Source organism: Pseudorca crassidens, chromosome 14 (assembly GCF_039906515.1).
Source record: "Pseudorca crassidens isolate mPseCra1 chromosome 14, mPseCra1.hap1, whole genome shotgun sequence".
NCBI classification, from domain to species: Eukaryota; Metazoa; Chordata; class Mammalia; order Artiodactyla; family Delphinidae; genus Pseudorca; species Pseudorca crassidens.
Window position 1 is genome coordinate 2,329,449 of NC_090309.1, and position 141,590 is coordinate 2,471,038.

The following is a 141,590-nucleotide window of genomic DNA, read 5'->3' on the forward strand; positions in this document are numbered from 1 at the left end:
CCCACTTATCCCCTGTGGCTGGGACCATCCGCTGGATCCTTGTCTGGCTTGGTGGGGTGGCCCCAGCTGTGCTCTGGGGCTCTCAGCCCTGCCCAATCCCTAGGGTGTTTGGTGCTCCCTGTTGTCTTGAGTGAACAGACCGCTTCACAGCCCACGCTGACTCCCAGGAAACCCAGTCCCAGCCCCAGCTCCGTGTTCCTTCAATAATGGACTTGTAGGCATGGGGGAGGGGGGCTGCACCCCCTGAGTATGTTCACAGTGTTGTCACCTCCTCAGCAAGTTCCAAATGTAAAACGGTGATAGTATGGTCCACTCCCTTGTGCACCAGTTAAGGCCACGGTGAGAAGAGACTGGAGGAAGGCCATGAGTGCCAGTCTGGTCCTTGTGTGGTCAGATGGAGAGGGGCACACAGGGTCAGGGCTCCCCCAGGCCCCCGGCCTCGTGCCCCTGACCTCAGATCCAGGCCAGGTCTCTGCTTGGAGGGAAGGCCCTGCAGGGAACAGACCCTGGGAACGAGAAGGCAGAAATCCAGAAGCCAAAACCCTCTTCTTTGCTTTGTGTTCTTGTTTTTTCTCCGGTTCTTTCCCTGGACGTCTGCGGTGTGGGGGGAGGCGCATCTCACAGGCCCCTGGCTTCACGCTGGTTTTGCAAGTCCCAATTCCCCACTCCTGATCTGCCAACAGTAACTAAGCATCGCTCACAGGGTCAAAGACCACGGCTCCGGGGGCAGCCACTGTAATGCCCACCTGAAAAAGCAGGAGCTGCTGTTTCTTCTTCTCTTCTTCAAAGACCAGGGTGTACGTGGGTCTGAGGATGCAAGATTTCTATTCAAAACAAAGAAACGTTTATTGCCACTGGCTAAGAACCAGGTCCTGTGCTCAATTCTCTTCATATTTACCCAGTATCTTTTGTTTATCCTGTAGGCAACCTGAGTATAGAAACTTTTAGGGATGTAAATGTAGATTTGATCAAATGTCTACTCGTAATAGTGAACTTATTAATTTAGCTGTAATACGTGTTATAAAACACATTCAATAATACATAACTTTAGAGATAACAACTTTTCCAGCCTTTCGTTTCTTCAGTTCTATCCAAACTCTTCATGTGGTATTCGACACACCTGTCTCTATCACCACCAGCGTCAATTCTGAGCCTCTAAAACAATTTCCCAGAGCCCATAACTTTCGGTTCTTGACTCAACTGAGATCTAGAAGTTTCTGAACGGTATATACACTGCCAGCGGACAAATCAGCCCCCTTCACAAGTATCCGTTCTCATCATTAACTAAGATAGTTGCTTGTTTTATCGTTCATCCTGTACATGATCTCTGTAATTTGAATAATTACGCTATTCCTTTCTTAATTGATCTGTAAAAAGCCTGTGTGCAGCGACGTTTAGTAGCTGCAAGGGCAGGTCTTGCCTTTACGCTAATATCAGTCTGCTGGGGGGTCTCTTCTTTTTTCTTTAAATAAATGATTCCTCAGGTGACCTCTATAAGCATCCCAAACTAGGATACTTTCAGGCCCTTTCAAGCTTAAATAGTGTTCAAAATAAACTGGGATTGCATCCCATTTTATGAATCTTTGTACTGCCTTAAATATAAGGTGACTCCTGAGGGGTGAGCTTCAGGGAGACATGATTTCTTTAAGCACTACTTCCACCCATTTCTCTCTATCCTCTCTGGAAGGTCTGATAAACAGGGCTAAAAGTGTAATTTGAGTTCAAATATATATATGAACTGCAAATTCACATGAGAACAGAGATCTCATCTCTCATTTCTTAGTTTAACTTTTGACAGCATGAGAAGTGTACAAAGCAGCTTGATGGTACGTGTGATTTAAACATTATTGGCTACCGGAATGGCTTTACCGTGGTTTGCTTGTCATTAAGTGTTGTTTTGCCTTCTAATTTTAGGATGAATTCATTAATAACACAATCAAGTCTACAGCAGAAGTTAATTTTCTGCTGATAGTCAATGTTCGATAATAGGGATTAAGTGTAGGGTTTTTGGTTCAGAAATTCAATCTTAGCCCTGAGCTCAAAACATTGCAGTAGAACTTGGCCACTGCCAAGCCACTGCACTACTGTTTAGTAGGGCCATTCGGGATGTTTAGCTTCTACTTCAGACAAAAACTCATGAAACCGATCATGCTTAAGATCAACAGAGTGATTGAAGTCCTCTGCTGACACCATTGCTTCAATAGCACACACATGTTCCAAAATTTTCCACCAAGTACCTACTAATGAATACTACAGTGCGTAACCATAGGCTTTAAACACGTTACATTTTCACAAGCTTTTTGAATTTGTCCAACTGAGCTGTTTTTCTGCTCCACACGTTTACACCACCATCAGATGTAACACATCTTAACAGATTCCCGTTTGGGTTCTACTGAGTCAGTGTTTTCTCAACTTCTTTGGAAATATTCTCACCCCTGGCTCTTCCACACAGACGATTCACAGAAGCCGATTCTTCATTTACCCCAAACTCACCATTGGTTTTCCTAATAAACGACAGCTGAGCCATACCAGTAACATGTGTTGATTCCTTAAGAGCAAAAGAAAACCACTTGACATCATTTGTCTTTTTGACAAATTAGCTACTGATGTTACCTCCAACGTCCCCAGCTCTGTGAGGAATCATTTCTCACCAACAGGTGAATAGCTTTAAATATGTTTATTTTCTCTGGACACATTTCTTTAGCTGCTGCAATAAAATATGATTTAATTAACTCATCCTTGGTAAATAGTTGTCCTTGCTTAGCTAGCTATTAGGAAACTTACCTGGCGGCCTATTGCATATTTGTGCAGAAATTCTGATTGATGAGACATTTTGTTTTACATATTCTAAGTCTTCTGCCCCTTGCTTTCCTGTGGATTGGGAGTATTGATTTTTTTTAACCCCTTCAAATGTGAAACCGGTCTCCACTTGTAGGCCACACAAAAGCAGCTCAGCAGGCTGCCGCTGGTTGAGCCTGTCCTTTAATCCTGGAACTGCTGGGACCACATGACCCACCTTCAGGGGGAGTTCTGTTCAGCACAAGAGAGAATTAGAACGTGTGTGTGTGTGTGTGTGTGTGTGTGCGCGCGAGAGAGACAGTTAGCGAGGCCCCAGTTTTATTGTCTTCCCTTTGATTTTGTGAACGATTCCAGCATCCTTCTCTTGGGGACAGACTGCGTTGATTTTCATCATTTGCAACACAACTTTCCTAACAATAAACTGCGTTCATCAATTGTCAGCATCCTCAGATGGTGTGAAAACCTCTGTCTCTCAAATGCTGAGAGAGGCACATCTTTAGTCACACCGCCCTGAGGGCTTCCTAAACCTGACGGGGTGACCAGAGCCTACATCACGCGACTGACTTTTCTGGGGCACCCACGACTCCGTCACAACCCGCACTTTTGTGATGGTCCTTATAAAGTGACATAACACATTTTAAAATCAGAGCTCCCCTTTGCTTCACTAGTGAAGGCAGCTGTCAGCAGAGGCCTTCACGTGACATTTTCTGTATGATATTCCTGTCTCTGAAAATGCTAAAAATTGGGAGACAATTATCAGAAAAGTTCAAAGAGTTAACAAATCCAGATGTGAAGGAATGTATTGAAATCAACCAATAATGTTAATGGCTAGTTATGGCTACTCTCAATCTAGCATCAATCTAAAAGTTTTGAAAAAGCATGCGTTTTGCCAGTGCCTATGTATTGGTGTAACAGCTATTACAGGCACTGTTCTATTTTACATATATTATCCCAAATCCTGACAGCAACCCTGAAGTGTGTGTGTTATTCAACCCATCGTACAGACGGAGGTTCAAGGAGGTGAAGTAATACATCTAGCGTCTCATCAGTGGTGAGGCCAGAACTGGTAGCTGGGGTCATCTGACCTCCAGTCCTAAATACAGTATCAGGCCCTTCCCGCCACGCCCGCAGTGTGGCTATGGCCGTCCTTGGCCTGGGGCTGCCGAGGTCTCTGTTATATAAAACACGCTTACCTGCTGGGTCACATCTTCCTCCTCAGCAGAAGAGGACACAGGAGTACGCAGATCATAAAAATCCTGGGTGTTACCGCTGCCATCATGTAGTCACGCTTCATACTTGTGACTTACTGTATTTTGGGACATAAGTCACAATAATACGCCTGTCTCTTATTTTCAAAAAAAAAAGATGCTGTGGTAAGGATGGCAGGGGGAACCTCCATGAAAGGGACCACAGTTTAATCAGACGCACACAGACCTTTACACTCTGTGGAGCTTCATAACCATCATGAAGCCAATTAAATCAAACTTCTAAGAAGCAGCCCGCACAAACTGTGTACGGGGTGCTGTAGTCTTATGGCCTGTTATACAAGGCCCTTGTTTCTTTATAGTTATAACATTGCTTTCATTTCCACGAATCAAAAATAAATGACCACCTCCTCTTGATAAAATAATTCAGAAAATTTTCCCTTGGGAGATTTTGACGGACGCCTTTGAAGAGACTTCGGTGGACATTTTAGTGTTACTTTATTACCTCCCCCCAATGTTCAGCAGCTTTATTGAGGTATAATTGACATACAATAAACCGCATATATTTAAAGACAATGTGAGAGATATAGACACATGAAATCATCACCACAGTCCAAATAAGGAACATATCTGTGGCCCCCAAAACTTTTCTCTGATCACTCCCTTCTGCCCGCCACGAAATGTCTCACACCCGCCCCTCCACGGCCAAGGACCTGCCAGGTAGCCTCACGGATTAATCTCAAAAGAACTCGGCTAAATACAGCCAGACAAAGCAGAGAATATACCACAGGATATCATTTTATATAAAATTCTAGGAAATGCGGGCGAGTGACTTTATTGCTTTTTACCGTAAGCATACATTCAATGAAGCAGGAGAGAATACCACATCAGAAGATTAACGTTTCTGTTATGTAGTTACAAGCTGAAGAAGTTCGACCACATCACTGTAGAGCGAGGATGGAAAGTAGGAGTGATCCTCTTTCTTTATGGTAAAATATAACACGAAATTTACCATTTTAAGCGTTTTTAAGTAGATCATTCATTTTTCTGGGCTGCTTGAACTAATACCTACCTACCAACAAAATCTCACCTACAACCCAACATGCTTGGAACCCACGTAGAGCTTCTGTCAGATTTTGCCTTAGGGCAAGTGTCAAAATCTTTTCTCACATCTCTGCTACTCACCTTTTATGTAAAAATCATGAAATTCCTACTGTACAGCACAGGGAACTATACTCAATACCCTGTAATAACCTATATGGGAAAAGAATCTGAAAAAGAATAGATACATGAATACGTACAAGTAAAGCACTTTGCCATATGCCTGAGACTAACACAACCTTGTGAATCCACTGTACTCCAGGATTAAATAAAAAATTAAAGTGATCATCATAAATAAAAATAAATAAAATCAAAATCAAAATCATGGGGGAATCTCCTGGCAGTCCAGTGGTTAGGACTCCTTGGTTTCACTGCCTAGGGCCCAGGTTCCATCCCTGGTTGGGCAACTAAGATCTCACAGGCCTTGTGGTGTGGCCACAAAATAAATAAATTAAATTAAAAAATAAAAATCATGGAATCATAGGGTCCGAGGAGCTCAGGACACTCCCTGCTCTAGACACTTCTTTGCAGAAATCATAGATTTAACCCAAACTCAAGACGTTAATGATGAGGAAACTAAGACTCCCAGACAAAGAGCAATTTGTCCCAGGCTGGTGTGCTCTGGCCGTCTACCCAGGGGTCTCTCTCTGCCTCCAAAGGTAGTGTCACCTGGCATTCTCCTTGGATACTGCTGGGGTGGGGCTGGAGTTTGGGGAGGGGGGAGGGCTGGGCGTCCTGCCTGGTGGCCGGTCCAGGTGTGGGCACCATCCTCAGGGAGGGGCTTAACAAGTTTCCTGCGACTCAATGACGCTCCACAGCTAATGGGCAGACCTGGGATTGGGAAGGTTGCATTAGAATCACAAAGTCACAGCATTTGTGCTGAGTGGTTCGAAAGCTGTAACCAATTACTGCCTTATTGCTCGTTGTGTTGTTCTTCTTGGAGGTTTACAACAAGGCTGAAGAAGGGTATACGATTAAGTTTAGCAAAAGAACCTGACATTCCCAGAGGCGAGAGGCGCTGCCGGCCGCTCTGTTTCTCCCGGGCGGCTGCTTCCCACTAGCTACCTATTTTACGTTTGGTAGTGTATATATGTCCATGCCACTCGCTCACTTCGTCCCAGCTTACCCTTCCCCCTCCCCGTGTCCTCAAGTCCATGCTCTACGTCTGCATCTTTATTCCTGTCCTGTCCCTAGGTTCTTCAGAACCTTTTTTTTTAGATTCCATATATATGTGTTAGCATACGGTATTTGTTTTTCTCTTTCTGACTTACTTCACTCTGTATGACAGACTCTAGGTCCATCCACCTCACTACAAATAACTCAATTTCGTTTCTTTTTGTGGCTGAGTAATATTCCACTGTTTATACGGGCCACATCTTCTTTATCCATTCATCTGTCGATGGACACTTAGGTCGCTTTCATGTCCTGACTATTGTAAATAGAGCTGCAATGAACGTTGGGGTACATGACTCTTTTTGAATTATGGTATATGATATGCCCAGGGTATATGCCCAGTAGTGGGATTGCTGGGTGGTATGGTAGCTCTACTTTTAGTTTTTTTTTTTTTTTTTGCGGTACGCGGGCCTCTCACCGCCGTGGCCTCTCCCGCCGCGGAGCACAGGCTCCGGACACGCAGGCCCAGCGGCCACGGCTCACGGGCCTAGCCGCTCCGCGGCACGTGGGATCCTCCCGGACCGGAGCACGAACCCGTGTCCCCTGCATCGGCAGGCGGACCCCCAACCGCTGCGCCACCAGGGAAGCCCAGTACTTTTAGTTTTTTAAGGAACCTCCATACTGCTCTCCATAGTGGCTGTATCAATTTACATTCCCACCCACAGTGCAAGAGGGTTCCCTTTCCTCCACACCCTCTCCAGCATTTATTGTTTGTAGATTTTTTGTTGATGGCCATTCTGACGGTGTGAGGTGATACCTCACTGTAGTTTGGATTTGCATTTCTCTAATGATTAGTGATGTTGAGCATCCTTCCATGTGTTTGTTGGCCATTTGCACGTCTTCTTTGGAGAAATGTCTGTTTAGGTGTTCTGCCCATTTTTGGATTGAGTTGTTTTTTTCATATTGAGCTGCATGTAAACTCCTTAATTTTAAAAGAAAGATGTTCCAGCTGATCAGAAGGAAAAAGGCACGGGGTCTGGACTTCATCGGTGTTTAGGGGACTAATCGTTGTCGCTGCCACTATTCCAGCTACAGAAGCCGAGAGAACAGTCAGCTTTCAGAGGGAAGCGGTAAAGAACTCCAAACACCTGCCCATCCCCGAGTCCGCCCCGAGCGCTCGGATTGGGGTCTGAAGCACGCCGCCCACGGCGGCCCACGAGTAGCGCTTGGGACCGCGCACGCGCACGCGCACTCGCCGCCCGCCGGGGCCGCCGCACTGCGCCTGCGGGGCGGGGCGGGGCGGGCGTGGCGCATGCGCGCGGGCCCCGCCGGCAGGAAGCGGGCGCGGGGCGGGGCCTTCGGGCCGCCCCCGCCTCAGCCGCTCAAGTAGCCCAGCGGCCGCAGCGCGCGGCCCGGGATGCTGAGCCAGGCGCTCCTGCGCCTCGCGTCCGCCGTCAGCCGCAGGAGGATGAAGCTGCTGCTGGGCATCGCGCTGCTCGCCTACGTGGCCTGTGAGTGCGCCGGCTATTCCTTCCCGCCCGCGGCCTGCTCTCTCTCTTCCTCCCTCCCTCCCGCTCTGCGCGCGCGGCCGCCGGCCGGACAGGAGGCGCGGACCCTCGGCCCGGCTGCCCCGCCGCCCGCGGGGCTGCGGGCAGCGGTTCCCGGGCGTGCCGCGTCGCCGGGCTGGACTACGGGGTGCGAATACTGTCGCCCGGCAGAGACCCCGCGCCGGCTGCCTGCTCTTCGGAAAATTACTCCGCGTTTGGCTGTAGGGGAGCCCAGTGTCGCCGGACCCCGCCGGCCCGCGGCCGAGCCCAGGGGTCCGACGCCCGGGGGTCCCCGCGCCCGGGGTCTTGGCGCCCAGGTTTCTGGACGCCCGGGGGTGCCCCCGCCCAGGTGTCCGCGCCCGGGGTCCTGGCGCCTAGGTGTTCGGATGCCCAGGGGTCTCTTCGCCCAGGAAAGGAGGGTGCGGGTGCCGGTCGGCCCAGCACGGAGGCGCAGCGCTGGGGATCCCGGCGCCGCTTCTCGTGTGGTTCTCCCGTCATCACTCACCGCGGCTGCCGGACCTAGGGCAGGAGGGGCACTTTTCAGGCAGAGGGTAGACCCTGTGGCTTCTTAGAGGCAGAAGCTGTCCCTTTAAAAAAAAAATTTCGATGGGAATGTATTTTCATTGCTGTTATTAATACTTCCCCAAGTACCAAAATTGGACCAGGTGAGCTCGTTTGAATCCTAGCCACGGGAGTGATACACGCTGAAACGAAACACCTGCTCACCGGTTGAGTTACCAAGATCTGACTCCCGAGGTGAGGGAGGCTCGGCAAAGTGATTTCAGTTGAGCTCCAGGACGATGCGGGTGATTGAGACCCAGCCTGTCTGCTGCAGCCCAGCTGGGGGCAGTTAGTTGGGAGTAGTCTTCGAAGGAGGAAGAGCTAGTCTGAAGCGTGTGTCAGTCTTGAGTGAGACAGCCGAGAACCCAGGGGAAAGACCGCTTGAAGTTCTGACTGTGGTTAGGACAGTAATTATATCTAAATTGGCTGCGAGCTTCCCCATAGGTGCGTGAACCTGTTTCATTGTCTCCTGTAACTATCTCAACAATCCTAGGAAATAGGTACTATCGTTATTCCCATTCTAGAGGTGAGTCTGTTAAGGCTAAGAAATATCAGGCAGATTTACTGATGACCACGCAGATGATAACCTATGGAGACCAAGACCAGAGCCCGGCTTGCCGGGGAGCTGGGGCGAGAACCCAGGTGTGCAGGAAGCTCCCTGTGGATTTTGGGTCTTCTGAAGGTAGGGGGTTGTGGGATGTCATTCACAGTTCTGTAGACCAGGAAATTCTCCTGAGCCCGTACCTTTGCCTGTCCAGCCCTTAATTGCTGCTTGTCTCTGCTTAGTCCCAGGGGACCCCAAGGAGTGCAAAACACGTGGGCAGTGTTTCTCAGACTCCTCTGTGTCAGAATCACCTGGAGGGTTTTCAGAACACAGGTTGCCACCTCCCCCCTCAAGTTTCTCATTCAGTAGGTCTGGGGTGTGGCCCAGCATTTGCATTTCTAATAGCTTCACCTCAGATGCTGTTGGTGTGGTCCGGGGACGCCACTTTAGAACCTGTGGCCTAAGCAGGTGAGTTGAGTTGGCCACGAATTAGATGCTCACCCAAATGAGGGTTAAATTACGAACAGGTAGGAAGGAAGGGAGGGAATGCACAGGGGCTTGTGCTAGTAAGTGAAGTGTGTGTAGGAGTGACTAGGCAGGCGGCGGGGGGGGGGGGGTTCCCCAGGAGCAGCATGTGCAGAGGTCCTGTGGCAGCCAAGAGCAGGGCGTGTCCTCAGAATGTGGAGAACTGCGGTGTGGCTGGAGTATGGACACGAAGCAGCTATGAGGCTGCCCTGGCAGGCGGGTTGGAGCAGGCAGGCCTGGCGGAGGCCTCGTGCCAGCTCCCGACGCGGGGGAATTTAGCTGTGAGGTTTTAGACTAGGGTGGAGGCAGTGCTGGTAACAAGCCGGGTTGGTAAGTCCCGGGCACTTCGCAGGGAAAAGCATGACATTGTGGCTCCCGACTGACGGCGTCCGAGGACGTTGAAGGTGTCCGTGAGCCATGATGCCTGTGATGTCCAGTCTCTGCTCTCCTTGTTAATAATCTTTCCCTTTTGTTTGAGAAAACGCCCCTGCTCCCAGATGACACACAGCGCCTTCTGGAAATGCTCTTGTGCCCGTGCGGGCCCAGCCTCCTTGCTCGCACATAATTCTTCAGGCCCAGGGGCTGAGTGTGGGCCAGCTTGCACTGCACTGAGGTTCTTCTCCATGCATGTGTTTTCTTTTCGGTAATGGGGATTTCAGCCCTTGTAGCATTTAGATCAGTGCTGTTAGCCCCTCAGAAGAGCCTAGAGGTCTGAAAGTCATGCCAACCTGCTAGGTAGATCCCTAGGCAGAGACTCAGCTGGAATTACCTTTAGTGTTTTTGACAGGCTAGAGTTTAAAAAGTCAAATAGCCTTTGCCGGGTTTGTTGGTGTCCCCAGGCACTGTTTTCCTCTACCCAGAGGCAAGCACTTCACTTCTTTGAGCCGAGGATTTTGGTGTTTGTCCTTGTGCGTAGAATTCTAGATACTACCTAGTGGCTTTCTTCTTTGGAAGATTGTTTATTCTCCTTTCCCCCACCGACCCACGCAGGTGCGGTGTGATTTTAAGTAGCTCAGCACTTAGTGTTTACGCGCATGACTACATGTTGTTCACCTGAGCACTTAGTGTTTACGCGCATGACTAAATGTTGTTCACCTGAGCCCTGTGAACTCCGCTTTTTTTTTTTCCCGGAGCTAATGACTCCACTCTCAGGCCCTATACTTGTTGGACTGCAAGCTTTGTCGCTCATGTCTTTCTCCCCCAAGACGCTGAGCAGCCTCCCGAGCTCCCTGAGGAGGGGCCTTCGGACCTCGTGCCCCTGGCCTCAGCCCCTCAGCCCCGTTGGCCTGGAGATCCTGTCCCCCGACGGCCACCGCCTCATTTCAGCTGGAGGTCACGGGAGGAGCATTGGCAGGCGTTGGCCGTGTCTTTGTCTTCACATTTAATTGACAGGTGGGTGGTGAGGCTCCATCCCTTCCGGGTCCTGGTGCCGAGGCTCAAGCCGGCTCCCGTCTCTCTGTGACTTGGTTTCTCCCGGGAGATCCCAGGCCCTGCCCTTTTCCTGCCCCTGGCGCCATCCTCCACGGCACACCTCGGCTCGGCCCTTCCGCACTCGGGTGTGCCCCGAGTGTGCAATTGTGGACGTGCGGTTGATAACTGGCCTCCTTCAGGACCGCCGTGCTCGGCATGTGGAGCCCCTCCCAGAGTGAGGCCTCCGTGCCGCAGGGGGGTCGGGGCACCTGCGTACCCGCCCGCCCAGGGATGCGCGCCCGGCTGGTGACGTGTGCGCATGTGCCGGGTGCTTCCAAGCCTGGCCGCCCAGGAGCCTCGCTCTGCGGTTCTGGGAACCTTCCGAACTGTCCTTTGGAGCGGTACCCTGCGGGGGTGCGGTGGCCTGGTCTGCTCCTCTTCCTTTCGTCTCTTCTGTCATTGTAGACTTTGGTCCTACTTTTTGGAAATTTTGTCGTCTAACTCTTTTAGTGAGAACATTTATGTTTGCTATCATTTTTTGTTTAGGAGCGTTCTCTTTCTCCCCGAATTTAAAAAACCAGAGTGTGGTCTTTGTGTCAGGGTCTCCTCTGCACGGTGGTCGTTTGCTCACTTTTCTTCCCCTGGAGAGTCTCTTGCCCCGGTGGCTTCCTTTCTCCTTGGAGGCTTTCCCGGGACGCTGGGCCGTCTGCTCTGTTTGCACGATCGATCCTGGGCAGGTGGGGGCCCCCCCGGCTGCCCCATGGACCTCAGCTGCCTCACTGGTTGGTGGAGCGTTCAGCATCCTCCGGGCGGCGGTGCTGGCTCTCCCGGGCATCCCAGGGACCCGGGGCAGGGCTGCGGGGCTGAGTCGTACCTTGATCGTCCCCCGGCTGACGGGGCCCCGTGCCGCAGACCCTCTGCCCTCCCCTCTGCAGAGACGGACCGGGCGGGGCTGGAGCCGGCGGGGTGCAGCGGGCAGGGCCCTTCTCCAGCCTCCTCCGCGCGACCCGCCCCCGCTCCCCGTCTCTTGGTTCCTCTGCCCGCTTCATTCTTCTTCCCCTCCCGAAAGCGCTTGTCCCCATCCCCCTGTGCACCTTGGTTTATACCCGAAACAGCAGAACAAAGGTGAAGCTTGCTTTCTGACATTTCAGAGGCACTCTTTCAGCTCTGGAAAACGCGAGTTGTGACAGTAACAGCGCTCACTTAGGTTAGGTTTGGGTGTGCCCTGGGTTTTGTTGGGAGGACACCGTATTTGTGGTGCTTTCCTATCCTGTCCCTGTTATTCCACCAAAAAGATGCTAAATCACCCCTGAAAACCACATGCGAGCATGTTTTACATGTGTTAGCTCTGCACGTGTGATAACAGACGTCAAGCTTCTCTGAGCTGGGACTTCTGTGAGAGCAGTTTTCCCCTTGGTCTGATTAGCCCTGCATAATTGGCGATCGTTAAGTCACTATGCAGACAGGTGCTGGTGATGCCAGTGGACTCCTGGGGGAAAAGAGGGGAAAAAAAGGGGAAAACAGGTGAACTTGTGTAAGTGGTGCTTCCAGATTCCCCTCAGCCCAGGGGTCACTACGCTTGTTACCGCAAGTTCCCAGGGTCCCCCCAGGCCCAGAAATAGGAGCCTAGAATCTCCCGCCACCTTCTTGGTGGCCGGGAGGGGCAACCTGGAAATTGTTTTGACCCTCGACATCTGCTGTAAGAATTTCCACACCTGATTTCTATCGTATTGAAAAAATAATTCAGCAAGCACCTAAGTAACCCTCGGCCTACATATGCCAGTTCTTTTCCCCTCATTTGCTCATTCTTTTCATTTTTACATATGTTTCTTTGTTGAAATATTTGAAAGTTGTAGACATAGTAATACTTCGTGTTGAAATACTTCACGTGTCTCCTAAGATCTGCATTTTCTATGTAATCTGATCACCATTATCATAGTCTAAAAATTAACAATAAATAGTATCATCTGATATGCAGTCCATATTTGAATTCCCTCCACCCGCCCCCATGGTACCATAAATGTCCTTATAGCCTTTTCTGCTTTTTTTTTAATCTAGGATCCCGTCAGGGTTTACACATCGCTGTTATGCCTCTAACTCTTGTTTTTTCATGACATTTACCTTTTAAAAGCACAGGCTCGTTGTCCTTTAGAAACGTCCAACCTTCTGGACTTACCTGATTGTTTCCTCAGGATTAAATTCAGGTAAATATTTTTATGATAACGCTGGTCGATTTGCATCACATCAGGCTTGTCCACTACCAGTGCTGAGTTTGATGCCGGGAGGGGCTGGCTGCCGGCCACTTGACTGCCGGGATCCACGTTCCCAGGACCCAGCCAGGGGATCTCGGAGACTTGCAAGCCAGCGCGCTCAGCATCCATTACCAGTCCTCGTCTGGATCGGTTTTATGTTGGGATCACAAAAGCGGCAACTTCCTAATCCTGTAAATCCTCCTCTGTTTATTAACTGGCGTTCTTGCGGACAGAGGGACCGAGGCCTGCTCCTTCCCTCCTTCCCTCCTTCCCTCCTTCCCTCCTTCCCTCCTTCCCTCCTTCCCTCCTTCCCTCCTTCCCTCCTTCCCTCCTTCCCTCCTTCCCTCCTTCCCTCCTTCCCTCCTTCCCTCCTTCCCTCCTTCCCTCCTTCCCTCCTTCCCTCCTTCCCTCCTTCCCTCCTTCCCTCCTTCCCTCCTTCCCTCCTTCCCTCCTTCCCTCCTTCCCTCCTTCCCTCCTTCCCTCCCTCTGTTAGCTTTCTGGGGGCTGCTGTAATAAATTGCTAGGAACTAGGCGGCTTTAAAACAAGGGAAATTGATTCTCCCACGATTCTGGGGGCTGGAGTCAGAAGTCGAGGTGTCGGCAGGGCCGCCGTGGTCCCCTCAAGGCGCCTTCAGGCTGTGGGTGCTTCATTCCCGGTGCTGGTCCCGTGGCCCCTTCCCTGCTGTCTGTCAGGTCCCTCCGTCCTTATAAGGTCACTGGTCACGGGTTCGAGGGCTCAGCTGGATAATCTAAGGTGGTCTTTTGGTCTCAAGATCCTTGATTACACCTGCTAAGACCCTTTTTCCAAGTAAGGTCAGTTTCCCAGGTTCTCGGAATTAGGATGTGAACATATTTTGAGGACCACCATCAATTTATGCCCCTCTTTTTTTTTTTTAAAGTCACTATGGACTAGAGGCTCTATCTTTGAGCACTTCCTTGATCTCCAGATGCTCCAGGCTCATCTTGTGTTTTCTGTGCCCCAAACCTGGAATCAGCCATTTCTACAAGGAGCCCTGCTTCCTCTCAGTGGAGAGTATGGGTTAGAACTCAGGGTCTGAGCACTCACCGAGGTGTCCTTGCTTCCAGCGTTCGCAGTGGACAGAGCCAGGACAGGTGCGAATTCTTTCCAGTTGTGAGTTTATGCCGATGCCCCCAGTTTAAATCATAACGGGGTTCTTCCTCCCCTGCCCACTTCCCATATTGCTATTTCCTCCCTCCCACTATGAAAATAGTTTCTGACATCAGGAAAAACTCATTTGCTCTCTACTGCCAGCCATGCCGGTTTCAGAATCATTGCCTCGTTTCCAGTACCAACGACAAGCTTAAGAAAATTCAGAATTTCTCTGTAGTTCTTTTTGTCCTTAGAATCTGTCTCACTCAGTGTACAGTTATTGTGTTGAAAAGCTCCATGAAACATGTTTTTCTATGCCTGATACAAGTCAGGTTTATTTTTCTGTTTGTGCTCCGTTTATTTTAGGATTTCTCTTTTCTTTCTGATGGTTAAAGTGTGTAAGCCATTTCCATGGTTCAGAAGTCAAGCTGAATAAAAAGCTATGTGCAGACGTGTCTTGCTGCAATCCATGGCCTCCACCCTCTTCCCGCTGTCATTAGTCCATTTTATGCATCGTTGGTTTCTTTCTGCAAATCCAGGCATTAGGCTGTGTGTATATACACACCTGCTACTCATCGTTACCAGGAGGTAGTGAATCACATGGATGGTTCGCCCTCTTTTCCTTTCCTGCACAGTATTCCCTGGAAGGCTCTGGTATCGGCGTGCGGAGCTCACCTTTGCTCTGTGTATCTCTCCTGTGTGTGTGCCCTGCATTCTCCGTGGCCAGGCTCCTGAGCAAGGCGTTTTCCTTGTTTCAGACACTCTGCTCTTGGAAACACTGCTGCCGCGAGTAAGCTTGTGCGTGTGGTCCCCCGAGCCATGCCCCAGAACACCCCCGTCAGAGCTTGTGGACAGCTCACCAGGCAGAAGTGGTGTCTCCTTTAGTGTGCATCCTCTTCCTAGGAGTGACGTCAAGCATCTTTCCAAGGGTTAAAGGATGCTAATGTATCTTTTTCCGAGAACTGTTCAGCTTTTGCCCATTTTTCTGTTGAGTTTTTGGTCATCTTTCCCCTCATTTTTAAGAGCTCTTAACACATCGGGGGTGTTAATTGTCCTCTGTGAGGTAAGCTGCAGCTGTTTTCTCGTGCCTCGAGTGGTTCCCAGGAAGATATCTGTGGTCTTGGTCCCCGTTCCTGGCGCAGAGCTCCTAAAACTGTTGGGGTTTCCTGAGCCATAGGGGTGTCTTCTGTTGTTCCTAAGATGCCCCTTTTGATCACCCTGAGTTTTTGCTTGGGGGTGATTCAGGGTGGGCCCTAGATTGGCTTGGAACGGGGCAGGTCACTGTCAGCCTCACCCCGCCACCTCCGGAAGCTTTGTAAAAAGTCGTCAACAGTGAGGTGTGGCGTGCTCCTCGGTGGGTGAGGAGCTGGGAGGGTGCTGCCTGGAGAGGCCGTGGAGGCTCTGGTCCCTCTGAGAGTATCTATTCGTCTGTTCCTGAGCTGCGTCCTTCCTGATAAACCGGCTGTCGTAAGGAGACTGTCTCTCTGAGTCCTGTGAGTCTTTCTAGCAAATTATCAAACCCAAGGAGGGGGTCGTGGAGCCTTGACTTGCAGCCAGTTGGTTGTGAGAAGCACAGGTGGCCCCGGGCCTGGTGGTGGTGAAGTGTGCCGTCCTGTGGGCCTGAGCCCCTCACCTGCGGGGTCTGCGCTCAGGGCAGCTCGTTGGCGTCCAGGGGGCCGGAGCGCTGGTTGGTGGTGTGGAAACCCCGCACCCTGGGGTCAGCTGTGTTCTGGGGGTGGAAACAGATCTTAGGACGATTTTTCCGTTTCCCCATGTGGTTCTTAAGAACGTGGTCCAGGTGTTGGGAGGGAGGTGAGGGGCCTGGGCTGTGAGGGGTGCGGCGCCCTGGAGGCCCGGGGGTCAGCGGGTGGAGAGGTGCACGGGGTTGGACCCCGGAGCCCAGGGCGGAGGTGACAGGTGCAGGGACTGGGGGCCCTCGGGGCCAGGAGGCAAGGCTGGAGATCTGCCCGGGTGGGAACCCTTCAGCGAGAGGAGCTGCTGTTGGAGAGCCGTGCAGCTGAGGAGCCAGGATGTGATCCACCTGCCCCAGATGTTCAGACTCGGGGCTAAGCGCCGCCTGTGTTGCCCCCCGGGCCTGTGGCTGGGTGTCGCTCGCAGCTCTGCACCCTCCCTGGACTCCTGCCTGCCGGGCGTGGGCTGGCAGGTGTGAGCCTGGTGGGGCGGGGGGAGCCCTGCTGCGGGGACGGAGCCCTGGGGGGCGGGAGGCGGGCGGGGTGTCCCGTGGGACTGGCTTTGAGGGGGGCATCCCGCAGAACCCCGCACGCTGGAACTCCCGTGTGTGCATGCACGTCTCCCTTCCTCGTCTTCCGTTTCCTGCCTTTGTGTGGGATGAACATAATACAGTACGTGTAATACGCGTGGGGCGCGATCACCGGAGGGGGCGATGGGAGTGATGTGGAGACTTGGAATCCGGAGCAGGGGCAGGACGGGGACGAGTCACCTGGAGAGAAGGTAGGAGTGTCACGTGGGAGGGCAGACACGGAAGCGCAGCCACGCGGGGCCTGCGCTGGCCGGAGCCTGACGAGGGGGCCGGACCGGGGCCGTGGGCTCGAGGGACTCGCTGGGGCAGGAGCGCGAGGGTCTGCCGGCCACCTGGGGGGAGGGGCGCCCAGAGCTGTGCCCATCACAGAGGGAGAGGCGGCAGGGCTCTTGTGACATCGGTTTGGTTTTTATTTTAGTTTAATTTTCATTTTATATTGAAGTACAGTTGATTTACAGTATTGTGTTAGTTTCAGGTGTACAGCAAAGTGATTCAGTTATACGTATACATATATCCTTTTCAGATTCTTTTCCATTGTAGGTTATTACAAGGTATCGAATATAGTCCCCTGTGCTATGTGGTAGGTCCTTGTTGGTTACCGATTTTGTATACAGTAGCGTGTATATGTTCATCCCAAACTCCTAATTTATCCCTCCCCTCTTCCCCCTTTGGTAACTAAGTTTATTTTGTATGTCTGAGAGTCTGTTTTGTAAAGAAGTTGTTTAACGGTTGTCTTAGAACGCGGAGCCTTGGAGGCCTTGAGCAGGGAGGGGAACAGAGGTGGGCTCTCAGCTTGCGGGGAGATCGGCCGGAGCACTTGTTAAACCCCGGTGGCTCCCCACCCCCTGAGTTTCTGATTGGGGAGCCCTGCCGGGGCCTGAGAATCTGCATTTCCGACGGGCTTCCGGGGAAACGCTGTGTAGCTCCGGTCCGAATGAGCCTCTGCCCTGTCTACCTCGAGGGTCCCGGGGGCTGGGCGCTGTCCCCTCTCCGGGCTCCTCCAACAGCGGGAGTCCTCGAGATGACAGTTGAGTTTGGGGTCTCTACTGTCTGACCGGCTTGGGGATCTCATGGGTCAGCCTGCACTTTGCAAGTGTGGTGCTGCCCTACCTGGACGGACCTAACACTTCGGCTCCCCTGCAGACCTTAGGGAACTTATTTCAGACTTTCTCCCTGCGGGCTGTGGAAATTGCAGTGATACCAGAGCCTAGAAAGGCCTTCCTTGTGTTTCTCAGACTGTCTTATGCGTAAATACACCTGCATGAAGTTTTAAACGTGTGTCTAGTGTGAACAAGCAGAAATGGATTCTACTAAGTCTCTCATCTCAGTTAATAAGTGACCTTTTTACATGTAAAGACTTTCTAAAGGGACTGATGTTACCTACAACGCCCATAGGTTCTTGCGTTTTTAACCACTTTGGGGCATAAGATTTTTCCCATGGAAATGTTGGGGCAGCTTTTAGGAAAGTCTCTGGGGAGGTGTGAGTCACTTAGGTGTTCTGTGCCGCATTTGGGGACCCGCCAGCTGGGACTCTGGAGGCTGCGGGGTGGGGAGCTGGAGGGCTTGTGCTGGGGCTCGTCCCGGAGGCCGTCCTGGAGGAGGTGTCTCGGGAGGGAAGCAGGGCTGGCGCAGGGCCTCTGCGCGTGGCCTGGGAAGGACGCCAGTCGCCAGCCTGCCGGGGCTCCCCAGACCGCCTCATCCGGGCAGCTTCCATTCTGTGTAACCGCTGGCATGAACGCAGGTCCGGCTGGCGGGGCAGGGTTCCGGGCCAGCTCTCCTCGGGTCGGGGGGCCGGGGGGGCAGGGTTCCAGGCCAGCTCCCCTCGGGTCGGGGGGCAGGAGGGCTCCCCATTCCGTGGCTGCTGCCCTTCGTGTGTGATGCTGCCTGACCCTTAGCCACCTGATGGTTTTAGGGAGACCTGGAGGCGGGGAAGCTCCCTCCTCTGACAGCCCCCTGCCTTATCTGGAGAATTTTAAACAGAATAGTATCTTGTGATTTGAATCCTCTGATCGGTTTAGGATGCGTGTCCTTGTCTGCTTTGAAGGCCTTCAGTTGAGCCACCGCAGGGTCTATATCTGTTCCTCGGGGGCCGGAGTTGTGAGGGTTCGTGGGAGGTGAGCAGGGCTCCTCTTCCCTGGGCGCGTTTGATGCTGTGATCACACAAGGCAGGCAGCCTGCGTGGCAGGGATGGGGGCCCCTGGGACCTCAGCCACCCTTTCTGCCCAGGCGGGAGGAACTTTGCCCGGATCCTGGGTCGATGGGAGATGAAAGCACCTGCCTGTGCTCTGGTTCTGGTTGTTCCGCTGCGTGACCGACCCCTTCAGGACTTGCACAGAGCAGCGGCTGTTTCACCACCCTCATGGGTCTGTGGGGTGGGAATTTGAAAAGCAGAGTCTGTTCTCTGGTGGCGTCTAGCCTGACGGTTGGGACTCACACAGCGGGGCTGGAGGGTCCCCTTCCCGGAGACTCGGCTGGCAAGTCTGCCCCTGAGGACAGCTCGGCCGGCGTGGTTGTTGGAGCCCCCGTGGGTGACCTGTCTGCCCTCGGGTGGTCGCGGTCCTGCCGGCTGGCCCTGGGCTGCAGGATCCGGTGTTTCCAGCAACCGAGGCCCACATGCACGCTGGTTCTGACCGGCTGCCCAGACTGCGGGGAGGGCCAGGACCCCTCCTCTGATGGGATGTGTCACCTGTGGCACCAGGGAGGGTCTCGCTCTCTGAACATCATGCTGACGCTGCGGAGTGCAGCAGACGGGCTGGGCCTGGCCTCTGCTGAGCCCTGTCTCGGGACCCGAGAGGAGCAGGGGCGGCCGGGGGAAGGCGCCCGCACTGCAGCGTCCTGGAACTTTCTCCACAGACGGTGCGTGGTTCGGATGAGCCCAGGAGCCTGGGCGGTACGGGTTTCCATTGTGAATCCGCCTCTGGATGAAGCGTTTCTTACCTGCGCAGGTGGAGCATCTTTCTCGGTCAGTGGGCTGCGTGGCCCTGAGGGTTTCACGAGGTCTCCGTGTTCAGTTTGGGTTTGATCACGTGTCCCACGGGCGTCTGGGGGGAATGAGCTTAGCAGCCGGTTTGGGGAAAACAAGGCGCCTGTCTCCGTGGGAGTGGGGATGAGCCCGGGCCCTAGACGGGCTATGCAGGCCTGGGAAGGAGGCCCCCGCATGGCCCTGTCACACGGCTGTGGGGTGACCTGACAAGTCACAGGTGCTCCTCTTGGCTCTGGTCTTCAGCTGTGACGTGGGAGTGACAGCGTGACCTTGGGCTTGGAAACGGTGAGCCCGGAAGGCCCCTGCAAGGGCCCTGGCGTCATTCCAGCGCCACCGAGTCCCTGAGCCACCTTGTCCTTGTCCTGAGACCCAGGCCGGGTCTGTTCAGGGTCTGTTCCTGACCCCCGTTAGACACCTCTCCCCGTCACTGTGGGATGGAGAGGGAGGCGAGAGTGCGTTTGTCCCAGCCGTTATCCCTCCCGCAGCCGCCCCCCAGCTCTTAGCCTGTGACAAACCCGTGTCACACCCGCCCTGACCTCCCGGCCCATCCTGACGCCCTGTCCTCTGCTTTCAGCTCGCTTCTCCCCTGCCCGTCTGCCCCTCACACCCCTGCTTCCTCTGGTGCTGAAACCCTGCTGCCTTCACCACGCTGAGTGATGCTGGTCACCTGCTAACCAGGGCCCAGCTACCTAAGGGGAAGCAGTGGTGCTCGCCTTCAGTTCATGGGCAGAATCCTCGGGGGAGCTTGTCAGGAACACAGCCCCCGAGGCCCACCCTGAGCTGCAGCCTCGTCTTCCCTCCCCAGGGACCTCTGCTGCCCTTCTCCTCCCAGGGCATCCATCTCCTGCTGAGCCCAGAAGGCGGCTCTGCTTCTGAAGATAAAAAGGACTAAGCAAGTGATGTTTGTGAGAAAGGAAAAGCATTCCCTGACCTCCGTTTGGCTGGTTTTGGTGCCTGGCCTGCCCGTGCTTGGTGTTTTGAGTGAATAAGGACACTCCTGCTCTTGCAGGGAGACCCGCCCTAAGCCGCCAGTTAAAAAGAGGTGTGCCGTGGTCACCATGGCCACACGGGGGGCCACAGCGTACCCTGCGGGGGGGGGGGCGCTGTCCCGAGAATGGAGTGCCCCGGCGAGGTGCCCGGAGACCCTGTAAAGGCAGCTGAAGTGGTGAGGAGGTGCGGAGTCCTGCGGGAGCAGGGGCTGCAAGGGGGTCCGATGGTGGGGGGGTGGGTCACGAAGCCCTGGGGTGGGCGGGGAAGAGCAGCTGGGGAGGAGGGCACGTGTCTAGGTGCCGCGAAGGGGCATTTCCCGCCCACGGTCCGCATTATCCGTCTGTAAAGGGCGGCGAAGCTCCTGAGGTGCGCGTCTTCCCCGGCAGATCCCGGGCCGCCCGCGCTTCCTGAGGGAGACGAAGAAGCAGAGCCCTGCTGGGGCCGGGGGGATGACTCGGGAGACCTGTGTGTCTACTTCCCGGGACGGGGAGGGCAGCCTTACCTGCTCTCAGGTGGTCTAGGTGACTGCAGGAGGACCGAGAAATGTCTCCAAAATAGACATTTTAAAGAGATTCAGGAAGAGGTTGAGAAGGAGAAAACGGAATAAACTAATAACCGCGGGATGATTTGGGAAGACGATCAAAAGGCTGTCACCACTCGGAAGGCACCTTAGGGCCTGGGTCATCTCAGGCGCAGTTAGTTCCCTGGCACAGAGAGAGGGGGACGCTTCCGGGCTGTTTTGATGAGGAGCTAATCCTAAAGCCAGAATGAGACAAGGTACTCATTTCAGGTCCACAGTGAGGACAAGTGTCACAGGGTCTGCACCTCCTGGTTCACGGGTACCTGGCATCCCAGGTGAGCAGTGACCCAGATAGAGACCGGGGACAGGGGGCATGCAGCTTAGCAGGGGCTCAAGAACCTTTTCCCTCCTTTTTACAAAGCAAGGTAAGCACATAGATACAAGGAAAAAATAGTCAGCATTTGAACTCAGTATTTTGGCGTCTTCAGACAGTCTTTTTTTTTTTCTGTGTAATTTTTAGTAGCAGATATATTTTCTCGTCTGGGGCCGTCACACCTGCATTATCAGGTTGCAGCATGGTTTCGTTGCCATATTTTTATTGAGATGTAATTGATATATAACGTTTTATTAGTTTCAGGTGTACATGTGATGATTCAATGTGCGTGTGTGTTGGGAAATGATCACCATAAGTTTACTTAACATCCGTCACCACACAGTTAGATTTTTTTTTTTTTTTGCGGTACGCGGGCCTCTCACCGCTGCGGCCTCTCGGGTTATGGAGCACAGGCTCCGGACGCGCAGGCTCAGCGGCCATGGCTCACGGGCGCAGCCGCTTCGCGGCATGTGGGATCTTCCCAGACCGGGGCACGAACCTGTGTCCCCTGCATCGGCAGGCGGACTCTCAACCACTGCGCCACCAGGGAAGCCCCACAGTTACAGATTTGTGTGCGTGTGTCATGAGATCCTGGAAGACTCACTGTCTTAGCAGCTTCCTTCAAATACTTAGGACAGTGTTGTTAACTACAGTCACATGCTGTACACGACATCCCCAGGACTTATTTTAACCCCATTTCACACCACCCATCCCTCACCTCCCACCTCCCACGTCTGGCAACCGCTGATCTGTTCTCTGTACCTGTGAGCTTGGGTTTTTGTTGTTTGTTTTTAGAGTCTATGTGTAAGTGAGATCCTACGGTATTTGTTTTTCTCTGACATTCACTTGGTGTAATGCCTTGAGGATCCAGCAGTGTTGCCGCGCATGGCAGGATCTCCATCTTTTTGTGGCTGAATCATATTCCATTGTGTATATACACCGTATCTTCTTTACCCATTCATCCGTCAGTGGACGCTCACCTGACGTCTGTATCCTGGCTGTTGTGAATAGTGCCGCAGTGACCATAGAGGTACATGTATCCTTCGGAATTAGTGTTCTCATTGCCTTTGGATGAATAGCCTGGAGTGGAATTGCTGGATCGGGTGGTAGTTCTGTTTTTAATTTTTTGAGGAACCTCTGCACCGTTTTCCGTAGCGGCTGCACCAGTTTACATTCCCACCAACAGTGAGTGAACCAGGGTTCCCTTTTCTCCGCACCCTCACCAACACCTGTTATCGCTTATCTTTTTTGATAATTGTTAGTCATATTTAATGACTTTATGATTTCATCACGTGAATGGCTATATCATAATTTATATAATAGTTCCCCAATTGTAATGTATTTTGGTTTACTTTTTTTCTTAATTATAAATAAGGCTGTGCCTCGTGAAGGCCGCTTTCTTGTGTGTATACTCATTTCCTGAGGATGATCCTCAAAAGTAGGATCCCATGGTCCAAAGGCATAAACATTCTTTGTTTTATAATGAGTAATGAATATAGTACAGCTCCATTTTAATTTCTCCCATTTCTTGCTTACTTGCCACTTTCTACTTATTTATTGCTTATCTTTTCGATCATAGTTTCCTCTTGTGTTGGAAGAGGGCTGTGCTTTTATGATTTCATCATGCCCCTTGTTCACAACGGGGCTCTCTTGCAAGGAGCATGATTTTGGACACTGAGAACTCTGCAGTGAACGTTTATCAGCCCCCCTGCTGGGTATCGGCAGATGCAGTGAGAACATGCCTAGTGTCGCCCCTCACCTCAGGGCCTTCCCAAGCTCCCAGGATTGGCAGCCCCGGACTCCAGGGTGTGTGTGTGTTTGCTCCCTGCTTTCCCCAGCATCTGGCAGCACCTGAGTGCTCCTGGCCTCGGGAGGTGCGCATCACTGGGGGAGTGGGCACGTGGGGGCCGTGTCGGCATGTGGACAGAGCCTTAGTGACACCGTTCTCTGTGGACGTCTCTCTGTGAGGTACCCTCTGGTCAGTAACTTCAAGTGCGTGTCATGGTCTAGTGTGTCTGTAAAGTCACCCCTGGTAAAGTCCACTGCGGCAGCCGGACTGGTTTAGACGCGGTTACTCAGCTGTCTGCCGTCAGGGAGGTGGCCCAGCAGACGAGGCTGTGGTGTAGGGGAGCTGGGTGAGGGCTGAGAGAGAGGACGGCCACAGGGTCAGGCCATCCTCTGCTTCTCTGAGTCTCGGTCTCATCGACGTTGGAGGGGAGGGGTTGGACTGAGCCCTGGGATCTCTTTGATTCTTGCAGGTCTTTGATTCCTGTGACCGGCTCTTCCTCAAAGGCTGGGGACGTACTGCGTATCAAAGCACGTGCACCGTGGCACTCCAGGCCCCAGAAGGTTATGCCAGCGTCAGGGGTATATAGGGTCACCTTTTCGCTGATGTTTAGTCGCACTTACTATTTTATTTATGTAGGAACGTATGTATGTATTACCGGCTGCACTGTGCAGCATGCAGGGTCTTAGTGCCCCGACCAGGGATCGAACCTGCACCCCCTGCAGTGGAAGCACGGAGTCCTAACCGTTGGACCGCCAGGGAAGTCCCAGGACTTATTATTTTGAAAGTGTGCATTTTATTGTCTTCGTGAGCTATAGTTTTCATAGGCAACTTTAAGATATTGGTTAAAAATTAATATTGTATTACTTGGAGTCCTTGAATGTTGTGAACTTAAATATTGACTGCTCCTTTCTCTTTCTCTTACAGCTATTTGGGGCAACTTGGTTAATATGAGGTAATTGTTTTTAATAACTCGGCTGTTACGTTTGGGTTGAGAGGATACATTTCATTGTTACATATACACCATGACGTCATGGGCTGATTGAGGACGATGTAAAAGCGGAACTGAGCTTGGTGTTCACACGTCCAACGCGTCTTCTGTCCTGGGGTGTTCCGGAGGACGCAGCTGGTTATCACGCTGACCCAAGTCCAGCTCGGATGTGACGGTGAATCTCGAGGCAGCCGTGGCGGCTCCTTGATGCCCGCCTCAGGCCTGCCTGGCCTTGTAGACAGAAGAGGGTGGACCTGAGCTTTCAGGCTCCTGAAATGTAAATGGCATTTCTGGGCGGCTTGAGCAAAGCACTCAGGGGCACCTTTCCAAAGCCTCTTAGGGAAACCGAGGCTGCCCTCACCCCCAGGAGCAGACCGGTGGATGCTTGAGCCCACTGTCCGTCCCAGGGGAGGGAGGACCCGGGGACCTTCTGGCCTGAGTGAGCATTATTTGTGTTGCTCAGCAGAGCTTGAGGGACACTTGTAAAAGTCAAATCCTTGTGTCAGTATTCTTAAAAAAAAAAAAAAAAAAAAAAGGGAAAGTCATAAGCATTCATTGTAAAAACAGATTTGGTGCCGTGAGTACAGTTTTACATTTAAAGAAAAACCCCCTCCACTTTGTACTTCTTGGTGTGACTGTCAAAGAGCAGCAGTCGCACTGCGGCGGCAGCAGGCTTGGGAAGTCAGTGCAGCTGTGGGCAGCCGGGGAGGGTCGCTCTGCCCCCACCGGGCTCTTCACGTCCAGTGGGGTTTGCAGGGCGGCTGGGGCCGTGTTGACCCAATTCCTCCCGCCGGGGCTGGTGTGTGTCTCCTGACAGAGGCCCCTGTGTGTGGCTGGAGGGCTGCTCAGGCCCCATTAAAGGAGCTCTGTCTTTGCACTTGGAAAAACTCCATTTTGCATTAAATCCCAGGAAAGCCCAGCAGAGAAACTTGTACTCCCTATAGACACGCTTCCTGCCTCTAATTTACAATCCCGTGTTGGGTGGAATGTGAAAGTGAGATGGTTTTAGTTTAACAGAAGCGCCCCGTCGGGTGGTGGTGAGCCTGGGGTACGGCGCTGAGGGGCTACCCCCAGCCCCCTCCTCCCCCGCCATCCTGGGGGGTTGGTGCCCGGGTCGGGTTCTTGGGGAGGAGGGGGCGACCTGCACCCTTTGGCCTGTTGCGGTGATTTGTTCAGAAGTACACCTGGGAGTCACAGAGTCTTTCCTGGTCTCAGTTTTGTAGTTTTCTACTCAACAGGTCCATCCAGGAAAATGGTGAACTCAAGATTGAAAGCAGGATTGAAGAGGTTAGTCTCTTTTCCAAGCTTTGCCCCTCCTTTTCCTGCTAATTGGTCCACTTCAGTCCCTTTGCTTGCGCTGGTATCTTTATCGTGGCCGCTTGATGCTGACCTGTGATTCTGAAACCGTCTCGCGGAAATCATTCCCTCATTTAAGAAGGACTTTGTTAGGCTGTGGCCGCACCTCTGTCAGCATTTGTCCATTTGTTAAGGTGCAGTGTGTTAAATCTGCCCTCCAGGCAAGATGGATTTAAGCTCTTCTGTGACTTTTCAGGGGAGCCTTTCCAGGCTTCCTTAGAGGAACGGCAGTGAGGACCTTCACCAGGGATGGGGGCAGGGGCCACCCTCCACTCACCTGAGCAGGTGCCAACAGGAAACACGGCCCGACTCGTTTGCGAGGACCCGGGGACACGCAGAGCAGGGCGGGCGCACGAGCGGAGGGGAGGCTGCGGCCTGCCTCACTGAAAGCCGGCAACTCTAGCCCACTTCACACCTTCTGGTTAAAATAATTGCTCGTGTTTTAGTCCAGCGTCGGTGCAGACTGACTGTTGTAATCTGGGCTGTGGGAGCGCTGGGAGCTGCTCACGGTGACTTGGAGGCACATACCGGCCGTCCTGTGCAGCCCCGGCCCTGGCCCACGAATGCAGTGGACACACGGCCTGCGACGCAGGCGCTGTGCTGATGGCAGGCGACACACGGGGGGCAGCCCCCGGGGGTCCTCTCTCTCACCTGAAGAGAAGTGGGGGTGGTGATCACCTGTTTTCATGAGCCTGAACCACCTCTGACTTTGCCCGTGAGGTCGGGAAGGAAAAAGGTGAATTTCCTGAGGGCTTAGGCATCTCTGGAGCGAGAGATTCCAACACGCAGTTCAGTATCTCGATTCTAGGATTGTGAGTCACGGGGTCTTACTTAACCTCAAGTTGGAGGTGAATCTTAGAAGGAATTAAAATCTGTTTCACATCACGTCCTGTCCCTCTGGAACATCAGAGTGGGTGAACGTGGCGGAGGACTGGGTTTCTGCTTGAAAACTGATACTGGTTATTTTCGTTTTAGATTGTTGAACCACTAAGAGAGAAAATCAGAGATTTGGAAAAAAGGTATGTGTACTTTTTCTTTTGTCTAAGAAAATACTTATATCTTACTGACCTTAGAAGATCAATATCTAATGTCAGTTCATCTTAGCTGAGTAATTAACTCTGTAATTTCAAAGATACAAGGCACTTTCAAGACAGGGACTTTTCCACGAGAACGTCAATTTTTACTCTAAAATTCGGATGCAGTGTTTTTAAATCTTTTTTTCCTTTGCTCATTAAAAAGTATTTCTGATGAAAGCTATGGGCTCTCTCAAGAAAAAAAATATTTAAATGATTTTTTAACATCTTTATTGGAGTATAATTGCTTTACAATGTTGTGTTTTTGCTGTATAACAGAGTGAATTAGCTACATGCATACGTATATCCCCATATCTCCTCCCTCTTGTGTCTCCCTGCCACCCTCCCTATCCCTATCCCTATCCCTTCCCCTTCTAGGTGGTCGCAAAGTACTGAGCTGACCTCCCTGTGCTATGCGGCTGCTTCCCACTAGCTATCTATTTCACATTTGGTAGTATATATATGTCCATGCCACTCTCTCACTTCGTCCCAGCTTACCCTTCCCCTTGCCTTTGTCCTTTATTCCTGTCCTGCCCCTAGGTTCATCAGAACCATTTTTTTTTTTTTTAGATTCCATATATATGTGTTAGTGTACGGTATTTGTTTTTCTCTTTCTGAATTACTTCACTCTGTATGACAGACTCTAGGTCCATCCACCTCACTACAAATAACTCAATTTCGTTTCTTTTTATGGCTGAGTAATATTCCATTGTATATACGTGCCACATCTTCTTTATCCATTCATCTGTTGATGGACAGTTAGGTTGCTTGCATGTCTTGGCTACTGTTAATAGTGCTGCAGTGAACATTGTGGTATGTGACTCTTTGATGGTTTTCTCAGGCTATGTGCTCAGTTTTGGGATTGCTGGGTCACATGGTAGTTCTATTTTTAGTTTTTTAAGGAACCTCCATACTGTTCTCTATAGTGGCTGTATCAATTTACATTCTCATCAACAGTGCAGGAGGGTTCCCTTTTCTCCACGCTCTCTCCTGCATTTATTATTTGTAGATTTTTTGATGATGGCCATTCTGACAGGTGTGAGGTGATACCACACTGTACTTTTGATTTGCATTTCTCTAATGATTAGTGATGTTGAGCATCCTTTCATGTGTTTGTTGGCCATCTGTATGTCTTCTTTGGAGAAATGTCTATTTAGGTCTTCTGCCCATTTTTGGATTGGGTTGTTTTTTGTTTTTGTTTTTTTTTTTTGGTAGTACACGGGCCTCTCCTGTCGTGGCCTCTACCGTTGCAGAGCACAGGCTCCAGACATGCAGGCTCAGCAGCCATGGCTCACGGGCCTAGCCGCTCCGCGGCATGTGGGATCTTCCCGGACCGGGGCACGAACCTGTGTCCCCTGCATCGGCAGGCGGACTCTCAGTCACTGCGCCACCAGGGAAGCCCCTGTGCAAAAGCTTTTAAGTTTCATTAGGTCCCATTTGTTTATTGTTGTTTTTATTTACATTATCCTAGGAGGTGGATCAAAAAAGATCTTGCTGTTATTTATGTCATAGAGTGTTCTGCCTATGTTTTCCTCTAAGAGTTTTATAGTGTCTCCCCTTACATTTAGGTCTTTAATCCATTTTGAGTTTATTTTTGTGTATGGTGTTAGGAATTGTTCTAATTTCATTCTTTTGCATGTAGCTGTCCAGTTTTCCCAGCACCATTTGTTGAAGTGGCTGTCTTTTCTCTGTTATATAGTCTTGCCTCCTTTATCAAAGATAAGGTGACCATATGTGCATGAGTTTATCTCTGGCCTTTCTGTCCTGTTCCATTGAGCTGTATTTATGTTTTTGTGCCAGTACCATACTGTCTTGATTACTGTAGCTTTGTAGTATAGTCTGAATTCTGGGAGACTGATTCCTCCAGCTCCATTTTTCTTTCTCAGGATTGCTTTGGCTATTCGGGGTCTTTTGTGTTTCCATACAAATTGCGAAATTTTTTGTTCTAGTTCTGTGAAAAATGCCAGTGGTAGTTTGATAGGGATTGCATTGAATCTGTAGATTGCTTTGGGTAGTAGAGTCATTTTCACAATGTTGATTCTTCCAATCCAAGAACATGGTATACCTCTCTACCTGTTGGTATCATCTTTCATTTCTTTCATCAGTGTCTTATACTTTTCTGCATACAGATCTTTTGTCTCCTTAGGTAGGTTTATTCCTAGATATTTTATTCTTTTTGTTGCAATGGTAAATGGGAGTGTTTCCTTAATTTCTCTTTCAGATTTTTCATCATTAGTGTATAGGAATGCAAGAGATTTCTGTGCATTAATTTTGTATCCTGCTACTTTACCAAATTCATTGATTAGCTCTAGTACTTTTCTGGTAGCATCTTTAGGATTCTCTGTGTATAGTATGATGTCATCTGCAAACAGTGACAGTTTTACTTCTTTTCCGATTTGTATTCCTTTTATTTCCTTTTCTTTGATTGCTGTGGCTAAAACTTCCAAAACTATGTTGAATAAGAGTGGTGAGAGTGGACAGCCTTGCATTGTTCCTGATCTTAGAGGAAATGGTTTCAGTTTTTCACCATTGAGGATGATGTTGGCTGTGGGTTTGTCGTATATGGCCTTTATTATGTTGAAGTAAGTTCCCTCTATGCCCACTTTCTGGAGGGTTTTTATCATAAATGAGTGTTGAATTTTGTCAAGCTTTTTCTGCATCTGTTGAGATGATCATATGGTTTTTATCCTTCAATTTGTTAATATGGTGTAACACATTGTTTTGCGTATATTAAAGAATCCTTGCATTCCTGGGATAAACCCCACTTGATCATGGTGTATGATCCTTTTAATGTGCTGTTAAATTCTGTTTGCTAGTATTTTGTTGAGGATTTTTGCATCTATGTTCATCAGTGATATTGGCCTGTAGTTTTCTTTCTGACATCTTTGTCTGGTTTTGGTATCAGGGTGATGGTGGCCTCATAGAATGAGTTTGGGAGTGTTCCTCCCTCTGCTATATTTTGGAAGAGTTTGAGAAGGATAGGCGTTAGCTTTTCTCTAAATGTTTGATAGAATTCGCCTGTGAAGCCATCTGGTCCTGGGCTTTTGTTTGTTGGCAGATTTTTAATCACAGTTTCTGTTTCAGTGCTGTGATTGGTCTGTTTATATTTTGTATTTCTTCCTGGTTCTGTCTCAGGAGGTTGTGTTTTTCTAAGAATTTGTCCATTTCTTCCAGGTTGTCCATTTTATCAGCATATAGTTGCTTGTAGTAATCTCTCATGATTCTTGGTATTTCTGCAGTGTCAGTTGTTACTTCTCCTTTTTCATTTCTAATTCTATTGATTTGAGTTTTCTCCCTTTTTTTCTTGATGAGTCTGGCTAATAGTTTATCAATTTTGTTTATCTTAGAGAACCAGCTTTTAGTTTTTATTGATCTTTGCTATTGTTTCCCTCATTTCTTTTTATTTCTGATCTGATCTTTATGATTTCTTTCCTTCTGCTAACTTTTTTGGTTTTTTTTTTTTTTTTCTTTTAATTGCTTTAGGTGTAAGGTTAGGTTGTTTATTTGAGATTTTTCTTATTGCGGTAGGATTGTTTGCTATAAACTTCCCTCTTAGAACTGCTTTTGCTGCATCCCATAGGTTTTGCATCATCATGTTTTCATTGTCATTTGTCTCCAGGTATTTTTTTGATTTCCTCCTCAGTGATTGCTTGGTTATTTAGTAGCGTAGTGTTTAGCCTCCATGTGTTTGTATTTTTTACAGTTCTTTTTCCTGTAATTGATATCTAGTCTCATAGCATTGTGGTCAGAAAAGATACTTGATATGATTTCAGTTTTCTTAAATTTACCAAGGCTTGATTTGTGACCCAAGATATGGTCTGTCCTGGGGAATGTTTCATGAGCACTTGAGAAGAAAGTGTATTGTGTTGTTTTTGAATGGAATGTCCTATAAATATCAATTAATTGAAGCTTATGTTTCCTTATTTATTTTCATTTTGGATGATCTGTCCATTGGTGAAAGTGGGGTGTTAAAGTCCCCTACTATGATTGTGTTAGTGTTGATTTCCCCTTTTATGGCTGTTAACATTTGCCTTATGTATTGAGGTGCTCCTGTGTTGGGTGCATAAATATTTACAATTGTTATATCTTCTTGGATTGATTCCTTGAACATTATGTAGTGTCCTTCTTTGTCTCTTGTAATAGTCTTTATTTTAAAGTCTATTTTGTCTGATATGAGTATTGCTACTCCAGCTTTCTTTTGATTTCTATTTGCATGGAATATCTTTTTCCATCCCCTCACTTTCAGTCTGTGTGTGTCCCTAGGTCTGAAGTGGGTCTCTTGTAAACAGCATATATACGGGTCTTATTTTTGTATCCATTTAGCCAGTCTGTGTCTTTTGGTTGGAGCATTTAATCCATTTACATTAAAGGTAATTATTGATATGTATGTTCCTATTACCATTTTCTTAATTGTTTTGGTTTTGTAGGTCTTTTACTTCTCTTTTGTTTCCTGTGTAGAGAAGTTCCTTTAGCATTTGTTGTAAAGCTTGTTTGGTGGTGCTGAAGTCTCTTAACTTTTCCTTGTCTGTAAAGGTTTTAGTTTCTCTTGAAAATCTGAATGGCATCCTTGCTGGGTAGAGTAATCTTGGTTGTAGGTTTTTCCCTTTCATCACTTTAAATATGTCCTGCCCCTCCCTTTTGGCTTGCAGAGTTTCTGCTGAAAGATCAGCTGTTAACCTTATGGAGATTCCCTTGTATGTTATTTGTTGCTTTTCCCTTGCTGCTTTTAATATTTTTTCTTTGTGTTTAACTGTTGATAGTTTGATTAATATGTGTCTTGGCGTGTTTCTCTTTGGGTTTATCCTGTGTGGGACTCTCTGCGCTTCCTGTACTTGATTGACTATTTCCTTTCCCATGTTAGGGAAGTTTTCAACTATAATCTCTTCAGATATTTTCTCAGACCCTTTCCTTTTCTCTTCTTCTTCTGGGACCCCTGTAATTCGGATGTTGGTGCGTTTAATATTGTCCTAGAGGTCTCTGAGACTGTCCTGAATTCTTTTCATTCTTTTGTCTTTATTCTGCTCTACGGTAGTTATTTCCACTATTTTATCTTCCAGCTCACTTATCCGTTCTTCTGCCTCAGTTATTCTGCTATTGATTTCTTCTAGAGTATTTTTTTTTCTCCCGGTACACGGGCCTCTCACTGTTGTGGCCCCTCCCGCTGTGGAGCACAGGCTCTGGACGCGCAGGCTCAGTGGCCATGGCTCACGGGCCCAGCTGCTCCATGGCATGTGGGATCCTCCCAGATTGGGGTGTGAACCCCCGTCCCCTGCATCGGCAGGCAGACTCTCAACCACTGCGCCACCAGGGAAGCCCTAGAGTATTTTTAATTTCAGGTATTGTGTTGTCCATCACTGTTTGTTTGCTCTTTAGTTCTTCTAGATCCTTGTAAAATGTTTCTTGTATTTTCCTCCTTCTGTTTCTGAGATTCTGGATCATCTTTACTATCATTACTCTGAATTCTTTTTCAGGTAGGCTGCCTATTTTGTCTTCATTCATTTGGTCTTGTAGGTTTTTACCTTGCTCCTTCGTCTGTGACGTATTTTTTTGTCATTTCATTTTTTCTTTTTTTTTTTTTGATGGGTGGGACTGTATTCCTGTCTTACTGGTTGTTTGGCCTGAGGTGTCCAGCACTGGAGTTTGCAGGCAGTTGGATAGAGCTGGGTCTTGGTGCTGAGATGAGATCCTCTGGCAGGCCTTGCTCTGATTGATGTTCCCTGGGGTCTGAGGTTCTGTGTTAGTCCAGTGGTTTGGACTCGGAGCTCCCACCCCAGGAGCTTGGGCCCAGCTTCTGGCCTGGGAACTGAGATCCCGCAAGCCAGTCGCTGGGGATTCCTCCCGCCCCTTAGGTGTCCGTGGTCCCCCAGCGGTGCCTGGTAGGTGCCCTAGTTGTGTGGAGACACAAAGTTAATTGATTTTTTTCAGGAGTCTTCCTGAAGCCCGACCCCAGATCCTGTGGGAAAGCCTTTCCTCTAAGGCCCTCTGTCAGTTTGATTTCTGCAACCTGTGACGATGCAGACACATGTCCGCATCAGTGTCATTGGTCCCCCCGCCAGTAAAATTCCCAAATAGTCTGAATGTTGGTAGAAGGAAGGATCTAGGGGTGTTGAAACCTTCCTTTCCCAAGCCCTGCAGATTTCTCAGTTCCTGCAAACTCGCGGCACACAGTTTGAGGCCGCGCCTGCCCTCTTTTGGCTCCAGCAGGCGGTCAGATGGTTTCTAGCACCTGCTGACCATCTCAGAGGATTCCGAAGTAGGAATGCCATTTGTTGGGCCTGGAACCCAGGGCCACTTGGAAGCACCATGGGACGTTAGGGACGGGGAGCCTGTAATTCGTCCCATTCAGTCATTTGTTTGCTTTTGTCCCCATACTGCCAATACATCGGGAAGCTTCCAAAACTGAGTCCAGGCAAAGTGGCTGGCAGGGAAGAATGGTATTAGGTCGTGGACACTCTTACGTGAATCGGTTTCCAGAGGAAGGTCCTGGGTCCTGCTCATGCTCTGTCTGGGCTCCATCTGTGTCTTGGCCTCGGACACGGGGACCTCTCCCTTGAGAGAGTGGAGAAAACTCCCAAGTGTCTGGAGTAACAGTTGGGTCTTAAGAGCTTTAAAAAAGAAAAAGGAAGACATTCATTCATTAAAGTTTGTATATATTTTTTCCCCCTGGGATGTGTTTGGACGATGTGCTTAGCCTTATGTGAGCCTGTTATCAAGTCTAGAATAAGAAGGTAGAAATGGAGAGCAATATTTTTTGATCTCGGTGTTTTCATTAAATGATCAAGGAGAAAGGAGGATGGAGGAAATTCATCAGACTAAATGTGTTCGTTCACTCTCTTCTTGCCCTCAGCTGATGGTTATATGCAGTCACCAAGCTATCAATTTTAACTCTTACCTGGAGCAAACGTTGTTACTTGTTTTTTTAACTGATTCCATCACTAATAGAAGGCTGTTATTTGTGCTTTTATCTTTCTTGCCACTATCCGGAGCTGAAATGACACTGCCTGTAACATTTCATTGGATGGGAACCAGAAATCCTGCCTTCGATAGGACTGCTGTAATTTGAGGACTGTTAATTGAAGCTGTTTAAAAAATAAATAGTTTACAGTAAGAAGTAACCCACCACAAGTTTTACCTTGGCTGAAAAAGAAAGAAAAAATCTGCCCACCAGTGATTATTTTCTTTAGAGAATAGCATTAACTTTCTTACGAAAAGAACGTGAATCATTTAGGTAACTCTTCTAAGGCAGTGGCTTTACACGCAGGATCTCTTGAATTATGAGAATTATACAAACTCCCTTTGATACTTCTGTGATGTTGTTGTTCCTTTTAACTCGGGAAGAGACGCACACGTATGACTGTAATCTGAAATAGTTTTCCGGTAACTCATTCCTGTGAAACCGTGAGAGTTCCCAGTAAGCTGGGCACCGAGGGTGAGTGCCCGCCCCGCGGGGCTGCTTTGCCGTGACTCAGCCTGAAAGGGTTCTGTCCCTCCAGTGGGCGAGCCAGTCAGGTGACAGCTGGGCCCTGGTTACTGGGCGAGTCAGAAGGTCGGGTGCGGACGTGACCTTGTGGAAGTTGGAGGAGCTCGGTCTAGTTTCGTTCCTCCTGACTGTGTGTGATAGGAATGTTCACACAGCCATCCTGACCCCGGCAGCATAAGAATGTCACTGGGAGGAAATACATGATCGTCACTTGGGGGCAGAGGGGCGCCAAGAAATAAGGACACAGTTGACAGGTCAGCACCAATTTACACAGGGAGGCACAGGGGTCAGTGCCGTGCGAGCAGCCTGGGTCGTGGACTCTGCCGTGTTTTGTTTTGTTTTTAGAGAGTACTGACACCTGGGCCCCACTCCCTGCAATGATGCTCTCATTGGCCTAGCATGCAGACTGGGCTTTGGGAGTTGGCACATCTCCCCAAGTCATTCTAATGTACAGGCAAGTTTGATTTCTTTTCTTTCTTTCTTTCTTTTTAATTGACGTACAGTGGATTGACAGTGTTGTGACTCTCTGGTCTTTTGGTCCTCCTGACCTCACGCTCCAGTTCCTAATAGTTGGATTGCATGCTGTTTCATTCCATCTCCACATCTTTAAACATTCTTTGAATAGATAGCAGGTAATAATGCTAATTAAAATTCTAAGTAAAAGTACCTAGGCTCTCCTAACAAAGAGGAAGGTTAGAGTGTGGAATGGGATAACTAGTGACTGTAGGCTCCATCTGGGGGGTAAGGAAAGGTCCGTTACTGAATTCACGCTTCGTTCTGCCTTCCTGCTGCTTCTCACTCAGAAATGCAGGCTTCAGGTGGGCGGCCTCCCGACCCTGCCCCATGGCTGCTGTGTCCCCAGCGCAGGGCGTGGCCTGGAACAGGTGCTCCAGAAAAGGTGCCTAACACACGAATACGTGGGTGAGCGACACCTGGGTAGGATTTTAAAGGGGCCCTGGCCTTAGAGAAGCCCACACCTCGCCCTTGCCCTGTTCACCCAGCTTGGGGCTCGGGGCTGAGCCACCACCCCCTCGCACGGCCAGCTCGGTCACCCGGCTGTCACCACCCGGGGTGGTGCACACCCAGGAGGACCCTGGCTCCCGCCTAGAGCTTTGTGCCCTGAGTCCTCAAAGCGAGGAACGAGGGCCGTGGGATTGTTTTTTAAACGTTCAGTAACATGATCACCCACGTGGAATCTGAAACTTGGTTGTTACATGTCGGAGAAAAACGGGGCACGAAAGCAGCCAGCGTTGCGTTTCTTAGATCAAGGGCTTCTTAGCACACACTGTTTAGAGCGGTTTTCTTAGTCATCCTGCACCAGTGACTGTGTCAGGCGGCTCTGTCTGCTTCAGTTTTATTTCTTTTAAGGATATTTCCTATAAGAAAACAGTTTGCTCTTCCTGCCTAGTGTAAATAGCATATCTGGTTTCATGTTAAGCTTTCATGCAGGCACTGTTCCAAGCTCACCACTTGGATGAAAATCGGTTTCAGTGGACAAATTGGCCACCTCTTCCTGGATGCACAAGTCTTGTCCTGTGTTCCCTCCGCCCACTTCATTCCCAGGGTGCAGCCCTGGCCCCCCCCTCCCCGTGACTCTCTCTAAAAGCCTTCAGCCTGGAGGGGATGAACCCTCCGTGGGTGGGTGAGGGAAGGGAGGCGTCAGGACGGCCTGGAGGAGAAGCGGGCTGGTGGGCAGCGCGGGGAGGGTGGGATGGAGCTGAGTCAGCTGGGCCCGTGGTTGCTGGGAGCTCAGACTGAGGCTGGAGCAGGGGTGTCGGGCCCTCGGAGAACGGGGTACCGGGCAGGTGGGAGGGCTGCCCCGGCCAGTGCTGGGGCTTGCTTTGTCATCCTCCCCGGCCCCGCTTCATCAAGCGCTTGCTGTGGTGGCTGGGTCCCAGGACAGCTTGCGGGCAGCCCTCTGGCTCGAGGGAGCAGGAAACCCGAGGTGCCCAGAGCTCCTGGGGGTCTTGCCCAGGGGTGTGGACGGGGTCACAGAACTGACATGGGAAGGCTGGCATTCTCACCATCCCCTGGGCGTCTCCCAGCTGCCTGCCTGTGTTTGGCGTCTGCATGGCGAACTTGACCTTTTGAGAGTCTGGAAGCTCCTACAGGGGGATCACGTGCACTGCCAACCCGCCCAGCTCTGTTGTCAGCGAGCTTCACTCCTTCAGGAGACGAGAAGCACCTGCTTCAAGGTCTTGTGTCTGAGCACCTGTCCTGCGCCGTTCAGCTCAGCCCCTGAGGAGATGCGTTCCACGTCCTGGCTGCGGGTGTGGAGCGGATGGAGACAGGGCCCCCGCCCAGCACATCTGCAGTTAAAATAATAACTCCAGAGCTGCTTTCTCCACAGTTTTTAAAAAGCCCTTTTGTTTCTGACCGAATCACTTTAAGAGTGGATATTTCAAGTCTATATTTATCAACTCTCTTTTGAAACTTTATATGTCTTTTATGTTGCCCCAGTCCTGGAACATCCGTGTGGGTTGGGGACTGGTGGCACCTTGATGGGGGCAAGAGGCATTGAAAGATAAGGTGAGACCCCAGACAGGTTCAGACGGACCATGGTGGGCAGAAAGGGCTGATGCCCAGTCGCTTTGTCCAGGACCCCCAGCTGGGTAGGGGAGGCTGGAATTGTGAAACCGCTCAAAGAGGGGAAGAGTCTCACCTAACACCTTCTCTTCCTCCTGGGGGTACAGTCGGCAGGGCTGGGTCTGTGACCCCACACAGCCGATTTCTTCCTCCCAGGCCGGGGCACGGCATCTCGAGAACGCCACCCCTCCCGTGTTTTGTGTTCAGCCCTGGCTGCCGGTGGCTGGTACTCCCTGACGTTTTCCCTGTCCAGGGGTAGCATCGCATGTCACGCCTGTGTGATTGTCAACAAGGAGCAGGTTGATCGTGAGCTCAGGGTTAACCAGTGCTTGCTTGGTTGCCGCAGCCCCCTTTCGGAGAAGAGAGGGGAGCAGATAGTAACAGTTCTCAAATCCGGCATTTGTTTTGGTGGCAAGTAGAGAAAATACTCACATGAGATGTTTGACTCTTTCTTTTATAATCTCTTTATGTTATACAGCTTCACCCAGAAATACCCGCCTGTAAAATTTTTATCAGAAAAGGACCGTAAAAGAATTTTGGTAAGTTTACACATCTGATTCATATTTGTAATCGAGGAATTTGCTTTTTAAATGGAAGTGTGATTCACAGCGCATAAGTCACCGGTACAGTGTATACAGCTCAGCGTATACGGTGGTTTATGGTTTGTTCCCAAAGTCCTGCACCAGCTCCACATCCTAATGCCAGAACATTTTATCACCCAAAGAAACCCCGTCGCCATCAGCAGTCATTTCCCATCCCACCCCCCTGCCCCCCAGCTCCTGGCAACCACGAGAACGACTTTCCGTCTCTGGATTTGCCTGTTTGGGGCATTTCAGATGATACAATGTGTGCTCTTTCTCTTAAACTTCAACGTTTCCAAGGTTCGTCTGTGCTGTAGACAAATCGACCTCATTCCTTTTTAGAGCTGAATAATGTTCCATCGCGTGGTGGCACCACACTTCGGTTATCCAGTTATCAGTTGCTGGGCGTTTGGGGTTGGTTGTTTCTCCTTTGAGGTTATTGTGAATAATGCTGTTGTGAACATAACCGGTGGGTACAAGGTTCTGTGGACATAGGTTTCCTCTCCTTTTGGGTATGTGTACACCTAGGAGAGGAATTACCAGGTCGTATGGTGACCCTGTGTGTAACTTTCTGAGGAAATGTGAGACTTCCCGGAGCAGTGGTTTTTAAACCCTTTGCTGGTTCACACACCACCTTGATAAATATAAATACACTGGGGGCTTCCTCGGCTAGTGTCTGCTTGTTAAATGCGAATACAAATTCACCGGTGAAAGAACCCCACGTGCGGGCTGTGCAGCAGAGTGTGTCCAAAGAGATCGGCACCTTTGCATTTTGTAGGAGTGCCAGCTTTGTTGAGATATAGTTCATGTACTGTGCAACTCACCCCCTAAAGTGTACGACTCAGTCGTTTTTAGTACATTCACAGGGTTGTGCAACCATCATCGATTTCAGAACGTTTCGTCCCCAAAGAAGCCCTGAGCCTGTGAGCAGTCACTCCCCATTTCCGCAGCCCCTCCACCCCTCGGCAACCAGGAATTGACTGTGGACATGAGCCAATTCTGGGTGTTCATACAGGTGCAGTAATGCACTGTTTGGCCTTTTGTGACCAGCTAGCATGTTTGTAAGATTTATTCCTGTTGCAGCACTTATCTGTACTTCACATCTTTTCATTACCGATAATATTCCGTTGTATGGATAGGACACACTTTATTTATCCATTTATCCTCTGAGCCATGTGGCAGCTCTTTAAACTTCGGAGGGACTGCCAGACTGTTTCCCACATCGGCTGCACCGTTTCACATCCCATGACGCAGCAGTGTATGAGGAGTCCGATTTCTCTACGTCCTTGTCAACACTTGTCACGATAGGTCTTTGTGCGTAGCCCTGCTCGTAGGTGTGAAGTGCGCTCTCGTTGTGGTTCTGATTTGAGTTTCCTGATGGCTGACGATGTTGAGGATCTTTTCATGGGTTTATTGGCCATTTCTGTATCTTCCATAGAGAAATGTCTACTCAGACACTTAGCCCGTTTTAAAATTGGGTTCTTTTTCTTTTCATTATCGAGTTCTTTATCCCAGATCTAAGTTTCTTATCAGATACTTGATTTGCAAGTATTTTTTCCCCGTTCTGTGGGTTGTCTTTTTGCTTTCTTGATGGTATTCTTTGAAGGTTTAAATATCAATGAAGCTTATTTTTTCTTTTGTTCCTTGTGCTTTGGTGTCACATTTAAGAAGTCATAGCCTAGGGTCTTCCCTGGTGGTGCAGTGGTTAAGAATCCACTTGCCGATGCAGGGGACATGGATTCGAGCCCTGGTCTGGGAAGAACCCACATGCCACGGAGCAACTAAGCCTGTGCGCCACAGCTACTGAAGCCCGCGCACCTAGGGCCCGTGCTCCGCAACAAGATAAGCCACCGCAACGAGAAGCCCGTGCACCACAACTACTGAGCCTGTGCTCTAGAGGCCGTGAGCCATAACTACTGAGCCTGCGTGCCACCGCTCCTGAAGCCCACGCACCTAGAGCCCGTGCTCTGCAACAAGAGAAGCCACCGCAACGAGAAGCCCATGCACCGCAACAAAGAGTAGCCCCCACTCGCCACAACTAGAGAAAGCCCGCAGGCAGCAATGAAGACCCAAAACAGCCCAAAATAAATAAACTTATTTAAAAAAAAAAGAGGAAGAAGTCATAGCCTAATCCAAGGTCACAAAGATTTGCCATGTTCTTTTCTAAGACTTTTACAGCTCTAGTATCTTACATTTAGGTCTCTGATCCATTTTGTGTTCATTTTTATACGTGGATTTGGATAAGGGTCTCCCGTCCTTTTGCATGTGGCTGCCTAGTGGTCCAGCACTGTTGGCTGACAAGACTAATCGTGGCCTGTTGAATTGTCTTGCCACCCTTGTCAAAAATGAACTGACCATAAGTGTGAATGTTTATTTCTGGACTCTCAGTTCTGTCTGTCGATCTATATGCCTATCCTTGTGCCAGGACCACACTGCCTTGATTACTGTAGCTTTGCAGTAAGTTTTGAAACTGGGAATTGTGGGTCCTCCACCTTGGTTCTTCAAGATCATTTTGACTGTTCTGGACCCATTACAGTTCCTTGTGAATGTTAAGACCAGCCCGTCAGTTTCTCCAAAGAAGCCAGCTGAGGTTCTTACAGAGACACATGGAATCTGAGGTCAGTTTGGGCAGTATTGCCATCTTAACAGTATTGTCTTCTGGTTCTTGAACATGGAGTGTCTTTCCATTTATTTAGGTCTTCAGTAGTTTTTTAACTTTTTTTTTTTGTGGTTTTCAGAATGCAAATTTTGTACTTTCTTTGTTAAATTTATTCTAAAGTGTCTTATCCTTTTTGATGCTAGTATAAATCGAGTTTTGCCAGTTTCATTTTTATATTGCATATTCTCTTGGTAATTAGAAACACGATTTTTTTTTTTTTTTTTTTTTTTTTTTTTTTTTGCAGTACGTGGGCCTCTCCCTGCTGTGGCCTCTCCCGTTGCGGAGCACAGGCTCCGGACGCGCAGGCCCCGCGGCCATGGCTCACGGGCCCAGCCGCTCCGCGGCATGTGGGATCTTCCCGGACTGGGGCACGAACCCGCGTCCCCTGCATCGGCAGGCGGACTCTCAACCACTGCGCCACCAGGGAAGCCCCACAATTGATTTTTGTCTTAATGTCCTGCAACCTTGCTCAACTTGTTGGTCAGTTCTAATAGTTTTAAGTGGATTCCGTAGGATTTTCATGCAGGTCATGTTATCTGTAATTATAGGTGGTTTAGGCTTTGCCTTTGCAATGTGGATGCTTTGTATTTCGCCTTCTTGCCTAATTGTCTTGGCTGGAACCTCTGATACAGTGTTGAAGAAAAGTGGGAGGAGCAGACGTCCTTGTCTTGTTCCTGATCTCGGGAAAGGTTTCAGCCTTTCACCATCAAGGGCCGTGTTAGCTGTGGGTTTTCAGAGATGCCTTTTATCAGGTTGAGGAAGTTCCCTTCTCTTCCTAGTTTGTTCATTTTGCAACCAACCTTGCATACCTGTGAGAAATCCTAGCTGATTACCGTGTATAATCCTTTTTTGTATATTGCTGGATTTGATTTGCTAATATTTTGTTGAGGATTTTTACGCCTATGTTTATAAGAGATATTGGTCTAGAATTTACCTTTCTTATGAGGTCTTCTTCTGGTTTGTGTATCAGAGTAATAATGGCCTCGTAAGATAAGTGGGGCAGTGTTTTTTCCTCTTCTACTCTTTGGGAAGACTTTGAAGATCTGGCATTACAGTTGACCCTTGAACAACTGGGTTTGAACAGTGCCAGTGCACTTATATGTGGATTTTTTTCAGTAAAGATACACTACAGGGACTTCCCTTGTGGTGCAGTGGTTAAGAGTCCACCTGCCAATGCAGGGGACACGGATTCGAGCCCTGGTCTGGGAAGATCCCACATGCCATGGAGCAACTAAGCCCGTGCACCACAACTACTGAGCCTGCACTCTAGAGGCCACAAGACACAACTGCTGAGCCCGCGTGCCACAGCTGCTGAAGCCCACACACCTGGAGCCTGTGCTCCACAACAAGAGAAGCCACCCAATGAGAAGCCTGTGCACCGCAATGAAGAGTAGCCCCTGCTCGCCACAACTAGAGAAAGCCAACACACAGTGACGAAGACCCAGTGCAACCAAGAAAAATAAATAAATAAATACATAAATTTATTTAAAAAAGACACACTGCAGTCCATACTACACGATCTGTGGTTGGTTGAATCTGCAGATGTGGAACCACAGATGTGGAGGACTGACTGTAAAGTTATCTTGGATTTCCCACCATGTGGTTGTTTGGCACCCCTGACCCCTGAGTTGTTTGAAGGTCAACTGTAAGTCTTCTTTAAATGTTTGGTGAAGTTCACCAGAGAAGCCATCTGCACTTAGGCTTAATTCAATGTCTTGTTACAAACCTATGCAGTTTTCTGTTTCTTCTTGAGTTACTTTTGGTAGTTTGTATCTTTCTAGGAATTTCACTGCTTTAGCTGCATGTCCTAAGTTTTGGGAATGCTGTTTCTTCATTGTCATTCATTTCAAAGTCTTTTCTAATTTCCTTTCTAATTTATTCTTTGATCCATTAGTTACTTGGGAGTGTGTCATTTAATTCCCACATACTTGTGAATTTCTCAGATGTCTCTGTTACTGATACCTAACTTCATTCCCTTGTATCAGAGAACATACCTTGTGCGATCTGGATCCTTTTAAATTGGTTGAGGCTTGTTTTATGGCCTAGGGTATCGTCTCTCCTGGAGAATACTTCATGTGCTCCTAAAAGGACTGTGTCCCATGCTGCTGCTGAGTGGAGTGCTCCATAGGTATCTGTTCGGTCCAGGTGGCTTATCGTGCTTTCCAAGTGTTTTATTCCCTTGTTAATCTGCTGCATAGCTCTGTCCAGTATCGAGGATGAGGTGTTGATGTTTGCAGTTTTTGTTGTTGAATTCTGTTTCCCCCTCTGATTCTTTCAACTTCACCTCATGTATTTTGGGTCTCTGTTATAGGTGCGTAAATGTTTGTAACTGTTATATCCACCTGATGGATCGACCCTTTTATCCTTATAAAATGCCCCCTCTTTATCTGTGAACATTTTTTGTTTTAAAGTTTATTTTGTCTGATAGCATTGTAGCCACTCCGTCTTTCTTATTGTTGTTTCTATGCTGTGTTTTATATTTTCACATTCAGCACGTTATATCTTCGAGTCGACAGTGTCCTCGTTAGACAGTGTGTGGTTGGATCTTATTTTTTCTAGTGTTCTGCCTTTTGAGTAATTGTTTAATCCATTCACATTTAATGTTATTTTCGACAGTTAATTTTTATTTCTGCCACTTCATTTTGTTTTCTGTTTGCCTCACATCTTTGTTCCTCTGTTCTCCATTACTGTTTTCTTTTGCATTAAGTAAATCTTCTCTTGTATAACATTCGAATTCCTTTAGTTTTTTTTAAACTGTATTCCAAAAATTTGTTTTGTTCCTGGTTGCTCTAGTGCTCACCACATACGCCCTAACTCATGACTCTGCTCCAGGTTTATACTGTGGTCCCGTGAGGTGTAGAAATGCCCCCCACATTAGTTCTGTGTATTACTTCTATCCATGTTACAAACCCAACACACTGTTACGATTATTACTTTATACAAGTTTATCTTTTAAATAAGCTGAGTGAATAAAGCAGAGAAAGGATATATTTATGGAATTTGTTACATTAACCTTTTTATAACGTTTTTATCAACCTTCATTTGTTCCTGTGGGTTTGAGTTAACTTTGGTGTCATTTCCTTACTGCAAACAACTTAGCTCTCACCTACCTTCTTTGCACTATTGTTGCCAAATATATTTCTGTATTTTAAAAGGATAGATAATATAATTATATATATTATTTTGTTCAAGTGGCTTTTTCTTCTTTGCTGTGGTAAAATGTATATAACATAAAATTTATTAATCATTGTTAAGTGTATAGTTCTTTGGCTTTAAATGTGTCCACATTGTTGTGCTAAGTAGTTTGGTCTTTAAATTTAAAGCAGTTAAGAGGAAAAGGGGAAAAATGCAATGATATTGCCTTTTATAGTTACTCAATTACTTTATTCTCCCCCCACCCCCCAGTATCGTCTGCCTTGTGCCTGAAGACTTCAGTATTTCTTGTATGGCAGGTCTGATAGCAATGAATTCTCTCACTTCTTACCTCTCTGTTTTTTATCTCTCTAAGTTACCTTTGGTGTCTGTAAGATTCTCGACTGTAGTGTCTCTCTACTGCCTTCTCCATCATTTGTTATGAAACGTCAGCTGTGAGTCACACTGGGGTTCCCTGCGCTTCAGGGGTCATTCTCTTCTCCTGTTGTTCAGTTTCCTGCGGCTGCTGTAATAATTCCACCAACCCCGTAGCTCAGAACAACAGGAGCTCCCAGCTCTGGACGCTGGAAGTGTAAATCCAAGTTGTCGGCAGGGCTGTGCTCTGTCTGGAGTCGTTCCCAGCCTTTCTCTGCACTCTGTTGCGGCCAGTAGTCCCTGAAGCCCTGCCTTGGGGGGCATCACCCCAGCCTTTGCCTCCATCACCAAGCGCTCCTCTCCCCATGTCTCACGCTGGACTCACGGTCCACCCTGATCCACTCTGACCTCACCTGAACTAATTACACCTGCAGTAGCCCCGCTTCCCAATGAGGTCACGTTCTGAGGTTCCCAGAAGGACATACATTTTGCAGGACAGTGTCCAACCCAGTGCACCTGCTTTCAGATTTCATCTTTGTCTCTGGTTTTCATCATTTTTAGTGTGACGTGTCTGCGTGCGTCTACCTGTGTTTACATTTTCCTACGTGGAGTTAGTGGAGCTTCTTGAAGTGTAGGTTACTGTGTTTCGTCAGCTTGGGGAGTTTCAGCCATTATTTCCTTGAGCATTTCTCTGTTCCTCTTTCTTCCTTTTTCCCGTTACATGTTGGGGTGGTTATTGGCGTCTCATGTTTGCCAGAGGCTCTATTCACTCTCCTCATTTTCTGTTTTTTTTTTTTTTTTTAATTATTTATTTAGTTTTGGCTGCGTTGGGTCTTCGTTGCTGCATGCGGGCTTTCTCTAGCTGTGGCGAGCGGGGGCTGCTCTTCATTGCAGTGTGTGGGCTTCTCACTGTGGTGGCTTCTCTTCGTTGTGGCTCGCAGGCTCTAGGCGCACAGGCTCAGTAGTTGTGGCTCACGGGCTTAGTTGCTCCACAGCATGTGGGATCTTCCCGGACCAGGGCTCAAACCCGTGTCCCCTGCATTGGCAGGCGGACTCTCAACCACTGTGCCACCAGGGAAGCCCTTTCTCTCTGTTCTTCACGGAGCATGAGCCCCTTTGGTCCAGCGTCAAGTTGGCCGATTTGTGCTTCTCCAGATCCAGAAGATTGTCGAATCTCTCTGGCCCACGTTTCTTTTTGGTTTCTGTGCTTGTCAGCGTAGAATTCCCATCTGTCTTCTAACTTCTCTTTTTGTCTCTTCCTTCCTTAGTCTGGTTTCCTCCAGCTCTTTGAGTGTATTTGTGGTGGCTGCTTCGGAGACTGTCGAATCCGTCACCTGGGTCCCGCAGGCAGTTTTGTTGCCGGGTTGCTTTCCTGTGCGTGAGTCACATGCAACTGTTGCTTTGCACGTCTCGACATTTTTGGTAGAAAACTAGACATTCTGGGTAGTTCATTGCAGCAGCTCTGGATCCTGACTGCCCCCTTCCCCGAGGCCTGTTTTATTTTGGTTTGCTTATTTATTTGTTCGGTGGCCTGGCTGGTCTACTTTGGTGACGTCTGTTTCCCCTGGAGTGCGAAGGCCTGGTGGCCGCTGCTCAGAGGCTGCAGCCTCGGGAGTGGACACGGTCACCTGGAGGGCAGTGGCTCCAGCAGGGCCCTTGTCACGGTCTCCTTCCCCGCTCGCTCTGTTGAGCTGTCGGCCTTGTGTGGTAGGCTCTGATAACTGGCCGGTGGGGTGATCTGTCCTTCGTCAGGGCTTTGCATTATAAATTGCTCCTCCCTTTTACCTAATTAAATTCTGGCCCCTTTGCAGAGGGAGATTTGAGCCCAGTCTTGGAGGTTTGTTCTGACCCGGGAAGGCTCTTGGGTCTCTCCCCGGTTCTGTCTTCTAAACCAGCTGTTATCATAGAGCTGCCAGCCTCCTCCTGACTGCTTGCCACCCTGATCTCCCTTATGCTTGAATTTCCCCACTGTCTCTTCCAAGTAAAGTCAGTTCCTTTAGGGAGATCAGTAGCGCCTCATCAGTTACAGACTTCCATGCCTGGGGCGGAGCTTCTGCTCTGAGTCGGGGGTGGGAGCTGGTTGGGGGAAGGGAGCGCTCGACCAGCAGGCTCGGGGGTCAGGAGTCCAGGCCGAAGGGGACGAGAAATGTGGAATGCGGGGGCCCTGCCCTTCCTAGGGAGATGCTACGTCTTTCACTGGGAGCCCCTATTTTTGGCCACACCTGACACTCTCACCGGCTCTGCACTGGGTGGAGGGTGGAAGGACAGAGTGAGCCGGGGCTCCCGTGTCCAGACTCTCACGGTTCTTATTAAATTTTGGCAGATTTTCATGGATACATGTTTCCGTATCTGCTGTATGCCCTTAGGACAAAATCCAGACACTTAAATATTGGCTTTTGAATTAATTTTCTCCTGTTGTGGTTGTCCCGTTTCACCAGGTCTGTGGCGCTCCTGGTATATCTGTGACCTTGGCGTATCAGTGGTTAGGACCCAGAGGTGTCTGTTCTTGGCCATCATGTCCAGTGTAGGATCGTGCGTCCCAAACACCAGAATAACACTTGTGAATCTGTTAAACTGTTTCCCCCCCAAAATCTCCCTTTTCTTCTAGAAGTTACAGGAAGTCTCTTGCCTTTTGGGGTGGCTACTAAACCTCACCCTGAGTAGACGCTAAAGCCAGTTGTACACCCATCTTTTGGGTGATTTCCATCACATCAAAAATGTGTAAGTATTTAGGCATGAATTGAGAAATACATCAGTGAAAAGAAAAGCTGATTTTCCTAATCTCCCTGCGGCCACACGTCAGAGTGATCAGAAAATCTGAAGCTGTGCGCAGATGTACAAACCCTGCACGGCCTTGCTAGAGTTCTTGTCATTTCCACGTGAGATGGTTTTCCTGTGATGCTGGGCACTGTCGAATTCTTTTCGCTTCACGCATAACCACAGTCCACGAGCCCAGTGTCTGACTCATCTGCCGCCTCATAGGTTAAGTCACATCCCGAGTCATTTGGGGCCCAAGGCTGGCATATGGTTGCTGCAACTTAAAGCCTCTTCAGTAATTGTTGACGCCTTCGCACAGAGAAGAGTTTTGTTCTGAAAGACATCCTTTTTTCTTTTTTTTTTTGCTGATGGACGGGGCGGCATGAGATTGTGTGCTGCCCTGAGCTGGACCCGCCAGCTGCCTGTTGGCCCCGACAAGAACAAGCAGCACACGGGGCAGAGGTCACGGACTGCAGAGCCAAGCAAAGCTGTGCGCGGCCTGGTCTGTTCTCTTCCCACCGTCCGCTCCCTGTTACTCAAAGGCCTGCGTTCAGCGGTTATTTTCCTGAGGAGGCTGCCTGAGTGCTAAGCTTCTGCCCGTTTTGTTTCTTTTTGAAATGCTTTCCTAAAGGGGTGAAATTGATTAGGAGAAACATTTTATTTTATTTTGGTTTTATTTTTTTAATTTTTTAAAATTTATTTGCTTATCTTTTCATTTTTGGCTGCGTTGGGTCTTCATTGCTGTGTGCAGGCTTTGTCTAGTTGCGGCGAGCGGGGGCAACTGTTCATTGCGGTGCGCGGGCTTCTCATTGCGGTGGCTTCTCTTGTTGCGGAGCTTGGGCTCTAGGCGCGCAGGCTTCAGTAGTTGTGGCACGTGGGCTCAGTAGTTGTGGCTCGCGGGCTCTAGAGCGCAGGCTCAGTAGTTGTGGTGCACGGGCTCAGTTGCTCTGCGGCATGTGGGATCTTCCCAGACCAGGGCTCGAACCCGTGTCCCCTGCATAGGCAGGCAGGTTCTTAACCACTGCGCCACCAGGGAAGCCCGAGAAACATTTTATAACCACCCAGCTAGGTTACATAAATCTTAAGTATTTTAGATAGAAAGGAATTATTCAAGAAAAAAAATTTTTTTAATCTATTTTAAGAAAGGCTAAGGTGCTTCCAGCAATTTTGTCACCAGAGACTAGTGAAGTGTTGGCAGCCATCGTGTATGATTTAATGCCCTGCATTTCTGCTGGCTCCAGGCCTCACCAGTTATTTTAGGTGCAGAGATAAAGTTAGCAAGCTACAGAACATCTTATTTTAGGAAACGTTTGCATATAGATAATAGAGCTACATTAAGAGGGGTTAAATTTCTTCTGAAAAGATGTATTTTTTTTGCAGAAATATTCATATAACGTCCACAATTTGAGACATACAAAATAAAATTTGTAAGGAAAAAAAAGATGTAATTTTTCTGATTTAAAAACTGGGAAAACGCAATAAAACAAAGGTGAGATAAAATGCAATCTTGCCCCGTGAGGTAATCACCAGTGGTGAGCCAGATTGGAAATCCAGTTATTTTTCCAGAAAATTATTTTTTCAAATCATCCTTCAGGTGTACAGGTAAAGCGTAAGAGCGCTAAGATAAAACACACACCAGACGAGTCGACAGGTGGCGGAGAGAATATGAAATTAGGACGACTGGGCTGATTGCGTCATTCTGGTGATCTGGGGATCTTGGCCCCAAACTCCACCCCCCCAGATGTCAGTTCGCATCCCTAAAGCAGAGGGGTTTAGCAAATGAGGCCCCGATAAAGAATGGACGCAGCTGATAGGAAACCGTCGGGCATCAGGGCTTCTCAGCCATGCATGTTCTGAGTGTTTGTGTTTCCATCCGAGCTCACACATCTCTCGGCGGTGGTGGACGGATGACTCTTCTTGGGCTGGTCTTACCCACCCCCTCCCCCAATCTGCCTTTTCTCCCCCAGGCTGCTCTGCTCCTGCCTGCAATAAACGTGGGAATTACATGTCAGATTTTATGTGAACAGAGGACTTTATGGCAGATTAAATGTTTTAAAACCATAGACCTAGATGTTAAGGTGCTTTTTCTTTAAGTTAAAAGGAGTGGGTGTTTTCTCTACTGTTAATTCTTTCTGTTTGGAACAGGAGGGTGACGTGAATGTGAATTTTGAAGGAGCAGAAGGCAGAGGGGAGGGGAGAGCAGGAAAGGCAGAGAATGTGGTTTCCCATCCCACGTCTGTCTTCTGGGTTTCTTCTTTTCGCTCCTATCCTCCAAAAACAAAATATGCTTTATCTAGACCCCTCCACTGACACTATTTAATTTGAATAAAGTCTTTTTATTAGTTTAAATTTTTTCCAGTCATAACTGCCTTTACACATTTGGTGGGTTTAAGTTTTAGAAGCACGTGAGTGGTGATCTTCCCCTCGTGGGCCGCCCCCCCCCCCGCCCCCGAGCTGCCTTACTTCTGTTTGGCTGGGTTGCCGACACTAGGAAACCAAAGAGTGGAACTTAATCATTCAGGGCCTTGGTCTGCACACAGTGTCTGTGGCTTAATTTGTTCTTATAAACAATTTGGAAGATACTAGTTCTTCAGGAGGTTTTTTTTTCTGTTTTACTCATCATTTCCCCATTTTATTTTAGTTTTTAAAAAATTTCTTTTTAGTTTTTAACATCTTTATTGGAGTATAATTGCTTTACAATGGTGTGTTAGTTTCTGCTTTATAACAAAGTGAATCAGCTATACATATATCCCTCTATCTCTTCCCTCTTGCGTCTCCCTCCCTCCCCTTCATGAGGTTTTTGAGTCCAGCTTCGGTATCACATCCTTTGTTTTTGGTAGTTCACTGATAGATGCATGTTGCTGATCATTTGTTTAGAAAGTGATTCTAAAAGTATTAGAGCCACGTAGGTGATGCTCAGTATCCCATGATGCACTGTGAAACAGGGACCTTTTAATAACGTCAGATTTTGAAACTCGTGACTACTATTCTCCTGTGTTGTCTAGTGGCGGCAGTTTAGATTTGCAGGCTGCTTAGAAGTTCCGGAAGGTTCGACTCCCTGCTCTGGAGTGAGAAGAGATGCGCTTTGAAACCTTCCCGGTCCCCCTTCCCGCCCCCTCCTGTGTTCAGTGGAGGCCGCACCGGGACCCCTCGCTCGCACGGGTGCTCACCGCACCCTCCCCTGCTGTCCGCACGCAGGTCACCGGAGGCGCGGGCTTCGTGGGTTCCCACCTCACAGACAAGCTCATGATGGACGGGCACGAGGTGACCGTGGTGGACAACTTCTTCACGGGCAGGAAGAGAAACGTGGAGCACTGGATCGGCCACGAGAACTTCGAGCTCATCAACCACGACGTGGTGGAGCCTCTGTACATCGAAGGTGAGCGAGGGCCGCCCCGTGCCGGTTGGTGCCAGGCGGGCAGGTGGGCAGGCTCGACGGGGCAGCGGCCCCGGGACGCCGGCTGCCTCGGCCATGCGGAGGCCCTGTCTTGTTTTGGAAATGGTCTCACCACGTCCCAGGCGCCCTGGCCCCTGTGATGGAGAACAGCCAGGACGGGGGAGTCTGGATTCGCTGTCACGTGGCAGCCCCGCATTCGAGCCTCTAGGGCTGTTGGGGGGGCTCGATCAGGGCCCCCCGGTCCCGGTGGCCTCACAGTCTGATGCCTGCCGGCTGGGGGGAGTCACTTCTAGCCTCCAGGCAGCTGGCTGATGGAGGATGCTGGGCTCATACCGAAACGCTCCGTGTCAGAGTTCAGAGCCCTCCGGTAACTCTGCCACCCTAAAGGAATCAGGTTTGGGGGGCGGTGGTGGGTTGCATGGTGGTCCCCAAAAGACGTGCACCTCACGTGCATCCTCACTGGCTCTGGCTGCAGCCCTGAGGTGGGAGGCTACACCTGCCTGCACGTGGCGCGTGCAGCCTGGAGCCAGGCGGCTGCCCAGCGGTGGGGCTGGTGGGGCCGCACACACACTGCAGGGGTGGCTGGCGCTGCTTTTCCCACGGCCCCGCATCATGGGCCTCCTCCCCACGCATGAAAGGAGCCTTGCAGAGCTCGTGTACTGACTGAGCCGTGCTCTGGTGCCTACGCCGCAGCTTATGTAAATTTCCCCGTATTTACAGGCTCCAGTGCTTCATTATAAATATCTTCGAGCTTTACGTCCTTGGTAGAGAGCCCAGACGTGAATTGTGCTAAACACTGAGACGTCTCCTTCGTTGTTTGGTGGTGTCTGTTTCACTAATACGTTAGTAGCCTTGAGCGCTACCTTAAAAAACTACTAACAAAAATAGTTTGTTAATTTGGTAGAAAACCCATGGTTTGGTGTACATATTTTCTAACATGCTAATTCCCAGAGGAAATCCAAGCAGTTCTTCATCGTAAGGATGTTAACTCCTCTGGTGCCTGTTTAGTAAACCGCCGGCCCCTCCTGGCTTTTGCCTTTTAGGTAGACGACCAAACTGAGCCGCAGAGGCAGCTCAGCTGTGTGCTTTGAGCTCTGACGCCACAGCTGTTCTAGGCCGCTTCTGCCGCTGGACTCCACGTAGAGGGCGCGCGCGCACACGCACACACCACTCTCCCTACCCCTCACTCCCCCGCCCCCTGTAGTGCGCGGGCTTCTTCCAAGTGCCAGATTGCTCCTGCCTGTCCCGGCCTCCTCGCTCTGTCCCACAATGCCCGCCGAACTCTGAGCCCCTCGCGTGGAAGGGCCATGGTTCGGGGACAGTTGTGCTTTTCAAAGGTGGTGATCCGTCCTACCCACTGAGGTCCCAGTCACAGCTGAACTTAGCTCGATGGCATGAATTACTCACTCCCCGCCCCCCTGCTTTGCGTGGTGAGAGCGTGTAACAAAGTACAAACACCCGGTGTTTACTCTCTGGGTGCCTTTTCCTAATAGAAGCAGCCTTAGTGGATCTGATATTTACAGCACAGCAGGAATGTCTTTCTGCTTTGGCAAGTGTTTTGCGGGATTGTGTTGGTCTGTTTGTTTCCCGGGCTGACAGGTGTGGGTTTTAACATGGCAGCAGAGGTGTCACCTGACCTGGCAGCATCCCAGCAGAGCTTCACTAAGCACACGCTTCCTCCTCTTGTTATTTTCAAAGTGTAGCCATCATGGTTTATTCTCTTTCCGTATTTCCAATGGGAAAGTGACCGTTGTCTGGGCTCAGGACGTGGTGGTCGATGTGGAAGATTAGCTGTGGGCGCGGTAACTCACGTCGGGGCTGAGATGGCACTGTGACCCCAGGGGTCCCCTCGTGTAATTAATTATGAAACGATCAGACAGGAAGCATTGTTGTCACGGGGCTTACGACGGAGGCCTCTGTGTTGTCTGGGTTAGATGTTTGGGGGAGAAAATCGTTGCTTTGGAAGGAATCATAAGTAATTATTGAGATAAGTTAATCGGATTTCATGTTGCTTTAAAAGAACTCTGGATTTTGCCCACCACAGCGTTTAAGTTTCAGATGTTGAACCCATCCTGCGAACTGGCTCTGGAAGGGGTAAATTTACCTATTCTTCCCACCCACCCATTCAGGACACTGGGAGGTTTCTGAGAAGCCGGGGTCGGGTAGAGGGTGTGTGTAGTCTGTGGGGTGGACGCCAGGCCATAGGGACGGTGGTGATCGCTGAGCTGCGGCCCAGGACGGCTCCGTGGACACAGGCGGGCGTCTGTCTGGGGAGGGGGCCCTGGGGAAGCACAGGAGAGCGGGCAGTGACTGGGCTCTCAGAGCAGAAGGGAGCACGGAGCACCGCGTAGTGGGGAGGAGCCGTCTTCGTTTTCACGGGGGGCTGGATGGACTTCAGGTCTCTGTTCTGACCTGTCGGGACCCCGGAACAGTCCCTCCCGTCCTCACAACGGGGAGGATGAGCAAGCGGATGACCCGCGGCCCTTCTCGGCCCCAGCAGGGGGCGGAGGTCGCGGGGCAAACGGCCACCTGGGAGCTGGAGATGGTGGTGGACACAGAACCCTGACTGGGGTGGAAGCAGCTGCGTGTGGGTGGGAGCTGCCCGCGGGCAGGGACAGCGTGGATGGGCCTTGAGTCCGGGCCCTGGTTCTGGGGGTTGGGGGCCCTGTAGTGAGCTTCACCTCCAGGAGCCCCACGAGGTTCTCAGTGACGATCAGCTTTCCAGCAGGGGGAGGGGAAACGAGCCTTCCTGAAATCTGCCCAGAGCACCCTGTTTTCCCCCAAAGGCCTGTCAGGGGGACTTCCCCCAGGGCCTGACCGACAAAGAGGAGACGCGGGCCTGGGACCGGGGGGCTCCCCGGCCTTCAGTGGAGACCCCGAGGGTGACAAGAAGCAGAGGAAGCATGGGCCCAGGCCCCGGTAAGGAGGGGTCTCTAGGGAAACTCGGGGACAGCTGGGGACACCAAGCAGGGGCACGGGGTGGAGGTACAGCCTCTGACCCCGAGGGCTTCAGGGCAGCAAGTGCAGCCTGCGTCCAGCCAGTGAGCTCGAACCTCGTGCCGGAGGCCCGTTATCTCCCACCTCTGGTGCAGCATGTGTGCCTTTCAGCAAAGAACTGCAGGCGTGTTCCAGGGCACGAACACAGTCTGCAGAGGCGGAGCAAACATCAGACCCGGTCGGACGTGGCAGAGACTTGGAGTTACCACGAGGGCCGTTTCAGTAACTATGGTCAACGTGCAAAGGATGCTGGTGGGAAAAGCAGACTGCAGGGATAGGTGGGTAATGGAAGCTGAGAGGTGGAAACTCTCAGAATCAAAGGGAAATGCCCAAAATAGAAAGCACTGTGTGAGAAATGAAGAGGGCCTTCGATGGGCTTGTCTCAGCCGAGGAGGACAGGGAGCTTGAAGGTGTGTCAGTGAAAACTTCCCAAAGTCGAGAACAAAGAGAGAAAAGCATAAAAATCCAGAGCCGGGGGCTTCCCTGGTGGCGCAGTGGTTGAGAGTCCGCCTGCCGATGCAGGGGACGCGGGTTCGTGCCCCGGTCTGGGAAGATCCCACGTGCTGCGGAGCGGCTGGGCCCGTGAGCCATGGCCGCTGAGCCTGCGCGTCCGGAGCCTGTGCTCTGCAACGGGAGAGGCCACAACAGCGAGAGGCCCGTGTACCGAAAAAAAAAAAAAAAAAATCTAGAGCAGAACATCCAAGAAGTGGGGGCAGATTACAGAAGGTGTAACGCACACACAGGGAGATTCCCAAAGGAGAAGAAAGGCGGGAACGGGAGAAACGTGTGACGTAAGGATGGCTGAGAATCTTCCAAAGTTAGTGACACGTACTACACCAGAGGCCGAGGGAGCTTGGAGAACACTAGGCAGGATATGCCCCCAAAATCTATGCATTCAACTTGTAGAGAATTACTGATGAACAGAAAACCTTGAAGGAAGCTGAGACGGCTACGGGTCACGCCTCACCCACAGAAGAACAAGGATGGCGATCACACAGACTTACCTTCAGGAGCCGTGCAGAGAAGAGTGGAGGGAGATATTTAAGTAATTGAAGGAAAAAACCCGCCAACCTAGAATTCACCATCCTGTGAACTTATCCTTCGAGTGTGAAGGAGAAATAAAGACTTTGAGGAATCTGTCCCCTGTAGACCTGCTTTGCAGGAAGTGTTCCAAGAAGTCCTTTAGAGAAGGTAGGTGATGCAGGTCTGAAACTCGGATCTGCGTAAAGAAAGAAGGAATTTTAGAGGAGGAGTAAGTGATGGCAAAATTAAAATGTCCACTTTTCTTAATCTAACAGGTAACAGTTCAGAATAATAGTAGCAGCTCTTGGGTGATTACTGCTCATGATAAATGAAAGAATGACAGCAGTGTCACCAGAGATAGAGGAGGAGTTGGGAATACTCTGTTATATGAGGCACCTCATTGCCTGTAGGTCAGTCGTATATGGTAAATTATAGGACAACCACTAAAGGGATTTTTTGAAAGGTATAATTGATATGCCAAAAGATGAGAGAAAACGCGATCATCTGCAATGCTCAGATAAAATGAGAGAGGGCAGAAGAGTGGAAGACAAGAACAAGGAAATGAGTAGAAAATAGCTAGAAATATAGTAGATATTAATCCAAGTCTATTGATAATCACTTTAAATATGAATGCTCTAAATACGCCAGTTGAAAAACAGATCGTCATAGAGGTTAAAAAACAACAGGACCCAACTGTTTTCTGCAGGAAACCTACACTGTATATAAAGATACAGATAGATGGAAGGGATGGAGAGAGGTGAAGTGTGCTGACACGCATCAGAAGAAAGCTGGGGTCGCGTCTTCACTTCAGACCAACTAGAGCACAGAGCGAGGCAAGCTACCACGGTAAAGCCAGCGCATCCTGACTAGGGTCAGTTCTCCAGGAGGACGTCACGGTCCTGCCTGTGTGTGCGCTTCACAGAGCTCAGAACTGATGGAATGAACGGAGGCGGGGATGAACCACCGTCATAGCTGGGGACTTCGACACGCCCGCCAGAATGGACGGGTCCCGCAGGCAGAAGATCAGTGAGGACATGCTCGCGACACCGTTGATCAGCGGCATGTGATGGACGTGTACAGACTAGTTCGTCCAACAACAGAGAACACATTCTTCTCAAGCTACACGGAGCACCTACCAAGACTGACCACATTCTGGCCCAGAAAGGACACCTTGACAGCCTTTTACGTTTGTTACTAGAGTGGAAAACAATTGAGTAGAAATTATATAAATGTACTTTCAGATCACAGTAGAATTAAACTAGAAATCAATAACAAAGATAGATGGAAAACCACAAAGTATTTGGAGGTTAAACAACATACTTCTAAATAACACAAGTCAAAGAAGAAATCTCAGAAATTTAAAAATATTGTGAACTAAATGAAAGAACTGGGTTTCGTGTTTATGTATTTGAAAAAGAATAACATGGAAGAGAATCTTAATTTTTTTCTCTCATTTCAAAAGACAATTGTTTCCTGATGATAAAAGTAATACATGCATGGTACAGAAAATTTGGAAAACAAAAAAAAGAAGAGAATTTTAGAGGAGGAATACCCGGAAATACTCTGTTCTCACTAACATCCAATCATTTCTTTAAATGTGATCTTTTTTAGATTAAACATATGCTTAATAGGCAGTATAATTATATGGTTCAATTTTTTTTTAATTAAAAAGATATTCCGTAAAAGGTCTTTCTCTTGCCTCCGTCTCCAGTCTTCCCAGGTCCCAACTCACCTTCAGGAAACTGCTCTTAGCATTTCTTTGTTCATCTGCAGTTTTTTTTTTTCTTCTTTGTGGTACGTGGGCCTCTCACTGTTGCGGCCTCTCCCGTTGCGGAGCACAGGCTCCGGACGCGCAGGCTCAGCGGCCATGGCTCATGGGCCCAGCTGCTCCGCGGCATGTGGGATCTTCCCGGACCGGGGCACGAACCCACGTCCCCTGCATCGGCAGGCGGACTCTCAGCCACTGCGCCACCAGGGAAGCCCCATCTGCAGTCTCTTTATGTGACCCAGTTAACACATCTAGGTACTCATAATTCTCCCCTGTGGGTAGAGAAAGTAGCATTTTCTATATTGCTCTGAATCTTGATTTTCTGCTTTCTGTATCCCGGTGATCCTTCTGTATCAGAATTCACGGGGGCCAGCGTGCTGCGGCCACCCCACCCTGGGCCCATCCTCTCCCCAACATAAAAATTACACGCCGAGACCTGCCAGGATGCTGCTTTGAACCTATTTAAGGAAATTATGTGAAAACGGAGAACACGTGTTTGCTTTACTGGTTAGTCTCATTAATTTGCGCTCTTTCAGGCTCATTTCTCGAGGTTCCTTTCTTCCCAGCTGTGGCTCCTGCACTCAGCCTTGTAACTGGGACAGGGCCTCCGGAGGGTCACTTGGCGGCCGACGGCCAGCACGAACGGCCGTGCCGTCCTTCGTCCCGCAGCTGGGATGCTTGAACGTCCTGCTCATTTTTGGTGCAGTTCGTGCTTGCAGCTGGCAGGCTCTGAGGGCTCTTCTCCTGGGCTGGAGGGCTCACCTGCTGCTCTGTTAAGTTTCTTCGTAGTTTCCGAGCACCTCTTGTGGCTGATCGTCTACGCTTGTTCTGAAGTTGCCCCTCTCTCCTCGTCGTAATTCCTTCCAGAAGACTCTGTCAGGGACTGGCGCTGTGTCCTCCTGGGACGGGCACTGGAGCTGTCCTTACTGTTGTAGGCAGGACAGCCTCATAGGAAAGAGGCGCTGCTTAAATCAATGTAAGGAATGGTCTTACAGGGAGTGTCTTGGTCCTTCCAGCTGCGGTGGGTGGGGACAGCCGCTGGGCTAAGCTGTCAAATGATGGAAAACACGACACACCAGATGGAACGGCCTTCGGCTGAAATAAGCCCCCAGTGTGCAGCCCCCCTCGACACTGGCCGACCCCACTGAGCACTGCTCTCACGTCAGCCTTGCCGTGCAGGGGCTATTTCCAGTTGCAGGTTTCCTGGGTCTGCCCGGGAGTCTACATTTGCACGTGCTCTAGGCTGCCGTCCTGCAGAGAGCGGGGCCGTGTGCGGATAAAGCGTGAGGAAGGACGCGTGTGGAGCCCTCGCTGAGTCAGGAGGAGGGATTGGGACCCCGAGGTCCGGGCCGCGAGCGGCGACCGCGTGAGGTCCTGACCCGGATCGCACTGGCGGGGGTGAGGGTGCACGCGAGGTTGCTCGTGTTTGAACTGCGCTCTCTGAAGTTGCCCTTCTTCCTCTGTCTTTGATGCCGTTTCCTTTTTTTTCCCACTGTATGTGTTGTCGCCTCAAGTGTGAAACCAGTGGTGAATCCTTTGTGCCAGGAGGTCACAGCCCACACGCCTTGACTGACGCCGTCTGCAGCCCTGCCGGGGGTCTGTGAACCGGGAGGAGTGCTGGGCAGGCTCCACGCCGTGGCCCTCGCTCTGCAGGCCCATCTGGAGCCCAGCGCAGCCCCACTTGCTCGGCAGTGGTGGGGAGTGACGAGGTGTCCCTGGCTGCTGGGACGCCCTGCAGCCCCTGGGCCTTTTAGCAGGTGGGCGGGAACTGATCCAGCCCCTTACCTACAGAGCTGTCAGCTGGAAAAGATAGCTGTCAGCTGAGGTTGACGGGATTCTGTGAGAACTATCTTGTTAATTTACAATTTGCATAGAACTTCTGTTTGTTTGGTTTTTTTTAAATCTGTGTGTCAGCTCCGAAAAACTTCTGGGGGTCAGAAAGCAGTCACAGGATTTTCCTCTTAATTAGATCAACCCCTTCAATGAATTCCCATATGGACAGACTGTAAACCATTTTAAAAGGTTTTGTGTTTTTTTAGTTTCTTGAAAAAGGATTATTCTTTGAACAGCATGGGTTCCGTTTTTAAATCAACCCAGTAGTTTTAAAATGTGGTTTTACAAAATACATAAATAATACACATGTAAGTAAAGGTCCAGGGTCTCCCCGCCTGGAGCGTCTGCGGCAGGATGCCAGGGGTCTGGGCACCTTTCATTCAGAAGCTTCCCTGGGGGGCTCTGATTGCAGAGTGAGGACTGAGGAGAATCCTCTACCGGCTGGCAGGGTCGGGGGTAGAAAGTGGGGGAACAAATGCACACACCAGAACTACTCATCTCCACCTCCGCTTTGGTAAAGGCACTGATCCCCTTTCTGCGCTTGCTTTCACCGCTCCTAAGCCTCTTTTTCTGTTTTTACCTTCGTCACCATGTTTAAGTGCACTAACCAGCAGTGTGAAGTACGTTGTTGTGAACTAGAGCCCCAGAACTTTTTCATCCTGCAGAACTGAAACCCTGTACCCACCAAACAGTAAGCCCGTCCCCCAGCCCCGGCGAACTGTCGGTACTCGCTGTCTGTGAACCTGACGGCTCTAGGGACCTCGTGTGCCTAATAGAGTCGTAGAGCATTTGTCACGTGACCGGCTTATTTCACTTGGAGTAATGTCCTTAAAGTTCATCTGTCTTGTAACGTGTCAGAATTTTCTTCCACTTTAAGACGATAGTATTTCACTGTTTGGATTTACCTCATGTTGTTTATTGGTCCATCTGCCTGTGAACACTTGGGCGGCTTCCATGTCTTGGCTGTCGTGAATGATGCTGCCGTGAACATGGGCGTGCAAATACCTCTTTGAGACTCTGCTTTTTAATTCCTTTGGCTGTATACCCAGAAGCGAAATGTCTTATCATATGTTAATTCTATTTTTAACATTTTGAGGAAATGTCATACTGTCTTCCACAGTGGCTGCAGCACTTACATTCTCACCGGCAGCGTACAAGGGTTCCAACTTCTCCACATCCTTGACAACAACGTTTGTTACGTTCTGTTCCTGTTTTGTTTTTTTGAAGTAGTCCTCTGATGGGTGTGAGGTAATACCCATTGTGGTTTTGATTTGCATGTTTCTGATAAGTGACATTGAGCATTTTTTCATATGCTTGTTGGCCATTTGTATATCATCTTTGGAGAACTGTATGTTTAGTGCTTTGCCATTTTTAAATTTGTTATTTATTTTTTGTTCATTTGTAGGAGTTCTTCATATATTCTGGATATTAGCTTATCACATGTGTGATTTGCAAGTATTTTCTCCCATTCTATAGGTTGCCTTTTTGCTTTGTTGATTGTGCCCTTTGATCTTGGCAGAAAAGTTAAGTTTGATGTAGTCTCATTTGTCTGTTTTTGCGTTTGTTGCCTTTGCTTTTGGTGTCACATCCAAGAAATCTTTGCCAAATTCAGTGTCATGCAGCTTTCCCACTATGTTTTCTTCTAGGAGTTTTATTACTTTAGGTCTTATACTTAGGTACTTAATCCATTTTGAGTTGATTTTTGTGTGTGGTGTAAGATAAGGGTCCAGTCTTATTCTTTTGCATGTGGATATCCAGTTTTCCTAACATCATTTGCTAGAGACTGTCCTTTCTCCATTGAGTGGGTTCAGCACCCTTGTCAGAGATTGTGTGATCATACACAGAAGGGTTTGTTTGTGGGCTGTCTATTCTGTTCCATTGGTCTTTATGTCTTGATGCCAGTAACACACTGTTTTGTTACTGTAGCTTTGTACTATGTTTTGAAATCAGGAAATGGGAGTCCAACTTTTTTTTTCAAAATTGTTTTGATTATTTAGACTCTTGAGATTCCATATGAATTTTAGGATGAATTTTTTTCTGTTTCTGCAAAAAAAAGGCTGTTGAGATTTTGTTGGAGATGATGTTGCAGAGTATTGTTTTTAAAATAAGAAGACTTAAAAAAATAAAAATCCCATCAGGAGTTTGCTGGAAAGCTCTTAGCAAAGCAAGAAGCCACGTCAGTAAACACCCAGAAGACGGGACCTGCAGCCTTGCACATGTATTCTTGCCTCCTGTGGTGTATGGTCCTGGTGTAGGAAAAACTGTAGTTACCAGGTTATACCATGAGTCTGTCTTCACCTAGAACCCCTTCCCAAAGATGCCGTGTGCACAGAACCATCCAGGTCCTGGTGGCTCATGTGTCCTCTGTCCCCCAGACACCCTAAGGCTTGAAAGACCGTGATCGTTGGGGTGAGTTGAGTGGAGACCAAGCCCCCTGCCTGGAATACTAGCCTCTCCTAGTCTGAGGATGAGAAAGCATCGTCCGCTGCTCACCCTGGGGTGGATGTGTCGGGAAACAGCCCCGGGTCCTGGATGGTACTGCAGTGATGCCCACGCCACCCCGGGGGTGACAGAAGACTTTCAGGGGGCCAAGGGTGTGTGATGTGGGGAGGTTGGGCAGTGTTTGGTCGGGGGCTGGTCTCTGCAGAATTCATCATGGGGACTTTTTTTTTTTTTTTCCAAGTTTGCCTGTTCCACCCATCATCTCTGAAACCTGGCTCCTGAGGTGCCCTGACCTCAAAGGACAGCAGTGGTCCTGGCTGGGAAGAGGATGCGGGGGCAAGGGGACAAAGGGTGGAGGGGCAGGGTCCCTGCAGGCGCTCATATCGGGGCCGAGCCGTGTGGGAGGGAGGGTCCCACTGGCAGTGGTGTCTCGGACCCCGTCCCCCGGCTGGCCTCAGCGGGGGTGGTTTTCCTTGACTGTAGCGCAGTGGGTGGCATCACAGACACTGTGTCTGCAGGGACGGCTCCCCCAGGGGACACGGCTGTGCCGGCCTCTGCTGTGGGGCAGGGGTCGCCTGACCCTGGGGAGTGAGGGTCGCAGGCGATGACATTAGAGCGGTTACGTGTGCACCAGGGGAGTCGTGCAGAATCCAAACATTTCACCATTCGTGGCCTTAAAAACCACCCTCTGACTGTCACCTCTGGGTCTGTTGTTTATAATAGCAGGACAAATAACAGAGCAAAAGGCCCTCTTCTCCCAGACTTTTGTGCACTTCGTGTTAGCTTTGTTTTATAAATTTTAAATGTTGTTTATTAAATATTCATGCTTAACTCTGTCTGAAGAATCAGTCTGCCTTCTGATTTGAGTGCTTTATCTGGGACAGATCGTCTCAGAAAGCAATCAGCTTGGTAATCAGACCGTTTCTGATTAGAGGAGAACAGGCCACGTCAGGGGCCGGCACGTTTCTGTTCCAGATTAATGAGACTTTCTATTTTTGTTTAAAGTTCTTCCCATCGTACACATAAACTAGTTTGTAAGAAGAAGGAAACGTGACAACTAGAATTTCAGCGGAAGACACGAACACCTGTGTTACACGGTCTGATTCTTAGCAGTTCAGTCGGTCAGTGTTTTCCGTGGACGTAACAGGTGTGGTTTTGCCCCCACAGTGGACCAGATCTACCACCTGGCGTCTCCAGCCTCGCCGCCCAGCTACATGTACAACCCCATCAAGACGCTGAAGACAAACACCATCGGGACGCTCAACATGCTGGGTGAGTTGTGGCCCCCTCATCTTGCATCTGCTGTCGGGGTGTCTCGGTCCAGCGTCGGTCACTGACTGTTGTGTTCCAGTTTGAGCTTGGTCTTCAGCCGGCGCCCCCCCACCCCCCGTCTCCGTCCGGGCCCTCGGTGTGACTTGCTTTGCCATCGGAACTTGTCATGGGGGCGGTAGTGACATCCCCTGGCCCCGAGCGGCCGCCCTCCCCTCCTGCGCTTCCCGGGACTCGTGGCATGTGAGCCTCGGCGGCTCTGATCCGAGACGGGGCGGGTGGACTGAGCCCACGCAGTTCGGGTGCTGCCCCCGGGGGGATGGGGAGAGCGCCCCTCATGGGGTGGTGGAGACTGAGCTCTTGGCTCTGGACTGACCGCAGGACTCGCCCTGGAAGTGGGAGGTGAGGGCGTGAGCACCGTCCCAGGTGCCGCACGTGCAAGTCCACAGACAGCTGGCCTGAGGCCCAGAGTCTGGGCCGTGTACACGTGGGCTTCAGTTCCCACAGGTTTAGAAAACCAGGGGTTTGGGTTAAGTGCAAAGTGGAAGAGAGGAACCACTTGTTTAAATATCAAGTAAAAAGTGGATTTAATAAGGAATATTTACGACAGGTTCCGCTGCGTTTTAGTTGGAGCGAAGCTGGGAGACAGACGTGAAGGGCGGTGGGATGCGAGCTCTGTCTCTTACACTAAGCCCTCGGGGCAGCGGGCTGTGCAGGAAGGGAAGGGTGATTCCTCTGATCCAGAGGCGGCGGCGGCCTGCGGACGGACAGAGCCCGATTGTGCTCACAGGTGCGCCTGGTGGAGATGCCCCGTTCTTGGCACTGCAAGCGCCTGCCCCCCCTCTCCAGCCGCCCAGCCCCTCCTCCACAGAGCCAGCCGCAGTGCGGGAACAGCCTCGTGTGCACGGAGTTCTTTAGAAAGACGACTTGCCTCCCACCCGTCCCGTCCACTGGGGGCGCTCAGATGAGGATTACACTCAGGGGCTTGGCGACCATGGGGGACGGACAGGTTCCCAGAGCAGGCGCCCTGAAGTGCCCTTAGAGCTCCAGGGCGGAGGCTCGGGCTGGGGCTGGAAGCACGAGTGAAGGCGGCCTGGAGGACTGAAGGGTCTTCCAGGGGCGACGTGGACAAAGGCTGCAGGGGGACAATGGCCAGGCTGGAAGGAGACCCAGTGGGACTCGGTTTTCTGAGCTCGGTGCAGTGTCACTAGCTCTTCCGCACTTGGAGCGGGTCCTCTGAGCCTGGGGGGCCCTCCCTCTGCGGCGTCACCCCCTGCCGGCCCTGAGCGTGGCTGCGTCTTGGTGAAACCTTGTCCAGTTTCAGTGCAAACACCGGCCTCGCCGCAGGAGGGGGCCTCGTGGTGAGGGGTGTTCTGTGACTGTATCCCTGTCAGTATCCTGGCTGTGATGATGTGCTGCTCTTACGCATTGTTACCGTTGGGAAACCGGGCGAAGGGCATCTGTCTGGATTACTTGTAACAACTGCATTTGAATCTACGCTTTTCTCACATTGGAAGTTTAATTAAAAAAAAAAAAAAAAGATCTCCGGATCCTTCGGGACTCCCACTGTCTCTGTGCAGCAGTGGGTCTGGCGGGGTCCGTCTGGCCGGCGCCTGTGGGGTGGGAACACGGGAGATGGGCCTGCAGTGCCGTGAGCCTGCAGATTCCACTTCAGCTGCAGCCCCTTTGCCGTTGTCCTCGAGCTCGTCGTGGCGTCTGCACCTTCACCAGCACTCTTCTCTGTTCTTGCTGTGCATCCTCAGGGCTCCCCGCCAGATGCTCCTATGCACTCATGCTGGGACCCTTCTGTCTCGCCCCCCGACACCCCCGGGATGCCCACAGCTGGCGTGCGCCCTGAGCTCTCCGGTGCACCTGACAGCCCGAGTTGGCCCTCTGCCCTGAGCAGTGCCCGGCGAGTGGCACGGCCGGCCCTGTGGCGTCTGTGCACAGAGGCTCCGTGGGGGAGTTGTTTGGGAAGCAGGGGGTTGAGTGCAGGCAGTGGGTTTCCCTGGGGCAGGGCCTGCTGTGTCGGGACTGTGAGAGCATCTGGAGGACTTACCTGAGCACTGCAGGTGACGATGCTCTAGTCTGTTCTGCATGGAGGGGTGTGAACCCGGGAACGGTTCAGAGCAGGACGAGGATGTGGCCAGTTGCTCTGGAAAAGATGCTCTGGAAGCTGGACTTCAAAGGAGGGAGGGAGGGTGCGGGGCGGAGGTGCCCGGACAGGAGATGGGCTCGGGGGCAGTTGGAGATGCCTGGGGCGTGTGGGGAGTGGGGGCAGGAGGCCGGCCATTGAGGGGGACAGTGAGGGGGGCGCTAAGGTTCGAGGGGCCTTGCCTTCTCCCTGCGGGGGTGGGGCGGAGTTACCTGACGAAATACTGGGTGGTACGTTCGGGCGAAGGAATCTTTATGAAACTCCTCAAGTCATGACTTAGAATAAACCCAGACTCTGCATTTGGCCCTGCTTATAGTTACAAGTGTCCAGCTAAATACTGTGCTTCTGGAGGTCCATTCGTGCTTTCCTTACTATTTTCATTTTGGTTCCAAAGTAGATGCAATAAGAGTGGGTAACTGAAGGTGCACGGGTGATCAGATGCAGTTAACGCTAAAAAATGCTTAAATTGGCTACAGAAATGAGCGTGTGCACACGTGTTTTCCCTGTTCCCCGAAGGTGACGGTGTCCTGTCTCTCTGCAGGGCTGGCAAAGCGAGTCGGAGCCCGTCTGCTCCTGGCCTCCACCTCGGAGGTGTACGGAGGTGAGTGGGTGTCGCTCCGGCGCCCTGGACGGTTGCATCCCATCTCGGGCGCAGAAGGGACCAGTGAGTCTGGACTCCATTTCCAGGAAGGCCCGGCTGGCTCTTGCTCTCCAGCAGATGGCAGCAAGGGGCTCCCTCCTCCGGCTGGGGCGAGCCTTTCTCTCCTGCTGAAGGACCACCCCCTGAGGACGGTGTCGTGTCACTTTGCCCGAGAGCACCCGCCACTTACCAATCCACAAAAGTGTCTGCTCCACAGGTGCCCCAGAAGTCAGATCCTTGGGGACTCTGCCAGTTTAGCTGGAGCATTTGCTCCAGTGAGAGCAGGGTCCCCCAACCCCGCCGGGAGCTCAGGGGTCGGCTTCAGAGCCTGCTCGCTGGGGAGACGTGTGCCGGTTGCCTCACCTGTAGGAGGATGGGTTCTGGAAGAGTCTTAAGTAGGTGGAGCCAGAAAACGCAGGCGCCTGCTTTGCCCTCCACAGGCCTTGAGGAAGTGAGCGTCCGGAGAGGGCTGAGGACCACGTGTCCACTCATGGGGCTTCCAGCTCAGCCCCGCCTGCTGGGCGCAGGGTTCTGGAGAAATGCTTAGTTGACGCGGCAGAAGCCAGATGCTACTGCGATGCAATTTTCTCCTTGCGTTACTGTCGCGGAAACGAAGTGAGAAGGCAATGTGGGAAGAGATGCCTTTTAAAAAATAAAAATAAAAAATAATAATAAGGGAACCAGCTGGAAAAAACCTATAGAGGCAGCAGTTCTACTGATGCAGTTCTGCTCTTTGTCACCCCCGTGGGAAGGCAGAGCACCCACCACCCCCTCCCACCTGCTCCCCCTCGGCTCTGGGAGTGGGGCACGCAGGGGGACCTTTATTCCCCGTCCCCCTGCTCCCTGCTTCCAGCCTCTGCAGAGGCCCAGCGGGTCCCCGAGTGGCACTGGGCGGCCCATTGTCACATGTCCCAGCAGCATCGGTGCCGACGCTGTCGGGGCTGCGTCCTTGTCGCCGCCTCAGAGCGCTGGCGGCACCCATCCAGGCCCCTGACGTCTTTGCCCCGCCCCCCCCCCCGACTGAGCATTGCATCTCTGACGGCAGCTCGCGGTCTTCAGGGCTTGTGACGTCGGGGTAACTCACGGAGGCCCCGCCAGCCCCGGTCTGCAGGCACCCACCTCCTGTGGGTTCCGTGCCTGGTCTGCCGGCCTCCACGATGCTGAACAGGGGACACAGGGTCCAGACGAGGTGTCCCTCTGCACCCTCGCTTCTGTCGTAGCAAGGTGGTTTTGTGTGTCGTGAACCTCGGGCTTGTCCGCCTGGACAGTACCAGTCGAGGGGTGGTGCCTGTGCCCACCCTTCTCTTTCTGGTCCTTTGCCACGTTCAGGGTCTCCCTCTGGGAGTCCAGCTTGCCCAGCCCTTGGCAGAAATCCCTGAAGAGGTCTTGCGTCACCAGCACATCCACATGAAGTCCCGTCACTGGTTTTCTTCTCTCGGGGCCTATTTGTCTCTGAGCTGTTCTGCTTCTCAGGGAACTTTAAGCACAGCGGCAGCTGCAGAAGTCTGGGTCCTGTCCTGTCCCGGCTCACGTCCCGTCATGCCCACGAGCTTCAGCTCTGACATAAGCAGAAAGGAATTGTAACTTGGGGCTGGTGAACCTTATCCAGGTTTCTTGGCAAAGATTTATGCATTTTATAGCATAGTTGTGTAAAATTCCTGCTGTACCGGATAAATCAGGTATTAATTGATTCCAAAAATGCACTTGTGTTAAAAAAAAAGAATTTGTAACTAGGAACTTCCCTGGTGGTGCAGTGGTTAGGAATCTGCCTGCCAATGCAGGGGACGGGGGTTCCAGCCCTGGTCCAGGAAGATCCCACACTCTGCAGAGCAACTAAGCCCGTGAGCCACAACTACTGAGCCTGTGCTCTAGAGCCCATGAGCCACAACTACTGAGCTCACGTGCCACAACTACTGAAGCCCGTGTGCCTAGAGCCCGTGCTCTGCAACAAGAGAAGCCACTGCAATGAGAAGCCCGTGCACTGCAAGGAAGAGTAGCCCCCGCTCGCCGCAACTAGAGAAAGCCCACGCACAGCAACAAAGACCCAACGCAGCCAAAAAAAAAGTCAAGATAATATTTTTAAAAATAATAATCTGTGACTAGGTGTCTTTAGATAGTCCATTCCTCTGGTACATCTTAAAGTGTGACTGATTTACACACCAAAAAAGCAGGCGTTGGGACGCATACAGTGCGTGCTGGGGAAAGGGCTCTTTGCATTGCATTCTCCTGCTTAGAGGACCAGGGCCGACCAGGCCCTCAGGTGTGTCACTGAGGCTGTCAGGTGGTTCTGGTGACAGCACAGGTGAAAGCCATTCTGTTCCAGAGAGAGGCTCTTAAAATGTTTTCAATAAATCCATGCTTTATAAAATTCTATATTTTATAAACGTGAAATTGGACCCTATGTCTTTTCACATAGATGTTTAATTCAGTCTGTATAGTAATCTAAAAGTTAAGAACAGTTTACGGGAGGGGGGAGACTTTGCTCTTTTAATTAATTTTTTTCCTGTAAAAACTGTCATCACTGATGCGAGCGGTCAGAATAGCGTGTCCTGCTAGACTAGAGGTGGGCCGAGGGGCGCTGAAGGTGCTCCTCTGATAGGTCCCTCTCCAGGTGAGATGCTCACCTTGGTCTTTCCCAAGCTCCCTTTTGTACCATCAGTATCCACTGTTCGTAAAGTGTATGAGCGTGAACAAAGGGAGACTCTGACAGCACTTCCTTCTTGTCCCCCCCCGCAGACCCTGAAGTCCACCCTCAAACCGAGGATTACTGGGGCCACGTGAATCCCATAGGACCCCGAGCCTGCTACGACGAAGGCAAGCGCGTTGCCGAGACCATGTGCTATGCCTACATGAAGCAGGTATGCAACCCGCTGCGGGGCTGGCGGTGTAGACAGGCCTGCGCTGGAACGAAGCGCCGTGACCGGCCCTGCCCGGGGGTGGGCGTTGCCCCCGTTTGGCGCCTGCCTGTGGATCTCTCCAGGTTACAGATTGGCTCACCCCCACGCTGGGGCAGGTGGAGCCGACAGCCGAGAGCTCCCCACTGCCTACTCCGGAGACGTGACCCATCGGTCACAGGGCCCTGTCCTGCCTGCCTGAGGGCTGTGCAGGGGCCAGTCAGACGTCCAGATGGGGCCCAGCCAGGCCATCCACTGTGCTTGACCGGCTCTGGGACCCTCACAGACACGCCCTTGGAGGGATGTGTAAGTGAATAACCGTGGACGGGGGTGGTTCCACGACAGGCTGCTGACAGAGGCGTGGTGGCCACACTCTGGGACTCAGAGACGAGCAAGCGTCCATATCCTGGAGCAGCCCTCTCAGGCCGAGGGTTCTTCCTGCCGGCCAGCTCGGAGGTCAGCTGGCCACGGGCTCTGTGTGATGGGGGACCCTGCCTGGGCACCCAGTGCTGAGAGCTCACGGCTGGGCTGGGGGCACTGAGCGCCTTGTTTGTTTTTTGGAGGGCAGCCGGCAGAGACTTTTTTCTCTTATATTTTTAATGAAATACCAGTATGACGACCACAGAATAACCCTGTGCTGAGGTAGGTATTGGTGTTTAGGTTTCTCTGCCTTAGCTCTCGGCCAGGAGCAGAACTGGTTGTTTTCTAAGCCACTTTGGGCAGTTGGCTTGTAGTATCCATTTATTTTAATCAGTTCTAGAAAAGACAAACTATATCATTTTGGAGCCGGGAATATCTTGACGTAAAAGTTGAATGAGATGGTCTCCCAGGTACACAGAACAGCCTCTGTGTATGTTGGTGCCTAAGAAAACTAACTCGAGTGTGTGAGGGGACAGAAATCAGTAGGGTTCTCGGCTGTCTGCTCTCAGTCTGTGGGTGTATTTCTTAGTGAGTTTTTGTGTAGTTAAAGCTGGCGGGCAAGTAGGACGTTTTTTATTGAACTTTTAGTTCTTACTAAGTGATGAGCAGTATAACTTAATAATGTTGTGGGTATTCATATTACCTAAGGTATGAGCTCATGATAACTATGGTGTTTAGTAACAGTGTGGCCAACATTTATTGAGCACTGACTGGATGCCAGGACCCAGGGTGTGGGTTCCACTGCGCATGTGCTGACCCGGGATCCGTAAGTGCCGTCCAGCTCGTGAGCGCAGGATCACAGCTCCCTCCACACCTGGGGAATGTCAGCGTTGGCATTTCTGCTCACACAGGTCTGGGAGAGGCACGCATAGATGGTGCTCCCCATAATGTATCCTCTAGGAGCCCTGTGTGCGGCTGGCCGGCTGTGGCCGTCGGGAGGGTGTCGCCTGCTGCAGAATGCCTCTGCTGCGGGGGCCGTCTGCCTGGGCTTCCCACCAGGGACCCCAGCAGATGATGTCACCTGTGTGCAAAAGTCACCTGGTGGTTAGGGTGACAGTGGGCTTCTCACGGGGGACAGTGCACAGACTGCTCCCTGTCACAGTGTCACATCCGAGGGTTGCTTTCGGATACAGGCTCAGCACCTTTTGAGAAGCTCGGGTCTAGGCCAGCAGCACTGTGTAACCTGTGGGTTCTGCTCAGCACACCTGCCCCACGAATCCCGTCTGCCCAGGTGAGCAGTGCCGTCGGGCATCTGGAAATGCACCGTGGAAGGCCTGCCCCTGTGGCCTTGGAGGCAGGTGTGGGTCCTGCTCTCCCCACAGTCCCTCATGCACTCCTGCTGGCTGGCCCTTAGGTCCAGGAGTGACCGTGCCTCTGGCCCTGTGGCTGGCGGCGTCCTCTCTGGTTCTGGTGGCTGCAAGGCCAGTGGGCTGATGCAGGACAGCAGGGCTGGGCGCCTGGGCCTGGGTGGAGGTCCCTGTGGTCTCGCCTGGTTCTGAGTGGCCTTGAAGAAGGCCCAGCGTGAGCTTCAAAGCTCGCATGCCTTGTTATTCATGTTACACGTGCTGTGCTCCCTTCCAGGGAGAGCTGTGGTCCGAGACTGTGACCGCGGCTGGGTCTACACAGTGTACCTGTGCTTGCTGTCCCTCGTTTGTCCGAGCCGTGCTGAGGGGAGGGAGCCATGGGCATCTTCTCTCTCTGTCCACAGGGCAGACACCACACAGTTGAGGGGTGTCGGGATTCTCGTACTGCAGGTTGCTTTGCCAGGATAGAAAATAAGAAAACACAGATAAGCAAGAAGGAAAAAATATTACCACCCACGGTCCCATTCAGAGATAAACGGAAGGGAAAAATAGAGCAGTTCTTTCACTTGGGATTTTATATTAGCTGCGGCAGGGGTGAGTCAGAGCCCCTCCTGCCACGCTGGGCTGGCCCCTGTGGGCACAGCCCGGTCTGGGGCAGATCAGACCATCTTTGGAGTTCAAACAGCAAAGCAACTGATGTTCAGTATTCCAGCTCTCCTGCTTCAAAACTTTGGGTGTTAGTTTTTGCTATCTGGAGGCAAATGAAAAAATAATGGCCAGTAAAATGATGAACCAGGTGGAATAGAATGCCTTTGGTGTATTTTTAGTTAATTTAATTTTTTTTTAATACATAAAGGCATGTCCCCTCTTAAGTATAAATCATCATTTTATTGAAAAGACCGTAGATGGTATGTGGATATATCTTTCTCTGAATAAATCTAATATATAAGGATAGAGAATATAAACAAGATAAATCCAGGGATGAAGACACATTTTATAAAAGATTTTAAAGGATTCTCTTCTGGGTTTGTTGTAGTGAATTAAATATCCTAAAATGTATTCAAAATAGAATTTGATTTCCCAGGAAAATCTATCGCAGGTACATTGCAGGGCACGTTTCTTACATAAAGAGGGGCTCCCTGGACTCTTCTTCCAGGGGGTGGATTGAGCTGGCAGTCGGGATCAAAGGGCATCGCATCTTTCAGGAACACTTTGAACTTGTCAGAGAAGAAGTTACATTGGGCTGGTCCGTGCCCTTGGACGTGGTGGTTTTGTAAACGTGCAGACTTGTCCAGAAGGCTGCGGGCGGCGCTTGTGCGCTTCGGAGCTCACGGCCCCGCCTGCGTCTGAGCCTCCCCCACGGGGCTGGGTCTGCGAACCAGGCCGCCGTTCCTAAAAACACAGACCGCAGAGCAGAAAGACGGGAAACTCAGAAACCGTCTAGTCCAGGGCCTTGAGGGTGTGGTTTTGTTTTATTTTCTGGCATCAGAATGCTTAAAATTAAATGCCTGGGATGCGTATTATACCTTAGTTAACAAAGTGTTCAGCAACCGGCTGAAGGACGTCAAATGTCCAGTGAGCGGGGTTCACCCCAAGGGGCTGATCAAGCCCACGGCCTGGAACCCCCAGTGCAGGCCTGTTTCTGGTGCCCCCTCCCCGCTGGCCGTGCCCTGAGCCTGGGCGTGGCCTGGGCCTAGTGACCACTCTGGTCTGAATGTTAAGGGTCTGGCGGGACCGTTGAGGGCAGTTACCAGGCAGGCATCCCCCGTCCCCAAACCTGTGTGGCCTCCCTCTGCCGCCACCCAGCGTGAACGGACACTTCCCGCACCTTCGGGCATCTTACTCAGCAGCTGAGCTCTGCCTGTTGTAATGGCCTCGGTCTCATCCCCAGGCGGGGAGCGGACCCCACGAAGGTATGTTTATGAGAGGCCGGGGGGAATCGTGTGGTTCAGCCTTCGGGGCTGCGTGACCCCCTTCCTTTAGGGATGGCATGTCCTTCTCCTGGGGGCCTGCCGTCTCTGGGGGCTTCCCGCCCTGTGTGTCCTGCTCCCTGCAGGCGAACGTGTCCTGGGCGCCTCCCTCAGGGCAGGCCTGGCACAGCGGAGAGGGTGTGAATGAGTTTGAGAGCTGGGGCTCCTGGGAAGCACGCGTCAGCGCACCTGATAGTCGGGAGGAGCTGCCCGTCCCCTGAGGCCCCGGACCCAGGCGGACAGGTCACACAGCCAGGTCCCTCTGTGCTGCAGTTCACGTGTGCAGAGCCCAGCGTTCCTGGGGGCGGGGGAGGGAGCAAAGCACAGCCCCCCAAGCGCCCTGCCGGCACGTGGCCTGACCGCTGTGAATGTGCTGAGCTTTTCCTCTCTTGGAATAAAGCCACCTTCACCCACTTTGGATTTTCTCATCTTGACAAGTAAATGCAGGCGGACACTTGGGAGCTGTTTTCTAGTGAGAGCAGCATCTCTGCTCGTCCCTGCCCCACCCCCCCGTCGCTGAAATGCTCCCTGGTCAGTTCAGTAGAGAGCAGGGTTGGTTTATGCCCGGACCTGGAATTACAGCTCACATCGTAGGCCTAGGAGTCTGAATGCCCTTGGGAAGGCTCGATGGTGCATTGCTGGGGCTTGGCAGAAATGTGGCAGCTCCGGTTTCTGAAAGCTAACTGCGCTGGGTCCACACCTGCCAGCCACTGCACGCTGGCACACGTGGAGGCCTAGATGAGGCCGCTGGGGGCGGAGGCGGCTGGCAGCTCCAGCCACTGGGAGGCCTGCTGGGGCCCTAGGGATGCCGCAGCCCATGGCCGTCCACTCGCCGTACTTACAGTGGAGAAATTCTGTGCTAAATCAGCCCCATCAGCTACGGGTCCCTCAGGTTCCCAGCCTGCCCCGGCTCCGGTACGTAGAGTCAGGAAAAAACTGTACCGACTAGCAGGACCCCGGCAGCAGCTAAGCTGTCATCACCGGGCCTGTGCTGAGGCTGACTTGTACGTGAGCCCCGCCCGCTCCCGCTCTCCCGGTGAGGAGAGACCGACGGCACGGCCTGGCCACTGAGCCCTGGGGCTCACAGCCCACCCCACCAGCCCTCTGACACCCGGAGATGCGCGTCTGTTGCCTCATGGGTGATGGATTGCTGTAAGAGTCCGCTGATTCAGAGTGTGATGGAAACATTTAACTTTTTATCACTGACAAAGCAGTCTGTGAAATTGATAATTAAGCAAGATAGTTTGCAGAAGGCTTTCGGGGTTTAATAAAATATACTTTCCTTGACTACATGTTTGAAAATATGCTTTCCCCAATTACAAAAGTAAGAGATGTTTATTGTAATAACAATAGAAACATTAAAAGTACAAGAGGGCAAGTCTGGGAAGGTCTGGAACGCCCGTTTTTGTGAACAATGTACGTTGGCGTCTTCCCGGGCTGTTTAGCTGTACGTAGCCTGTGTCAGGTGCCAGATTGCCTTTGGTTTTTCACTGAACGGATGAGGTTTCCAGCAGAACAGACTGGGGAATGTAGTAGGTACAGTGTAGCCTTTTCGGAACCCTCACCTGCCCCTCCTTTCCCAGGACAAAGTGCTCTCTTGTTTTTCTTCAAATCAGCTATTAAACATTCACTAACATTTACATCTCTGTTGAGTGATAAATTTATACAAAATATTATGTGAAAGAGATGCATAGCACGGTCCTAGTTAAGAAAGTAGAATTTATTTACTGGGGGAAAATGTACACCCATCATTAACCCCTTGCACTGTTTAACTGTCTCTCAGGTTTCTGCAGCACGTTTCATGCTGTGGGCCTCAAGGTGGTGGGAATCGGGGCTCACGTGAGTTTGGTGTAACTTGCAGCCTCCAGATTTGATTACAGAGAACAGAGCATCTCATCAGGACGGAAAAGCACCTGTGTCTGGAAGGAAGAGCAGAGGTACCTGTGGGGCGCCGGGCTCACCCTCTTCTGTGTTGCAGGAAGGCGTGGAGGTGCGCGTGGCCAGGATCTTCAACACTTTCGGACCCCGAATGCACATGAACGACGGCCGGGTGGTCAGCAACTTCATCCTGCAGGCGCTGCAGGGGGAGCCGCTCACGGTGGGTGGTGGGTGGGCGTGGTGGGGGGGCTGCCCTGAAGTCAGAAGTCCCCGCTGCCCTTGGAGGGAGGGAGGGAGGGAGGGAGGGGGCGGTGCGTGGAGGGAACACACGGGAGCCGTGACCCTGCACGGGGCCCAGGTCACCCTGCTCCCTGAGCTGCAGACACTCTGGTGCCTCGGGCTCAGGGCCTGCCTGCAGAGGCCTCTCCCGCCGTGCTCTTGGCCCATGACTGTGCCCGGGGGCGTCTCTGTCCACAGGGCGCCTCAGGGTGCCCCTGGGTGAGGCCCCGGGCCTGGTGGAGGGCCTGGCGCAGCTGGACCCTGGGGTTGTCAGGGCTGAGGTCAGGCTACGCCCCTGGTGGTTGAAGGCTCCCGTGCAGTCCGCGGTTCCGGGACCCTCCGTGTGGTCTCCCCGCAGGTGTACGGATCCGGGTCGCAGACAAGGGCCTTCCAGTACGTCAGGTAAGACCCCCAGGCGGGCGAGGGCCGTCCAGTCCCATCTGGGTCACTTGTTCGTTTTGCTGTTTTCATTCCGGTGAAGCAGCTGGGTTGACGGTTAGTTCTGCTCATCCCGTGGGCGCCCCCCTATCCCGGTTCTCTGCCAATAGAGGTCGGATGTGCTGGTCTCCTGCTGCCACCTAGTGTCTTGTCGGCCAAGCTGCCGGCCCCGAGGGTCACCCAGGGCCTCCAGTTCAGGCCAGTGAGGTGACGGCCTCAGGCTTGCAGCACACCTGCAGATGCCGAAATCAGACCCTTTAGATGTGCCTTCTGGGGTGGACAAGGTTGTCATCATTAAGAAGGTCAGGTGGCCTAATGCTGACAAATTTTGTGCCCGAACTAAATGTAGATAAAGGTATTTTAAGATCTTGGTTGAACGGTCTCACTGGGTCACATTCACTGATTTCTTGGTAGCCCTCCTCAGTCTAGTCTGTCGTCGGCCAGTTCGGTTGGTGGCAAGTTTTAAAGTGCGGTTTGGTTCTGAGAGAAGAGTTATTATATGAGCAGTTACATCTACCAAAATACGTCCCACGTGGCACAGTGGTGAATTCTGCATAGGTCTGTGGTGTCCTGAATCATTGGAAAATCTAGTTGTGTGTTTTGGGACTGTATATTTGCACTTTTCAGTACAAATACCCTGGAGTGCCTGTCCATCAGAAAATGCTGTCCCTGGGGCCTGCGGCCACCCCAGGGATGCTGTCGGGCGAAGTGGTGGCAGGTCTTGGGGGGCTCCCACCCCACCTCGGCCCGAGCAACACACCAATTTTTTCCTGGTTTAAAAGAAAAAAAAAAATTAAACACAACCACTGTAGATTTTTTTTTTCCTGCAAGTGTTTGTGGATTTTCACATTTAGCCCAAAAGAAAGCTGAGTAAGTGTCTTAAAATGAACAGTGGTTTTTCTCTCCCCATCGGTTAGTATCTTGCCCAGCAGGGCAAAAGCCTGGGACCGTCACGTCACTGGCCCACTTTGTTGCCCAAATAGTCTAAGAAGGGATTCAGCCAGGAGCTAGCCGGCCTGTTCTCATGTCAGAGCACTTCACTCGGGAGCCGTGCGCTGCAAGGAAGCAATTGCGGCCCATGTCTGTGTGGGGACCGTGCTCCTGGGATCCTGCGCTCGGGTACCATCTTCTCATCGTGACACGTGTCCACCCCGCCTGCCCTCACCCGCCCCCGTGTGCGCCCTTTCTCGAGGTGTGGGGGGGTCTTGACGTCTTAGTCGCGTTGAATCTCCTCCAATGGCCTCATCAAGGCCCCCAGTCTCCTCCAGCCTTACCACCTCGTGGAGTATTCCAGAGACCGTGCAGTGAAAGGGGCATCAGTTTCAACCCGTTCTTACTATTTCAAAGGCATCAGATACAGAATTCATTTAAAGTAGCCTCTCAGGTGCTTGCTTTTTGCTGGTGATTGAAATCCTTTAAGCATCGAGTGATGCGCGGGCTGCATTCCATCCCCGACAGGACGTGCCTCGCTGGCCGGCCTGCACGGTCCACGCGCCCCGTCACCCACCCAGATGCCAGGGTGCAGCCTGGAAGGGACCTCAGTGGAGTCACTAGAAGTGGTGTTGGGGGCCCTTCGGGCAAACCCTCTCTCCGTGAGGCCGCGCCATCTGGTCTCACATCTCGAGGTAGTGGGCTCTGACGTGCTGAGGCTCCCCGACGTCACCAGACTCAGGGAAGGCGCTTTCCCGGCTTTCACGCTCCATTGTTCGAGGCTTGGCCCAGAGAGTTAACTTGCCAACGCTGGGCTGTTTTAAACAAGCTATTTTGTAGAAACTGAGGCTCTTTTACTTCACAGTTAAAAATGCACAATGTTCGGATCTGTACTTACTGAACTAAATTACCCATTTCCAAAATCCACGGTTGCCCTGCGGTAGCGTTGCACCGTTTCTGGGTGACCGTTGCGGTCTCTGGGTGGCGTGTGTGCTGACATCCTGGCATAACCGTGCTTGGTGCTCTCGTGGCCAGGTTACGTCCTCACCCCATCACGGAGGCATGCTGTGTTGTCTTAAAAAGTCACTTTGTCAGAATGACACTTTTAAAGAGCTTCAGGTTAAATGGATGTGATCTGTGCACTTTTGGCCTTAAAAGTTGCCAGTTTTTTTGCATGAAAGATGCATGCCCCTCCCCCCCCAGGATGATTACATAAGTGTCCGTCACCTTCCAGCTTAATATGGACCCCCCCCCATTAAAAATGTTTGTGGATGCTACTGAATGGCACATTTTAACGTCTTTTCCAAATATGCAGAGACGTGTGCTGTCAGAGGATGTGTTGGGATGTGGTCGTTAACGGCTATAGTGATGAAGGGATTTTTGCCAGTTTCTAGAAGCGAGGAATCATCTCAAGTCAGCGGTTCTTTGCATCTGTGCTTGATCCGTGAGAGCAGAGCGGACTTTAGGCGTGTTCCTATAAAATGCCCATTGGTTGTAAGCAAAAACCCAGAAAATCATTTGTTTGCTAAATAACCCCACCCCCACCCCCAGATTGTTTCTCAGTGAAAAGGAAAGGAAAACCTGAGGTTTTCTTTTGGAAGTTTGGCACAGTAACCTGCTCCTTGCTGGTTATGGTGGAGGAGGGAAGAGGGTTCCAGGCGGCCGCATTTGCATCCCCGGAGCAGAAAGAACCCTCACAGCCTCGTGAGACACAGCTGGTGAAAGTGACTTATGACTTTTAGTAAAACGCTCGCGTAGCAGCCAGGTGTCATTTTTATGAAGTCACTTTTTTTTTGACAGAACCACCCTTTAACGCTTCTGAAAATAAGAACCAAACCTTGGTAAGCGGAAAATTTGCCTCTTGACCGTCACCCTCACGGCCCACTCGCTCACCATCCGTCTGCAACACCCAGACGCCCCCGCCCGTCCCATCCGGGTGCGGGGGTTCCTGGGGGGAGGTGAGGGGCCGGAGGTCCAGGGAGCTGGTTTCAACACTCAGGGCTGTCTGGCTTTCTCTGTGATTTGCCAGTAGGAGACTTACATACTGGAGTTCTTCCATTGCAGGAGACCTTATTTTTAAAAAAACCATCTGCTTTTCCATATGGGCCGACTACCTGGGTTCCCGTTAAACATGGACTTTCCTCAGAAACTTGCATAAACGCCATCTTTTTTGGGGTGTGTGCCTACTTTATTTTCATTTTTTAATTGCCGAAGGACTTCAGAAATATACAAAGTAGGGAACTCAGCCCTATCTCCTGCTCAGCCATCTGCCTCCACCCTCCCACAGAAGGCAGATCCCAGACGCCACATCATCCCATCTGCAAACACTGGAGCATCCTCTGCGCCCTCTAGGTGCAGGGTTTTATTTTGACGTCCAGTCTCCCGTGGGGGTTTTGGTTTCCTTCCGGGAGGTGGCCGGCTTGTGTCCGATGCTCGGCACCTGTGGGCCTCGGCGGGCACCTGAGCAGCCTCCCCTCTCTTCCAGCGACCTGGTGAACGGCCTCGTGGCACTCATGAACAGCAACGTCAGCAGCCCCGTCAACCTGGTGAGTCCCTCCCTCTGCCCCCTCCCTCCCCAGCAGGCGGCTTCCTGCCTGGCTCATTCGCCGGCAGCACGCTTAGGGCACGTGCCTGTGTGTCGCTTGCCCAACACTAGAGGAAGATCCACGGAATAGAACAAAACGAGTCCACAAAGAAGATCTGGGACACGTGGCTGAGCCACGTGATAAACTAACCCCGCTCCACCCACCGGAAGGGCCAGGTCTAGAAATGCGTGAAGCCTTCAGTGGCTGGAGGTGACGTTCTGGGTGTCCTTTGTCCATCACTGAATGTGCAGTTGGGCTCGATAAGGCTTGCTTTCCGGGGCTGTAGAAGATGGAGTGGCTAAGCCAGTTTCCCTCACTGTCACGTCTGCGAGCGCCCAGACCCCCTTCGTGCCGCTTCCTCCCGCACTTCCTGCAGCGCAGACACTCCCGGGAGGGAGCAGAACCGGCCTGATCTCTGATCCGGCCTCGCTCACTCTTGGCGCTGGAGGAGGTGTTTCTCTGCAGAGCAGTTTGTCCTGTCTTCGGCCGGTTCTCCCTGGCAGAACGTTTTTCCTTCTGTTTAGAGGTAAAACCTCATCCGGTGTGTGCCCGCCCACTGTCCTGCCTTCTCCATGGGCACCCCCCCCCCCCCCCGCCAGAGCTGGCCTATTCCCCTGTGATGTGACAGCTTCCCCAGGACTTCCCCAGTCTCCTCTCCAGCTCTTCCAGGGATCAGGTTGGGCTAGAGCCCTCGGACCCTTTTGGTCACTGTCTCCTGAATGGTTTCATTCCACCCCGTTTAAAATGCGAGGTGTCCAGTGTAGACTGCCCCTCATTCTAGACGGCCCACTTCTGCCGATGGCAGCTGACCCGAGCCCACCCCCCGCCCCGCTCAGTGGGGGAGCCCCTCCCCTCTCACCACCTCGGTCTCCTCGGCCACCTCCCCTCCCTAGGAGGGGCTAAGCTCACAGGTGTGGGCGTGCCTGCTAATTTCTTGAAAGCACTTCACTTGCAAACCGTTCCTTGTACTTTTCTTCATGACCGGCAGTCTGAAGCACACTCTGGAACGTTCATTTCTCCTGGGTTGGGCGGGAGTTCCTACCAACAGCAAAGGAGAGGTCACTCCCTGTGGGACCTTTGACCAATTTACGGGTCCCGGCGGCCGCAAGCACCCAGCCAGCGGTGTTTTCATGCATTTTCAAAGGAACAGGGGGTTAAACAGCACAAGCCGTGTCTCGTGAATCCTCACTTCATCTTGAGCCTTCACCGCCCTTACCCTGTGTTTTCACTTCTCGCCCTTCCAAGTGTGCGTCTTAGTGGTCGCCCCAAGCAGCCACTCCCCGCTTTAGTGCCGCGTCGTTCTCGCCTCTTTGCACAGGGCCGTGCTGGAGTGTCTGACTCCTGTAGAAACCTGTCTTGTTTCAGGGGCGTGTCTGCCGGTAGCCCCGGGGTGCTCATAATTAGGCCTAGGGTCCCTTCCTGCCTCTTTTACCTTTGGTCTCAGACGAAACCAGGAGATTGGGGATGAAGAGTGGTGGGACGTACGGTTGCCAGACTTCATGGTGCGCTCTCACGGGACGGGACGAGCAGGCTCGGGGAGGGGAGGGGCTGTGGCTGCTGGAAGGTACCATGGCAGGAAGAGGAGGAGGGGCGCCCAAAGTAAGCCCGCCATAGAGCCACATCCTGTCTCTCGCACCGGCTGCCCAGGGCCCCCCTGCGAGCGCGTTTCGCGTCTGTTGGGACTCCTGTCCAGGCTCACGCGTCTTCATCACTGAGGGGGTGAGCACGGCGCCCCCAGTGGCAAGAGTGTCCTGGGAGAGCTGAGCTCGCAGAACCAGGCTTTCCTGTAGAGCGACACCGAGCCTACAGTACCCTTGCGTCTGGAAACCGTCCCGTGCCTGGGCCAGGGGACGCAGCGCCCTGATGCGCCGCTACACAGGCGGGCGTCTGCTGACCCTGCCCCCGCCCCCCGGCGTCGGGGACGGCGCGCATGTGGTGCGGGAGGGCGTGGAGTCGCCGTTGCGTTTACACCTCTAACCAGAGACCTTTCTTCCTTAGGGGAACCCGGAAGAACATACGATCCTGGAATTCGCTGAGCTAATTAAAAACCTCGTTGGTAAGTAGGACAGAGGCCTTCCTACGTGTGACCGACCGCGCTTACCCTGTCGGTTAATAACGCCCCGCCTGGACGGTGGGTAATTAAGACACGCTAATCGAATTGGATGAAAAGCAGAACTTGATCAGGAGGGCCTCACCGTTTTGTGATTCTAAGTGACGGAAAGGTGAAGGGGTGCGGGGAGGGGCCCAGCTTTGTTCACCCTTGTAACAAGGTCTGTGTGGAGCAGAAATGGTACGTCTGACCTCTGTGCTCGAGACGTGATTGGGGCCGGCAGTTCTGCCCAGGTGACCACTGTCTGGGTCCGGATGCCAGCTGGGCCGAGCACAGGATTTCAGGGAGTGGGAGAGCGACACTGGGGCTTGTGTGATTCTGGTGGCATCCGGTGGCGAGTTTTAGGTCCCATGTGCAGTTCTGGCCAACCTGGCCACGAGGTGTTGCAGGCAGTGTGGACACTGGGCGTGGCCCCCGAGAGGGCGTGCTCTTAAGCCATGAGAAGTCTGCGTCTTCAGCCAGCTGTGGGCTGCCAGTGTCCACGGGCTGTGCCCTTGGTCACACGGTCAGGTTCCTGGGGCTCAGGTTGGGGGGTGTCTGCTTCCCAGGTTTGATCAAGAAATCAGTGTGCAGACACAACCAGACTGGAGTGGGGTTGGCTAGGCCAGGCGAGCGTGATGGGGGCCTGTCTAGACCCTGCACCTAGCAGGCTGGATTCTCTGCAGTTGTCCTTCCTGCCCCTGTCCAGCTCGGACAGTCGGCCAGGACAGGGGATGGTCCTGCTGAGATGAAAACCACAGCATCTTCATCCCCATCAGGCACTTGTTAGAAATGCAGAGTCGCACACCCTGCCCGCGTCTCCCGGGTCAGAATCCGCGTTTGGCGACTCCTCAGGCGCTCGTGCTCACGTTGAGGTTGGGAAGCTTGTCCGGAGCCTGGGTGGATGGCTGTGTAACACATCGACCCAGACCCCTGGCTTCAGGCGGCAGCTGTTTTATTCGCTCCAGATTCTGGGACCAGGGCTGGGGGCTCCCTCTGCAGGCCTGGCCAGTGGTTACTGGGCTGGCTTCGATCTGTTGGTCCTAGGAAGCTGGAGCAGCCGGCCTTCTGTCCTTCTGCTTGAGGTTTGTCCAGCAGGGTGGCTCTGGCAGGGCGTAGGTGGCAGGGCCTCGTAAGGTGTCAGCCTGGGCTGGCCGACGGTCACTCCCTGGCACTCTGCCCGTTAGACGGGCTGAAGGGAGCCTGGCTGCAGGGCATGAACACCTGAGGGGGGCTCGTCGGGGCATCAGGGTCACAGCCCCCCCCCCCGGTGGCAGTGGGCATGCGGCTGTGCTGCTGAGGGGGATGGTATGCGTTGGGCCTGCCCTCTCCTTCCCCTTGGGGTGGCGCAGGCTGGTGTCCTGCCCTTGCCAAGTGCTGCGTGGCCAGCAGCACATTCCCCGGGGGCGGGGAGCTGACGTGGGACACAGCCCTCCATCTGCACCTGTATCCCTGTGTGGGTGGGCCAGCAGCACATTCCCCGGGGGGGGGGCGGGGGGCCAAGTAACTTGGGACACAGCACTCCATCTGCACCTGTGTACCTGCGCTGGTGGGCCAGCAGCACGGTCCCCGGGGGTAGGAGGGGGCAAGGTGACTTGGGACCCAGTACTCTATCTGCACTTGTATCCCTGTGCGGGTAGGCCAGCAGCACAGTCCCGTGGGGGGGGGGGGGCGCAACGTGACTTGGGACACAGCACTTTATCTGCACCTGTGTACCTCCGCTGGTGGGCCAGCTGTCCCCGGGGGGGGGGGGCAAGGTGACTTGGGACCCAGCACTCCATCTGCACCTGTATCCCTGTGCGGGTGGCCAGCAGCACATTCCTGGGGGGGGTGAGGTGACTTAGGACACAGCACTCCATCTGCACCTGTATACCTGCGATGGTGGGCCTTGCCTTCGATGTATGTGGAGAGTCGCATCCCAGTGGTTCCTGATTCTCACCTTTTTTCAACAACACAGGCAGCGGGAGTGAAATTCAGTTTCTCTCTGAAGCCCAGGATGACCCGCAGAAAAGGAAACCAGACATCAAGAAAGCAAAGCTGATGCTGGGGTGGGAGCCAGTGGTAAGTGGGGGGGGGTGGCTCCACCCCTGCACTGTGTTCCCTGGGGGTGCTGCCACGTGGGGTGGCCCCAGCAGTGTTCTCTCCAGGGCCACATGGTGCTTGTAGCCTGTGTCCCTTGTTCTCTGTTAACAGGGAATGGCTTGGCCCCAGGTAGCCCTGCCTTGCCTCTGTTCACTCAGCCAGGGTGTCATGGCTGTGCAGGGCCGGCCACGATGCCCATGATGTGGGCGAGCCCATCCACCCCAGTTCCTACGCAGGTGGAGCAGGGTGGGAGGCTGAAGGGTAACGGTGGGCCTCCCCTCCTTTCTGTTGCCCTTGGAGTCCATCAGGCTAGGTGGTGTGGCCTCGCCAGGCTCGGGCTGCCTGTCCCCCAGGCAGACAGTTCCTCCTCCCCCCGCCCCGAGGCTGGGCGTGGCTGGTGCATTCCTTTCCTACAGGTCTCAGTCTAGAGGTCATGTCCGCAGAGAGGACATGGGCAGCTGATTCGGTTTCCGTTTCCTGTTTGCTGCAGGGCAGCTCTAAATTATGAGGGTCCCCAGGGGTGAAAGTACAGAGAGTAAGTGTCACCCAGAGAATCAGGCATGTGGATTGGATACGGATGCTTCCACGCATCTTCCTCCTCTGAGAGGAAGGGCGCGTGGGGCATTATTTTAAGGGTGCCTTTTGTGACTGATTCAAACTGGAACAGAGTCCCAACCTGCAGGAGGAAGTGTGGGTCTCTGGGGCTGCAGCTCCTTCAAGTGCAGCCTGTCAGGGTGCACAGCACAGGCGCAGACAGCTTCGGGGGACCCGGCCGCGCCCCTCATTCTCGCTCTCTCTTTAAATAGGTCCCGCTGGAGGAAGGGTTAAACAAAGCAATTCACTACTTCCGGAAAGAACTCGAGTACCAGGCGAATAATCAGTACATCCCCAAACCAAAGCCCGCAAGAATAAAAAAAGGACGGACGCGCCATACCTGAAAACCTCGCCTTTCGGGACGGGAGATGCCCTGTTTCACACTTGAGGAGATGTATTTTTCTTTTTTTTAAAGAAAGACTTAAACAGGTATCATGAAGAACAAACTGGAATTCATTCTGAAGCTTGCTTTAAGAAATGGATGTGCCTAAAAACTCCCCTAAAAAACTGCAGATTTTGCCTTGCACTTTTTAAATCTTTTTATGTAAAATAGCATTGATGCATCTCTGCGTATTTTCAAATTTTTTACCTTGCCGTGAGAGCCTATGTCGTGACTGTCATCGACAGTTTTATTTACTGGTTTCTTTGTGAAGCTGAAAAGGAACATTAAATGGGGTGATTAAACGCCGATTTATTTATAAAGTGGGTACTAATAAACGAGACGTTATACTATGCACAGAGGAGAAGCAGCAGCCCAGCAGTGTTGTCAGGTAGGTGGGGGGCGCACCGCATTCATTCTCGGGCAGATAAAATTCTGTTTGAGGACTTTATGTTTCTTCTAATTCAGGATTTTTCCAAGGTCTAGTTTTTAGTTGCAGACTTGACTTTGAAATGTTTCTGTTGGTTATCACAATGCAGGATATTTGAAATCAATCACTACTGTGTTGTGCTGCACCTGGTGGGGGTGGGAAGCTAACATATTCTTGGTTAACAGTGGTTAAATATGCTATTTTAATAAAATATTGAAACTCTCAGTTTTAAAGGTTGGCTTTCTGCTTTGCATGGTGCATCATCGGATGGCTAAGAAAAATATTAGAGAATTTTAAAGAAATGTCTGTTAACTGTCGAGGTTGGTGTATATGTAACTTGAGTGGATAGTGGAAACATTTCTGTGCTGCTGGGGCTGAATCTGTGCAAACGCTGTTCACTGCAGTGGGGAGAGATTTTTCAGGTCTCACCCAGGGTTAGAATCATTGTGTGTCCTTCCCTGGAAGCACGGAGCAGATGGAGAAAAGGAAGTGTCATTAGTGACCTGTGGAGTAGAAACTGAGAGCTTCCATTTTCACTAAGAATTCTTTCAAGGTTTAGTGGTAGGGCTTACTGGTAGGGTTTTGGGGTTTTTTTTGCGGTACGCGGGCCTCTCCCATTACGGAGCACAGGCTCCGGACGTGCAGGCTCAGCAACCACGGCTCACAGGCCCGGACCGGGGCACGAACCCGTGTCCCCTGCATCGGCAGGCGGACTCTCAACCGCTGCGCCACCAGGGAAGCCCGGTAGGGTTTTTAAATTGCTTTTATAACAAACGGAAGGACACGTAGGAAGTTAAGGCTACACACTTTCGAGTCAGTTGGCCCCAGGGCGTAGTGACAAATGCTGCAAGGACACCAAGGGGATGAAAGCATCAAGCAGGGGCACTGTGCTCGTTTCCATATGAACCAGGGTAAACTAGGCTTGCCTGTCTGTCCTTCCAAATCTCCTAGGGATATCTATTTTTTTAATTGGACATGTTTTTCCAATCAGAATTTCTGGGGTCAGACCAAGGAAGCTGTGGTTTTATTTTATTTGTTGTGCTAAGATTCTGGAACTGAAGGTCAATGCTAGAGTGGGCATGGTGTGAGAAGGAGAGGACTCAGGATGCCTTCTTATATTTAGTTGTCATTATTTGGGCCTGAACTAAGTGACACCATTTACTGAGAGGGGGTGAACGGAAACTTGTTTGGGAACCACTAACGGTGACATCCAGGCACTGAGGAAAGAGCGAGGCATGGAGGGAGTTTGGTGGAGCTCAGCTGTGCAGTGTGGGTAGGGAGAGCCCCAAAGCCCCAGGCTCCAGAATTCTCCTACCTCGTTACTTGCTATATCTAGAATATAGGAGTATCTAGAGTTCCTCTGAAATTCATTCCTTTGACTTTCTTCCCCACGGTTTTAATAAAATATACTCATGGAACGAGAGGGGGGAGCTGAAAATATATTCCTAGGAAAAGGGCTGACAGTTTCCTGAATTTGGCAAAGCAGCATAAAGGTTCCGATTCAAAATGCTGAGTGAACCCCAAATGAGATAAAACCAAAGAAATCCACACCAAGTCGTAATAGTCAAAACTAAAGCCGTAAGCAAAGAATCTCAAAAGTAGCCAGAGGGAAATGACACATTACCTGCAGGTTCAAAACAATCATTATGGCAGCAAGTTCCTCAGAAACAGGGCCCCAGAAGTACGTGGCACATTTTTCATGGGCTGAAAGAACTGTCAATCCAGAATTCTATATCCCATGAATACCCTTCAGAAATGGAGGGGAGGGCTTCCCTGGTGGCACAGTGATTGAGGGTCCGCCTGCTGATGCAGGGGACACGGGTTCGTGCCCCGGTCCAGGAAGATCCCACGTGCTGCAGAGCAGCTGGGCCCGTGAGCCATGGCCGCTGAGCCTGCGCGTCCAGAGCCTGTGCTCCGCAACGGGAGAGGCCACAACAGCGAGAGGCCCACATACCGCAAAAAAAAAAAGGGGGGGGGGAAATTAAGACATTCTCATATGAAGTAAAATTGAAAAGTTTTCACCAGGAGACCTACCTTAGAAGTATGGCTAAAGTAAAATTCTCTAAACAAAAAGGAAACACTAAAATATGGAAACTTGGGACATCAGAAAGGAAGAACGAACAAGGAAAGAGCAAAAATATGGGTAAATATAATGGGTTTTCTTTCTCCTCTCAAAGTTTTCTAAATTATATTTGATGGTTGAAGCAAAAATTATATAAGTTTTATGGTTTCCAATGCATATAAGTGAAATAAAATAACTATATTATAGATATGGGAGGGTAAAAGAAAGTAACGTTTCCAAACTGGTAAAACTTGTCACCAGTAGATTTTGAGAAGTTACGTGTGTGCAGACTGCAGTGCCTGGAGCATCCACTAAAAGTCTGTACAGATGCCCAAATAGAACTCTAACAAAAGAACTCTAATTTAAACTGCGTGAAGGGAGGAAAAAATAGAACAAAAGACAAGCGGAAAACAAAAAGTAAAATGGCACATTTAAGCCTTAACATAATACATTAAATACAAATGGAGGTACCAGGAAGCCTGCAGAAGCCTTAGACAAACTCCTCCACCATGGGGCAGACAGCAGAAGCAAGAACTACAACCCTACAGCCTGCAGAACAGAAACCACCATCACAGAAAATTAGACAAAATGAGATGGCAGAGAAATATGTCCCAGCTGAAGGAACAAGCTAAAACCCCAGAAGAACAACTAGATGAAGCAGGCCATCTACCTGAAAAAGAAGTCAAAGAAATGACAGTAAAGATGATGCAAGATCTCGGAAAAAGAATGGAGGCACAGATGGAGAAGATACAAGAAATGTATGGCAAAGACCTAGAAGAACTAAAAAACAGACGAACAGTACAATAACTGAAATGAAAAATACACTAGAAGGAATCAATAGCAAATAACTGAGGCAGAAGAATGGATAAGTGAGCTGGAAGACAGAATGGTGGAAATCAGTGCTGCAGAACAGAATAAAGAAAAAAGAATGAAAAAGAGGACAGTTTAAGACACCTCTGGGACAACATTAAATGTACCAACATTTGCATTTAGGGGTCCCAGGAGAAGAGAGAGAGGACCTGAGAAAATATTTGAAGTGATAATAGCTGAAAAATTCTCTAACATGGGAAAGGAAACAGTCATCCAAGTCCAGGAAGCGCAGAGAGTCCCAGGCAGGATAAGCCCAAGGAGGAAAACACGTTGAGACACATAGTCATCAAATTGACAAAAATTAAAGACAAAAGTAAAAATATTAAAAGCAACAAGGTAAAAGCAACAAGTAACATACAAGGGAATTCCTATAAGATTATCAGTTATCAGCTGATTTCTCAGCAGAAACGCTGCATACCAGAAAGGAGTGGCATGATACATTTAAAGTGATGAAAGGGAAGAACCTAAACCAAGAATACTCTACCAGCAAGGCTCTCATTCAGATTAAACAGAGAAATCGAAAGATTTACAGACAAGCCAAAGCTAAGAGAATTCAGGACCACCAGACCAGCTTTGCAACAAATGCTGAAGGAAGTTCTCTAGGCATAAAAGAAAAGGACACAGCTAGAAACAAGAAAACTATGAATGGAAAAGTTCACTGGTAAAGGCAAACATACAGTACAGGTAGGAAATCATCCACACACAAATATATCAAAACTAGCAGTCATGACAAGAGGAGACCACAAATACAGGATACTGGAAATGCATCTGAAATTGAAAGACCAGCAACTTAAAATAACCCTGTTTATCTACAGACCGCTATATCAAAACCTCATGGTAACTGCAAACCTAAAATCTATAATAGATACACAAAAAAAGAAAAAGAAATCCAAACACAGCACTAAAGTTTGTCATCAAATCACAAGAGAACAAAAGAGGAAGGGAAGAAAAAACACCTCCAAAAACAAAGCCACAACAATTAACAAAATGGCACTAAGAACATATATATTGATTATCACCTTAAAAGTAAACAGATTAAATGCTTCAACCAAAAGAAATAGATTGGCTAAATGGATACAAAAACAAGACCGAATATATGCTGCCTACAAAAGACCCACTTCAGATCTAGGGACACATACAGACTGAGAGTGAGGGGATGGAAAAAGGCATTCCATGCAAATGGAAATCAAAAGAAAGGTGGAGGAGCAATACTCATATCAGATAAAATAGACTTTAAAACAAAGAATGTTACCAGAGCCAAGGAAGGACACTACATAATGATCAAGGGATCAATCCAAGAAGACGACATAACAACTGTAAATATATATGCACACAGCACAGGAGCACCTTAATATATAAGGCAAATGCTAACAGCCATAAAAGGAGAAATTGACAGTAACACAATGACAGTGGGGGACTTTAACACCCCCTTTCATCAATGGGCAGATCATCCAGACAGAAAATAAGGAAACATAGGCCTTAAATGACACATTAGACCAGATGTACTTAACTGATGTTTACAGAACTTCCATCTGAAAGCAGAACACACTTTCTTCTCAAGTGCGCACAGAACATTCTCCAGGATTGATCACATGCTGGGCCACAAAGCGAGCCTCAGTAAATTTAAGAAAATTGAAATCATATCAAGCATCTTTTCCGACCACAACACTATGACATTAGAAATCTACTACAAGAAAAAAACTAAAGAACACAAACACATGGAGGCTAAACAATATATTACTAAACTACCAATGGATCACTGCAGAAATCAAAGAGGAAATCAAGAAATACCTGGAGACAAATGACAATGAAAACACAGTGATCCAAAACCTGAGACACAGCAAACGCGGTTCTAAGAGGGAAGTTTATAGCAATACAGCCTTACCTCAGGAAAGAGAAAAAATCTTAAACAACCTAACCTTACACCTAAAGCACCTAGAGAAAGAAGAACAAACAAAACCTAACGTTAGTAGAAGGAAAGAAATCATAAAGATCGGACTAGAAATAAATGACACAGAGACTAAGAAAACAACAGAAAAGATGAATGAAACTAAAAAGCTGGTTCTTTGAGAAGATAAAATTGATAAACCTTTAGCCAGGCTCATCAAGAAAAAGAGGGAGAGGGCTCAAATCAATAAAATTAGACATGAAAAGGGAGAAGTTACAATGGACACCACAGAAATACAAAGGATCATAAGAGACTACTACAGGCAACTATGTGCCAATAAAATGGACAACCTAGAAGAAATGGACATTCTAGAAGAAATGGACAAATTCCTAGGTACAATCTCTGAAGACTGAATCAGGAAGAAATAGAAAATATGAACAGACCAATCACAAGTACTGAAATTGAAACTGATTAAAAAACTCCAAACAAAAGTCCATGCCCAGATGGCTTCACAGCCAAATTCTATCGGACATTTAGAGAAGAGCTAACATGTATCCTTCAGAAACTCTTCCAAAAATTGCAGATGAAGGAACACTCTCAAACTCATTCTATGACGCCACCATCACCCTGATACCAAAACCAGACAAAGATACCACAAAAAGAGAAAATTACAGGTGAATATCACTGATGAACATAGATGCAGAAATACTCAACAAAATACTAGCAAACGGAATCCAACAACACATTAAAAGGATCATACACCATGATCAAGTGGGATTTATCCCAAGGCTGCAGGATTTTTCACTATCCACAACTCAGGATGATACACCACAACAAACTGAAGAATAAAAACCATATGATCATTTCAATAGATGCAGAAAAAGCTTTTGACAAGTTTCAACACCCATTGATGATAACAACTCTCCAGAAAGTGGGCTTAGAGGGAACCTACCTCAACATCATAAAGGCCATATATGACAAACCCACAGCAAACATCACAGTCAACAGTGAAAAGCTGAAAGCATTTCCTCTAAGATCAGGAACAAGACAAGGACGTCCACTCTCACCACTTTTTCTCAACATAGTTTTGGAAGTCCTAGCCACGGCAATCAGAGAAGAAAAAGAAAGAAAGGGAATCCAAATTGGAAAAGAAGTAAATCTGTCACTGTTTGCAGATGACATGATACTACACATAGAAAATCCTAAAGATGCAACCAGAAAACTACTAGAGTTCATCAATGAATTCAGTAAAGTTGCAGATACAAAATTAATACACAGAAATCTGTTGCATTTCTATACACTTAAAACAGAAGATCAGAAGGAGAAATTAAGGAAACAATCCCACTTACCATGGCATCCAAGTGAATGAAATACCTAGGAATAAACCTACCTAAGGAGGAAATAGACCTGTACTCCGAAAACTGTGAGATGCTGATGAAAGAAATCAAAGACGACATAAACAGATGGAAAGATATACTATGTTCTTGGATTGGAAGAGTCAACATTGTCAGTATTGTCAAAATGACTATACTGTCCAAGGAAATCTACAGATTCAGTGCAGTCTCTATCAAATTACCAATGGCATTTTTCACAGAACTAGAACAAAAAATGTTTAGCTTGTATGGAGACACAAAAGACCCTGAATAGCCAAAGCAATCTTAAGAAAAACGGAGCTGGAGGAATCAGGCTCCCTGACTTCAGACTATACTACCAAGCTACAGTAATCAAGACAGTATGGTACTGGCACAAAAACAGAAATACAGATCAATGGAACAGGATAGAAAGCCCAGAGACAAACCCACACACATATGGTCACCTAATCTATGACAAAGGAGGCAAGAGCATACAATGGAAAAAGACAGCTGCTTCAATAAATGGTGCTGGGAAAACTGGACAGCTACATGTAAATGAATGAAATTACAACATTCTCTAACACCATATACAAAAATAAACTCAAAATAGATTAAAGACCTAAATGTAAGACTGAATACTTTATAGAGGACATAAAGAGCAGAGTATCTTTTTGGATCCACCTGCTAGAGTAATGAAAACAAAAACAAACAAATGGGACCTAGTTAAACTTAAAAGCTTTTGCACAGCAAAGGAAGCCATGAACAAAAAAAAACAACCTACAGAATGTGAGAAATATTTGCAAATATCATTTGCAAATGATGTAACCAACAACGGATTAATTTCCAAAATATTGATAAATCAAGAGCTCATACAGCTAATTGCAAAAATAATAATAAACAACCCAATTAAAAAATGGGCAGAAGTTCTAAATAGACATTTCTCCAAAGAAGCCAAAGGATATCCAACAGGCACATGAAAAAATGCTCAACATCACTCATCATTAGAGAAACGCAAATCAAAACTGCAATGAGGTATCACCTCACACCAGTCAGAATGGCCATCATCAAAAAGTCTACAGACAGGGGGCTTCCCTGGTGGCGCAGTGTTTGAGAGTCCGCCTGCCGATGCAGGGGACAAGGGTTCGTGCCCCGGTCCGGGAGGATCCCACGTGCCGCGGAGCGGCTGGGCCCGTGAGCCATGGCCGCTGGGACTGCTCGTCCGGAGCTTGTGCTCCGCAACAGGAGAGGCCACAACAGTGAGAGGCCCGCATATCACACAAAAAAAAGTCTACAGACAATAAATGCTGGAGAGGGTATGGAGAAAAGGGAACCCTCTTGCACTGTTGGTGGGAATGTAAATTGGTGCAGCCACTATGGAGAACAGTATGGAGGTTCCTCAGAAAACTAAAAATAGAACTACCATGTGACCCAGCAATCCCACTCCTGGTCATAAAATAAATCTGGAAAAGATAAAAACTCTAATTCATAAAGATACACGCACCTCAGTGTCCACTGCAGCTCTGTTTACAACAGCCAAGACGTGGAAACAACCTAAACGTCTATCAGATGAATGAATAAAGAGGATGTGGTACATATATACAATGGAATACTACTCATCCATAAAAAAGAATGAAATAATGCCATTTGCAGCAACATGGATGGACCTAGAGATTATCATACTAAGTGAAGTCAGACAGAGAAAGACAAATACCATGATATCACTTACATGTGCAATCTGAAAAAATGACACAAAGGAACTTATTTACAAACAGAAACAGACTCACAGACAGAAAACACATTCATGGTTATGAAAAGCTGAAAGGATGGGGAGCGATAAGTTAGTGGTAACAGGTACACACTACTATATTAAAATACATAACTAACAAGGACCTACTGTATAGCCCAGGGAGCTATACTCAACATTCTGCAATAAACTATAAGGGAAAAGAATCTGAAAAAGGAGAGAGATATATGTGTATAACTGAATCACTTTGCTGTACACCTGAAAGTAACACATTATAACTCAACTAGACTTCAATTTTTTTTTTTTTTTCTTTTTTGCGCTACGCAGGCCTCTCACTGCTGTGGCATCTCCCGCTGCAGAGCACAGGCTCCGGACGCGCAGGCTCAGCGGCCATGGCTCACGGGCCCAGCCGCTCTGCGGCATGTGGGATCTTCCCGGACCGGGGCACGAACCCGTGTCACCTGCATTAGCAGGTGGACTCTCAACCACTGTGCCACCAGGGAAGCCCCTAGACTTCAATTTTTAAAAAAAGAGGAGGAGAAGGAAGGAGAGCAGTGTCTGGACCATGCCACCCGCCCATGCCCAATTTAAGAGTTAAAGCTCTTGAGGGAACTCAGTGCTCTGTGGTGACCAAAATAGGAAGGAAATCCAAAAAAGAGGAGATACGTGTATATGTATAGCTGGCTCACTGCTGTACATCAGAAAACAATACTGCAAAGCAAATACACTCCAATAAAAATTAATGGAGCTCTTGGTCAGCATTTTCTTCCAATGGGAATTTCATTCCCATATTGAAGCTTTATATGAAAATGGTTGCTTTCAAATCCTGGAAAGTAATTCTGATCCGTCGAGGAAGACAGTATTTCTCGACTTAAAGGGGATGGTTGGAGGACCAGGTGGTGTGATTGGGAAAGCACTTGGCTCAGGGCCTCTGACCAAGCTAGGAGAATATTCCACCTAATGGGAGCACATGTATTCACCTGGCCATGGGGAGCTCCTAACAGAAGGCACCTGGCCGTCAATGCAGTGTCAGGAGAAAACACTAGTTTGCTATTTCCAGGCGCACTACAGGTTCCTGAAACTGCAGGCCCATGAGGCAAACATTGGAGGAGAAGTGAGTCCTGACAGGGGGGCAGGGGGGGAGGAGGGGGGCCCTGTCACACAGGGGGTCAGGGGGACATGGATTAGGTGGACTCTGTGATAGAGGGATTCAGGGTGGCAGGGAGGAGATGGACCCTGTCACAGAGGGGGGCAGGTGGGAAGGAGAAAGTGGACCCTGTCTTAGAGGGGCTCAGGGGGGCAGGGAGGAGGTGGACCATGTCATAGAGGAGGTCAGGGGGGCAGGGAGGAGTAGGACCCCGTCACAGAGTGGATCAGGGGGGCAGGGATTAGGTGGACCCTGTCATAAAGGGTGTCGGGGGGGGCAGGGAGGAGGTGGACCCTATCATAGAGGGTGTCAGAGGGGCAGGGAGCAGGTGGACCACGTCATAGAGGGCGTCAGGGGGGCATACAGGAGGTGGACCCTGTCATAGAGGGGTTCAGAGGGGCAGGGAATATGTGGATCGTTTAATAGAGGGGGTGAGGGGGCAGGGAGGAGGTGTACCCTGTCATAGAGGGGGTTAGGCGGCCAGGGAGGAGGTGGACCCTGTCATACTGGGGGTCAGGGTGGCAGGGAGGTAGTGGACCCTGTCATAGAGGGGGTCAAGGGGGCATGGATTAGGTGGACCCTCTAATAGAGGGAATCGGGGGGAAGGAGGTGGACCCTGTCATAGAAGGGCTCAGGGGAGCAGGGAGGAGCTGGACCCTGTCACAGAGGGGATCGGGGTGCAGAGATTACATGGACCCTGTCATAGAGAGGGTCAGGGGAGCAGGGAGGACGTGGACCGTGTCATGGACGGGGTCAGGGGAGAGGGAGGAGTTGGACCCTGTCATAGAAGAGATCAGGGGGGCAGGGATTAGTTAGACTTTGTCATAGAGGGGGTCAGGGGTGGAAGGGAGGAGACTGACCCTATCATAGGGGGAGTCAGGGGGGCAGGGAAGACGTGGACCCTTTCACAAAGTGGGTCAGGGTGGCAGGGAGGAGGAGGACCCTGTCACAAAGAGGGTCAGGGTGGCAGGGAGGAGGTGGACCCGGTCATCAAGGGGGTCACGGAGGTAAGATAAGGTTGACCCTGTCAGAGGGGGTTAGGGGGGAAGGGAGGTGGAGTACCCTGTCATAGAGGGCGTCAGGGGGGCAGGGAGGAGGTGGTGGACTGTGTCATAGAGGGGTTCAGGTGGTCAGGGAGGACGTGGACCCTGTCAATCAGGGGGGCAGGGGGGCAGGGAGGAAGTGGACCATGTCAGAGACGGGGTCGGGGAGGAGGGAGGAGACGGACCCTGCCATAGAGGGGTTCAGGGGAGCAGGGAGCAGGTGGACCGGATAATAGAGGGTGTCGGGCGGCATGGATTAGGTGGACCCTCTAATAGAGGGAATCAGGGTGGCAGAGAGGAGGTGGATGCTGTCATAGGGGGCGTCCGGGGGGCACGGAGGAGGTGGACCCTATCATAGCGGGTGTCAGGGGGGCAGGGAGGAGGTGGACCCTGTTATACAGGGGGTCAGGGAGGCAGAGATTAGGTGGACTCTGTCATAGAGGGCTTCAGGGGGGCAGGTAGGAGGTGGACCCTGTCATAGAGGGCGTCAGGGGGGCAGACAGGAGGTGTACCCTGTCATAGAGGGAGTCAGGGGGCAGACAGGAGGTGTACCCTGTCATAGAGGGGTTCAGGGGGGCAGGGAGGAGGTGGACCCTGTCATAGAGGGCGTCAGGGGGACAGACAGGTGGTGTACCCTGTCATAGAGGGGTTCAGGGGGGCAAGGAGGAGGTGGACCCAGTCATAGAGGGGTTCAGGGATTATGTGGACCGTGTCATAGAGGGGTTCAGGGGGGCAGGGAGCAGGTGGACCGTATAATAGAGGAGGTCAGGGGGCAGGGAGGAGGTGGACCCTGTCATAGAGGGGCTCAGCGGGGCAGAGAGGAAATGGACCATGTCAGAGAGGGGTCAGGGGAGCAGGAATGAGGTGGACCCTGTCCTAGAGGGGTTCCGGGTGGCAGGGAGCAGGTGGACCCTCTCATAGAAGGAATCAGGTGGCAGAGAGGAGGTGGATGCTGTCATAGATGGCATCCGGGGGGCACGGAGGAGGTGGACCCTGTCACGGGGGGTCTTAGGGGGACTTGGCGGAGGTGGACTCTGTCATAGAGGGGTTCAGGGGGGCAGGGAGGAGGCTGTCCCTGTCATAGCGGGTGTCAAGGGAGCAGGGAAGAGGTGGACCCTGAAATAGAGGGGGTCAGGGAGGCAGAGATTAGGTGGACCCTGTCATAGAGGGGGTTAGCGGGGCAGGGAGGTGGTGGACTCTGTCATAGAGGGCTTCAGGGGGGCAGGGAGGAGGTGGACCCTGTCATAGAGGGCGTCAGGGGGGCAGACAGGTGGTGTACCCTGTCATAGAGGGGTTCAGGGGGGCAGGGAGGAGGTGGACCCTGTCATAGAGGGCGTCAAGGGGGCAGTCTGGTGGTGTACCTTGTTATAGAGGGGTTCAGGGGGGCAAGGAGGAGGTGGACACAGTCATAGAGGGCATCAGGGGGGCAGACAGGTGGTGTACCCTGTCATAAGGGGGTTCAGGGGGGCAGGGAGGAGGTGGACCCTGTCATAGAGGGCGTCAAGGGGGCAGTCTGGTGGTGTACCATGTCATAGAGGGGTTCAGGGGTGCAGGGATTAGGTGGACCCTGTCATAGAGGGGATCGGGGGGGAAGGGAGGAGGCTGACCCTGTCACAGAAGGTGTCAGGGTGGCAGGGAGGAGGTGGACCCTGTCAGAGGGGCTCAGGGGGGCAGACAGGTGGTGTACCCCGTCATAGAGGGCGTCAGGGGGACAGACAGGTGGTGTACCCTGTCATAGAGGGCGTCAGGGGGGCAGGGAGGAGGTGGACCCAGTCATAGAGGGGTTCAGAGGGGCAGGGAGTATGTGGATCGTATCATAGAGGGGGTCAGGGGGCATGCAGGAGGTGAACCCTGTCATAGATGGGGTAAGGGAGGAAGTGTACCCTGTCATAGAGGGGTTCGGGGGGCAGAGAGGAAGTGGATCCTGTCATAGAGAGGGTCAGGGGTGCAGGGATTAGGTGGACCCTGTCATAGAGGGGTTCAGGGGGGCAGGGAGGAGGTCGACCCTGTCATAGAGAGGTTCAGGGGGGCAGGGAGGAGGTCGACCCTGTCAGAGGGGTTCAGGGGGGCAGGGAGGAGGTGGACCCTGTCATAGAGGGGTCAGGGGTACAGGGAGGAGGTACACCCTATCATAATCGGGTTCAGGGAGGCAGGGAGGAGGTAGACCCTGTCATAGGGGGAATCAGGTGGGCAGGGAGGAGGTGAACCCCGTCATAGAGGGAGTCAGGTAGGCAGAGATAAGGTGGACCCTGTCACAGAGAGGGTCAGGGTGGCAGAGAGGAGGTAGACCCCGTAACAGAGGGGTTCAGGGGGGCAGGGAGGAGGTGGACCCTGTCATAGACGCGTTTTTGGGAGCAGGGAGGAGGTGGACCCTGTCATAGACGGGGGCAGGGAGGCAGAGATAAGGTGGACCCTGTCATGGAGGGGTTCATGGGAGCCGGGGGTAGCTGGACCCTGTCACAGAGGCGTTCTTGAGGGCAGGGAGGAGGTGGACCATGTCATATAGGAGTTCAGGGGGTAGGGAGGAGGTGGACCCTGTCATACAGGGGTTCAGAGGGGCAGGGAGGAGATGGACCCTGTCATACAGGGGGTCAGGGTGGCAGGGAGGAGGTGGACCCTGTCATACAGGGGGTCAGGGTGGCAGGGAGGAGGTGGACCCTGTCATACAGGGGGTCAGGGTGGCAGGGAGGAGGTGGACCCTGTCATAGAGGGAGTCAGGTAGGCAGAGATAAGGTGGACCCTGTCATAGAGGCGGTCAGGGGGGCAGGCAGGAGGTGGACCCTGTCATACGGGGGGTCAGGGTGGCAGGGAGGAGGTGGACCCTGTCATAGGGGGAATCAGGTGGGCAGGGAGGAGGTGAACCCCATCATAGAGGGTGTCATTGGGGCAGGGAGGTGGTGGACCCTGTCGTAGAGGGGGTCGGGGGGGCAGAGATTATGTGGACCGTTTCATGGAGGGGTTCAGCGGGACTGGGAGGAGGTGGACCCTATCATAGAGGGGGTCCAGAGAGGCAGAGATTAGGTGGACCCTCTAATAGAAGGAATCAGGGTGGCAGAGAGGAGGTGGAGGTGGATGCTGTCATAGATGGCGTCCGGGGGGCACGGAGGAGGTGGACCCTGTCATAGCGGGTGTCAGGGGGGCAGGGAGGAGGTGGACCCTGTTATACAGGGGGTCAGGGAGGCAGTGATTAGGTGGACCCTGTCATAGAGAGGATTAGCGGGGCAGGGAGGTGGTGGACTCTGTCATAGAGGGCTTCAGGGGGGCAGGTAGGAGGTGGACCCTGTCATAGAGGGCGTCAGGGGGGCAGACAGGAGGTGTACCCTGTCATAGAGGGGTTCGGGGGGCAGGGAGGAGGTGGACCCTTTCATAAAGGGAGTCTGGGGGACAGGGAGGAGGTGGACCATGTTATATAGGGGTTCATGGGGGCAGGGAGGAGGTGGACTCTGTCATAGAGGGGTTCAGAGGGGCAGGGAATATGTGGATCGTTTAATAGGGGGGGTCAGGGGGCAGGGAGGAGGTGAACCCTGTCATAGAGGGGTTCAGGGTGCAGGGAGGAGGTGTACCCTGTCATAGAGGGGGTTAGGCGGCCAGGGAGGAGGTGGACCCTGTCATACTGGGGGTCAGGGTGGCAGGGAGGTAGTGGACCCTGTCATAGAGGGGGTCAAGGGGGCATGGATTAGGTGGACCCTCTAATAGAGGGGATCGGGGTGCAGAGATTACGTGGACCCTGTCATAGAGAGGGTCAGGGGAGCAGGGAGGACGTGGACCGTGTCATGGACGGGGTCAGGGGAGAGGGAGGAGTTGGACCCTGTCATAGAAGAGATCAGGGGGGCAGGGATTAGTTGGACTTTGTCATAGAGGGGGTCAGGGGTGGAAGGGAGGAGACTGACCCTATCATAGAGGGAGTCAGGGGGGCAGGGAAGACGTGGACCCTTTCACAAAGTGGGTCAGAGTGGCAGGGAGAGGAGGACCCTGTCACAAAGAGGGTCAGGGTGGCAGGGAGGAGGTGGACCCGGTCATCGAGGGGGTCACGGAGGCAAGATAAGGTTGACCCTGTCAGAGGGGGTTAGGGGGTAGGGAGGTGGTGGACTCTGTCATAGAGGGCGTCAGGGGGGCAGGGAGGAGGTGGACCCTGTCATAGAGGGGGTCACGGGGGCAGGGAGGTGGAGTACCCTGTCATAGAGGGATTCAGGGGGGCAGGGAGGAGGTGGACTGCGTCATAGAGGGGTTCAGGTGGTCAGGGAGGACGTGGACCCTGTCAATCAGGGGGTCTGGGGGGCAGGGAGGAAGTGGACCATGTCAGAGACGGGGTCGGGGAGCAGGGAGGAGGCGGACCCTGTCACAGAGGGGTTCAGGGGGGCAGGGAGCAGGTGGACCGTATAATAGAGGGTGTCGGGCGGCATGGATTAGGTGGACCCTCTAATAGAGGGAATCAGGGTGGCAGAGAGGAGGTGGATGCTGTCATAGGGGGCGTCCGGGGGGCACGGAGGAGGTGGACCCTGTCATAGCGGGTGTCAGGGGGGCAGGGAGGAGGTGGACCCTGTTATACAGGGGGTCAGGGAGGCAGAGATTAGGTGGACTCTGTCATAGAGGGCTTCAGGGGGGCAGGTAGGAGGTGGACCCTGTCATAGAGGGCGTCAGGGGGGCAGACAGGAGGTGTACCCTGTCATAGAGGGAGTCAGGGGGCAGACAGGAGGTGTACCCTGTCATAGAGGGGTTCAGGGGGGCAGGGAGGAGGTGGACCCTGTCATAGAAAAGGTCAGGGTGGAGGTGGACTCTTTCATAGAAAGGATCAGGGGCCTGGGAGGAGGTGGTCCTTGTCATAGTGGGGGTTAGGGCGGCAGGGAGGCGGTGGACCCTGACATAGAGGGGATCACGGTGGGAGAGAGGAAGAGGAATCTCCCAGAGCGGTTCTGGGGGGCAGGAAGGAGGTGGACCCTGTCATAGAAGGGATCAGGGGGGCAGGGAGGACGTGGACCCTGTCAGAAAGGGGGTCAGGGATTTGGTGCACCCTGTCATAGAGCAGGACAGGGGGGAAGGGAGAAAATAGACCCTGTCATAGAGGGGTCATGTGGGCAGGAAGAAGGTGGACCCTGTCATAGAGGGGTTCAGGGGGCAGGGAGGAGGTTGTCCCTCTCATAGCGGGTGTCGGGGGGGCAGGGAGGAGGTGGACCCTGTCATAGAGGGGGTTAGGTGAGCGGGGAGGAGGTGGACCCTGTTATAGAGGGTGTCAGGGGGGCAGGGAGGAAGTGGACCGTGTCAGAGTGTTCAGGGGGGGCAGGAAGGAGGTGGACCCAGTCATAGAGGGGGTCAGGAGGGCAGGGAGGAGGTGGATCCTGTCATAGAGGGGCTCAGGGGGGTAGGGAGGAGGTGGACCCTGTCATAGAGGGGGTCAGGGTGGCAGGGAGGAGGTGGACCCTGTCATAGAGGGGCAGGGAGGAGGTCGACCATGTCATAGAAAGGGTCAGGGGGGCAGGGAGGTGGTGGACCCTGTCACAGAGGGGATCAGCAGGGCAGTGATTATTTGGGTAATAGAGGTGTTCAGGGGGGAAGGGAGGAGGTGTACTCTGTCATAGACGGGTTCGGGGGGGCAGGGATTATGTGGCCCGTGTTATAGAGGGGCTAAGGAGGGCAGGGAGGAGGTGGACCCTGTCATAGACGGGGTGATCAGGGAGGAAGGGGACACTGTCACAGAGGGGGTCAGGGGAGCAGGAATGAGGTGGACCCTGTCATAGAGGGGGTCGGGGGGCATGGATTAGGTGGACCCTGTCATAGAGGGGTTCAGAGGGCCAGGTAGGAAGTGGACCCTGTCACAGAAGGGGTCAGGGGGGCAGGGAGGAGGTGAACCCTCTCATAGAGGGGGCCAGGGGGGCAGGGATTAGGTGGACCCTGTCATGGAGGGGATCAGGGGGCAGTGAGGAGGTTGAACCTGTCATACAGGGGTTCATGGGGGCAGGGAGGAGGTGGACCCTTTCATAGAGTGTGTCAGAGGGCAGGGAGTATGTGGACCGTGTCATAGAGGGGGTCAGGGGAGCAGGGATGAGGTGGACCCTGACATAGAGGGGTTCAGGGAGGCAGGGATCAGGTGGACCCTGTCATAGAGGGGTTGGGGAGCAGGCAGGTGGTAGACTCTGTCATAGAGGGCGACAGGGGGCAGGGAGGAGGTGGACCCTGTCATAGAGGGGTCAGGGGGGAGGTAGACCCTGTCATAGACGGGTTCAGGGGAGCAGGGAGGAGGTGGACCCTGTCATAGAGGGGATCGGGGTGCAGGTATTAGGTGGACCCTGTCATTGTCAGGGACGGGGAGGCAGGGAAGAGGTGGACCCTGTCATAGAGGGGTTCAGGGGGGCAGGGAGGAGCTGGACCCTCTCATAGAGGGGGTCAGGGAGGAAGTGGACCCTGTCATAGTGGGGGTCAGGGGGGCAGGGAGGAGGTCCACCCTGTCATAGAGGGGTTCAGGGGGGCAGTGATTAGGTGGACCGTGTCATAGAGGGGTTCAGGGGGGCAGGTAGGAGGTGGACCTTGTCATATAGGAGTTCAGGGGGGCAGGGATTATGTGGACCGTGTCATAGAGGGGGTCAGGGGGGCAGGGAGGAGGTGGACCCTATCATTGAGGGGGTCAGGGGGCAGCGAAGAGGTGGACCCTGTCATAGAGGTGGTTAGGTGCGATGGGAGGAAGTGGACCCTGTCATGGACGGGAGGACAGATAAAGGGGTGTGGGATGCACCGCCTAATCTGAGCTCTAGTTCGTGTTCTGTTCGTAACTCACGTTGCGTCTTGGAGGTGACATTGTAACCCTCTGTCCATTGTCGTCACGTGTAAACCTGAGAGTAGGTCACCTGTTTCTTTCCGGGTGCAGTCAGGCTTCCCCAGCACACTTTCTAGAGCGATTGCCCCGACAGGCTCTGTGCGAGGCTCTGAAGACTTTCTGGCTCAGACAGTGGCGATCATCATCCTGGGTTCACTGTCCACCTGGAGAAACATCTGTCCCACAATCCCCTGTGCGATTGATAATTTTCCCAAAAGAGGAGCCTTGGAAGAGGCACCCTGACAGGGAGGTGCCCTGGAAGAGCTGGGGCGGAAAAGTGACAATGACAACACTAAGCTGTGAAGGAGGTCTGGGAATTAAGAGACAGAACTTTCCAGAAGGAGGGAGGGCAACGGCAGGCTGAAGGGGTTGGGAGGCTGGGGCATGTGGAGTCTGAGCCAGGGGAGTGGGGGAGGGAGGAAGCTGGCCAGGGAGGCAGAGGCCAGACCTCCTAGGACTCGTGCATTTTCACCTTAACCTCAGAATAACTGGAAGTTTTCACCCTGGATATATTACAGGAATTGCACTGGGAAGCCCTTCACACAGGGAGTTTCATGAATGGGGGAAAATATTGCATTATTTGTTTCTAATAACCCTTAACTCAAATTTACCCTTTTCTTCAATTATAAATGTCGACAAGAAACCGCAGTAGTGTCAGGGCTCACCTGGGACTTTGTCACCAAGTATACCTGTCACAGATCTTGTTATTTGTACCATGACGAAGAACATTTATTACCATGTCACAAATTTGTCTTTTAAAGTGTTGATACCTTTTTCAATATAGCTGCTTTCATTTGTAATCTTGTGGATTTTATGTATTAAAAAGCATTATTCTTAGAAGAGATTTCCTAAACACACTAAAATGGTGAAGACCGTATGATTTTAAATCAATGATCAAATGGGAGCCTCTAGTAGTGGTGGCAGATTAGATAGATAACCTGAGTCATCAATGCTCCGGTGGGAGCAGATGAGCTGCTGAGTATGAGTTTTAAAAATCTTTTTAAAATGCATCCCTGAGATGATACAGAAGCAAGGAATCTGCAGAATCCCAGAATGAAGCAAAAATGGCCTGGAGGAGTCTGCAGAATCCCGTAGAGCCTGTGCTTCTCTGAAGGCTGCCCGGCACTCGGAAAAGGAGACAACGCCCGGGTCAGATGCCCCCTATCAGACTGAGCCCCCAGAAGGCTGCACCTTGATGAGGGTAAGTGACAAACTAACCCATCACAGTGAAAAGGGCAGTTAGGATGTTTTTGGGTGGGGGCACCAGGAGAACAGGGACCACGAGGGGTCCCTGTTTGGTAGACGCCCAACCCCCAGCCCTGGCCCCTGAACCATAGGCCACTAGCAACAAGAGATCCAAGTGCTGGCTGGAAGAATCCAACTTAACTCAGGCTTAGCGTTGCGTGCAGCAACGAAGACCCAACACAGCCAAAAATATAAATAAATAAATTAAAAAAACCCAAAAAACAGCTCCAAAGAAAATGAGTACATCATGGTTAGAAATTACACGACATCAAGCAGGTGAGACACCATGAGTGAGAGCAATGGGTGGCAGCTAGAAATAGAGCCGCAAAGACTTCAGATGGTGGAAATAAAGTTTAATACCTTTAAGGAAATGAAAGGGAAACTTGAAAATCTGAACAGATAACAAGACATAACTAAGCACATTTGAAAAAGGGAAAATAGTGAAATTTATACACCTGAATAAAGTTCAAGAAATGATAGGATGGGGAAGAGGTAACACTCAAAGAAATAGAATTTTCCAAATTTGTTGAAAGACACCAACCCTCAGAAAAGCCCAGCAAGCCCCAAGCAGTATAAATATATAGACACAGATGTAAGTTACAAAGGTGGGTCTGTTATAAAAGACAGCTGGAGAGGACGGTGTCCCCTCCCCACAAGAAAGACAGGTGATAGTGAAAGCCTTCACATCAACAGTGGAAACCACAAGGCTATATGACAGTATCTTCAAAGTGCTGATTAGCTCAACCAAGAATTCTATACCGAGTAAAACAAGGCAAAGTGAAACTTGGGAGTTTACCATCAAAGGACCCTCACTAAACGGATTCTGGAGGATGGAATTAAGGCCAAAGGAAAATGAGCTCAGAGTGTGGTCTGAGTCTGAAGGAGAAATAGTGAACCAAGTGGATGTGTGACATCTAATCAAACCAGCAACTATAAATGAAACAACGGTAACTTATGGGGAAATAAAGCAGACTAGATTTTAAATGCCAAGTTATTGGAGGTTATAAATTGGGAGGGGAGGTTGCAGAATCAACTATTTTGGGGTCCTTGTACTGTCCAGGAGAAGACTGTGGCTACTGATGACTGGTAACTTGTTAAATATGGATTAAATGGGCAAACACTACTAGAACAGACCCAGTGTAACCTTCAAAGGAGGTGAAAGGAGAAGAATAAGTGAAGGAAAACGGTCCAAATGAAGGCAAGAGAAGAGGAAAAGGGGGAGAGGAACACGTAAAACGGGACAAGTCAAAATTCAAAATTCAATGTTAGAGATAAAACCAAATCACAAGGGACTTCCCTAGAGGTCCAGTGGTTGAGACTTCGCCTTCCAATGCAGGGGGTGCAGGTTCAATCCCTGGCCAGGATACTAAGATTCCCGCATGCCGCATGGCCAAAAAACCAAAACATAAAACATAAGCAATATTGTAGAAAATTCAAAAAACACTTTAAAAATGGTCCACAACAGCAACAAAATCTTTAAAAAAGAAACGAAATCATAAATCACAATACATGTAAGTGGACTAAATTCTCCTGTTCAGACCTTAAGAATTATACCCTATTTTAAAAACAAAACAAATTTCAGCTATGTACTCTTTGCAAAAAACACACCTAAAGCACGCAGAAAGATAAAAGGCCCAACTATGGAAAAGACAGAGCAGGCAATTAGTAACCAACAGGAAGCAAAATATAGTCATATTAATAGCAAAGGAGAATCAGGCAAAAGCATCATTAGAAATAAGGAAATTTGCTGCATAACAATAAGTGATTCCATTCACTGGGAAAGTGTATCGATTCTAGATGTGTGTCCCATGTGAATTTGTGTATAGCGTCGAGTGAAGCCAGACTGACAGCATTAAAGGAAAAACTTGTCAAATCCATTGTCATAGTGGATTTTAACACACTTATCAGTAATCGGTAGATCAAATGAACCAAGAAAATTAGTAAGAAAATAGAATATGAACACTGTCACAATCGGGCTTGAGCTAATGCATCTGACTGCATCTGATGTCTGGAAAAGACACATTTCTTTCAGGCACACCTGAACGCGTGCTGGTTTGGCACATGCTCAGATGTAAAGCTGGCCTCAGTATACTTCAAAGAATTACGATCGGACTACATTGTTTAAAAACCGCAATGCAATTAAGTTAGAAAACAAAGCCAATAAGATAATTAGAAAAATTCATTCACTTGGAAATTTAATAACACTTGTAATCGACTCATGGGTCAAAGGAGAAATTGTCATTGAAATTAGACAAATTCAGCATCTAACTTTTCACATCAAACTCATGGGATACAATTCTTGAAAGGAAACTTAGAATGGTAAGAATTTGCCTTTGAAAAAACTAAGGCTCAAAACTGATCTAAGATCTAACCTAAATCAAAGACCCACAGATGCAGAAGGAAGGAAATTAAGAGAACAGAAATTTATGAAATAGAGAAGCACATCAACAAGGCAAAAACTACATGTTTGAAAAGACAAGGTTCATTTTTTTTTAAAGGCACAAATGAAATGGAGTGAAAAAATAACTACAGATGTTACAGAGAAAAGATACTAAGACCAACTCTCAACACACTTCAAATTTTCATATAATCGATGACTATTGAGAAAGATAGAATTTAGCGAAACAGATTCAAGGAGAGAAACGAAGCCAGAATCATCATTTACCAGAAAAAGAAATGCATTCAACGGTCAAAAATTTTACCATGAAGAAAACACCACATGCAAGTGGCTTTATCAGAATGCTCCCAAACATTCGGGAAACAGATAATTCCACTCTTACATGAAGAAATGGTAAACAATTCATTTTAAGAAGACAGTATAAACTGGACACCCAAACTGCCCAAAACGGAATGGGAAAGAAAACTACAGCCCAATCTTCCTCACGAAAACAGATGCAAAAATTCTGAACAAATATTATCCAACCAGATCCAACAATGAAAAAAAAATCATGATCAAGTTAGTTTTTATTCCAGGAATGAGACTGATTAATATTAAATGTATTACTAGAACTGTTAATTACCAGATTTAAAAGGATGTGTTATCTCAAAGATAAAGAAACTAGAATTCAGTATCCATATATGACATTTAAAGTTTTCTTAGCATATTTTTAAAAGAATAGTAATTTCCTTAACTTGACAAAAGACATCGACCAAGAACATCTAGCAAACATACTTTATGGAGAAGCAGGGCAACATTTAAGATGAGGAACAGAGTGAAGACGTCCTTCCCAGCTCGCCCGCCCCGCCTCCCCCTCAACACTGCACTGGGCTTTGCGCCAGCCCCAGAGTAGTTAAGGAAAAGAAACAAAAGGGTTTTCTTTCTTTTTTTTTTTTTTCCCCCAGTACGCGGGCCTCCCACTGCTGCGGCCTCTCCCGTTGCGGAGCACAGGCTCCGGACGCGCAGGCTCAGCGGCCATGGCTCACGGGCCCAGCAGCTCCGCGACATGTGGGATCTTCCCGAACCGGGGCACAAACCCGCGTCCCCTGCATCGGCAGGCGGACTCTCAACCACTGCGCCACCAGGGAGGCCCAAAACAAAAGTTTTAATGTAACTCTGTTACTCAAGCTCATACTGCTCGCCACGGGACAGGCCAATGATCGAGAGACGAGTTGTTGGACAACGAATAACGACTTCCTTCAGGGAGACCCCAAACCCAGAAGACGGCAGGCTCATGCCCCAAAGAACCCTCTTGCTGAGTTAGACTCAGGCTCCTTTTATACTAAAAGGGGCGGGACTAAAGCCAAGCACTTCCTGGTTCCCGGCAGCCTCCGGAGGGGAGGTGTTAATTTCTCCCTCCCGCAGTCATTCACAGGTGGGCCTGCTCAGGAGGTTTCCTGGGAGCTAAACACAGGTATTTTAGCTGAAAGCCCATTACACCTGGGAGGCAGGGGTCCCAGAGATGGGCCGTTATGGAGAATTTAAGCTTATAGGCAGCCTCGCCTTAGAGATTAACTGGTAACAGGATACAGAGGTTCTTCCCGATTACCGTTACCCACTGTCAACGTCCAGTCCACAGTTGTGGGAAGAGGCACAAAGGCTGCCCGGGCTATTTCCCACTGAACGGGGGCGATGGATGTTCTTTAGAATCTTTAGTTGGTAGTAAACATTCCCCATTTTTCGAGACAGAAATTCAAGATAAAACACAAACAGCACATACAAGTGCTAGCCTTCAGAGAAGCAAACGAACCAGTTCATGAATCGGGTCAAAGTCCAACAACTCTTTCCTCTCTCCAACAGGGTACACCCCACTCCAATACGAAACAAACTGGCTTATTCCAGAGAAAAAGCCCCAAACGCCGCAAAAACAAAACAAAACGCCCCAAACGGAGAGGAATCAAGTTCCCGGCTGTACACACCGGAGCCACTTACCCTACCGTACGCAGCCCGTCGGCTCCCAAACGTCGATTCCTTCCTTCCACTGCCAAGCGCTGGGGCGGCCGGTGCTGCTTCACAGAACTCTGAAGGCAGATCCCCAGGACAAGGGGTCCCGGCAGCTGCTAGGGTCTTACCCCAGAATTCCCCAGCCAGGGCTGGCAGGCCACGAGCAGCAAGGCTCCTGGGTGGCTTCATCAAAATTCGTTACCAAGTCCAAGCTTGTACTGCTCGCCACACGACAGGCTAATAAACTGAGAGCCGAGCTGCCGGGGCAAAGAAGAGTGAGTTTACCTGGGAAGCCAGCAGAGCAAGATGGCGGGCCGGACGCCCAAAGAAGCATCTAGCTGAGTCAGACTCAGGCTCCTTTTATACTAAAAGGGGCGGGACTAAAGCCAAGCACTTCCTGGTTCCCGTCAGCCTCCGGAGGGGAGGTGTTAATTTCTCCCTCAAGCAGTTATTCACAGGTGGGCCTGTTCAGGAGGTTTCCTGGGAGCTAAACACAGGTGTTTTCGCTGAGTGCTCATTTACCTTAATCTCTTGCAGGCAAGGGTCCGAGATGGGTCATTGTGTGCAATTTAAGTTTATAGGCAACGTCCCTTTAGTGATTAACTTGTAAGAGAATGCAAAGTGTTCTTCCCTATTACAACTCTATGTTACATTAAAATGTAAAGTAGTACAACTGATGTGGAAAACGTGTGGTGATTTCTCAAAAACTTAAACAGAGTTACCGTATGATGTAATAATTCCACTTCTGGGTGTATCCCCAAAAGAATTGAACGTGGGGACATGAAGAGATGTTTACAGACCCACTGAACTATGCGTCTAAAAATGCTTAAAATGATGGATTTTATGTTGTGTATATTTTACCACAAAGTTTTAAAAGCTGTAAGGATTCCAAAGGATTGTCCACAAACACGGGTCCCCTGACGCTGGTAGGTACTCCTCACCAAACCCAAGGGTTTGTCATCTGCAGCTTGTGAATGAGGATGTGTTTCAGAGACTATATGCAAAATCACGTATCATTTTTCTGAGAAAACTTCCATCAGGCTGTCAGAGGGTCTGTGACCCACACGAGTTCAAGAGCCATTCTGCGGGCCCCTCCCCTCTGCATGTGTCACCTCCCCACTTTCCCCCCCTCCCCCTACCCACCCGCAGGACACTTTTCTCTTTCATTCACTCAGATTGTTTAAACATGATGCAATGTATATTCTTAAATCTTTCTTGAGCTCATTAGACAAGGTTTAATTTTTTTAAGACAAGGGAGGCTCTGAAATCAACCAAACTTCAGTGTTTTTTCTGTTACCCTCTTTTCCCTGCCTGACAATATTAAACAGGTCCGCCTCCGGCTCGGGATGTGGCACAGCAAATCTGCAAACCCGTGTGGATCCTCAATCCTCCAAAACGTGTTCTGTGACCTTAAATAATTTCCAGCTAAATTTTCTTGCTGTATTTTTATTTTTAATTTGGCATTTAGTGTGGACTGAATTCTAATACACTGAATACACCTGCTCGGTCCCATGGCCTGGGGTGGTGGGGATTCTTGGAGGGGAGGTGCCTCTGAGAAATTGCTTCAACCTCAGAAACGTGCAGGGAAGGAAAACGCTCGCCAGCTCAAGTTTCATGCAAATGAACTCTGAGACCTTTTAACAAAATGCTTTTATTTCTATTTTTTAATGAAATGCATTGTTAGGTATTTGCATGAAATCTCGAAAGGCATTTACGTTCTTTGCTTTAACACTTCCTTTGTGGCCACAGAAAGCGGGTAGGAAAGATGAGCCGAGACCAGGCGCAGCAGACACAGGCCGGGCGTGGTGCGGAGCCCGCGGCCCCGAGCCCGCCTGAGGGACGGTCAGTAGTCGTCGTAGTTGACGCTGGCTCCGTGCCTGAAGCCATGGGGGCTCCGGGGACCGATCGCAGCGTCCTCATCGTAGTGGCGCTGGTGGTAATCGTAGTAGTCGTGCCCATTCCGACCTCTGTTTAGCCAATAGGTGATGTCATCCTCAAATTTCTGGAGGAAAGAGGATGAGAGGGGATGAACTCAAGGACACCGTTTCCCAGAGCACATCTTACGGACGCTGTTTCTCTGGGATTTTTCTTCAACGATGAACAACACCTCCTAAGAATAACTCCTGCCACAAGGACCTACTTACTGTACAGCACAGGGAGGAATTATATTCCATATCTTGTAATAACTTATAATGGAAAAGAATCTGAAAAAGAATATATGTATAACTGAATCACTTGCTGTACACCTGAAACTAACACAACATTGTAAATCAACTCTACTTCAATAGAAAACAATAAATAATCATTTTTTTAAAAAAATAACTTCTGGCTACAGCATCCCTGGGCCAGAGGTCGATACTAACCAGATGGATAACACCGCTGAAAACTTTTTCCCCCAAAGGAGTACAACCCCTACCCTCGAACATGTCTGTCTGCGAGTTCTAAATATACCCCCGACTTCAACATTTTTCTCTGTTTCAGTAAAGAAAATGGACATCTGCCCAATACAGTAAGAGCCGGGCCTGTCCCCAGGCGCCGCGCATCTGATGTGGCAGACGCTGACCCCCTCCCCGTCCCACCTGGGCTGCTGCGCAGGCTGCGGGCTTCGTAAACGTGGTGCATGAAACCACATTGCAGCCTCGGGGCAGGGAATTTGGACACGTCTGGTGGTGACACTCTCACCCCTGTTGTGTTGCTCAGACAGGCCTGGATGCAGTGATTCAGGCCACAAACGCTTACCACGTGGCCACGATTCAACCCTCATCCCCGTCTACTCACTGGGCCTGGGGCTGCAGCCTCCTCTGACCCTCCCCCAGGCCCTGCCCTGAAAAGGAAACAGCTGGCTTGTCTCACAATACTGCAGATTTTCCCCTAGTGAAGCAGGCTCATTCCTTGGTTTCTCTCATTTTTTAATCTTGTTTGAAGTTTCGGCTTAACATATTTTTTTTCCAAAAAATTTTAAAAATATTTTATGAAAACAGAAATAATGCAGGGCTTCCCTGGTGGCGCAGTGGCTGAGAGTCCGCCTGCCGATGCAGGGGACACGGGTTCGTGCCCCGGTCCGGGAAGATCCCACATGCCGCGGAGCGGCTGGGCCCGTGAGCCATGGCCGCTGAGCCTGCGCGTCCGGAGCCTGTGCTCCGCAACGGGAGAGGCCGCGACAGTGAGAGGCCCGCGTACCGCAAAAAAAAAAAAAAAAAAAATGATGTTTCTGAAGAGTTCAATTTTGTTCGCCTCTTGCAGTATTTTGTATACACCTCCATTCACAATATGAGCCACGAGCCCGTTTGGAAAAACCCTTCCAGCTGCCTCCGTGGGAGATGCCACCCTCCATCCACTCCCTGGCTGGGGCGGTGAGCTGTGGTCTCCACATCAGGACTCACTCAGCACAGCCCTGTCCATCACCCTGCAGACTCGCTCCGGGGCAGCAGAATCTCACACCTTAACTCCGCCGCTGGCTGATCTGTGCCTGGTCCCCGGATGGGAGTCGGTGATGATAAGCAGTCTTTTTCCTTAATCTGGTGAATATCTCCACTCGTGCTACCTGGACACATGAACTGAACCGTACTTCCTGCAAATGCATTGACAAATTTTCCCAAAAACATCTGCAAAGACCCGTCTCTCTTTAAAAGTCGCTTTGCATCTCTTTCCATTATCCTCATGGGTCTTTGCATAGATCTTGCTGTTTCTGACGTTTATTTGAGGCAAAGTGGAAAATGTTTCAGGGGGTGGTGAGTTATTATTAAGGACACTCAGGCAAAACTGACCAGATACATTAAAAAAGTCCCTAAGAAAACCAGATTCTTGATGAATTTAAGTCCCAGCCGCTTTGGGCGGGGATGTCTCTGGAACTCTGCTTCCAAAACCTGATGGGAGAGGTTCCCATTTGGGCATAGTGGGATGGAAAATTCCAGCTAATACCCTTGTGCCTGACGATCATGTGGTCCCATACCTGGCAGCTCTTGACACAGAATGGGGGCTCTGACTTCAGGGCAGGTAACAGAACTTAATTCTCTGTGCCCGTTTCCCCAAAGCAGGCCTCCGCACCCCCATCCTGCCCGGCGGGAAGCCAGGCTCCAGCCAGAACACCCACCGCTTCGTCGAAGCCCAAGTACAGGAAGTGCTGGTACCACTGCTGCACCTCGGGCCGCGTGCGGTCCCACAGCTGCCGCTTGAGCCGCTCCGGGCTGCTCAGGAACTCCTTGGCTCTGCTCTCCTGGACGGCCACCGGGGTCGTAGGGGGAGCAGGGGCTGAAACGAGGGGTTCCCCACACGCAAGTGCAGAGAATGAGTTCTTTCCTCCTCGGGGTGAATCGCTCTTCTCCATCGCCCTCCCCGCCCCCACCTGGCAGGAGGTGGCCTTAACTGGCACACCCTCCCTGCAGGGCGCGGGTACTGTGCGGGCTCCCGCCGTCTGTCCCGGCCTCCGGGGTAGCGAGCCCTCCTGTCCAGGCACAGCCACGTAACAGGCCCAGGGCGGGAACCGAACTCAGCTCCGCCTCTGCAGCCCCTCACCAGGCCCAGACCCCGGGCCCCAGGCCCTGGTGCTCCCCCTGGGCTCTGCCGCGGGGAAACCGCCCGGTGTCCAGTGCCGCTGGCTGCGCGTGCCTTGTCTGCACAAACACGAGCGTGCTGGGACTGCTTAGGGGGGCCAGGGGAGAAAGAGCTGGAGCAAGGGTCTGAGCAGGCCGGCCAGCGAGCCCAGCGGAGCAGCGAGTCCTCAAGTCAGGCTGCAGGGTGACCATGAACGCTTCGACTGCCTCTTGATGGGGGTGACCCTCGCTTTCCCACGGCTTCCCCGGACGCCTTTCCATCGCGGACTCAGCTGCAGAAAAGGCCCCGCTTCGGCAGGCGTGCTCGGGGAAGTGCTGCCCGGCTCCGAGCCTCTGTGCCCTCATCTGCAACACGGGACTGATGGGCCCGCTTCCCGTTATGGAGGCTGCGCAGGAAAAGGCAGTCAAATGCCCTGTGTCCCTTGGTCACGTGGATAAAGATCAGGCAGCACATTTGTGTTTTCACCTCCTGTTCACCTGTGCATCTCCCTCAGGGCCTGTTACACTGTTCTGTACACAGCAGGTGCTCAATGTGTGTTTCTTGGCTTGAGCTGAACAAAAGCTGAGGATGTGCACGGAGGAGTCGTGATCACCTCGGCCGTTGCTCTCCAGGGCCCCCGTCACCAGGGCTTCCCTGGAGTCCCCGGGAGATGGCTGTCTAGCACAGGGAGGGGAGGGGCCATCTGAGGGGCCTGGGAGGTCGGGGGTGGACCGGGGCCTTGGGAGCAGCTGGAAGAGACGGGGAAGATGCTGGCGGCTCCCCCAGGAGCCCCTCCCCCGAGAGGGGCTGTGTGCGCTCAACAGGTGTGTGTGTGTGGGGGGGTGTCCCCGCGGGGCCACCTGGGAAGCAGGTGCATAAGCGCTGGCGCCCCCCCATTGGGGAGCAGACTTCAGCCTCCTGGAGCCCCCGTTAATCCAGGGGAAAGAATAAGTAGTTAGAAATTCACCTCAGAAATGTAGTCTTGGGAGGAGATATGGGGATGTAGGCATATGCAGAGCTGATTCACTTTGTTATACAGCAGAAACTAACACATCATTGTAAAGAAATTATATTCCAATAAAGATGTGAAAAAAAATGTAGTCTTCATTCTAAGAGAGAGATAACTTGCTAATTTCCAGGTGAAGACGAAAGTTCTGCGGGAGAATGGCTTTCACAAGCCCACACAATGATCGACTGATTACAGCGGGCCCGAACTCACCTGCGTGGCTCCCAGACAGTTCTGTTTCTACGACATTTTGCTGCGTTACCATATCTATCGGAGGCCGGTTCTTCACAACAGGTGTCAGTCACAAAACGGTCTTTCTGTTTAACCCTCCCCCAAGAGCTAGTTGGATACGGAGGACGCCCACAGTACCGCTCTGTGCTGCCCCAGAACTGAAGCTGTGTGTGCTCTCGATTCAGGTATGTGCTCTATGGGGTATCACGATTCCAAAACAAACAGCCTTCAATGAACACTACAGCTCTGTTCCTTTTACTTCTGAGTCCACACTGACAGCTGTCAGAAAAGCATTAACTGGCAATAATATTTACCTGATGAAATACCGCCCCACATCCCCACAGGACGAGCCCTTCAGATCTGCTAACCTTCTACGGAGTAAACACTTTTGATTTTCCAAACACAAGCCTCAGGTGAGGACATCGACATCGCTGTTTCATTGCAGCCTGGTTAAGAACGCAACCCTTATCTGTGTGGGCTATACTTACCTTCCCCTTTCTGAAGCATCAGCTTGAGTTTGTTTCCACTTACGCCACCTAAAGGAATGAAAATGGAAATCATTTCAGGGTTGCACTGCGCCCTTAAATTTCTCACATGCAAAAATCCACATTGGAAAAAAATCACTTCATACCCCTATGTTGCTTTAGCAACTTGGTAGCATTATATTATTTAATGCTTGTTGCATTTCCTGTTGTGTAGAAAAAGCAATTCAGGCTGCCTGTGGCTCAAACTGGTGACAAGGACCATGGCCGAGCAGGGCACTTTGAGCTACTGGAGACCATCTGAGCTGTTCTCTAGGAAAAGTGACGTTGTCCTTTGAGCAATTCTGTCATAATATTCAGGCAGTCACCTGTCATATGCACCTGCCTGCAGACTTAACTTTTCATGGTACAGTCGATCAACTAGTGTCCCTCCAAATTCATACCCACCCAGAACTTCCGAATGTGAACTTATCTGGAAACAGCATCTTTGCAGACGTAATGAGTTAAGGACCTCGAGGTGATATGATGCCGGGTTTAGGGTGGGCTCTAAATCCAGTGACCGGTGGTGTCCTTATAAGAGGAGGTGAGGCCACAGGGAAGGCAGTCGTGGGAAGACGGAGGCAGAAGTGGAGCTTCTCCACCACAAGTCAAGGCATGGGGCTTAGTGCTCTAAAAGCTCGGCCCCGTTTTGTAACTTGCCCTGATCGTCTTAAAATCAGGCATTATCTGTACCATTTATTGTTGTTTTGATTCAGATCTAAAAGCGTTTCTACACTCTACAAAACGATTTTTATTTGGTGTCCTAAGAACTTTCACATTCCAGCTCAATGATGATAATATTTTAACTGATTCCTATCGCTGCATTCTCGGTATAAAAGAAATAAAATACAAGTTCTGAAAAGGACTAGCTTATAGCCGATGCCCACTTGCTGTATTCAGATGTGCTTCTTAAAATGGGAGGAACAAAGAGGGAGGTGATAAAGCACGCGATGGGGAGTGATGGACTGGCCCCCCAGTGGTCCTAGATTAGAACAGCCGTCATCCTCCCCCCACCCCCCTCCCAGGGCTCCTGCTGCCCCCCCCCCCCAGCCCGCGCTGAACATCCAAAACGCCGAAGCTGAGCACCAAGGGGGTCCTGCCTTTCCACCCCACCGTGCGGCTGCTTTGCGGTGGAAGATGCACCAGCCTCAGGGTGCTGGGCAAGTCACCTCCCGCCCTCCAGCCTCAGCAACTTCGCCGTAGACCTGGGGTCATGACCCCTGCCTCTCAGAGCCCCGAGCCTCAGCGGCGGCCCTTGCCGGCATGAGCCGGGAAGGACGGTAGGAGGGGAGGTGCACTGTCAGGGCAAAACCTCTGATTTCAGGTCGCCCTTCTGCGGTGGGGATGTGGGCTCCCCAGGGTTCAAAAGTCCACACCCCGAACCCGCCGCATTTACGGCGTGTGTGTGAATGCGCGCATTCTGTAGGGAACCGGGATTTTCAACCCATTCACGGAGGGCTCCAAGAAGCCGAGAAAGTTAAGCCTTTCTCGCTTGAGAACTTTTCCCCAGCTGGGAGGTGAGGCCCGCTCGCTGCTCTGCAGACCTGGAACTTGACCGAGCCAAAGCGCCGGGAAGGGAACGCCTGGTGGGCACTCTGGGGATGGCCCTTCGGCTCCGCTCAGCCCTGGGCGCACCATCCGCCTACAGCGCCCACCGCGTCCGGCTATTCGCGTTCAGCCCGAGGCTTCTCCGCCTCCTTTTCCAAGCTTGCCGCGCACATCCGAGCCCCTGCCCTTGACCCAAGCACGCCACTTCCCACCGCGCAAGGGCAGAACCCAGGACCCCCTGTCAAACCTCGGCCCTTGCCCGGGCTCAGAATGGGCGCCTAGCCCCCACGCCCTCACCGAGCCTCTCCCCGGCGCCCTGGCATCGCCCCCTTACCTGGGCCCACGCACAGCAGCAGGAGCAGAGCCAGCGCTGGCATGACCAGGGCGGCGGGCCGCGCGGAGGAGGCGGCCATGGCTGCAGAGTGCGCTGGAGGGAGATGCGGACGCCTCGGCTGCCGCTGCGCGGGGAGGGTCAGGCGCGGAGGCACCAGGCGTGGGGGACTGCGCACGGGAGGACCGCGCATAGGGGTACTGGGCGGGCGGTCCCTGCGTCCCTGCCGGGGCGGGACCCGCCGGGCGGGCGCTGTGCCTTGAGCTCCCGGGCCAAGCGTCCGTGCCAAAACACCGCGCCCCTCTCTCTGGCCGCGGCTCCTCCAAGCCCACGGGAGGTCCGGGTGCGGGGGCCGCCAAGGACCGCGGGCGAGGGGCAAGCGAGGTCCAGCCGCTCCGGGAGGGGCCGCGGCATCCAGAGAGGGGAGGCCTCCGCCCGGGAAGGGCTAAGGATGCTGTGCCGGATCCCCGCTCAGGCCGCCGGGTCTCGCGCCTACCTGCCCCCTCGAGTTAGCAGTCCCACGCCCCTCCGCACCGTGCGCCCCGGCCTCCCCAGCCCGCTCCCTCCCGCGCAGGCTTTGGAATGTCCTGGATTACAGATGCCTTTGGCAGTTCTGTGCTTCGTGCTGTTTTGAACGTCTCCACACTCTGGGCTCAGAGCTGCGTTCCAGGAAAATATCTCACTCCAGACGACCCCGATAGACGAGGCTTTTATTGTTATTTTTATTTTTTTGTGGTATACGGGCCTCTCACTGCTGCGGCCTCTCCCGTTGCGGAGCACAGGCTCCGGACGCGCAGGCTCAGCGGCCATGGCTCACGGGCCCAGCCGCTCCGCGGCACGTGGGATCTTCCCGGACCGGGGCACGAACCCGAGTACCCTGCATCGGCAGGCGGACTCTCAGCCACTGCGCCACCAGAGAAGCCCAGACGAGGCTTTTAGTAACCAGGAGCCGGTGAGCCCATTTGGTATTCTCAGGGCGTATTTCGCCCTCGTGCGCCCCGGATCCACGCACACTTAAGTGGTACCGCCGTTAGGCCCCACGAGAACCGAGAGTGCCTTCCCGGGCCCCGGGCCTGTTCGCACACGAGGACTCCTCGCAGGCAGGGCGGCTGCTGAGAACTAACCTCTCTAGGCCTGTCTGCACCGCGGCCGCTTCCCTTTTTAAACCTTTGCACCCTGACCCAGCTCTCCGCGTGATGCGGTTGGCGCTCTGCAGAAAGAAGCGCGTTTACGCTGAGCCAGCAGACCAAAGGGAAGGCGAGAGGGGCTCTGAGAGAACCCCCAGCCTTGGGCGCACGGGCTTCAAGAGGCGCCAGAGAGAACCCGGAAGGTAACCTCATACTTGCAGTGCTGGCAGGGAAGTGCTTATAAACCCCGGGGAGCTGAGATAGGATGAGAAGAAGCAAAGCAGTACCTGTCCCTCTGCCCAAGGACAAGAACGTTTACAGCGAGGAGGGAGACCCAAGCAAAGGACTGGCTTCGAACAGGCGTGGAAGATATTAACCGTAATCTCTCCCTTATCTTGCGGGGGTCTCCCGGTGCACTCCAATCTCCAACAGCATTTGCTTCTCCTGTAACACTGAAATTCTCCTCTTAACCAGGGTCTGATCTGAACCCAGCAGCGTTGCCCGTAAGGACAGCAGCCCATCTCCTTGAGTTTTCTTTTTCCCTCTGGTGGAAACAGGCCTTCATTTCACACCCTTCCACTGACAGTTAAAAGGCACGTGGCAATTTTATTTTTTGTTAATTCCAAGACTCCAGTTGTAGGATTTGAAGGTAAAGTAAATATTGAATCCTAATTTTTTATTAGCCTATATTAAAAAAAACCCTCAATTGCTGTTTCAATGTAGAATTGGTTAGAAAAATCAAGGATCCCACAGAAAATTATTTTACAAGAATTGTCAGTAAGGTGAGAAGAACACATCCTGAGAACTAGGCCCTGCTTCCGCTCCACAGGGAGGGGTGGAGGTGACGTCATTCAGCAGCACCCCCGGAACTGTGCGAATGACGTCCTTGGGGCCGGGCAGAAGCAGCCTGGGCCCCAGCAGGGCAGTGGTGACGTTGCCGGAAGTGGAGACCCATGATGACTCTTCTTCCTGAGCTAAGCTTACACCTCCAGCCAAGGAGACAAAACTGGTGACCATCTGAGGTAAAGGACCGATCTGGTAATCACATAAGGCTTTGGTGTCCACTTGTCTGTTTACACTCTTTACAAAACAAGAATGGTTTCCAGGAGATATCACAGTTCCCGGGGAAGGGGAACATTACACACCCTAAATAATGGCTGAATTCGCCATCTCTGCCATTAATAGAGACAGTCCCTTTGTGTCAAGTTTTTATTGAAATGTAACATAATATTAAAAAGTGCGGAGATCAAATATACAACATAATGATGGAGAGACCATGTCACCAGCCCTCCGGGAGCCCCTGTGTCCCTTCCAGTCGCCCCTCACCCCACATATAAGTTTAGTTTGAGGCAATCCTCTTTTAAAAACACTTCACTGGTATTTTATTTTCATTTCCTTAAAACGAACAAAACTCAAAATACAAAGACTTTCGATTACCGGTAGGAAGATACTAACGATAAAAAGGATTAAAGGGGTCAGATTCATGACTACCAGTTGGATCCAATTTAATTCAGTATCAATATCTGTTTCTCAAATGCTCAGCGGACATCCCTGTAGACAGTCTTCCAGAGTGAAATGTCTTTGGCTCCCGTGTTCGTGTGCCTTACACAGTGTCAGTAACATTTATTGCCGCGGAAAAGGCACACAGAGCAGCGTGTCCGCCTGTCCCAGTCTTTTGTCCGCTTCCATCCATGCCAGGTCTCTGGTTGCTTGGGTCCTACTCACTGGGGTTTCTCTCTGTCTCTCTCTCTCCTGCACAAACATGGGAGGGTTCACTTGCAGGGAGGGCGTGGGAGAAAGGTGACTGTGGTGGGGCCCAGGGCCATTACTGCCACTTCGGTGAGAGGTTCGAGGTGTGATGAAACCCCCCATGTTTATTCACAGGAAAACAGGGGCCAGTAGCAGGAGCAGCCCCGTGCCTTCCCGGGGGCTGCCGAGCTCAGGTGCGTGGCTGGAGATGCTGTGCGGGTTCCCACGTCCAGCTTCCTTTCCACTTGTTTACTTGTTCACCTGTATTTACTTATAAAATGAGGCACCGTGAAAAGTCCTTTTCTTCCTATTTACTTAAATTCGCCATTCCCTTTCTCCCTCTACTAATGCTGGTCTAGTCCTTATTCCTTATTCCACCGTTTCTCACACTTGGTCTCAAAATCCCAAGGCGCTTGTTCAGGCAGGTTCCTGGGCCACACTCCCTGGAACTGTGACCCACTTGATCTTGAGGGAAGCTCGGGGCTCTGCGTCCTGCTGCCCTCGGCTTCCACTCCGCCGAGGTTGTCCACTGACACGCCTACATGTGGCCTGTCTGGCAGGAGGGGCCCGGGGTAGGTCCTGCAGGGAGGCTCAGGGCTCCCAGAAGAGTATCCCAAGATCAGCTGTTCCAACAGACAAGAAGACGAAGCTGCCAGCACCTTAAGGTCTTGGCCTGGAAGCTGACCTGAGTTAATGCCACCATATTCGCTTGATGGAAGCAGTCACAGAGGCCACCATCCAGGGGGCCTTCAGGGCGACGCCAAAGGTCCCATTTCTCAGTGGGGGGGACGTCAAAGGTTGTATGGCTGTCTTTAATCCACTACACTCAGCCACCTTACAAGGTCAAGCTTAGATGCTGCCTACTCCAGGAAGTCTTTCTTGCTTCCCCCTTTGGGCCAGGAGCATATTTTCCTCTGAATTCCTCCAAGCCTATGTTCCCCATGAAGGTTTCCCCATTCTACCTTATTTTTCTTTGAGCTCCTCAAATTGTTTGTTCCCTTTTTTACGACCCCATAAAACTGACACCCAATAAATATTGCATGAATAAATGTTGCCATCTAAAAGTGAATCTGTAGTTACACAGATCTTGTACAAATGAGATCATTTCATACGTCTTTAAGTTTGATATTAGAAAAGTACATGTTTTAGCTAACGAAAACTCACAGCAGCCCAAGAATAGTGATAAGGAAGGACCCCTGAGTACAGACCCTCCCCGAAGGCCAGCGTAGAAACTGCTGACATTGCAGGACTGGCAACTGCAGGGTTAATCTTCACGCTCAGCGGTGGGTTCTCAAAACTCCTCTCCTGTTTATTAAGCAGAGTCCCACGTTGGAATTTTAATAACTTCTGCCATTTCAAATAACTAACTGAAGCCAAAGACAGGGAAAGCAGGAGTTTCCGTTCCACCTAAAAAAATAACGAGAGGCACAAAGTCCTTATTATGCATAGCTCTGCTCATGGAAGGCTCGGTGAGCAGGGCTCTGGAAGGAGCCAGGGACCCACAGGCAAACGAGGTCTTAGGGATGTGACCCTGAAGGCAGACATGGCCCTTGGTGATGGTGTCCTGCAGGCAGACGCTGTCCTCGGCGCAGGTGAGCACAGACCCCTAGCCCCGGGTGTACAGACAGCCAATGTCTCGAAGCAATGGTCTTCGGATCCCTAAGGGGCGTCTGGTGAAAAGAGATGATGCTACTAAAACAGACCCGCACGTTAAATGGGGCCAGTTTCCAGTCTCTCCATACCTTGAAATTTCCAGCATTTTAACCAAAACTATCCTGAAAGCTGAGGAGACCCCAGAGACTCAGCGTGGACTGCCGCGGTTGAAGGTAGCGTAGCTGCCGGCAGCAGAACAAGCCCGTGTGAACTCTGCCTGAAGTCCTTTGCCCTGTGGGGCAGGGAGCACGCGGATTCTCAGCATAAAACCCAGAGCAGCGGCTCCACCACCCGGACGCAAAGGATGGTGTGATAGTTGGGGCTGTGCTGCTCCAGGCGTGAGGGGTCCCAGCCTCGGGCGCCAAGGCCAAGGCCAGAGGGCTGCTGTCAGAGCCAGGTCCTGGCTCCACGCTGGGTGGCCAGGAACCGGAGGAGGCCTGCCGTCGCCTGGCACAGATGGGGCCACAGTACCCACAGGGCCACAAGCACCACCGTGATTCTTCCTTAATGATCGACTCAAAGTCGTCCTTTCAACTTTGACAGATACCTTGAATCCCAAAGAGGTGGGATGGGGTCTTGCCGCGGCCTCGTTCCTGCAGTCATGGGTCATCAGTGACGGAGCCCGGCTGGGGTCTCTTCGGGGCTGCCCGATTAAAGCATCAGCACCCACTTGGTCCACGGAGCTCCCCCAGATCGCTGGGGCTGTTGTAATTGCCTTTTGTTTCTGGTGGTGTTGCGTTTCATTATACCTTGAGGTTGTGAATTACTGAGTGCAGAATTTTAAGACAGCGGTATGGGTGGAGTGAAAGTGTGATTCAAACTAGCTCCTTCCAGCCCCGACGAGAGCATCCCAGATTCACTCCTTCTGCTAGGGCAGTATACTTCCAAGACTCTCCACTCAAGTACAAATGTGTTTGAGGGGGTAATAACAGTGAAAGATCCTCCCTTCACGGAGACGGAGAGCTGCAGCGGTACCATCACGGGCCCGCATTCTGTCCACTCCAAGGACGGAGGCACCTGTTAGGTACAAAGGGTGGCCCAGGGAGGCAAAGCCTACAACTAAATGGTGCTTTCAGATTTCCGAGTCCTGCCCAGGTCCCGCAAGGCGGGCAGGAGCGCCCCCCCCCCCCACATTTTACAGATTAGGAACCTGGGGCGTCAGAGGTTGTGACTTGGCAGTCAGCAGTTTGCCGATTCAGCCCGGCGCGCTTCCGTTCCTCTGGTCTGTTGGCATCCTCAGGTGGCCCAGAGACAAGAGGCCGTGCTGGGTGCCGTCTGTGGGGAAGTGTGAAGTCCGATTCTGGGCTGTTTGAAAGCTGTCTCAGAACTGGCATTTTAAGGGCCCCAAACAGTCACGATTCCTATCATTAGAAACAAGAATGATACAGCTTTATATAAGTGATTGATGGTTTATAAACACCTTCACATACAGTTCATCATTTCAAACTCGTGGGTCAGAGGTGAGGTCATTCTCTTCTGCCAAAGACCTGTCTCTTCGTCTTCAGATTCTGCTCAAGATCTTGTCTCACCTGAGATATTTATGCAGGAAATTTCCTTTTATCTTTGAGGGGTATAATGCTTGTTTAGATCATCTTGGCATGCTAGTTGCAAATCCTTTAGGTATTTCCTTTGCGACATTTAGTCTTTGCTCTATTTTTTCTCCCGCGTGTGTGCGCGCACGTGTGTGTGTGCGTGCGTGCACGTGCGTGTGTGTGTTACACGGGGAGGGAGGTAGTTTTAAGTCATTTTTCGTGTTGCATCGGTCAGAGCCTCCAGCTCGGGATGTGTACCCCTGAGTCACTGTTTACAGCCTCCTCAGGACCTCATCCGTGGAGGACTGCCTGCGGGTGCAGGAAAGGGGCGGGGTGGCCCTGGGCGCTGGAGCGGCTCCAGGACTCCGGGGGAGGGTTTTGTCGCAGAGGGGGGCCCCAGTGGCCCTTTTCCACTAGTCTTGTCTCTACTTGAAAGGTCCTGGGAGCAGGGGAGCTCTGACCCAGGCAGAGGTGACAGTGGTCAAAAGGTGTGGGCGCACGACAACACCCACCCCCATCCCAGACCACGGTGGGTGAGCGCAGTGACCTTCCCTCCATCTGGTAGCCCCAGGGCACCAGTCAGTGAAGTAAGGAATTTATCGGAGCCCCGCTCCCTATCATGCAACCTCTGAGTTACCTTTATTTTAATTTTTGTATTGAAGTACACTTGATTTACCACGTGGTGTTAGTTTCTGGTGTACAGCAAAGTGATTCAGTTATACACACATACATATATATATATTCTTTTTCATATTCTTTTTCATTATGGTTTATTACAGGATTTTGAGTAGAGTTCCCTGTGCTCTACAGTGGGTCCTTGTTGTTTATCTATTTCATAGCCTATAGTTTGTGTCTGCTGCAGCAACACGCGTGGACCTAGAGATGATCTCATCCTAAGTGAACTAACTCAGACAGAGACAAATATCTGCTGAGTTACTTACATATAACTTTCCCCAGCTACCCCAAGCCTAAAAATGGAGGCTAATAACACCTACATTCCCTCCTGACTGCACAGGGGTGCAGCTGAGGAAGAAGCAACAGCCCATAGTTCAAGTGTGCAGTTCAAAGAGTTCTGAGGAAAGTATACAGCTGTGTAGGCAGCACGCAGTCCCAGTAAAGCATGTTCCCCTCACCCAGTGGGGTCCCCGCGCCGCCCCCAGCCTCCCCCTCCCCTGCCCTCTGGCCACCACTGACCTGCTTTCCACCACAAAACACGTGCATCTGACTTTTCTAGAATCCACGCGAATGGAAGCCTGCAGTACACACGGCATCGGGCTCCCTTCACAAAGCATCGTGTTTTTAACTTGTCCGTGTTGTTTTGTGTATCAGGACTGTGTTCCTTTTCATTTGTGAGATTTATATATATGTGGGTTGGAATATTCCTTGCTGTTTTTGGTTTTCAACTGATGAAATGATGACCATGTCAGTGGCATATTGGATAAAAGACCGCAGAAAGCCTGGACCAACCAGAACTGGCTCTGCAGCCCAGACCAGGACGAAACCTCATCTCGCCACGTGCAGGGAAGCGCTGCCCTGTCTGACACTGACGCTTCTCTTTCTACCTGCCTCTACCAACTCCCTGCCCCGCTCCAAACACGTGTGCCTCCTCTGAGGTGACCTGCTCTCCAGGTGTCGGTTGGTGACGCCAGGAGTGGACAGTGGATTCCAGTCTCTTCCCTGGGACACTTGGACGTGTGTCAGGGGCAGCACGGCTCAGTGTGGCCCAGGCTCTGCTGGGGGATATGGGGAGCGACAGCTGGGCCCGTGTTCGCCACGTGCAGAGCGTGTCCACAGCCGTGGAGAGAGCACGGGGATGAGACATGGGCACCCAGAGCTCCCCCGGGTCCACCACCTTCCCAGGCCTCTGTGACGTGCCGCAATCTTCCCAACGAATCCAAGTCCTGGCTTTAGTGAGCTCAGTAGGACTTTGTCACTTTAGACCCAAAGTCGCCTGATACACAGAAATTTCCAGAGACAGGCGGCTCCTGACTCAACACGGACCCTGAAATGGTGTGAAAGTGACAGTGCCTGTCCCACAGAGAGTTCTCTGTTAGGGTTCATGTCATTGCACTTGCGCCAAAACGGCTGTGCACTTCCCTCTTACTCCCACCAGGCTGGCAGCGGACGGGGTGCGGATGCCCCGACTCGCAGGCAGTGCTGGAAGCTGCCAGGCAGGGAAGGGAGCCCATAGCATTAACAAGAAGCAACAAGTTCGGTGCTCTGTGACCACCAGAGGGGTGGCATAGGGAGGGTGGGAGGGAGACGCGAGAGGGAGGGGATATGGGGATATATGTATACATAGAGCTAACTCACTTTGTTAGACAGCAGAAACTAACACACCATTGTAAAGCAATTACACTCCAATAAAGATGTTAAAAAAAGAAAAAGAAAGAAGCAGCAGCAACGAGGCTCTCACCTGAATGCTGGGGCATTCGTGTGATTTAACATTAAAGCACTTTGTGCCCATGGGAGGGGGGCGTCTTTCGAGCATCTGTCCTCCTGCCCCTCGCGTACACCCAGCCCCGGGTTGTCAAGATTGGACTTGGATGTAATTAGCAGTTACAACTCCTCTAAGGCCCCATGTATACGCAGCCCATGGTGATTATACCAAGCATTGTGGTTTCTTATAATAGTTGATCAAGTCATATTTTGCACAGCACGAAAAAAGGCCAGAAGTATTCAGATACTCTGCCAGGAAATAAAATTCCAGAGGTTAAAAGTTTCCTCACAATCCCAAGCGGCTCAAAGAATATATCGGTACAATTTTTCAAGCTCACTGTTTCGAAGATCCTTCAGGGTGGGGGACATGCCTGCCTCTGGTGTTGGAGGGAGACTTCAAATAAATACCTTTGGTGGAATTTAAAGGCATCTCTGTTTAAAAGAATCTGCTTCGACGCCGTGGAAGTCTAATACGTGATTAACTGAATATTTAGTTGGTCCAAGATTAATTGTCACACATGTTGGTGAAAAGGACTTCAATTAAGTACCACTGACTATGGATGCAAGTGAAACTATTTTGACAAAGCTTAGATGCACTTATTTTTTTTCTCGGTCAGCTTCTGTTTCTTCATCAAAATTCCTGATGATGGCAAACCTGTGAGAAGCTTGATAAAGAAGATTCAGTTGTTCATGATCTGACCTGTAGGTCCAATTATACTACCGACAAGACAATGCCTTTCACCTCCTCCAAGCGCATTTAATGTTCAAAGAGTTGGGAGATTATTTAAACATCAATGAGTAAAATCATGCCAGCTATGCTTTAGATAACCCATCTCCCTGCCTGTAGGGATAGGAGAATTTAAAGTTTGTTCATTGACAGAATCAACGCCAGATCAAACAAGAATGGCAGAATCTTTCGAATGTAAAACAGCCACTTTCCAGGACTCTCTCAAGCTCTCAAATGTACTGGCAGAGGGACCAGGCTCATTCCCAGAAGTTGCTTGTGTTTTGGTAAACGCTGTGGGTCTGACTGTCCTGTGAATCCGCTGTCAGGACGAAAGAGGCAAAAATGCAGGAGAAGATGGAGAAGATGGAGAAGGTCCAGGGAACAGCGGTCCCCCCATGACCCTTCCCCTCCCGGTGTTGAAACACCCACCGAGGTCGTTTCCTGAGGCTTCTTGCCCACTGACCCTTCCTCTCCCACATGACAGGGTAGCTGGAGGACCACAGCCTCCGTCACTGTAGGTCATCCCCCTTTAAGACCACTGGTTGTCGAAGGTGCGATCAGATCTTGGAATAACCGGCTGGAGACTAGCTCACCTTGGCTGCCAGGGGCTGGGGAAGGTTGCCCAGAAAGGACCTTGCCCAGGCCCGGTTAGGAGCTGCACTGGGAGGGCTGAACCTACCCAGGCTGGACTGGGGAGCTGATTCTGTATCTGGAGGGTCGAGAAGCAAGGGTGTCATGGGCGGAGGACAGCTTGGATGCGTGCGTAGGGTGGCCCCACATACTCTTGTCCAGGACCAGCTCAGGGAAGACAGACGCAGAGGACCTGTGATGAAGATCGGTGGATAAATAAATCCAGCCAAACTCAGACCTTGTCAACAAGGTAGTATCTGGAGCCAAGAGACAAAAAACCACAAAAACAACCAAAGCAGAGACTCAAGGGGAGGAAAATGGGGACAGGAATATAATCGATAAATAAACACTGGGTGGCAGGATGCACATCGTCAAAACCCCAGTTGGGGTGTGAACCAAAACACACGGTGACTTTCACTGCTGCGGGCAAAGCCCAAACGTGGCGAGGGTCAGGGGTAGGGGTGGGCTTCAGCCCGACTCTTGTTACTACGGGGACTTAGTGTAGGAACTGTAGTGCCTGCCACAGTGAAAACTCCACTACACACACACACACACACACACACCAAAAACCCCACAACGACAACCTTAACAAGAACACTTTTTACGGGATGAAAATAAACACCACAGACTCATGCTGGGAAGTGGACGCTGCCTGTTAGAGATGCTCTTCCCATAAGTCTTTGAAGTTATTGTCACATGCAAAGATGTCAGTTTGCACAGTTTTTGAGTTGGTTGTGCACATCACAACTTATCCGTTGCTGTACAAAGGGATAAAGAAATAGAAAGTAAATTTTAAGAGTCACTGCAGCTTTCGTGTTTTGAATCACCTGGCGAGGACACAGGAGGCCGGGTGGGAGGCCCTGAGCTGTTCCAGGTGAGAGATGATGGAGGTGGACGAAGGTGGTGTTGGAAGGGGCAGAGAGCTGTGTGCAGAATTCAGAAGACATTCGGGGTGGAGAATGGACAGGACTGGGTGATGGGTTGTGGAGGATGGGATGGCGAGAGGGGCACTAGGGTCTCTGCATTTCTGACTCAGCAACCTGGCAGATCTGTTGAATTTGAAAGACCCATGACACGCCCCGCAGGAGTGCCCAGCGGGCAACTGAACATCCACGACAGGTCTGGAGCTCACGTGAGAGGCCGGGCTGCAGATGGTTTGGGAGCTGTCAGTGTATGGGCGTCTCTGATTCCACAGAAGTGGAGAGATTCACCCAGGAAAATGGGCCAAAGTGGAAAGGTGAGTGCCTAGGATGGAACCTATAGGGAAACCGACATTTAAGGGCACATCCAAAGAGACACCTAGAAATAAGATGGAGGTGGGGAGGGTTTGGCTGTTTTTTAAAATTTAGGTACTCCTGGAAAGGACACATTATTAAATTCCTAACCCTTCAGTATAAAGTAGTGTATCAACTTTGTCCTGAGAGGAAAATGCATGAACACCTCAATTGCTAAAACAGACAGGTCCCCAGAGACCAAGTCTGAGTGCTGGATCGCCTGCCTACTCGTAATGGGAGAGCGGCCAAAACCTTGCTCATCTGTAAAGCGGGAACCCTCCTAACACATGCCTGCTTACTCCCAGGGCTGTGGAGAGAAAGGGGGTTATAGGAAAACTCTACCCGTGATCTCTGATCCTCTCATTGCTCTGTGTGTGTGTGTGTGTGTGTGTGTGTGTGTGTCCTCGTGCTGCTGTAACAAATTACTGCAAACCTGGTGGCTTAATTCAACACACACTTATTCTTTTACAGTTCTGCAGGCCAGAAGTCTGCAATTCATTTCACTGGTTCAAATCAAAGTGTGGGCAGGGCCGCGCTCCCTCCAGAGGCTCAGGGGAGGACCCGTTTCCTGGCCTTTCACAGCATCTTGAGCTGCGTTCCTTGAACTCATTGGCTCCCGGCTCAAGTTTCCATCACCCAATCCAGCAACATAGCATCTATGCTCTTCTGTGTCAAACCTCCCTCTGAGTCTCTCTTATAAGGACCCTTGAAATCACACCGGGCCCACCCCAGGGATCCAGGACGATCTCCCATCTCAAGATCCCTGACTTAATCACACTGCAAAGTCTCTTGCCAGATAAGAGAACATTCACAGGATCCAGAGCTCAGGACAAGGACGCGTTTGGGGACCAATTATTCACCGACCGCACCACGTGTGCTCTGTGGGATGCAGGCAGGGGAGGAGGGGTGGTGCTGGGATGGGGAGGGAGCCAGCCACGTCTCAAGGCAAATCCAGCTTGATGGTCGAGGTCCCGCTGTGTCTACATGGGGGGTCGGCAAGGATGGAGGGGGGGCGAGAGTCACGCTCAGGTCTGAACCCGGGTCCGGCGGTTCTCCGAGTGTGGTCCCAGACCAGCTGCACTAGCATCCGGGAACTTGGGAATGCACAGTTTTGACCGCACCCCGGACCCCCCGAGACAGAAACTCTGAGGCGCTGAGAGTCCTGCCCAGGATTCAGATGCTGGCTCGCGGTGGCTCAGGTCTGAGCAGGGCCCGGAAGGGGGGTGAGGCCAGCTTCTCAGCGCTGTGCTCAGCTCAGCAAAACCATGCAGAGCTTTAAAAAACTAACGTTCGAATCAGAACCTGAGGGGGGAGGCCCTGGCAGTGGGTTAAGTTCCCAGGTGACGCTAAAGTGCCCCCCGCCCAGTGCAGGGGCCCTACCGCACAACCTGGCCTTGTGGGGAGAAGTCGGGGTTCCTAAGTCAGCACTTCTCAAACTTGAGGGGGGTCAGAATCACTGGAGGGCTTGCTCAGACTCAGATTCCCGCCCCTCTGCACCCCGAGAGCGGAGTCAGCAGGTCTGGGTGAGGCCCGAGATGGTGCATTTCTGACGAGTTTCCAGGTGATGTCGACCGTGCTGGCCCAGGACCTCACGTGGAGAACCTATGCACTAATGTGTAACTTTAATACCAGCAGCCCATCCCAAACACGTCCCAGACCAAGTTAAGACCACTGAGCCTAAAAGCCTTAGAAATTAATTTATGAGATACTTTTCCCTGTTTTTACTTTAGGGCAGACGGCACTGGAACTTAACTATCAAAATTATGGTGTTTGTGACTTAAAGAAGGGGAAAAAAATAGGGTGGAAATGGAGTTTAAGGGGAAAGTGAGGGGAGAAGGACATTAAAAACAGGTGGGGGCTTCCCTGGTGGCGCAGTGGTTGAGATTCCGCCTGCCGATGCAGGGGACACGGGTTCGTGCCCTGGTCCGGGAAGATCCCACATGCCGCGGAGCGGCTGGGCCCGTGAGCCATGGCCGCTGAGCCTGCGCGTCCAGAGCCTGTGCTGCGCAACGGGAGAGGCCACAACAGTGAGAGGCCCGCGTACCGCAAAAAAAAAAAAAAAAAAAAAAAAACCCCAAAAAACAGGTGGGATGGAGGAAGAATCCCCAAAATGACCCTAACCGGCTTTTCAAATGGCCACCACCTGACGGCGGTGTGTGTGTGTGTCTGTGTATGTTTGTGTGTCAGTGCCAGAGCACTGATTTGGTGAATAAATCCTCCGATGTTCAGAGACAGCTCTCGACTTCTAATTATGAAGGGATAATTTTCAGTTTGGGCCAAAAACGTAAGACGGTATCTGTCCAGACACCATCTGGGGGTCCTGCCTGCTCCCCTGACATCTAAGTCCATCACCCCCAAACCCTCAGTTCCAGGCCTCGCTAGTTCAGGCCCCTCCGGAAGATTCTTGTTAGTCTCTGGGGAACTTGAGTCATTGTAGATGCTGAAAAGGGCTGAAAACCTTTGACTTCCTTCATTCTTCTTTTTTCATCCCAACGGGAAACTTAGCCCTTTCACCAGTGTTCCATTAAACCTTTTAAAATTCACTCCCACCAAGACTTTCTGTGGAAGACTCGGGGGCCAAGGAAGCTGCCTGGTGCCTCATCGCAATTCCCCGCGCCCCCTGCCCCGGGCCCCTTCACCTGCCTTGTCTCCCACCTCTTGCCTTGATCGTCTCATGAGCGGAATACATCCTTGTGCAAACACATCCCCCTTCCCCTCTCACACCTGAGGATTCAGCTGCGGTCCTCTGGAGCAGAGAGACCCGCCCTCGATTACAAAAGCCGTCATCAAAACATCTCTTTCAAACAAATCATTAGATTTCTGATCACATTTTGAGGAATTCTGGTGAACAGTAATGTTCTCTGCTTTAGCAGGAATATTAGCTCTATTCATCCATTCCGTCTGCAATAAACTTTCCATTTTAGAATCGCTTCAGATGTAAAGTCAGTGGGACGCCAGCATGGTGAATTGCTGTATGCCCCACACCCGATCCCCCTGTTAACATCGTACGCTACTGGGGTATAGTTTTCACAATCAATGAACCAACAGTGACGCATTATTATTACTATGTCCATGCTGTGTTCAGATGTCCTTAGTTCTTCCCTAAAGTCCTTTCCTGTCCCAGGATCCCATCCAGGACACCATGTCACATCCGGTCATCATGTCGAGTGTGTTTCCCCAAGCTCCTCTGCAAAGTGACAGTTTCTCAGACTTGCCCTGTTTTTAATGACCTTTCCCACTTTGAGGTACTCTGTAGGAGGTCCTTCAATCTAGGTTTCTCTGGTGTTTTTCTCATGATTACACTGGGCTTATGAGATTTGGGAAGATGACAGAGGTGCCGTATCCTTCGTGTCACATCATGTCATCAGTGAGTTATCACTGATGACACTGACCTTGGCCAACTGGTGGAGGTCATGTTGGTCAGGCCTTCCCACTGTAAGGTTACGCTCCCCACCCAAACCCACCTTTGTCCACACTGTCCTCTCTGGAAGGAGTCACGCAGCACAGCCCACACTTGAGGTGGGAGTTACACTCCAGCTCCTTGAGAGGGGAGTGGCTACAGACGGTATCTGGAATTCTGAACTAAGCGCTCCCCCCGCCCCCAGTTATTTATTTACATTCATGTATTTTGCAAGTACAGACACATGGATATCATTCACACTTTGGATTGAAACAATGTTACATAGTTTTCTTCCTCAGATTGTTCTAGCTTTGGCCATTCTTTCAGTTGGCTCCTGTGTCCTTGACATAAGCCCATCATTTTGGTCTTCCAGCTCTTCTTCACTTTCTGGAGCTACAAGATGCTCCAGGTTCATCTCCAGGTACAGACCCTCCCTCATCCCTAGACTCAGCCATCTCTCCAAGGAGCCTTGGTTCCTTTTATTGAAGAACGGTATTAGAAACCAAGATCTGAGCACCAGCTGTGCTCATTGCCACTGGGGTGTCATTGCTCCTAAACCCTCTCAGCACAGAGAACTTGGAAATACGGGAGTGTGTATTCACCTGTGTGTGTACTACTCACTGTTGTTTCTGCATTTGTCCATCTGTGTCTAGGTTAAGCTAAACATGAATCTATACTGATGTCTTATGGACTCTCAGAATTCCACACTGTTCATCCTAGGCTTTCCCCTTGGTCACCTGTGACCTCCCACTGCACACACCTCTAAGATACAACTTCATCACCTGAGTACAGTGTGCAAGGACAGTGTCTCTTATCTTCAGCCTTCCAGGCTCCTCTTGTGCCCAGAGGTACTCAGGACAGCACTGCCCTACCATCTTCAGTGAGGCTGTGTCATACTTTGTGACACAGTTAGATTCTCTTGTCAGTCTACATTCCATCCTGCAATCTCTGACCTCATAACTGATTTTTATAATCTGCACACATTAAGGTTTACTCTTTGTGCTGTAAGAGTCCATGGGTTTGGGGGCTTCCCTGGTGGCGCAGTGGTTAAGAATCCGCCTGCCAATGCAGGGGACATGGGTTCGAGCCCTGGTCCGGGAAGATCCCACATGCTGTGGAGCAACTAAGCCCTTGAGCTACAACTACTGAAGCCCGTGCTCTGCAGCAAGAGAAGCTACCGCAATGAGAAGCCCCCACGTGCAGCAATGAAGACCCAACGCGGCCTAAAAAAAAAAAAAAAGAGTCCATGGGTTTTGGCAAATGCAGAACGTCACGTCTCCACCACTACAGTCTCATCCAAAAGCGATTCTTAGCCCTATGTACTCCCCCTGTTCAACCTTCCTCCCCCAGCCAAGCTCCCGGCAATCACTGATCTGTCTCCCATCTCTGTGGTTGTTCCTTTACCAGAGCGTCATATAAATGGAGTCATGGGGGCACACAGCCTTTGTAGACTGGCTTCCTTCACTGAGCATAACGCATTTAAGATTCGTCCACGTGGAGTGGTTTGAATGTCTATTCCCTTTTAATCTCTGAATACTATTCCACTGTCTGGATGGACCAGTTTGCTTATCCATCACCTACGGAAGAACATCTTGTTTGTCTCCAGGTTTGGGCAATTACGAATAAAGCTGCTATAAACATGTGTGCAGGTTTTGAGTGCACGTAAGTTTTCAAATCAGCAGGGCAAACACCCAGGAGTGTGATCGCTGGATCAAGGGCTAAGAGCTTGTTTAGCCGTAGAAACTGCCAGACTGTCCTCCAACGAGGCTGCAGCGCTTTGCGTTCCCACCTGCCAGGAGGGAGAGTCCCCGCTGTTTCATGTCCTCACCAGAAACTGCTATTGTCAGTGTTCTGAATTTTAGCCATCTTAAAAAAAGTGTGTACTGGTATCTCATTGTTCATTTCATTTTTTTCCCCAATCCACGCTGGAGCATGGCCAGTTTGGAGCATGGAACAAATCTTCCCTGGCCCTGGATTCTGTGTTTTATTTTTTAAATATATGATTTCATCAAGACCAAAGGGCTTAATGGGAAGCAGTAGCACCCAGCTCTTCAGCTGCCCCTGAACAGGTGGAATTCGTTAGTGTGTAAACAGAAGCATCGGCCTGGTTAAGGGGGATTTGGATAGAGAGCAGGGGAAAATAAAGTTACCAGAGAGTGGGGTGGGACACAGGCAGCTTTGGTCATGGCAAAAGAACAGCTTTAAATACCTCATTAAAATATTTACAAAGAGGCAAACATTTTTTACTTTAGGAGGTGGTGGTGGAGAGTGGAATTTTCAGTGTCCCCACTGCTCACAACTGTTTGGATGCAGGACCAGGAGAAGCGCCCCTGACCAGTTGGTGTGCAACGGGCATGCAGCCTGGCCACACCTTCCTCTGCACGGGGTCTGACTCTCACTTACTCCTGACGAGCTCTCCAGGAGCCCCCCACTGGAGGCGTGCACTCTTCTGTTTCAGGCAAGACCTTCCTGTTTTCCGGCCGCCTCTGTCTCACAACCAGCACAGATCTGTTTATGCAACTGTGCTTCGTCTCGAAGGGAACACTGCACGCCAGAAAACGAAGGAAGATCAGACTTCTGCCTCGAGCCGGCCTGCCGCGCTCCTTCAGCCTTTCCTCGCCCCCCCCTCCTTTCCTCACTCGGATCCTTGATAGAATCTTTGGAGGTCTGGGATCGCACTGGCATCACATCCCGCAGCTACGTACACCAAGATCGCAGATCCCTGAGGAGACGTCGCTGGACCCTCTGCTGACCTAGACGATCTCCCTGTTCTCTGGTCTACACCACGTATCTATTTTAAAAAACAAAAATATTTTTCTGTTCCTAAATGATCCAGTTTTTAAAGTTCACCAAAAATGATCTGGATAATTCTCAAAATACCATGTTGTAACCGAGCAGGACCTTATGAGGCCTTCCCAGAGCAGACCCCTGCACCCCGTGTCCTCTGCCTGCATTTTCTCTATAGAAAAATTTTAGCCAAAGAATAAATCTAATCAGAGAAGTGAGAAAACGCAAAAAGAAAGGAAAACAGTCAAGCAAGACAAAATAATACTTCAGCCATTAAACACAGTCAAGGACTTTTAGTTCCTCCTCAAGGGCTATAGAGACTATTCTGAACCACGTCCTTTGAGCTGTTTTGCAGGTACTGAAACCCCCTCCAGGTGGGAGAAGTTTACTGTCTGCTGCTCACAAGCACGGAGACCCCAGACCGGTTGGAACCAGAAGGTTGATGATGCCGACTCCCGATGACCTCACCACCAGCCAATCAGAAGAGTGTCCACGAGCTGACCACACACCCCTGCAACTCCCCCCCACCCTGTCTTTAAAAACCTTTCCCAGCCATTTTTAAAAAAATTTTTATTTATTTTGGCTGCGTTGGGTCTTCGTTGCTGCACGCAGGCTTTCTCTAGCTGCGGCAAGCGGGAGCTACTCTTCGTTGTCGCATGCGGGCTTCTCATTGCAGTGGCCTCTCGTTGCAGAGCATGGGCTCTAGGCATGAGGGCTTCAGTAGTTGTGGCGCATGGGCTCAGTAGTTGCAGCTCGCGGGCTCTAGAGAGCAGGCTCAGTAGTCGTGGCGCACGGGCTTAGTTGCTCTGCAGCACGTGGGATCTTCCCGGACCAGGGCTCGAACCCGTGTCCCCTGCATTGGCAGGCGGACCCCCAACCACTGCGCCACCAGGGAAGTCCCTTTCCCAGCCTTTTAAGCACTAGCTGCCCCGGACTCCTTGCTTGGCGCCTGCAGTAAACACTGCACTTCCCTTCACCACGACCCGGTGTCAGTAGACTAGCTTTACTGTGACTCTGTGGTGTTGGATTTATTTGAATTGAAGGTACCAGGATGCAGCCATGATTTAGAAAAATGTATTACTTCTCTCTCCCCACGGAAAGGGACGAGAAGTAATGATGCCCTGGGAGTGACAAGCACCTGTAGTCCCCAGAGTTTAGTTTCTTAGAATCCCTCGCCACTAAAACAGGGATCCTGGGCTAAACGGCTGATTTGGGTCTGGAGCAGAGAAAGCATGAGGCGAGCCTGGAAGTGCTCCCAGACCAGTGGCGACTTGCAGAAGCTTCTCAGCTACCACGGGGTCCAGCCAGGAACCGACCCCAGCTCCTCAAACGCCAAAGCCAGCCGTCCTCTCCAGGTCACTGGGCTGTGTTCTCCACTGTGAAATCTGCACTCTACAGAATCTGGATCTTGGTGTCACTTTTTAATTTTAGAGTTTTGTCCCAGTCATCAGAGCAGTACCTTCCTCACCTTGTCTCCTCCTCCTTTGCAATAAATAAGGCTTTTTTTTTTTTTTTTTTTGGCCATGCCGTGTGGCTTGCGGAATCTTAGTTCCCCACCCAGGGATCAAGCCCAGGCCCCTGGCAGTGAGAGCACCAAGTTCTAACCACTGGACCACCAGGGAATTCCCCGATAAATTAGGCTTTTCCAAAGCCAGTCCCAGCCTGCCAGGATCCGGGCTTCGGCTCTGAGCTTCTTTTACGTTGTGAAGTCTGCAAAGCTTCCCTGTTAAAAACCCTGCGTGAAGGTCCAGACCAGAGATGACTTGGGGAAATGCGTCCTGCAGACCGTCCTTCCTGCCCTGTGTGGTCACTTCCTCCTTCTTCTCCTGGGAAGAAGCAGATGAGGAATGAGGGCAGGGGTGAGAGTGGCAAAAGCAGAAGAAATAGAAAACACTTTTTTCCAATGAATATTGAACCTTTTCTTTTTGGTAGAAAGGCTTTCGGTACCACAAATTAAATTGCACTCCTGACACGAGCTGAAGGCAACTTACACGTGTCAAGTGCACAGAATCCAAAAGCATTTCCCCCCACATTTTCCAGAATGTTCTCAGGAGGCTCCTCCCCTGTAAAATAAAGGGATGTTGGGGCCTTTACCTCAGTATGGGTGCTGTCTATCTCCAGACCATTAATTTCCACACGTATCTGCTCGAGGAGTTCTTCCTGCCTCCGTGGCATGTTCATCTCCATCTAATTCGCATTTTTTCTTTTTTTGGCTGCATTGGGTCTTTTGCTGCTGCACACGGGCTTTCTCTAGTTGTGGCGAGCAGGGGCTTCTCACTGCGGTGGCTTCTCTTGTTGTGGAGCATGGGCTCTAGGCATGAGGGCTTCAGTAGTTGTTGGCTCGCGGGCTCTAGAGCGCAGGCCCAGTAGCTGTGGCTCACGGGCTCAGTAGTTGCAGCACACGGGTCCTAGAGCATGCGGGTTTCAGTAGTTTTGGCTCACGGGCTCTAGGGCGTGTGGGCTCAGCAGTTGTGGTGTATGGGCTTTGTTGTTCCACGGCATGTGGATCTTCCCGGACCAGGGCTTGAACCCACGTTCCCTGCATTGGCAGGTGGATTCTTAACCACTGTGCCACAAGTCACTAATTCACATTTCATTGTCCATCTTCATGCTACAAGCGTTGTCAAGTCCTGTAAGCATTCGGGGGCCCTCGACAGCCCCCTGGGCTTCCCGACACCACTTACAGCTTTAACTTCCAGTCAGCTGCGATTCAGGATTGCCAGGGCTCAGTGCCTGCCAAAAAGCATCTCGCCAGTAGCTCCTCATTTACCAGGTCTGTGCAAACAACATGCTTACTTAGAAGTGAAGTAAGGCTGCTGACTTTCTCCTGCTTCTTCCGGGTACTCGGGTCACTCAGCAGCGAAATCGACACTGAGGACGGCTGCTGCCGTCCCCTGAGGGCCTGGCAGGGATCCCCAAAGGCAGTTTCCCATCTCTGCGGCTTGGAGGCCTGAGACACCCGTGGAAATCATGCCTGCTGGGCTGCTGAGTCTTCCAGCCAGCGCTTCTCAAATGTGAGAAACGCACAGGCCATCTTAAAGGCGGAAAACCGTGCACGGTTGAGAACCCAGCTCAAAGGCTCCTCTTTGAACAGCACTGCAGAGAAACTGACACTTCATTTCAGGCAACGTCCTTTCATTGCAAATGAGCACGGAACAGAGTTCTGTCTGCACAACTGGTGTAGGTTAGGACGCCCTGTAGCCCTGGCAGTTGGGGATGGATCTCATCCTGAGTTTTAGGCTTGTTCCCTGGGGAGTTAAAACAGCTCACACTTTACCTTCTCACTCGGCCTCGCGGCCCAGCTTCTGGGTGTGAAAGTATCTCACCGAACCCCTGCTGCCCAGCTGCTCTTCCATCCTCCAACCATCCCGAGTCTGGAAGGGTCCTCTGGGTTTCTCAGAGATGGGAGGGGGGCGAAGCTCCCCCAGGGCCATGGGAGTAATCACAGGAGGCCGAGCCACATGCACTGCGGTGCCGGAGACCAAAGAGCCAGGGAAGGTGGCAAAGAGAGCCCTGGGGTGCCCTGGGGGTACCGCCACGTCATCCACACCAGACCACCCGGTGCAGAGCCAGGCTGCCTGCACCCGTTTCCAGAACAGAAAGTGAGAAGACAAAGCCCAGCCCCTTCCCTTGCTGAGTCCTGTAGACACAGGTCAGATCTGGGCTGGGAGAAGAGCATTTTGTTTTCTGTTTGTTTGTTTGTTTTTCTCTCTTTTTTTAATGTAAGTTTCAAGTTGGGTTAATTTTTTTTGAATTTTATTTATTTCTTTTATACAGCAGGTCCTTATTAGTCATCAATTTTATACACATCAGTGTATACATGTCCACCGCAATCTCCCAGTTCATCACACCACCATCCCCACCCCCCACCCCTTTCCCCACTTGGTGTCCATACGTCTGTTCTCTACATCTGTGTCTCTATTTCTGACCTGCAAACCGGTTCACCTGTACCATTTTTCTAGATTCCACATATATGCATTAATATACGATATTTGTTTCTCTCTTTCTGACTTACTTCACTCTGTATGACAGTCTCTAGATCCACCCATGTGTCTACAAATGACCCAATTTCGTTCCTTTCTATGGCCAATATTCCATTGTATATATGTACCACATCTTCTTTATCCATTCGTCTGTCGATGGGCACTTAGGTTGCTTCCATGACCTGGCTATTGTAAATCGCCCTGCAATGAACACTGGGGTGCATGTGTCTTTTTGAATTATGGTTTTCTCAGGGTATATGCCCAGTAGTGGGATTGCTGTGTCATATGGCAATTCTATTTTTAGTTTTTTTAAGGAACCTCCATACTGTTCTCCATAGTGGCTGTATCAATTTACATTCCCACCAACAGTGCAAGAGGGTTCCCTTTTCTCCACACCCTCTCCAACATTTGTTGTTTGTAGATTTTCTGATGATGCCCATTCTAACTGGTGTGAGGTGATACCTCATTGTAGTTTTGATTTGCATTTCTCTAGTAATTAGTGATGTTGAGCAGCCTTTCATGTGCCTCTTGGCCATCTGTATGTCTTCTTTGGAGAAATGTCATTTAGGTTTTCTGCCCATTTTTGGATTGGGTTGTTTGTTTTTTTTTTTTTTTTTTTTTTCCAGCTAAGAGATTGACAATGTTTGATCTTTTTAATAATAATACTGCAAGCAAGGATACATTGAGGGGCGTTCATACATTGCTAGTTGTAGGGTAAATTAGCACAGACTTTCTGGAAGGTAACTTGGCAGCATGAATAAAGAGCTTTATCATTTATAAGTTTTATTATTTTCCAAATCTTATTCAATAACAAGTACTACTTTTCAAATCAGAAAAAAAATTAATAAGCATGAGGAAACCAACCACCTGATGACAAACTTAAATAGTCACTAATTTCACCAATAGATTTGGGTAATTTCAAATTTCCTTGCTAACACAAATTTTGGAATAAGTCACCTTATGTGTATTACTGAATATGTTCATAACAACCAGAGCCAGAAGTGGGATTTGTCATTTGTTAAATTCAGGCAGCTCACCAAGCAGCCCAGACTTAAACATGAGAACAAATGAATTGCTCACCATAGCTTTGTACTCACATCTCAAATGACTGACTACCTTAGGTACATCTTACCTTCTTTCCACATCCACTTTAGCCATCGAATCTCTCCCTGAGATTAAGAAAAGATTTATGATGAAAAAGATAGCTCTTACCATCGGGAAACTCTTCCTCCCCTAGAAATGCCAACCCTTTGCTCCTTGCAAAGATATGCTCTGTACCAGCATTTTATTTTGGACCCCACCTTATCCTAAAACAATGGAGCATCTTGGCTGAGCAGCCCACAGAGGATTCCATCTGCTGCTGGCCAGACAGAAGCTGGGGATTAGGAGTAAACACTGGGAGCCCCAAGCGGATCAGCCAGTGTGTCCCTGCCCCTCCCCTAAGCTTTATGCTTCCTCCCGTGGAGCCTTCTGTACCTTCCAAAGCCCTCAATGAATGGGCTAGAAAAAGGTTCTTTTCTTCCCTTGGCACTTTACTGCCATGCATGTTTCCCTGCTAGCATGGGCTACTCCATTAAGCCTCCTGCCTGTCAAAATTTCTAGACTCAAAGTAGGCACCAGGCTGTATATCTTCATTGCTCAAACTCCAGAGGACACGTCAAGCCCTCCAAGTCCAATGCACTCCATCAGTACCACAGGGGAGTGGAACGTCTGCTGGTACAAAGTGCCCCACCCCCCCCTTGCAAGCATCCCCGGTCTCCACAAGGGAGTCCCTCAGGGTCCCTTCACTTGACTTCATGGGGAGCAAAAAGTCTTTCACCTCAAGCACATCCTACCGGCCAAGATTCCAAAGATTATGCCTTCCTTTCTATCTCTATAATTATATAGACCTGGGGGCTTAGAGTTGAGGGTTCCACGACCAGTTTTGTTATTGTGGGTCTTTTCCTTCTCTTGTGTTTCCTGCCTAGAGAAGTTCCTTTAGCAGTTGTTGTAGAGCTGGTTTGGTGGTGCTGAACTCTCTCAGCTTTTGCTTGTCTCTAAAGGTTTTAATTTCTCCATCAAATCTGAATGAGATCCTTGCTGGGTAGAGTAATCTTGGTTGCAGGTTTTTCTCCCTCAACACTTTCAATATGTCCTGCCACTCCCTTCTGGCTTGCAGAGTTTCTGCTGAAAGATCAGCTGTTAACCTTATGGGGATCCCCTTGTGTGTTATTTGTTGTTTTTCCCTTGCTGCTTTTAATATGTTTTCTTTGTATTTAATTTTTGACAGTTTGATTAATATGTGTCTTGGCGTATTTCTCCTTGGATTTATCCTGTATGGGACTCTCTGTGCTTCCTCGACTTGATTAACTATTTCCTTTCCCATATTAGGGAAGTTTTCAACTATAATCTCTTCAAATATTTTCTCAGTCCCTTTCTTTTTCTCTTCTTCTTCTGGAACCCCTATAATTCGAATGTTGGTACGTTTAATGTTGTCCCAGAGGTCTCTGAGACTGTCCTCAGTTCTTTTCATTCTTTTTTCTTTATTCTGCTCTGCAGTAGTTATTTCCACTATTTTATCTTCCAGGTCACTTATCCGTTCTTCTGCCTCAGTTATTCTGCTATTGATCCCATCTAGAGTACTTTTAATTTCATTTATTGTGTTGTTCATCGTTGCTTGTTTCATCTTTAGTTCTTCTAGGTCCTTGTTAACTGATTCTTGCATTTTGTCCATTCTATTGTCCATTCTATCTCCAAGATTTCGGATCAACCTTACTATCATTATTCTGAATTCTTTTTCAGGTAGACTGCCTATTTCCTCTTCATTTGTTAGGTCTGATGGGTTTTTATCTTGCTCCTTCATCTGCGGTGTGTTTTTCTGTCTTTTCATTTTGCTTATCTTACTGTGGGGTCTCCTTTTTTGCAGACTGAAGGTTCGTAGTTCCTGTTGTTTTTTGTGTCTGTCCCCAGTGGCTAAGGTTGGTTCAGTGGGTTGTGTAGGCTTCCTGGTGGAGGGTACTAGTGCCTGTGTTCTGGTGGATGAGGCTAGATCTTGTCTTTCTGGTGGGCAGGTCCACGTCTGGTGGTGTGTTTTGGGGTGTCTGTAGACTTATTATGATTTTGGGCCGCCTCTCTGCTAATGGGTGGGGTTGTGTTCCTGTCTTGCTAGTTGTTTGGCATAGGATGTCCAGCACTGTAGCTTGCTGGTCGTTGAGTGAAGCTGGGTGCTGGCGTTGAGATGGAGATCTCTCGGAAATTTTTGCTGTTTGATATTATGTGCAGCTGGGAGGTCTCTTGTGGATCAGTGTCCTGAAGTTGGCTCTCCCACCTCAGAGGCACAGCACTGACTCCTGGCTGCAGCACCAAGAGCCTTTCATCCACAGGGCTCCTTAATTTGGGATGATTCGTTGACTATTCAGGTATTCCACAGATGCAGGGTACATCAAGTTGATTGTGGAGCTTTAATCCGCTGCTCCTGAGGCTGCTGGGAGAGATTTCCCTTTCTCGTCTTTGTTCTCACAGCTCCCGGGGCTCAGCTTTGGATTTAGCCCCGCCTGTGCGTGTAGGTCGCCGGAGGGCGTCTGTTCTTTGCTCAGACAGGACGGGGTTAAAGGAGCCGCGGAGGCCGGGGCTCCGGCTCACTCAGGCCGTGGGGGGGAGGGAGGGGCACGGAGTGTGGGGCGGGCCTGCGGCGGCAGAGGCCGGCGAGACGTTGCAGCCTGAGGCGCGCCTGTGCGTTCTCCCGGGGGAGTTGTCCCTGGATCCCGGGACCCTGGCAGTGGCGGGCTGCACAGGCTCCCCGGAAGGGCGTGTGGCTAGTGACCTGTGTTCGCACACAGGCCTCCCGGTGGCGGCAGCAGCGGCCCTAGCGTCTCATGTCTGTCTCTGGGCTCCGCACTTTTAGCCGCGGCTCGCGCCCGTCCCTGGAGCTCTCTCAAGCAGCGTTCTTAATCCCCTCTCCTCGCGCACCAGGAAACAAAGAGGGACGTAAAAGTCTCTTGCCTCTTCGGCAGTTCCAGACTTCTCCCCGGACTCTCTCCCGGCCAGCCGCGGTGCACTAACGCCCTGCAGGCTGTGTTCACGCCGCCAACCTCAGTCCTCTCCCGGCGCTCCGACAAAAGCCGGAGCCTCAGCTCCCAGTCCCGCCCGCCCCGGCGGGCGAGCAGACAAGCCTCTCGGCTGGTGAGTGCCGGTCGGCCCGATCCTCTGCGCTGGAATCTGTCCGCTTTGCCCTCCGCACCCCTGTTGCTGTGCTCTCCTCCGCGGCTCCCAAGCTCCCCCACTCCGCCTCCCGAAGTCTCCACCCGCGAAGGGGCTTCCTAGTGTGTGGACACTTTTCCTCCTTCACAGCTCTCTCCCGCTGGTGCAGGACCCGTCCCTATCCTTTTGTCTCTGTTTAGTTTTTTCTTTTGCCCTACCCAGGTACGTGGGGGGTTTCTTGCCTTTTGGGAGGTCTGAGGTCTTCTGCCAGCGTTCAGTAGGTGTTCTGTAGGAGTTGTTCCACGCGTAGATGTATTTCTGGTGTATCTGTGGGGAGGAACGTGATCTCCGCGTCTTACTCTTCCGCCATCTTCCCGGAAGACCTGTTTTTTAATATTGAGCTGCATGAGCTGTTTATATATTTTGGAGATTAATCCTTTGTCCATTGATTCGTTTGCAGATATTTTCTCCTATTCTGAGGGTTGTATTTTCGTCTTGTTTGTAGTTTCCTTTGCTGTGCTAAAGCTTTGAAGTTTCATTAGGTCCCATTTGTTTATTTTTGTTTTTATTTCCATTACTCTAGGCAGATCAAAAAAGATCTTGCTGTGATTTATGTCATAGAGTGTTCTTCCTATGTTTTCTTCTAAGAATTTTATAGTGTACGGTCTTATATTTAGCTTTCTAATCCATTTTGAGTTTATTTTTGTGTATAGTGTTAGGGAGTGTTCTAATTTCATTCTTTTACATGTAGCTGTCCAGTTTTCCCAACACCACTTATTGAAGAGACTGTCTTTTCTCAATTGTATATCCTTGCCTCCTTTGTGAAAGATTAGTTGACCATAGGTGTGTGGGTTTATCTCTGGGCTTTCTATCCTGTTCTATTCATCTATGTTTCTGTTTTTGTGCCAGTACCATATTGTCTTGATTACTGTAGCTTTGTAGTATAGTCTGAAGTCAGGGAGTCTGATTCCTCCAGCTCCGTTTTTTTCCCTAAAGACTGCTTTGGCTATTTGGGGTCTTTTTTGTCTCCATACAAATTTTAAGAATTTTTGCTCTAGTTTCCTAAAAAACGCCATTGGTAATTTGATAGGGATTGCATTGAATCTGTAGATTGCTTTGGGTAGTATAGTCATTTTCACAATATTGATTCTTCCAATCCAAGAACATGGTAGATCTCTCCATCTGTTGGTATCATCTTTAATTTCTTTCATCAGTGTCTTATAGTTTTCTGCATACAAGTCTTTTGTCTCCCTAGATAGGTTTATTCCTAGGTATTTTATTCTTCTTGTTGCAATGGTAAATGGGAGTGTTTCCTTAATTTTTCATTCATACTTTTCATTAGTGTATAGGAATGCAAGAGATTTCTGTGCATTAATTTTGTATCCTGCAACTTTACCAAATTCATTGATTAGCTCTAGTACTTTTCTTGTGGCATCTTTAGGATTATCTATGTATAGTAACATGTCATCTGCAAACAGTGACAGTTTTACTTCTTCTTTTCCAATTTGTATTCCTTTTATTTCCTTTTCTTCTCTGATTGCCGTGGCTAAAACTTCCAAAACTATGTTGAATAATAGTGGTGAGAGTGGACATCCTTGTCTTGTTCCTGATCTTAGAGGAAATGCATTCAGTTTTTCACCATTGAGAAGGGTGTTTGCTGTGGTTTGTCATATATGGCCTTTATTATGTTGAGGTAGGTTCCCTCTATGCCCACTTTCTGGAGAGTTTTTATCAAATGGGTGTTGAATTTTGTCAAAAGCTGTTTCTGCATCTATTGAGATGATCATATGGTTTTTATTCTTCAATTTGTTAATATGGTGTATCACATTGATTGATTTACGTATATTGAAGAATCCTTGCATCCCTGGGATAAATCCCACTTGATCATGGTGTATGATCCTTTTAATGTGTTGTTGGATTCTGTTTGCTAGTATTTTGTTGAGGATTTTTGCATCTATATTCATCAGTGATATTGGTCTGTAATTTTCTTCTTTTTGTAGTATCTTTGTCTGGTTTTGGTATCAGAGTGATGGTGGCCTCATAGAATGAGTTTGGGAGTGTTCCTTCCTCTGCAATTTTTGGGAAGAGTTTGAGAAGGATGGGTGTTAGCTCTTCTCTAAATGTTTGATAGAATTCACCTGTGAAGCCATCTGGTCCTGGACTTCTGTTTGTTGGAAGATTTTTAATCTCAGTTTCAATTCCATTACTTGTCATTGGTCTGTTCATATTTTCTATTTCTTCCTGGTTCAGTCTTGGAAGGTTATACCTCTCTAAGAATTTGTCCATTTCTTCCACATTGTCCATTTTATAGGCATAGAGTTGCTTGTAGTAGTCTCTTAGGATGCTTTGTATTTCTGTCGTGTCTGTTGTAAGTTCTCCTTTTTTATTTCTAATTTTATTGATTTGAGTCCTCTCCCTCTTTTTCTTGAAGAGTCTGGCTAATGGTTTATCAATTTTATCTTCTCAAAGAACCAGCTTTTAGTTTTATTGATCTTTGCTATTGTTTTCTTTGTTTCTATTTCATTTATTTCTGCTGTGATCTTTATGATTTCTTTCCTTCTGCTAACTTTGGATTTTGTTTGTTCTTCTTTCTCTACTTCCTTTAGGTGTAAGGTTAGATTGAGATTTTTCTTGTTTCTTGAGGTAGGCTTGTATAGCTATAAACTTTCCTCTTAGAACTGCTTTTGCTGCATCCCATAGGTTTTGGATTGTCATGTTTTCATTGTCATTTATCTCTAGGTATCTTTTGATTTCCTCTTTGATTTCTTCAGCGATCTCTTGGTTATTAAGTAATGTATTGTTTAGCCTCCATGTGCTTGTGTTTTTTATGTTTTTTTTCCCTGTAATTCATTTCTAATCTCATAGCATTGTGGTCAGAAAAGATATGTGATATGATTTCAATTTTCGTAAATTTACTGTGGCTTGATTTGTGACCCAAGATGTGATCTATCCTGGAGAATGTTCCATGCGCACTTGAGAAGGTGTGTAATCTGCTGTTTTTGGATGGAGGGTCCTATAAATATCAACTAAATCTATCTGGTCTATTGTGTCATTTAAAGCTTCTGTTTCCTTATTTATTTTCATTTTGGATGATCTGTCCATTGGTGTAAATGAGGTGTTAAAGTCCCTCACTATCATTGTGTTACTGGCGATTTCCTCTTTTATAGCTGTTAGCAGTTGCCTTATGTATTGAGGTGCTCCTATGTTGGGTGCATATATAATTGTTATATCTTATTCTTGGATTGATCCCTTGATCATTATGTAGTATCCTTCCTTGTCTCTGGTAACATTCTTTATTTTAAAGTCTATTTTAACTGATATGAGTATTGCTACTGTAGCTTTCTTTTCATTTCCATTTGCATGGAATATCTTTTTCCATCCTCTCACTTTCAGTCTGTATGTGTCCCTAGATCTGAAGTGGGTCTCTTGTAGACAGCATATTTACGGGTCTTGTTTTTGAATCCATTCAGGAAGCCTGTGTCTTTTGGTTGGAGCATTTAATCCATTCACATT

The 141,590-nt window shown here is 50.5% G+C and overlaps 2 protein-coding genes and 1 long non-coding RNA gene across 6 annotated transcripts; 2 read left to right on the top strand and 1 right to left on the bottom strand.

The window, feature by feature from the left end:
• Nucleotides 1-7,560: 7,560 nt before the first annotated feature.
• On the top strand, nt 7,561-82,112 carry UXS1 (UDP-glucuronate decarboxylase 1). 4 transcript variants are annotated; one of them, XM_067704015.1, is made up of 15 exons: nt 7,561-7,729; nt 24,029-24,056; nt 25,316-25,379; nt 26,424-26,467; nt 37,066-37,126; nt 49,290-49,470; nt 60,719-60,823; nt 63,517-63,576; nt 66,352-66,473; nt 72,182-72,301; nt 72,719-72,762; nt 76,214-76,274; nt 78,312-78,369; nt 80,360-80,463; nt 81,291-82,112. In XM_067704015.1, the coding sequence occupies exons 1-15, from the start codon at nt 7,636-7,638 to the stop codon at nt 81,420-81,422; spliced, it is 1,278 nt and encodes a 425-aa protein (XP_067560116.1). In that variant the 5' UTR covers nt 7,561-7,635; the 3' UTR covers nt 81,423-82,112. The 4 variants fall into 4 exon arrangements, with proteins under 4 accessions (XP_067560116.1, XP_067560117.1, XP_067560119.1 ...); XM_067704016.1 differs by having other exon boundaries at nt 7,562-7,729; nt 25,331-25,379; XM_067704018.1 differs by lacking the exons at nt 7,561-7,729; nt 37,066-37,126 and having other exon boundaries at nt 24,033-24,056; nt 25,331-25,379.
• Nucleotides 78,382-80,349, top strand: LOC137205828 (uncharacterized). Its single transcript, XR_010934302.1, has 3 exons — nt 78,382-78,656; nt 78,700-79,992; nt 80,238-80,349. It is a non-coding gene; the product is annotated as an uncharacterized lncRNA (long non-coding RNA).
• Nucleotides 82,113-105,923: 23,811 nt separating the features above from the next.
• Nucleotides 105,924-113,462, bottom strand: ECRG4 (ECRG4 augurin precursor). The gene is made up of 4 exons (XM_067704019.1): nt 112,601-113,462; nt 110,686-110,733; nt 108,521-108,678; nt 105,924-106,429 (listed from the first exon to the last, which is right to left on the bottom strand). Exons 1-4 carry the CDS (start codon nt 112,788-112,790, stop codon nt 106,271-106,273), a joined length of 555 nt encoding a protein of 184 aa, XP_067560120.1. The 5' UTR covers nt 112,791-113,462; the 3' UTR covers nt 105,924-106,270.
• Nucleotides 113,463-141,590: the final 28,128 nt, after the last annotated feature.

Coding starts and splice junctions, on each gene's coding strand:
- UXS1 (XM_067704015.1), top strand. CDS start 7,636: ATGCTGAGCCAGGCGCTCCTGCGCCTCGCGTCCGCCGTCAGCCGCAGG. Junction 25,380..26,423: donor TTGAAAGCAGGATTGAAGAG/GTTAGTCTCTTT, acceptor TTTTCGTTTTAG/ATTGTTGAACCACTAAGAGA. Junction 66,474..72,181: donor GCTATGCCTACATGAAGCAG/GTATGCAACCCG, acceptor TCTGTGTTGCAG/GAAGGCGTGGAGGTGCGCGT.
- ECRG4 (XM_067704019.1), bottom strand. CDS start 112,790: ATGCGCGGTCCTCCCGTGCGCAGTCCCCCACGCCTGGTGCCTCCGCGC. Junction 108,679..110,685: donor GATGCTTCAGAAAGGGGAAG/GTAAGTATAGCC, acceptor CCCTCGTTTCAG/CCCCTGCTCCCCCTACGACC. Junction 106,430..108,520: donor ACTTGGGCTTCGACGAAGCG/GTGGGTGTTCTG, acceptor TCTTTCCTCCAG/AAATTTGAGGATGACATCAC.